The following is a 144,179-nucleotide window of genomic DNA, read 5'->3' on the forward strand; positions in this document are numbered from 1 at the left end:
TTAGCAAATAACCAAATCCCTGGCACTTACAGAGGTGCCACTCCCTGTAACCGGACTGAATATCTGTGCCCCTTCAAAATTCATGTTAAATCCTTACCCCCATGGTGATGGTATGAGGAGGGGAGGCCTTTGAGCTGTGGTGATTAGGCCACAAGGGTAGAGCCCTCATGAATGGGATTAATGACCTACAAAAAAGGAAATCATCCTCTTTCTACCACATGCGAATACAACCAGAAGAAAGCTCTCCATAGAACCTAACCCTGCAGACACTCCGACCTTGTACTTCCAGCCTCCAGATCTATAAGAAATAAATTTCTGTTGTTTACAAGCCACCGTGTCTATGGCGCTTTTTTGGAGCAGCCCACACTGACAAAGACACCCCCACAGCCAGTGCCACAGATAATGAGTTAGAGTGAATGCAGTCAGGACCCAGGATCAACTGCAGCTTGGGGCCTAGGCCCAGAAGACAGACAGTGTCTGCTGCAGGCGGCCCGGCATGCAGTCTGGCAGTTTTATAAAAATATGGCTCCTTCTTAGAGTCATAAAAGACTGGGATGCATAGGACCCTAACACTCTGAAAGCTATTCCCTCATTTGACAAGTAAGGAAATGCCTTAGAGCGGTCTGACATGTCGCTGACATTCCTTAGGAAGTAATTGTCAGAACATGACTGGATCCCATTTTATCTGACCCCCGGCTCAGTGTGTTTAATCTATCGTATCCCACCATCTCTCTAAATGCCTCTTTGGGTAAAGCTGGCACTCAGACAGCATTCTAAGGGGAAGCCAGCACTATCGGCATCCATCGCCAGCCTGCCTCCCCTCCTGTGACCCCCTGACACCTCTAGGAGCAGCAGGACCAGCTCTGGCTCCCAACTCCTCTTTGGCTCTGCCCAGGCTGCCTCTTCCACAGAGGACTTGCTTTCCTCCCTCTTCAGTGTTCATCCAAATGGTTTTCTTGAAGGAATCTGACCTAAGCGAGATGATTCTCATAATCCTAAAATGGGTGCTTTTCTGAGCTTAAGCCTCCCCAGAATTTAACTCAAATGCATCTCTCTGGGCAAAATGCAGAGCTGTTTTTTAGTGAGAATCCTTCCCATGTGGCCCTTGCATTCCCACACTATTCCCAAGTCACAGCCTTCAGGAATATGCTCTCAAATATCATCTAATTCTTTACTCAAAGTTTAGTCTGCACATCGACAGCCTTGGCATTGCCTGGGAGCTTGTTAGAAATGCAGAAAATCAAATCCCACTCCAAAACAACCCTTTGAAGAGATTTCCCTTCCTAGGTGCAGAGCCTCTCTGGGAAGATAAGAACCACCAAACAGGCAGCTCCGCAGATAAGGCAGTGGCCCTCAGAAGCCGGCTTCTGCAAGACAGGAGCCACGGTGGAAGAGTAATCAACTCTCCCTCCCAGGAGGCAGCTGTGCAGAGGTCGTGTCTAGAAAAGAAAAAATGTCATTACTGCCCATGGGAGAGTGTAATGACCCAAATTATGGCCTGACAGATGAGGCAGTGCCTGCCCCAGGGAGGCCGCTGAAGCAGGCACAGCTTACAGAGGAAGTAGGAAAGAAATGTGCCCCTGGGCAGCCTGGGGGAAGTGGGACTTTGGTTTCAGCTGCAGACTTCTGCTTGTACATTCTGAGGCTATGAAGTCCCCTCCTGGGAGACAGGGCTTCCTGGGCTAAGGGGAGAGAGGAACAGGGTAATACATTCAAGTTACCCTTTAAGCAAGGCCACTTGACCTGGCCACTAACCATCCTCTTCACCAGCATCTTTAAAGAATACTTCTTTTTTGTTTATTACAGATTTTAATCTTCCAGAATTTTTATAGAGGATAGAATTATATTTTTAAAAACACTGCTACTTGAAGTGATGAGGGGGGTGGAATATAATGGAAATTGAATTCACACTAGAGACAAAGAGGGCTGAGTCCCAGGCCTAGTTCCATCACTGGGCAACCTTGGGCAAGTGAGTTTCCTCTCAGGGCCTTGTTTTCCGCATAATGTTACTTTATGTAATGGGTCTGGGGATTAGACATCCATTCATTCAAAAGATGTTTACTGAGCACTCATTCTAGGCTGGGGCATATGCTAATAAGTAAATATTAGTGATATTTATAGTAACAGTAATAGGAGCTGTGATTGCAGTCGTTGTAGAAGAGTCGTAGGGATGGGCAGAGATTTAAGTGTCAGACACAGTTCCAAGGACATTACATCATTAACCCTATGAGATGAATGTGCCTTTGCAAAGATGTGGGGATCTAGGGACCCTCTTATACTTCCAGAGGGGGTATAAGTAGGTAGAACACCATGAATGGGCATGTGACATCATCTAGGAAATTTGGCAATGCATACACCCCATGATCCTACAATTTAGTTTCTATTTACTTGCCCCAGAGAAGCTCTTGCACAAATGAAGGAAGAAGCATATAAAAATACACTTAGCATTGCTTCAACAGAAAACACTGAAAACAAACTAATGGCCCATAAACCAAACACATTGTATTTATAGAAGAAAATACTTCTTCAATCTATCTGTCTATTTGTCTACATAGATCTTAAAACCTAACTACAGGTGCCGCAAAAGGAAAGATACATTATAATAGCATTTACGTAAATCTGTAAAACACATATAACTATTACCATATACGATGTTATGGGTATATAACAACATCTACATGTGAAGAAAAACATACATTTATGAGCATGGAATGATAGGAAGCTAATGACAGAAATTACCTAATTTTAATGGAAAAAAATAGACTGGAAAGATTAAACCAAATTAATGGACCTAATCCATTGCAAGGCACAGGTTTGGTATTCAGTAATAATGATTATTTGTCCATACAAAGATGATAAAGGAATCACTGTTGGGATTTGAAAGATGCGTAAGGAAGAGCTGGATATTCACCAAATAGCTGAGATGATTATCTTTTACACTGACTTCTTAGGCTTTTTCCACCTACACTTTGAGAGAAAAAAAAAAATCTTTTTTAGTTTAATTTCAACTCTAAGAAAATGATGATCTCAGAGAGTGTGATATATCATCCCAAAGAACTTTTCATTTTTTTAATGCCTCTCTACGACTTTAATAAAGTGGCATTGCTTAGATTTTGGTCATATTGGCCACAAAAAAAAAAATCTTATTGTTGTGTTCTGAAATGTGCCAAAAGCCTGATAGCATGTTCTCCAGGTACAAACCTGTCCTTTTGTTATAATGTGCACGATTGTCCACAAATATGAAGTCCACTGCCAGTTTATTTTACAGGCTGGTCATGAAGGGACATTTAAATTTATGAATTCTAGTGCCATGAATTCTACAAAGACTGCAAGGAGAATACTGTTCTCATCATTTGTCAAGTGGAATATGCTCTCAAAGATCATCTAGTTCTTTACTCAAAGTTTAGTCTGCACATCAACAGCATTGGCATTGCCCGGGAGCTTGTTAGAAATGCAGAAAATCAAATCCCGCTCCAAAACAACTGAATTAGAATCTGAATGTCAACAAGATTTCCATGCAAAATCTGCAAAGCAGTGACTTTGCCCAGTGGTTCCCAAACCTAGCAAAGAATGACACGAACTCTTTCGGCATACAGATCCTCGTGCCTCACTTTCATAAATTAATATTCTTCCATAGGTCTATAAGGAAGTCTAGGAATATCTTTTTAAATTTTTGAAATGATTTCAAATATACAAAATAGTTCCAAGACTATTAAAAGCATCGTTCCCCTCTCCTGCCCATCCTCATGTTACGTACTCGAGATCGTCTGAGATTAAATTACCAACATAAAGCCCCATTACTCCTGTAACACTTCATGTACATTTCCTACAGATAAGGATCTTCTCTATAACAATAGTACACCCATAATAAGGGAGCTAACATTGGTTTGTTAATAATTATTATAGCATGTGACACCATTAGAGCTTGGCCAGTTGTCACTATAATGTCCTTTACAGCAAAATCGTCTAATCCAGGAACATGAGTTGCATTTATTTGTCAGGTGTCTTTAGTCTCTCTCCTTCAATCTCGAACTGCTCTTCAGTCTTTCTTTAATTTTTATGACTTTGACCATTTTTGAGGATCACAGTCCAGTTATTTTGCAGAATATCTTTCAGTACATGTTTGTCTAAAGTTTGCTCGGTATAAATTTCTGGTCATGCTCTTTTCCCCAGAAATATCACGTAAGAAGTGAAGTGTTCTTCTTAGGTGCATATGTCTTATTGCATCTTATCAGAGAAGAGATTATTTCAATGTGTCCTATGACAGGTATTATTAAACATGATCTTTCACTATGGGGATGACTGCCAGGCTTTTCCACTATGAAGCTACTCATCTTTCCTTTATAATCAATATGTATTTTGAGGAAAGTTAACTTCAGGGGCTATCACATGCCTCAACACACTTTTACTCACTAGTTTTAGCATCCACTGATGCTTCTTGGCTGAGTTAACTAATACCATGCTATGTGGTGACTTTCAAACTCCTTAATTCCTTCAACATTTATCAGGTGCCATTTCACTGTAAGGAAACATTTTCTCTTCTCTCCATCCATATATCTATATCAGGACAGACTCAAGAATATAGTTTATTCATTGGGTCATAATCTTTTGCTATCCTTACATATTTTGTTGCTCAAATTGTCCTAGATTTGACCAAAAGGAGCTCTTTCAAGCTATATCCTCTGTCCTTTTGACATGTTTCATTATTCACGAGTACATCCTTATTTTGTGGCACAAAAATATGTTCCAGCTCATCTAGTACTTTCCCTGTTCTCAGCCCTAGAATCAGGTATTTCTTCAAGGAGCCATGGTTTCTTTTAGTGAAGAATGATGTTTAGATATCAAGATATCAATTTAGGTGTGTTCATTGTTATCGAGTTATCACTGCTACTGCTTCTTCTCAGTGGTAAGAGATGTATGTGTGTATGTGTCTATCATATATACAGATATGTATATTAATTTCTTTTTATTTTTTTGAGATGGAGTCTCCTTCTGTCCTCAGGCTGGAGTGTAGTGGTTCAATCTCAGCTCATTTAAACTTGCACCTCCCAGGTTCAAGCGATTCTCTTGCTTCAGCCTCCCAAGCAGCTGGGATCATAGGCATATGCCACCATGCCCAGCAAATGTTTTTGTATTTTTAGTAGAGATGGGATTTCATCGCACTGACCAGGATGGTCTCAATCTCTTGACCTCATGATCTGCCTGCCTTGGCCTCCCAACATGCTGAGATTACAGGCACGAGCCACTGCACCCACCATGTATATTCTATACCTGCTTATATGTATCATTATGTCTATATATTGAAAACCATAAATTCATGTGTCAAACTCAAATTATAATTCAACACTCCTGAGTCAATTCTAGTTTGTTTGTCTTTTTATATTTCTAATTTTCTTCCTTAATAGTGAGAAGCATGGCTCCAACAATCCAACATGTACTTACTTATTTGCAAAGTCCCCTATGTAATCAATACCCTGTTACTAGTCATGGGCCTTTTCTTTCCTTTTTCTTTTTTTTTTTTAGTAATACTTGGGCTTGTTTGTCGAATACTGTGCCACTTGTACTTAGACAGAGTTCAGGTGACTGTTTTTTCCTCACTGCATTTTTGACAGTCTTGTATTATAGCACCTTGTTTACCCTGACGTCCCTTTCATGTGCCATCTCCTTCTTGAGACTATCAAGTTTTCTAAGCCTGAGCCCTAACCTTATTTTTCTTTATAATCCCAGCTCCCATCACAGACTCCTGCATCTTATGCTCCTATCCCCAGCCCCGGCTGCGGAAGCTCCTCCCACCTCTCTCAGGCTTCAACACCTCACACTGGGCTGCCACAGTTGCTGCTAGGCTGTAAAGACACTCTACTCATCGTCCTCCTGCAATGCCTCTGCCCCTGCCCTTGGGGAACACACTTCTCACCTATCCAGGCTCTGATACCCACTGCCAGGCTGCACAGATGCTTCCATCACCCTGTTTGGGCTGTAACACACATGCCAGACTGCCATCACTGCCCCAGCATTGCTCTTCACCCTGTTTAGGCTCTAACACACATGCCAGACTGCCATCACTGCCCCAGCATTGCTCTTCACCCTGTTTAGGCTCTAACACACATGCCAGACTGCCATCACTGCCCCAGCATTGCTCTTCACCCTGCTTGGGCTCTAACACACATGCCAGACTGCCATCACTGCCCCAGCATTGCTCTTCACCCTGTTTAGGCTCTAACACACATGCCAGACTGCCATCACTGCCCCAGCATTGCTCTTCACCCTGCTTGGGCTCTAACACACATGCCAGACTGCCATCACTGCCCCAGCATTGCTCTTCACCCTGCTTGGGCTCTAACACACATGCCAGACTGCCATCACTGCCCCAGCATTGCTCTTCACCCTGCTTGGGCTCTAACACACATGCCAGACTGCCATCACTGCCCCAGCATTGCTCTTCACCCTGCTTGGGCTCTAACACACATGCCAGACTGCCATCACTGCCCCAGCATTGCTCTTCACCCTGCTTGGGCTTTGACACCCCACCCTGGGCTGCTGTGCCACATTTTCCTGTTCAGGTTTCCTTCGTACCCAACTCGGACTCCAACATCGGGCTGCCTCCACCTCCACCCTCATCTCCTCTTGTGCCAACACCTCTTCATTCTACCTGGTCCTTGCTATTACCATGTCAGATCATGGCACCCTCTCAACCAGCATAAAGCCACATATCACTTTGGCCTTGATTGCTTGGGCCCACCTCGAGCTCCTATTTTTAAAACAAGCTTGTTTGGATGATTCTGAAGAATAAGCCCAGCAGTGAACTTGCGCTGGCAGTCGAGGTCCAGTTGGTAGTTCAACCTCTTACCCACTGCCATGATTCTCTACATCATGCTTAAGATTGCCTGTGGCTGCCTTTCACCCAAAAAGGAAGCTCACACATTTCCATTCACGGGAAGGTCCTTCACACCTGAAGTTTCATTCCTTCTCATTTTCATCCCTATTCCTTAGTCTACTCACTTCAGACAGAGTCTAAATAATCACATTTTTCTCTAAATCTTCTCTTTTACAGTCCTAAAATCTGTAGGCTCATAAACATTTTCTTATGTGTCACAGTTTTTATATTCTTTGATACTTTAAAACTATTCATTGGGAATGTTCTAGGTTGTGAATATTCTTCTCAAAATGTGATTACTATTATAGTGACCACACCACCTTTAACTTGAAATACGTACTTCTAATGATTCATCCTAGGACGCATCCAATCTTCCATCCCATATATCAAACAAGGAGCTCACACTGAGTTGGTTGTCCTCTAAAACTCTTAGGCCTTTCTCTCACAAATCTCTTTATTTTACTAAAGAGAAAATGGATCCTCACATAATTCAATGTGATTTGGTCCCAGTATATGAATAAGATGACAGGAGAAATATATAAAGTCACTGGCTTATTTTAATCATATTCTAACATTTTGTGTTTACTTACAAAATATCAAATGTTTATATTTCTTATGTATTTATTGAGGACATTTTTAAAACAATCAAGCTTCTCAAAGTTCCCTTTATTATGGAGGTTATTGTCACTTACTTTTGACAGGGCTACATTAAAAAGAAGAATCTCCAAGTTCACTTACTTTGGACCTAGGAATTAACAATAAACCACTTCATTTAAATGAATTCTTAGGCATAATCCCAACACATAAAACGTATAAAAGGGGATCTGCCCTTTTTGTAACTTGTTGTCACACCTGCTTAGCTTTTTCCTTGTTTCCTGTAGTATTTCCCAGGGCCTCTGCATTATATAGAAGATTCACTGGAAGGATTATCAAGGAGCTGCAAAATATATTGAACAGTCATTTTGCCACAAATAGCTGACCAGAAAGTGCAGTTTCCATTACTAGCCTAATAGGTGCCCAGTCTGAGTGCTGGAAAATGTATTATTAAACTCTAAACCCAGCTTCTGTCAGAATGAATTAGCCGATCCTCAATAGGAAGGTGATGATTGGAGTCACTTAGAGATGTCATAGAGACAAGCCATCCATCTATTCAACCATCCATCCATCTATTCATCCATCCATCAAAATTATTATAAGCAGTCAAGATCCTTAAACTGGTTATAGAACAAATATCTACATTTCTCCAAAGAATGTCATTAGCCAAGTCCATTGGTTTATTAATCTCATGAGTTTTACAGATGGTGGATACCATCACATCCCAGGTGCTTTCCTGTCATAGGGCCAGATGAGGCTTTTGTTGAGCAGGGCTGAGTGGTGGTCTTTCCCTTTGGGTAAGAGTCAAGGTATTCTCTAGTTTCTTCGAACTGCAATCACATATGCTCTTTCTTAATCAGGCAGGCTCTCTAGTTCAAGGTAAGGCCTCCTCTGATTTTCATCACTTATTTTTTCAGTCTTAGAGACACAGTTTCCTTCACCATGATTTTAAAGCTTTTGGCTGATATGCATGTCAAGTTTCTATAACAAGGGGTTGACAACAGAGGGGATAGTAGCATTTATTAAATAACTGCTATGCATTAGTGTGTTATACGCTTGCCTTGCTATAAAGAAAGACTTGAATGGTAATTTATAAAAAAAAGAGGTTTCATTGGCTCACAATTTTGAAGGCTTTACAAAAAGCATGGTTCTGGCATCTGCTCAGCTTCTAGGGAGGCCTTGTGAAGTTTACAGTCATGGTGGGAGGCTAAGTGAGAGCAAGCATATTGCATGGCAAAAGACAAAGCAAGAGAAAGAGAATAAAGGGGGCTGCCACAAACTTTTTTAAATGACCACATATCATGAGAACTCATTAACATGAAGACAGTACCAAGCCATGTGAGATCCACCCTCAGGATCCAAACATGTCCCACCAGGCCCCACCCCCAGCACTGGGGATTATAATCAAAATGAGATTTGGGTGAAGACAAATGTCTAAACTGTATCAACTGGATAGTGTGCTAGGTGTTTCCCACTTTGATTCATGATTTTCTCATGGTTGCTACTTTCTCACCTCTCAGACCTAGCTTCAAAGTCACCCTTGACTAAATGATCTCATTAGGTCTCTTTCATGCTATTTTCTAAATTTTAATCTAGTGTATTCCAATATAATTTTACAATTATCAGCTTATTGCCTGTTTCCACTAGCATAAGTTTCCTGAAGGCAGCAGTTATGACTGTTAGATAAGTTACTTATCTTGTGAATTTATTCATCTATTAAAAATGTATTCCTACCATTAGGAACTCCCTCACAGAGTTATACGAGGCAGAAAATGCAGCTATAAACATCTGTTTAGTATGTCTAGTCTCACCATAATATGGGTAGACTCTAAGTCTAGACTTGGGAAAAAAATAATAGAAGGTATAATTTGTAGCTGCCTATTTAATCCACATTTTCAAATTCAGGTTAGTGATTAACAAAGTTAACATTAATGAATTCTTTATTTCTGATTCTTTCATCAATTTTCTTAATTGGTCCTAAATTCAGACAAATAAAAAGGTCTACTAAAATATCAAGCCTGATCTCTGTCCTCTAATGTGGTCAAAGTAGTAACATACATAACAAATGTCTGTTTTTTCATCCCTGAGAAACAGGACACCTTTCCTAAACAAGGCGCTAAAACTTCAAGACCTACTTTCGGTGAGATTGGAATTAAACATGGAGCTAAAAGGAACAGAAGAGAAACAAGGGTGACATTAAGAGTGCGGCTTAATTGAAGTTTAGTCCAAATTAAGTTGTTTTTGTTTGGGGCGGGGTGAGGGGCAGTTGTTGACTTCTGTGAGGAGACACTCCTGTTTCCCAGAGAGAACACAACAGCAATAGCTCTTGCCCTACTGGCTGGGGTGTAAAACAAAATTGGGAGCGTGGGTTTCAGCAGCAGGGATATCTAAGGAGCGTTGCTGGGTCATCACTAATGCTGTGGCCTTTTTATCTAGGATAGTGGAAGAAAAAGCAAGATGAACAAGTATTCTCGGGTCAGGACAGTGCCAGCCAGCTTCTGGCTGCCAGACAACTTGTCTTTGGCCTCAACTCTGCACCAGCTCTTCAAAATCCTCCTACCCCCCCAAACAGGCATTGAAAAAGGAGATGGTGTAGGCAAGTTTCATAAAGAACTAACATTTGAGACGGGCACTAGGTAGCAAGGAAACTTGTCCAGTCCAGGAAGACAGGAGTCACAAAGGATGCTCAGTAGCCATTGAGTAGACATTTACATTTGCAGCAGATATTTTGAATGAGGAAGAACTGGGTGATCAGTCCGACAATATATTTGGAAGCTCTCTATTTTTGTGTGTTCAGAACATCACATTATTATTTATTACATTCCAAATAGTCAAGTTGCATAATTTCCTAGCTCTTGCCACTCTATTTTGTCTAGGTTTGAACAAATTATGTCTATTACAGAAAGTCTTGCAAAAAGAAAAAGTTGTGTTTTCAAGGAGTGTATTCAAATATTTTCAAAATGCAGAAAACACCTTTGAGTTACCCCTCAAGAAGGTGGTGTAGGTTCACCCTTAGCTAATATTTGTGAAGAACTTATGCATGATACATGTTGTAGAACTGACAGTAGTAATAGAGCAGGGTTTTATTTGATTTAACTTGCTCATTGCAGAGAGCCATGTATAGTCTTGTTAAGGTGCTATATAGCATTTTAAGTAAAATGGTGCTGCAGAGGAGACAGGACAGACTTTCCCACGTCTCCCAAAGGCAGCCTCAGCCTGCACCAGAAGAGTCTGGGCATGAGAAGAAGACTGAACAAAAGCCATGTGCAAGATGAGCCCATTTTAAGTGAAATGGCTGTGTGGAGAGTCCCATCAGTTCGTTTGCAAATGGACAAGTCATAAACCTGCCTAATGACTTGGAAACTCAAAATTGCCCCCTTCATTTTAGAAAATTTTTAATGTTGTCCTCTCCAGTGAGCACCATTAACAGACACTCCTCACTCCTGCACATGGGTTGCCAGTTAGGCAAGGATGTTTTCAGTAAGACCAGAGGGGAAAAGAACTCTCAGCAGGGGAAAGATCTGTACAGAGAGAGGAGCACAACCCACCCAATCCATTGAGCCAGAGAGACTGCAGGGTGTGCAAACCACAGAGAAAGCAGAATTTATCTCAGCTGTGATTGCATTTTCCAACCATTTTAATCTCTCTTTCTTTTGACACTGTGTAATAATACTTTCTTCAAGGAATGTTCTTTAATCTTATAATTTGAAAACAAATTCTATTTCAGCTGTCCTTCTGGTAGGCGATCTTTAATGGTTTTGCTATAGGTAAAACTGTCATTATGTTCTGCCTCCCCACTCAGCTTCCTGGATATCAAATTGCTCAGATACTGCAGTTTTTGTCAGTGATAATATTGCCCTTTCAAAATTTCTCTGTAAGCAGGCTGAAAGGATTCATTCAGAGCAGTGGTGTCATTAATTTATTTAAATGCATTTCTCGAACAAAGCAGGTTAGTTGTTTTGAAATGTCAAGGTCTGGGAGCAGATTTGAAAATACTCTACAAAATACAATTGTCCAGGCTTTCTGGGGGAAAGACAGTGGAGACTTGTTAAAGAAGCAAACTGACATGTGGCCACAGGCTGTTCCCAAAGGCCCCAGCAGTCTTGTCCAAGGAGATCAGCAGCATTCACTCTCAGCTCTGTGGCAGGATCGGGCTCCTGCTTACAAAAAGGGCTGTGTTGTAACAAAATGGTTTTGCTGTGGATGAAAGTCAGCACTAATCTTTCTAATACAAATTGCTTCTCCCTTAAGGGAGTTGTTTGCAGGCAGATTGTTTTAGCTTTGCAAAGTTACTAGGCCCATTGAATGGGAACCCAGGTGGAGTGAATTCTACTTGCTCAACTGGATGAACTGGGGTCTAGGGAACTTCAAGTTAGAGGAAACAGAGGCACTGGACCAGGCAGAGGAAGATGAAATAGCATGTTGAAAACCTGCATGAAATGCGAACAGGCAATTCTAAAGTATTGGTTGGAATATGTCATTTAAGAAAGGAGTAAAACATATCTTCTTCAAACATAGCTCTTATCACTCTGGATTTTCAATCACCCAGATGTTTTGGCTTTTCTCATTCCCCTGCTAAAAAAGCAATGACTCCCTATTGTCTACTGAATAATATATAATCTTCTTAGCATGACATTCAAGACCCTCCACAATCTGGCATCAGCTTGTCTTTGAAATTGTAATTCCCATTACAACGCCCACACACGTCGTACATACTCAAGTGAAATTAGATACCCCTCTGTTTCCTAATGATGCCAGGCTTTTTTAACCCACCCTCATGCTTTTGTGACAGCTGGAGGCCCTCTCTCCTCTTCACCCTTTTGTCAGCCCCCATTGATTCTTCAAAGCCTGGCACAAATGCCTGAAAACTCACCACATATTGCAAGGAAGGTCTTTACCTTCTGATTTTTCATGACACTTGGTAAGTCTAAGGCCCAGACCACAATGGACTGATGAGACAATGATCGAGATATACATTAAGCATTCCCTCTAGAGAACGAATGAACTCCCCACAGGCAAGACCAGTCCTTACCCACCCACCACCCCTTTACTCAGAGCTTCGCAGCCCTGCAGCCCATCTTAGTCACCTGGGAGCTTCATACAAATAACAACAATTGGCTTCAAATGGTCTGAGGCTGGGGTCTAGGCATTTTTGCTTAGTTTGATTTTAGGGCGTTTCATTTGTTTTGTTTAGATTTTTTACCATCTGAACAATTTTTAAGTTTTCAGTTCAGTAATGTTAAGCATATTCCCACGGTTGTGCAACCAGTCTCCAGAGCATTTTCATCTTGCAAAACTAAGACTCTATACCCATTAAACAACGACCGCTTTCCCCACCTCCAGCCCCCACCCCAGCCACCACCATTCTATTGTCTGTCTCCATGAATTTGACTAATTTAGGTATCTCACATAAGTGGACTCGTATCGATAGTATTTGTCTATTTACGGCTGTCTTATTTTACTTAACATCATATCCTCGAGGTTCATCCATGTGGTAGCATGTGACAGGATTTCTTTCCTTTAGTAAGCTAAATGACATTCCATTATAGTTATATGCTACATCTTCTTTGTTCATTCATCTGTCAGTGGACATTTGGGATGGTTTCACCCCTTGTGTACTGTGAATAATGCTGCTATAAACATGGATGTGCAAATGTCTTTTCAAGATCCCACTTTGTAATTTTGGCTGTATTCCCAGAAGTGGGATTACTAGATTATACATTAATTCTATGTTTAATTTTTGAAGTAGTCATCATACTGTTTTCCACAGAAGCTGCACCATTTTATATTTCTACCGACAGTGTATAAGGGTTCTAATTTCTCCACATCCTTGCCAAAACTTACTTTACGTTTTAGTGCTAGTAGCCATCCTAATGGGTGTGAGTGGTGTTTCCTTGTAGTTTTCATTTGTAGTTCTCTAATGACTGGTGATGTTGAGCATCTTTTCATGCTTATTGATCATTTGTATCTTATCTTTGGAGAAATGTCTATTCAAGGTCTTTGCTCATATTTAGTTATGTTGGTTTTTTTTAATTGTTGAATTATAAGATTTCTTTATGTATTCTACATATTAACCCTTTATCAGATTTGCAAATGCATTCTCCCAATCTGTAGTTTGCCTTTTCACTCTGCTGGCTGTGTCCTTTGATGCACAGAAGTTTTTAAGTTTGATGTAGTCCCATTTGTCTGTTTTTACTTTTGTTGCCTGTGTTTTTGATGTCATATTCAAAAATTCATTGCCATACTCATTGTCATTAAGCTTTTCCCCTATGTTTTCTTCTAGGAGATTTATAGTTTTGGGTCTCATGTTTAAGTCTTTAATCCAGTTTGAGTTAATTTTGTATATAAGAATGTTATTCTTTTGCATGTGGATATCAAGTTTTCCCGACACCATTTGTTGAAAAACCTCTTTTGCCCTTGCATGATCTTGGCACTTTGGGCAAAGATTATTTGATCATATAAACCAGGATTTATTTATGGGCTCTCTATTCTATTCCATTGGTCTATGTCTATCTTCAATCCAGTACCATACTTAGTTTTTGATTACTGTAGCTATGTAATAAGTTTTAAAGTTAAAGAGTGCAACCCCTCTAGCTTTGTTCATTTTAAATATTTTGTTGTCTATTCAGGGTCCTTTGAATCCATATTTATTTTCTGATAAATTTTTCTATTTCTGAAAATAATGCCACTGGAATTTTTATGGGAAATTATGTTGAATCTGTAGGTTGCTTTAAGTGGGTAAGGTATTTATTAGAAGCTCCCCAGGAGACTCCAATGCATAATCTCCACTGAAAGCCATTGATATGATTTGTCTGTGTCCCCACCCAAATCTCAACTTGAATTGTATCTCCCAGAATTTGCAAGTGTTGTAAGAGAGACCCAGGGGGAGGTAATTGAATCATGGGGGCCAGTCTTTCCCATGCTATTCTCATGATAGTGAATAAGTCTCGTCAGATCTAATGGGTCTATTAGGGGTTTCCACTTTTGCTTCTTCCTCATTTTTCTCTTGCCACCACCATATAAGAAGTGCCTTTCACCTCCCACCATGATTCTGAGGCCTCCCCAGCCATGTGGAACTATAAGTCCAATCAAACCTCGGTTTGTTCCCAGTTTCAGGTATGTCTTTATCAGCTGTATGAAAATGAACTAATACAGTAAATTGGTATGAGTAGAGTAGGACATTGGTGAAAAGATACCTGAAAATGTGGAAGTGACTTTGGAACTGGGTAACAGGCAGAGGTTGGAACAGTTTGGAGGACTCCGAAGCAGACAAGAAAATGTGGGAAAGTCTGGAAACTCCTAGAGACTTGGAGGGCTCAGAAGACAGGAAAATGTGGCAGAGTTTGGAACTTCCTAGAGACTGCTGAATGGCTTTGTCAAAAATGTTGATTGTGATATGAACAATAAGATCCAGACTGAGGTGGTCTCAGATGGACATGAGGAACTTGTTGGAAACTGGAGCAAAGGTAACTCATGTTATGTTTTAGCAAAGATACTGGTGACATTTTGTCCCTGCCCTAAAGATTTGTGGAACTTTGAATTTGAGAGAGATGATTTAGGGTATCTGGTGGAAGAAATTTCTAAGCAGCAAATCATTCAAAAGGTGACTTCAGTGCTGTTAAAAACATTCCATTTTAAAAGGGAAACAGAGCATAAAAGTTCAGAATATTTTCAGCCTGATGATGCAGTAGAAAAGAAAAACCCATTTTTTGAGGAGAAATTCAAGCCAGCTGCAGAAATTTTTTAAGTAGCAAGGAGTCTAATGTTAACCCCCCAAGATCATTGGGAAAACCTCTCCAGGGTATGTCAGAGACCTTCACAGCCGTCCCTTTCATCACAGGCCTGGAGGCCCAGGAGGAAAAAGTGGTTTGCGGGCTGGTCCCAGGGTCCCTGTGCTGTATACAGCTTAGGGACTTGATGCTCTGTGTCCAAGCTGCTCCAACCATGGCTGAAAGGGGCCAACAGCTCAGGCTGTGGCTTTAAAGGATGGAAGCCCCAAGCCTTGGCAGCTTCCACAGGGTGTTGAGCCTGCCGGTGCACAGAAATGAAGAATTGAGGTTTGGGAACCTCCACCTAGATTTCAGAAGACGTATGTAAATGCCTGGATACTCAGGTAAAAGTTTGCTGCAGGGGTGGGGCCCTCGTAGAGAACCTCTGCTAGGGCAGTGCAGAAGAGAAATGTGGGATCAGAGTCCCTACTGAGGGACTGCCTAGTGGAGCTGTGAGAGGAAGGCCACCATCCTCCAGACCCCAGAATGGTAGATCCACCAACAGCTTGCTCCATGTGCCTAGAAAAGCTGCAGACACTCAATGCCAGCCCATGAAAGCTTCCAGGAGGGAGGCTGTACCCTGCAAGGCCATTGGGGCAGAGCTGCCCAAGACCATGGTAACCCGTTTCTTGCATCAGCATGACTTAGATGTGAGACCTAAGTCAAAGGAGATAATTTTGAAGCTTTAAAATTTAACTGCCCTGCTGGATTTTAAACTTGCATGAGCCCTGTAACCCCTTTGTTTTGGCCAATTTCTCCCATTTGGAACAGCTGTATTTACCCAATACTATATCCCCATTGTATCTAGGAAGTAACTAGCTTTCTTTAGGTTTTACAGGCTCATGGGCGGAACGGACTTGCCTTGTCTCAGATGAGACTTTGGACTGTGGACTTTTGAGTTAATGCTGAAATGAGTTAAGAGTTTGGCGGACTGTTGGGAAGGCACGATTGGTTTTGAAATGTGAGGACATGAGATCTGTATGGGCCAGGAATGGAATGATGTGGTTTGGCTGTGTCCCTATCCAAATCTCAACTTGAACTGCATATTCCAGAATTCTCATATGTTGTGGGAGGGACCCAGAGGGAGGTAATTGAATCCTGGGGGCCCGTCTGTCCCATGCTATTCCCGTGATAGTGAATAAATCTCAGAAGATCTAATGGGTTTATCAGGGGTTCCTGCTTTTGCTTCTTCCTCATTTTTCTCTTGCTGTCACCATATAATAAGTGCCTGTCTGAGGTCTCCCAAGCCATGTGGGACTGGAAGTCCAATTAAACCTCTTTTTGTTCCCAGTTTTGTGTATGTCTTCGTCAGCAGCGTGAAAATGAATTAATAGAGCCACCACTGTCTCTCTACCGTGGCTGACACAATGCCTTGAGAATGGTCATTAAATGAGAACTTGTTTAAATCAATCAGTTACTAGCATACATTTTGTAACTACTTTGGTTCATAAAGCAATGCAACATTGTAAAATTAGATTTAAAAGGTAAACAACAAACAAACAAACACAAAAGGCCAGCAAATGAGCCCATGATCAAAAACAGCCAGGCATTGTAAAATGATGCACCCTGAAAGTGGACCGCATCTGTAACTAAGCCTGCTTCCCAAAAGAACATCCCTCACTGCAGGAAGAAAGCATGTGGGTCCAGTGAAATGAACAAGGGGGCAGAGAGACAGGAGGTCAGAACCCAGCCTGATCATGGCCAGCTGATTCTGAACTCTCCCAGAGATTCTGGTAAACTAGATACTGGTGGAAATGGAAGTGTCTTGTTAACCAGATACAAGTGGGATATTCCACCCAATATCCTCCTGGGTGGAATTTTCCGGATCTCTCACCTTCTACTCTACTCCCCAGGAAAAAATATGCAGCCATCCACAGTTCTGGTTTAAAAATCAATATTTTCTCTTTCTCTCTTACCAGACTGCACTTCCTCCTAGCTCACCATGCTTTCCTGCAGCTTGAAGTGATGTACATGTTCTTTGCAGGCCTCCTTCCTTCTGGGAAGTCAGCATCCATAGAACCATAGGCAGGGAAGTGGGTGGTAGAGAGAGTGTTGCCTATGACTTCCCAGAGGAAAAATAGAGTGTGTTCATGTGACTATGAAAGCACTCAAAACCGCTTATAAATTGTGAAACATTCTTTTAAAGGTTTACTTCTTTTATTTTTTACTTACAAAAGATGCATTTTTCACAAAAATAAAAACTAAAAGCCTACTGCTATTGTACTTAAATGTCCTGGCTTACCACCTGTATTGACTGGGAGGGGTCCTGGAGGCTCACAGGATTCACATCCCTCTGGGAATACAGCTCCCTCCAAGCTGCCTTGATGGAGCCAAGTTTGCAGTTCTCAGCTGCAAGTGAGGGAGCTCTCCAGGCAAGACCAGAACAATGATGCTTAGCAATTTGCTTGTCTTAAAAGAAACCCTCTTGAAAAATAGATCAGGCTCTCTTCTAAAAAGGGTATTAAGCCTTGGCTCAGAGATAAGAAAGAGACAAAGAAGGTTCCTTTCTTTGGAAATGCCCCAGCTGGGTCTTCAGCCATCAGGAGTTTTTCTTCTGAAGATAGTGTTGAGGGAATTTCAGGAGACTAGAAGAGATAATGCTCCCTGGACAGGAGCCAATCAGTCACCCCAACCACAGAGCTGCAGCTTCCTCATTTTGGAATGGTAACTCTGACAGTCGGGTACGTCCTGGTTGCTGTGGTCGCCCTGGTTCTCATGACCTGGGCAGAAACAGGATGGAGTGTACATGGGCGAGTGTGACATAAATGCCCATAGAAAGAAAGTAGAAAAAGGGTAGGAGGGAGAGGAAGAAAAAAGGAAAGAGAAGGGGGAAGAGAAAGAAAGAAGAAGAGGCAAGGATGAGAGAGGTGTCACTGGGGCACTGCCTCTGGCACATGCAGGCTCATCTTTGGAGGGTTTGAGTTTGCTGTGGGGCGAGAGAATTCAACTGCAAGCAGGGCTGGAAAGAGAGAGTGTTGCACATATTTCTTCATTCTGAAATATTGATACTTTTCACAAATTGCACTCCAGGCTAAATAATCAAAATCAGTGGATGAAATCCTGAAAACATCTCTCTCCTCTCATGCACATGAGGGAATCTGCTCTCCTTACCTACCTCCTTATCTGCTCATCCTCCCAAATGCAGCTCAGACTCTATCTTCTCATGACAGCCCTCACTAACTACCCTGCGTTAGGCAGTGATTCCACCCGCCTCCTTCTCTGAACTTCTAGAGTATTACCAACTGTAAAATTCAGTCAGCAATGAATGAGTCATATATTGCATAGGGCTATCTATCTCATTGTTCTTGCAGAGTGCTATTAAATATGAGATGAACATATGTGCAGATTTAGCCCAGACAGTACTTGTTTGCACAGGTTAGTCCAGATTAATAATTATCACCCCCTTTTACTCTCACAAGGGTCTCTGCTAGGGAAGATAAATAATACGGTCAGCCTATTTACATGTTAAATTCTGTATCATTCCAGACTCCCTAATGAGACTCTAAAAGCTCTTTGGGGATCCCTGTCATCCTCCACACCAGTCTGGTTCCTTATACTCTGTGCCCAATAATGTTTTTATTGTGAGCATCAATCACCCTTTTTGTTTTAGAAGATGGAAAATGAACAAGTCCTCAAAGCTTATGAACATGCTGAATATAAAGAGGAAAGTTTTCATCTTAACTTGGGCCCTTGTTGTTTTCATTGTTTAAGATTTAAAACATCACATTCCAGAGCTGAAGACGAGGGCAATTCCCAGACTTACATCTGATGTTTAAAGATAATGGTGAAGGAGAAAGTGCCAGTTCAAAGGCAGACAGAGTGTTCTGCCCGTCCTTATGCCTGCAGACTCCTCACCTTCTAGCAAGTTCCAGCTGCCTACGCTGGTCACCTTGGGTTACTTGAAAATTTATTTATTTAATTTCGTTCTTAGAGTAATATAAGTGTACTTGCAAATAAAATGAGAATTTAAATGACAAACATTCTGACAACAACAATCTAGAAAATGAAATCTCTTCTCCCTGACTGAAATATTATGCTCTCGAGGTGAAAGTGAAAAATGACCTCTTTTGTACATCTCTGCCTTCATTTTCTTCTATTGGGAGAAATAGGGAGATGGTCCTATTAACCCCCATCTATTCATCTACTCATGGATCCATATTTATTATGCACCTATCACGGGCAAAACATGGAGCTCTGTGTCTGAAGAGTGATAAACAGACGCAGTCCCTGCCTTCATGTAGCTCATAGTCTAATATGCAAAAGAGACACCAAATGCTAGTGCAAACTGTTATGTAATTAATGTCTGGGTATTAAGGATTGTTTCAGCAAGAGCCTAACAGAAATTCTTAACCTACACTGAAGAGTCAGAAAGGACCTCACTAAACAAGAGACATTTAGGCTGAGACCCAAAAGGTACATAGAAATCTGGATAGAAGAAGAAAAGAGGAAGAAATTTCCAGGCGGAAGTAGCAACTGGCACAAAAGCCCTGAGGTGGGAGTGACTTGGTAACTTTGAAAAGGAAATCTGTGTCAGGCTTGCTGAACAATGTGGGTGAGATACAGAAAAGGGGAAGACTCCACCAGGATTGATTGGCTCCTTGTTCCAAAGTTCGGTTTCTTTCTTTTCTCTTTGATCGATTGCCCCCTATCAGTTACCAAGGTCGGCAACAAAGCAGGAGCTGAGTAGACATCAAAATCACTGCCGGGTCTTAGGGAATTTCAGTATGGCTTACATCATTTTGGGAAACAATGACAAGAATTATGCTTAGTAGAACCCTGTGCCCTGTGTCCTGGCAATAACATTTTGAAAGACAGGCACACCTAATCACCATCACTTCTAAACAAACTGCTCCACTTCTAAGCACTCCTCATGTTCTACTATTCTCCAGGAACAACCAACACATGGGTTATGAACTTTTGTGAATGCCAGCCTGGCTGTGGCTGTGGCTTGCTATGCTAAAGGCTACCAAAATTAAAATGGAAAAGGCACAGTTTCCATCCTTAAAAAGCTTCAAATGAGCAAGGGAAATATTGAGAATAGAGTTCTGGCAGGTAGACAGAAAACAGACTTTGGAGTCAGAGGCTTGGGTTGAAAAGCTGACTCTATCACTTGTGAATTTTGTGAACTTACACAATTTTATTAACTTCCCTGAGCCTCATTTATTAATTTGAAAAATAAAGATAATAACCACCTGCCTCCTAGAATTGTTGGGAAGATTGAATGAAGTAATATTTTCAGATACTGTATGTGTGTGAATGTGTGTACAGAGAATAATATTTTCAGATACTTTGGGAAGCTGAGGATGGTGGATCACCTGAGGTCAGGAGATGGAGACCATCCTGGACAACATGATGAAACCCTGCCTCTACTAAAAATACAAAAAATTAGCCAGGCATGGTAGCAGGTGCCTGTAATCCCAGCTACTTGGGAAGCTGAGGCAAAAGAATCGCTTGAACCCATGAGGCGGAGGTTGCAGTGACCCAAGATCATGGCACTGCCCTCCAACCTGGGCAACAAGAGCAAAACTCTGTCTAAAAAAATAAAAAATAGTCTTTTCTGTGGTGCCTCAGAGGCTTTCACCTGCTTCAAGATGAGGCTGAACATCTCCTTCCCAGTCACTGGCTGCCAGAAACTCATTGAAGTAGATGATGAACGCACACTTCATACTTTTTATGAGAAGCCTTCGGCTATGGAAGTTGCTGCTGACGCTGTGGGTGAAGAATGGAAGGGTTGTGTGGTCCGAATCAGTGGTGGGAACGACAAACAAGGTTTCCCCATGAAGCAGGTGTCCTGACCCATGGCCATGTCCGCCTGCTACTGAGTAAGGGGCATTCCTGTTACAGACCAAGGAGAACTGGAGGAAGAAAGAGAAAATCAGTTCGTGGTTGCACTGTGGATGCCAATCTGAGCGTTCTCAACTTGGTTATTGTAAAAACAGGAGAGAAGGATATTCCTGGACTGGCTGATACCATGTTGCCTCATTGCCTGGGGACCAAAAGAGCTAGCAGGATCCGCAAACATTTCAATCTCTCTAAAGAAGATGATGTCCGCCAGCATATTGTAAGAAAGCCCTTAAACAAAGAAGGTAAGAAACCTAGGACCAAAGCACCCAAGATTCCAAGATTCAGGGTCTTGTTACTCCACATGTCCTGCAGCAAGAAAGGTGGCATATTGCTCTGAAGAAGCAGTGTACTAAGAAAAATAAGGAAGAGGCTGCAGAATATGCTAAACTTCTGGTCAAGAGAATGAATGAAGCTAACGAGAAGTGCCAGGAACAAACTGCAAAGAGACACAGACTTTCCTTTCTGCGAGCTTCTACTTCTAAGTCTGAATCTAGTCAGATATAAGATTTTTTAACAAATAAATAAGATCAGACTCTCAAAATAAAACATAAATATAAATATTTTCAGATACTGTGTGTGTGTGTGTGAATGTGTGTACTCACTTTCAAGCAAGAAGAGAGATGGAGAAAAAAATATCAACAGAAATTGTTCCCTTCCTTAAATTTAGAGACTGAGGGGAACAGAGACAAATAAACAGACATTGTAATCACCATGTAAAATGTACGTTCAACAATGCACAAAGAGATGATGAGTAAAGGAAAAGAGAGACAGAGGTGACTGGAGGAAGGGACAGATTCAGGAGCCATCTCAGGTACATTCAATTATATGGATTTGAAAGAAGTGAGATAAAATATTCACAAGGTTTTGTTTCATACGGACAATCTGAAATCACGCGAAGCCCTGAACGCAAAATGCATTGACATGGTTCTTTTCTAAACTATTAGGTCAAATGTGAAGCTTTGTTCATACTCTAACCACATGGCAATGGCATGTTGGCTGGCAAACAGACATGCCTGCCTTCTAGACGTTTAGTCTTAACTTATGCAAGTTTCCAGCTATGCATGGTCTTTATGTATTGTGTCCTTGCAGGAAGTACAAGTTATCTTGCATTTGGGTGTAGGTGGGGAGAACTAATAAGACTTAGCAAACGAATAACGGAGAAAGAAAATGCTTTAAGGAAGAAGGAACAATAAAGGCTGACTTTTATTGTTCCTTCTGTGACTTGTCACCTGACAAAACCATTTAATAAGATACCTTTAACCTGAAGAAAACAAGTTCCTCATTGAAAAGTGTGCAAAGATGTGTTGGACAATTGTGTGTCAGGAATATTATAAATGAGATTCATGAGTCTCATCAGCTATTGGACAAGAGGAAACAAAGGCTCCCTCCAAACCAGAGATTTCAAGATGAAGAGGTCTTCCCTATACTTCTGCTCAATTTCCATAATCGTTGTTGTGAATACCTTTCCTTTGGAACTGTCTGTATTGGTGAGGGTTTAGGACTCTCAGTGCTGCCTCCTTGTGAATGATGAGCTTTTAAGGCTGCTGGTGTTAGCAATACTAATAAGACTATTACCTTAGGAGGTAATAGTCTTACCCCTATCTTACAGATAAAGAAACTGAAAGGCAAAAAGATCAACTAACTTGTCCAAAATCACACATGTGAGCCATGAATGAAACTCAGGAAGGCTGAGTCCATGCTCCTATTCACCTTATTATCCCACCAGCCCCAGAGGAGAGACAACTCTTGACTTCCTAGCTCTATAGGCATAGAATATGGTGAAAGTGGGGGTTCTTTGAAACACAGGACCCTGGAATGTCTTTTTCCAGGATCATCTTCTTTCCTGTGACAAGTGACCCTGCTACCATCTCAGGACTGTGGCTCCAGCAAAACTTGGAAGGGGCAGGCAAGCCCCTTAGAACCTCTGCTCCACTGAACTTTTCTTTTGTGCTACTGGACTGTTAATCTCCTGTGACCCAGGGTTAGAAACTGCCAATTTCTGCAGCTACACCATTCCAGATTTTCTCTTACTCATACGACTAGGCTAGTTCTGACAACCTCTGGACTAAGAACATGTTACCTTGGTTTTTTGCATTCAGAGGGAATTAACTTAGAGAAAGAACAATAAAACAAAAAGTAATTTTTAAACTTATGTATCCACTCTCTAATGTCATTATAATGATGATGACCAACTCTTTAGAAAGACCAGGTGGGTGTAATGTCTATTACATCTGTTAATAGCAGCTAGACCTCTGTGCTAGGCACTCTCCCTGGTTTAATAATACGTGTGGAAGAAGGCATTACTTAGAAAATCCAACTCTCCTTGCCTTAAGTAAAAGTAGAGATGAACTATCAAAATGCTGCTGGGTAATCTTAAAAAGCACAGAAACTGGAATAGGGCTAGATCTCAGGAATACATGGGACAAGATATAACTTGGGATTCATTTCCCAGCTCATATTCCCACTCCTCTCTGTACATCCACTACACATCTCTTCCCACTTTCTTTCTCTCTCTCTTTTTCTTTCTTCTTCTTTTTTCCTCCCTCCGTCTCCCATCATCCACCCCTCCCTTTCTTCCTTTTTCCCTCCTTTCCTTCCTTCCTTTGTTTCTTCCTTTCTCTTCCTTCCTTCCTCTTTCCCTTTCTCTCTCTCCAGACCAAATTCTTCTGCTTCTCAGGTCCACATGGCAAGAAGGACAGCTACTCTAACATCTCCTTCATTTGTGTTTACTGATATAGGACAAAGAAAGAAACTGACCCAACTCCCTGGCTCCCAAGTCTGAACCTTGAGCCAATGAGCTATGACCAGGAATAGAATCAGCACTGTGACTTTCATATGGCCACATTAAGGATGAGCAGGAGAGACAATTATTAGAGAAGAGGGGCTGAAGAAACAGCCCTTTGAGTGTCTTTACCAAGCAGCCACCACACCAATTAATGTACCTGGAAGTTGTCCTCTGTGAGGTAAAGTGTGCCAGGCAGCTTTGTCTAACGTACATGAAAACCATGGGCATGTGCTTTGGTTCACATGTGCATAGCACGCATGCAGTTGGTATTCTGTAATAATAAATAATTACTGCACATTTAAGGCCTGTCAAGAGCACTTAGAAATCACAATGTTCCTTTAAGGTGGTAATGCAATTGTCTCTACTTCAGAGAGAGCAAACAGAGACTGCGTTTTAGGGAAATGAAGTGACTTGCTTACGTTTATACAGCTGGCATATGTTAATATCAGCACCTGAATCAGACTCTATCTGACCTTAGACTCAGCACTCTTTGCCACCAAGACATTCTCTTTTTAATTGAGAAATGTAGATTAAGCACTAAGCCCAATGCCAAAATTATATATATATGTAGAACAATAAAATACAAAGTAATTTTTAAACTCATGTATCCACTCTCTATTTTTATTATGACAACATTTCCCATATATAATATATATTATCTATTATATAACAGAACTACCAACTGTGTAGATACAAAATTTTGACCTTGATTCCTCTCACCTACTCAAAATGAAAAGCTGACACTGCCCACCTTATTAACCTCAAATGACCTCAGAAGGCATTCCAGAAAAGAAATCCAGCTACTCAGCAGCCTTAAGAAGAATCCAACACCATGAAACTTTTTTGCCTTGGTTTTTCAAGGAGGTCTTCTAAGTCCCTAAGAATCAGAGGTCATTCTATGGCATGAACTGTCACTTACAGAGAAAGGTCAAATAGCAGCCTAACCCCTATTCGATACTATTCATGGCTGAGGAGGCATTTGCTGTGTTTGGAATTCTAAGTGCATGGCATGAATGAACTCAGTTTTTGCTGTTTCTATTTTATAGGTGAGGAAAACAAACGTGAATATTTAATTTGGCCTAAGACTAGAATCACAGACAACTTTCAGATAAATAACAGTGCAAGAGATACCGGAAAATCCAGTGTGTGGTATTGACAGTCGACAGTCGGTGCTGAGAGATTTCAGAGGTAAGACCCATCCTACTGGCCTGGCTTCTCTTTGAGCCACAGAACCCTGTCCTCTCCTCTATGGAGGTGGGTATCAGACTGCCCTAAGCATGCCTGTTTTCTCCATCTCCCGCACCATCCTGCATGTTTATCATCATAGTATTTCCAGCATCTAGCATATAGACAGTAGACATGAAAGGCAAGGAGGGAAAGGGAGGCAAGGAGGGGGAGAGAGGAATGGAGGAAGAGAGGGATGAAAGAAGATAGGGTGGGAGAGACGGAGGGAAGGAGAAGGAGGAAGGAAAGAAGGAAATGGAGGGAGGGAGAAGAGATAGGGAAGGAGGGAGGGAAGGAGGGGGAGGAAGGGGAGAAGGAAATGAAGGAAGGGAGGAAGAGAGGGAGGGAGGGATAGAAGGAAGAAAATAGGAAGAGAGAGAAAGAAGAGGAGGAGAAAATGAAGGAAAGCAGGGAAGAGGGGAGGAAATAGTGGGAGGGAGGAAGAGAGGGAGTAAAAGAAGAGGTATTGGGACATCCATACAGGTTTCTTACAGGAGAAAATACTTAGTCCATCTGTCTTAACATCAAGGCAAGTTTTTGCACAAGGCATCTATAAACCTCGGTGAAGATCTAATTGACACGTGCAGACCACTAGCTCTGGCAAAGAGACAGTACCCACCGAGTGGCCACCGGACTCCTTGATCCTGGCAGAGAAAAGCAGAACCTGTCCCTAAAGGCACACGAGGCAGGGGCTGGTGCTTCCCCTATGAGGAGGAAAGGGGCATGAAAGTGGAATCACTCCCTGGCCAACACTGTTTGTGGGAAAACGACCGTCTGAAGAGCATCTTCTCAGCCTTCAAAGAGATCCTCCTAGTTATGCCAATTAAATTTCCATTTCTCTTGTACCTTCAACTCCTGTCTTCAGAGAAACCTAAGCCCACAAAGCAGGCACTCTGACCCTATCCGGAGAAAGAGTGTTAATTGTATAACTTCTAGCTGTGGTGCTTCAGTCGTGTAAATCGAAAAAGTAAACCTAATTTGAGAGATATGTAAATGACAAACTGAAAGAATTAATATTTAGCTCTGTGGAAAACACAGCTTTCCTCCTCATTATGGAGGCTGATTTCTCTGTAAACAGAGGAAAAATGAATTGTTGGAAGCTCCTCAGAATGTGCAGCTGAGGATGCCTTTATATTAATGAGGAAAGTGATGCTGATTAATAGGCAGCCCCAAATCCAGAAAGAAGGTTTCCTCCCTTCTGTCGTCCTGCCAGCCTGGGAACAAGTAACCTAGCAAGGTCCCCAGGCAGAATGAGAGCACAGTCCCCTGGGTCTGTTACTAGCTGGAGCACTTGGAATCTGATCGTTCTCCTTTCAATTACACTGACAAACATGGCTAGGCTTGAACAAATTGGCCCGCATGAATTAGGCTCCATTATTACAGAACTCCGCATCTTCCGAGCCTCCCTGACCATAATTAATCAGGACCCCTCTACTGTAGCTCACAGCTAGTTCAGGAAAATATTTTCCGACAGTTTAGCCAAATAACAGTATTGATTTTTATCCTAATACTTTCTTCTACTCATCCTATCTCTTATGCTGACAGTGAATTCCACGTTTCCATGGCTCTGTCGCCAGCATTGTGTAATGTGTCCTTTAACACAATCAAGCAAGGGACTAAACTTCCCATTTTACAGAAAAGGAATGTAAATCACAGGAAGGCAGGAGTACCTTGATGAATAAGAACTTGAGTCTTCTGCCTCCTAGACTGTCAGTAATTATCTAGATCACCCCTGTCTGGGGGAAGAGCTTTTATCCGATTTTGCCACCCTCTGGGTCACACAAGCCAGGGGCCACCGAGGAATGAAAGCAAAGTATTCATTATTCATTTGCCTTTTTTCTCCCAAATAAGAAGGAAAGCAGCCTCCTCTTTCCGATTCATGGTCTGCATACTGGCCATTGTTTGTTCCTCCCTATACAAAGACAGAGTTCACTGTGAAAGATCAGAGGCCAGACTTCATATGTCACCCAGCTCTGGGCACTGCAACCTGTCCTCAATTTCAGGTAGCCTTTAAAAGACTGGTGACCTTTGAAGCTCATGAGACTTATGTCCCTGCAGTGGATGAAGACCTAAGCAAGCAAGAAAAGCCTTGGTAGGGTGTGGAAACATATTCTTTGGCCAGGAGTCCAGCCTGCAGAGATGCACGTATGAGACCTGAAGCTTATGTACAATTTTGACAGCCCATTTTAGAAATGTATGCAAAGTTACTAAAACAAAATTTTGTATAAAAGAGAATATTTACTTATAAAGAAAAGATAAAGTATATCATAGCATGCAAATTTTAGAAAACGGACAAATACACAAACATCATAAAATGAAGATAAAGAACATGATATTTGTATTAATTAACTGCCTAATATACTTTTGTTAGTACCGTTCCTACATTTTTGTCTGTACGTGCCAACAATTTTATGACATCATTCTCAAGGCAGAGAAGGGAACTCAGCCTTTTCCTCTTCAGGTTTCTCCACCACTGGCCATTGGCATCCAGTGCTGGGCCATGTAGGACATATTCACAGGGCAGCATGGCCTCTGGCCTCATATCCTCCTGCCAGCACCAAGCAGGTCATCTCAGCAGGTGGCAAGAGCATTCTGGAAGCCATTCATACAGCAGGACAGTCAGTTACAACTTACCTCTGCAAGGAAGTGACTTTGTGTGAGTCACAAAACCCCAACTCACTGTAATTGCAATGCGACTCTCCCTTTAGCTGGATCCAAGAACTGTCTAAAACTACTCCACCAACAACAAATTAATAGGATTTGTCTGGAGAAGGTGGGGAGAAAGAAAGAGTTGCCTTAGCTGATTGTGTTAGAAACATCTTAATGTCACAAATCTTTTAAAAATGATCATTTGATCATATTTCTAAGACTCCTCCCCAGACATTGAAAGGGACTCATGGCAAGCGCAGAACTCTAAACTGAAGCTTCTTTATCTTCATAAAATTACCACTGGGTCCCTTGTTATTCTCCCTGTGGAGGAACTAAGAGGAACGCTGCAAGAATATAGCTTTAACAGATCTGGCATTACCTAAAGCACCTAGACTCTAATCACAGGCCCAGCTGAAAATCTGACCCAAGCATGCCTGAGATGAACAGACCTTAGTTAACAGCAGGCTGCCATCCTCACAGCAGATCTGGTGTACATCCACAGGCTGAGGTTCTCACTCTTTCCCAGGACCTAATTGGTCCACTAATCCCTCTGACAACCACACTTTTTCTAGGAAGGAGGAAATCTGGATGTGAGAGTTCAGCAGATAAACACTTTTGCCCAAAACTTGAGTCTCTATTTGGTACCCAGTGATCTCTTTGGCTTATGTAACAGAAATGCATGGCTGGGCGTGGTGGTGGCTTATGCCTGTATCCCAGCACTTTGGGAGGCTGAGGTGGGTAGATCACTTGAGGTCGGCATGTGAGACCAGTCTGGCCAACATGGCAAAACCCCATCTCTACTAAAAATACAAAAACCTGTTGGGCATGGTGGCATGCCCTTGTAGTTCGTTCCAGCTACTCAGGAGGCTGAAGCAACAGGAGAATCTCTTGAACCCAGGAGGCAGAGGTTGCAGTGAGCTGAGACCATGCCACTGCACTCCAGCATGGGCGACAGAGGGAGACTCCATCTCAGAAAAAGAAGAAAAGGAAAAGAAAGGCAGGTACATGATCCTCAGCCCTAGGGTTAGACCCTGACTCTCACATAAAATGCAACGTGTCATCCTCAATATGAATAAGTACATGCACGTGTAAGACAAGTAGAGGCATACCATTAAAACAAAAAGTACTTTAGGAGTCTCCACCTACCACGTGATCCTCCCCATGAATTTGACAGCCTTGTTAAAGACAGAGGATTTGAATAGCTGTACATCTACTGATATGCTTTTCTCTTATTTATGTCTTTAGTTAATTTCGTGGTTCTCATCTTCTACACAGGAATATTACATAAGATTGTACATTTAGAACTGTGCATATTTTAATTTATGGGTAGTAGAAAGGTTTTCAAGTGAAGTTTTAATGATATATAATTTTCACCTTACTTGTTGACTTCTGGACTTAACCACAACACAAAATATGACTTCAGAGTATTTTTGTTCATTAAATCAAGAAAGTAAATAATTTCCAATGAATAATTGTAAGAGAAACACTTTGGTCCTATAACCTGGGGATGGGGAGAAGCAGAGTGGAAGCAATAGTGTGCAGCATTCTGATAAACCTCCCTAGACACAAAAAGGAAATTGCACCTCTAATCTCAGTATCTGATTAAATATGAAAGAGAGACAGGGTGGTGAGGAAACGTCACATCATCTTGGATAACTCTTGAAAGGAGGGCTTCAAAGCTCCACATCATAGGGCTTTTAATTGAGATTCCATATTTCTCTTATGAATATGAACTTGTACATTATTCAAGGAAATTACATTTGGTTATAAACATTGAAAAGACTTGAGTTTTTTTTATTTTTTAATATCTGTGTTATTCAGATGGTAATGAAAATCAGAAATTTCAAACTGGCAAATAACAGCTAAGAAGAGTACAGCAGGGAGCCTAGAAGTCAATGTGTTCAGCCAGTTATCTGGTCAAATCTCAGTAAAGGCAATTCCGAGAGATGACCCCCTGCTTCCTATTTTTTCCTTCTGTTTCTAGCAGGTATTAAACTTAGATTTTTCTTTCATTTTTAAATTCTTCTCTTGTTATGGGTTGTTTAAATGTGATTTTAACACACATATGTGTTTTTTGATGATTGGTTTCCAATCAGATTTTATTCTTTCATCCCATCAACGAATATTTATTCAGTACCTACTATGTACCTGACGCTATTCTAGGCACTGGAAATACAGCAAGGAGCAAAAATCCCAATGACATTCTATTACATTAAATCACATGAACCTGCCACACGTATACGTCAGTAATAGTCCAGATTCAGCATTCTGACATGGTGCAAACTAATGTTTGGGAAACAAAAATATAAACATAATTGGTAAGGATTTCTGTAGTGTTTTAGAACCTCTTCTTAGATTATAGTCTTTTACACAATGCGCTCTTATTAGACCCACCACATCAGGTGAACTCTTTGTACTGACTTCTTATCCCAGCCTTAAAACCTGAAGCTCAGTCCAGGAAGCAGTAGGTGGCCTCAGTGAAAAAGCTACATTCTGTAATTTTCCTACCACCTCACTTTTGCTTTCATACATTTTGGCCCATGATGAATGTAACTTTCTTATTGGCTCAATGATGGATTTTTAAAGCATTTATCATTCTTCTTTCAAGAGTTTTGTGGAGTTTTGTTAAAAACCAGGAGGTTTGAGAGAAGACTGGTTTAATAATATCTAAAATAAAGTAAGCTGCTGGTGAATCTTGAGAGCATTTTCATTATACTATTACTCTCAGTATAAGATCTGCTGCGAGCAGACCACATGCCTGATAAACTAGACGTCTGTTCAGTTTTGATGGTTCTGGCTTTTGGTGGGGTGTTCCTTTTAACAGAATTTTGGAATTAAGTTCTCCTGAGAAATTTCAGGACCTTCTGCAACCCACTGATGAATGAACGTCTATGAACCTCCTGAGAGTTACAACACACCCATATATTTCTATAGTTTGGTACAAAGGGCAAAAGAGAAAACTGTCTTCCCAGAGACAACAGATATTTGGGGGCTCTTGCAGCACTAAGAGGGTGCAAAAAAAAAGCCCTGAAGCTGGAGGGAAAAGGCTCTTCCACTCATCAGCTTCGTAAGCTTTGATACATTCTTAACCTTCCCAAGCCTCCGTTTCTCACATATAAAATAAGACAAGTTCCTCCATTCCACAGATTGTTAAATGAGAGAACATACGTTAAAGTGCTTTGAACACTAAATATAGTTTCTGCTAAATATATAGAAAGACAATTTTCAAAAGGGGAAAATAAAATTTCAAGGAAAAGCAAGAATGTGTGGAGCAGGCAAGGGAAGGCAAGGGAAAAGGGACAGTGGTTGCAGATCACGCTGCGTTGCTGCTGCCACTGTGCCAGCCCCTTGGGTCTCAGTGAGGCCAATGATGCTCCAGAATATGAGACAAGCCAGTTGGGAGCAGATTGGACCCAGCTTCATTCAACATTACTGCCAGTTATTTGATTACAATAGAACCCAACATGGTGCAATGTATATTGACATGTCGTGCCTTACATGGGAAGAACAGCTGTTCCAGGGGAAAGTTAGCTTTCCCTTCTGTTCCAGAAAATCCAGCACAGCATCATGGTGCAAGTCCATCAGCCTGTTAGAGTAGGCAGATAGCTAGACATGAGCAGGAAGGGAGAGCCCCTGAAAAAAGGAAGGTCTGGAAAATCTCACACCCCAGGGACTATCCAAAACATGTAAGCTAGATATGAGCAGAGAGGAGAGGAAATACTCATGCAGAAAGGAACATCCCTTGAGATGCCCAGTAATCACTCACTCTGCAGTTAACTGGTCAGAATGTAGTTAACTGCATGCTGATAAGGAGGAAAGAAGAAAACAGAGAAATTCCTAAGTGATAGGCAGGCACAATCTTATAGATTTGACTGCCATACAACCTTCCTGGGGTGGCAGTAATGAGTAATGCAGCCATTAGGTAGAATTCAGATCCAACACTGGGACGATGTATGTGCACTAACTAATAGTAATGATAAAAGAGATAGAAATTATTTAGGTAGATAGTGAGGGCAAAATATTTCTTGGCAGAACTTCCCTTCCAACAAAAAGCAGCCCTAGACATTACTTCTTTTCTAACAAAGAGCAGCCTGAAAGATTGAGCTGCAAACATAGATAAGGAAGCTGGAAGCTCAAACAAGGGGAGGCCTGCATCTACACCAACAGAAAAGCGCTACCTGGGGGCCAGGCATGTCCACCATGGGGTTCCACCTTCCCTTTTTTGTTAGCATGTGTACAGTAAAAAAGAACTGGGCAACAAGGAGAATCTCAGACAGAGAACCCACCTGCATATTAAAAGATGGGGGTGGGGGCTGCCAGAGACTCACACCCTATGCAGATAGCACACCTGGTCCTAATCTGTTTTTTGCACCCTATGTAGATATGACACCACCTCCCCACTAGCTCATGTATAAAAACTCCTGTATTTTCACTGTGGATTTAAGATACAGTAAATTCCTTTTCGAAGTTTAGCCTGTTGACTTCCTTTAAAATTCAAGAGGGAGAAAAACTGTTAAGTTTGATGAGTTCTGAGCTTCTCTTCAAAGAACCAACAGTTAGTATGTTCAGCTTTCCTGTTCTTGGTTCTCCATTTTAAAGTTTAAATTCCTCATTCTTTATGCCTCCTTGCCTCTAGTTTCAGTAAACAAACCCCTCCGACCCTCTATCACCTGTTCTGTCCTTAGGCTCCTTAGTCACCTGTTCTGTCCTTAGGCATCCTCAGTCACCTGCTCTGTAACTGTCCTTCCCACCGAAACTACTCACCTCGCCACTCTGGCTCATAGCCTCCCTCTCTTTAAAATAGCCAATTGGAATTAGCTTAGACTGTGCAGTTCAACCCTAGCCAATAGGGGAAAGACACAGCAGTAGGGACTAGCTGCATTAGGAATATGACACTCTTCCCTGCCTTATCTGGTGTGCTCTTGCCATTGCTCCATCTGTGAGACACACTGCTTCTATAAAAGTAAATTTCCTTTGCCTGAGTGCTATTTTCACTTTGCAGCACTGAGCATTTACTTCCAACAGTGGATGAGCAACTCATTTTCCAGGGTAACCTCTCTGTAGCACAGAGCTATTCTCTTTCTTTTGCCTATTAAATTTCTGCTCTTAACCTCATTCTTTGTGTGTCTGCATCCTTGATCTCCATGGCCATGAGACAAAGAACCTCAGGTGCTACCCTAGACAATGAGGCTACCTCAGTAAGGAAAGGTCCCACAAGCATGGGGTGGGAATTAGGTGGGAAAACTGGGGGGACTTAAGGAATAAGCAGGAAAACTAGACAAAGAAAAAGGTGGAGGATTATGACAGAGGTTGAAACTTCAAGAATAAATCTGGTATCATAAAAACAGAACTCTCATGGACTACTGGCTCATTCTCTTTCAGCAGCCCATTCTGCCTCATCTTTCATAGTATCCTAGTTCTCTGAATAAACTCTCTGCTATTTCCCTCAATAAATTATCTTTCTTTTGGAGGTGGGAGTGCTAAATTTTCTCTTGGCAGAATTCTTTCTTCTAAGTATTACTAAGAAGCAATTCCTGTGCTTCCCAGCAACAAGCCCATATGAAATAGCTGCATCCTCAGCATGGTTGTAGGACAGCTTAAGGCATGTGAAGACTCCATCATATGGTCCCACTAGATGTTCCTATTAAAGAACATTAAGAATGTGTGGGTTTGCACCAATGACATGTCAGGCTTGCCCTGTACAACATGGGTGGACCTCCTCCCAGCCAGGCACTCATGCTGTTTCCTCCTGCCTCCTCTTCTCAGTACTATTCATGCTCCTCCAGTTGCTCCAAACATCATACACAAATGAGCAGGGCTGTGGTGGGAGTGGGTGCAGTGCACTGATGCCACTGACATGCTGTCCATTATGTTTGGATGCTACTAGTTGCGTGTGGTAGGAGAAGTTTGTGTTGTACCAGCACATGCCTTGGGAAGACTTAAATAAAGCAAAGGTTTGTCCTTTTTTTTAATCTACAGACAAGTTGCTCTAATAACTCAAAGAAGTGAATGAGAAAGCAGCTGCTTCACTACCCATTGATTTTTTTTCAGATATTTCAATATCTCATGATACAATGAAACCATATAATTTGTTTCTCTAAAAAAAAAAAAAGAAGAATTAAAAATAAAAGAAGAAAAAACTGTGAACTCTTCCAGGAATTAAAGTCAGAGTCCCCAAACAACTAGATAGAGAATTTCTAGGCAATTAGAGAAGGAAGCATCAGTGACCTTGAGCATGAATTCACAAAGAACAGCACAGAACCTGTATTTATACACTGCTGGTGTTTTAGGGTTTGTATTTTTCCATGGCAAAGTGGGAACAGGCCAAATGAAGAGAATACACTGCTTTGCAAACAAAACAGCTTGAGTTCACATCCTTGCTCCACCACTTCCTCAGAGTGTGAGCCTGGGCAAGTGAAACCATGTGGTAGAACCTCTGTTCTTTGTCTGCTAACAGGTAACAAAAATGCACATAGATTCAACGCACACAATCCATAAAGTGTCTAAATACAAAAGAGCTCTATAGATGTAAATTCATTCTCCATTGTACATAGTATCACACATGGTCCTCATACCAACCCTCTAAATCACATGATCTGCCTGAGAACTAGATTATAACAAATGTCTGGAGAGCTGATATTGCCTGAGGTAGTACAGTACGAAAAGAAAGTCAACTACTAAAGGTATGTATTAAGATACATAAAGAAAAGGGCATTTTCCAGGTCAATAGCCGCATACCGAGTGCCAGGGAATGTGCTGATTTGCTTTAGCAATGAAATCACATCTGGAACCACAGCTGCAATTGGAGTCACTATCAGATTGAGTTTGTGGTAATTTACTGTCATTCTCCAACATCCATCTGTCTTCTACACCAGCCAAATAGACAAGTTGAATTAAGACGTGGTAGAAGTCACATCTTACATCTTTCAGGTCTTTGGTAGTGGCACCGGTAGTGGCATCGATATCCAAAATTTCTCTAGGAATGCATTGTGCTTTAAATCTGCCAGCAATATGCGGTGCTGTTTCTTTAGCCATGTTATTCCTTATCCTGACATAAGGGTTTTGAAAGTGGAAGTAATTTCTCCTATTGTCACTCCTAGTATTCTACAAAAGAAAGTTTTGAATTACCCACAACTTTGGCCCATTTTGTTCCCAGGGGAGGACTGCTTCCACCAATAGGTACAACCATGTTTACTTAAACTGTAAACTGACAGATAACTGGCACTTTGGATTCCTCCTGGCACCAATTCAACAGTGAAGCAGGGGGCCACTGTACTAATTAGAATAACTGATGCTTTTAAGAGGATATAGAGTTTCTACTACTACATATTAGAGGCAAGGAGGTATTTACATGCAATTCAAGAGAATCCCTGGAGCATCTCCTAGTACTCCAGGACCTACAATTAAAGTCAATGGAAACTTCCAATGATCCAATATAGGCAGTATTATTAATATCCCAGACCTTTTTGGAATGAAGTTTTGAATCACCCTATCTGATAAGGAACCATAACCAGCTGAGGTACTTTGTAGAGGCAAAGGAAATATGGAATGAGTAGTGGAAAAAGGTAGTAATAAATAGCGGCTCAAGCCTGTAATCTCAGCACTTTGGGAGGCTGAGGCAGGTGGATCACGAGGTCAAGAGATCAAGACCATCCTGGTCAACATGGTGAAACCTCCACTAAAAACACAAAAAATTAGCTGAGCATGGTGGCGCATGCCTGTAATCCCAGCTACTCAGGAGGCTGAGGCAGGAGAATTGCCTGAACCCAGGAGGCGGAGGTGTGGTGAGCTGAGATCGTCCCATTGTACTCCAGCCTGGGTAACAAGAGCGAAACTCCGTCTCAAAAAAAAAAAAAAAAAGAAAAATAGCAGCTACAATCATGTAGTCAATTCCAGAAACAAGGATGATGATGGTTATTAATACTTTTTTCTTAAGATGAATGTGATTTGGTACATATCAACCAATGTTTTCTCTTTCCCTCTTCTATTCATTCCCTTACCAAGTAACATAAGCTATGGTTAACTTTATATCTCAGAATCTAAGTTATAAAATATCAAAGAAGAAATGTGACTCAACAAGAAGAGTAATATACACCACCTGAAGACGAATAGAAGGAATTTGTATCCACCTTCTGGGAAGAGGATTACTTGCTTTTAATTGTATAAGAGATAGTTGCATTATATTAGGCTGAAGCACAGTTTTTCACCTATCTTCCCTTGGAGGATAAGCATGTTTAAAAGAGGTATATAACAATTTAGCTAAACTGAAACTATGTTTCCCAGATCCCCTTCCCTTCATAGTCTCCATTACTATAACAAAAGGAGACTGCACAAGATTTAGAAGGCAGAATGAAACAGTAGCCATAGTCATGTGCTCGGAAGGTCAGTGCAGGGCAGCTGGAGGTCATGCACATCATTGCTGACCTGCTGGCTCACCTGGCTGGGTACGGGGCAGGAGCCAGGCTCATAGCATCTCCAGCTTCCACTGCATCTCTTCCTTCAGGACCAAGTGCATATTTCTCTATGTGATAAAGGAGCTAGCTTTTCCTATAGGTCATCTGCATCATCAAAATGAGCCATGGAAGTAATGAAAGACTGATGTTTATTCTAGACCATTCTGTGGGTTCCAGGACATCTTCACTAGTCCTAGTTTGCCCCTGTATTCCTCTAGTTAGTTTATATCCATCTTTTCTTCTTGACTGATGGCCCTACTGCTTTAGACTCTAACAATATACACTGAACTAAGAGTGTTCCATATGCTTTGTAACCAGCTCCCACAATTGCATACATCCAAATCCCTACAGTAAATCCCCTATGATATAGAACTCTTAGCATTTCTTCTCTGATCTACGCTAACTACAGAGTACACAATTTAAGTGGTGAAGCTGGAGCTCACACCCACCTTGTCTCTAATACTGATTCCAGGTGCCTTCCACTAAACAACTGCTGCCTCCACCACAATCATTTGGGGCCAGGTCACTGGAGGGTGTTGGCGGTTTAAAATGAGGTGCTGGCCATCATTCTCCCTCTTTAGGAAATGGAGACATAGAGCTATATGAAGACCTACAAAATAGTAGGATGATTAAATGTCTGGTTCAAGAGAACAGATTAACAGTCTGACGTTGGCCTTGAGGGGAGGTCTCAGGGAGCAGGCCCTCTCCTAGGGACTTCCTTCAATTTGGCCCATTCAGCACTTTCAGTCGCAAATTGCTTAATAAAGACAGAAGGTGTGTTGATCGAATTTTCAGATGACACAAGGGTGGGTCAGCTAGCAAAAATGCTGATTGATAGAATCAAGAATTCAAAAGACTTGACAGTATGAATAAAGAGTCACAGCTAACAAGATGAAACTTAATAGGAACAGATAGCAATTTTTACCCTTCTCAGCCCTACCCTGGATAGCAGTGGTGCCAACAGCCCTCACTACACTGGAAGATGGTGCTGGGATATCACTTGAGCTCAGTGTAGGCCGAAGCACAAGATGCTTAATGAGAAGTTTGCTTTAAGCAAACCCTCTTGAGTTCAAAAACTATCTCCAGAAATACAGGCTTAGAGAGACTTAGCTTAATAGCAGTCTTTGTGAAAAAGACACTGAGCGCAATATCAATCAATGCTGTGACGATGGAAGTATTCATTAGTACTTGGGCCTCATTATTCAAAGTATGCTGTTTCAATACAAGTTGAACATCATTTTACAGCTTGGCATTACTCAAAATCACAGAGCTGAGGTTTGGGATACAATGCTAAAGGCCACATTTTAAGACAAAGGGTTTGACTAATATGGTGATGATATATAATTAAATCATATAAAGAACATATTAAAGAGAGTGATCCTAAGAGTTGGTTTTAAATAATTTAAAGTTTTCATACATATAAAAAGAAATAGAATTTTGTTCATATTTATAGATGACAAGTGAACGGAAACAAGAGAAAGGAGCACTTTTGCTCACTATGCACAGGCATATAACACAGCAGTTATGTCTGGGGTCTGGAGCCAAACCACGTAGGTGAGAGTTCACAACCCACTCCCCAGCCATGTTGCAAGTCACCCGGTTTCTCTGGTCTCAGCCTTCTCATTCACAAAATGAGAAAGAAGAGAGTAGCCCCTCATATATTTGTTGTGGGGATTGAGTGAAAACAAACAGTATTTACCTCAAGTGGCTTTTGTGAGGATTAAATGAGGCAACACATACTTGTTGAGCTTTTAGAAGAGGTCACATGGTCCAAGGTCAATAAATACTCACTAGATTTATTATTATAAAAAAGTGCATTGTGATGTTTATAGCTATCCCCAAATAGAACACCTGCAATGTAAGCAAACTATATCCTTAGTCTGCATGTGTTTAAGACAGGCTGTTCACTGATCAGGGATATCGTAGAGTGGTGTTTCTCACACTTTAATGTATGTGTGAATCACCTTTGCATCTTATTAAAATGTGAGATCTGAATCAGCAGGTCTGGGGTGGGGCCTGGTATTCTGCATTTCTAGAATCCTCCTAGGTAACGCTGAGGCTGTCAAGGTACCACACTCTGAGTCGCCAGGTTGCAGAGGAATTTTTGCACTGGATGTGAAGAACAGCCTTAAGTCCATTCTAGAACATTCAGATTTTGTGATGTTATAAACCTGTGAATGGTAATTGCATTAAAGCTACATTGAAACTGAGTTATCTAGAGCAAGTGACTTAACCTCTTACCTTGCTTTGATAGTTTCTGCAAAGCATTTTTAAAGAATTGAGTACTTTTAACAGCAAAATCCAAAGTCCTCAGATGGAAGCGGAACTACTTCAACAGAGGGTTTCATTTCCTAATTGGCTAAACATCTGTTCCAGTTCTGAGCACAGATTTATCTTTATCAAATACTGATTGGTCTCTGGCTCCTGCCGGCTGCTGTGTCCTGTTGTGTCGGGGAACAAAGCAGGGCAGCTGTGGGAAGTCAGGAAGCCTCAGAAGGAAGGCCACGAAGGGCTGAGAGGCAGAAAAGAGAGAGGCATATGTTTCTGGCAGGAACAGGAAATAGAAAACATGACTTGCTTAATAGCTGGATAGAACCAGATCAGGGGCTAGGAAAAATCATAAAGATCACCTGATCCATTGTCCTTCATTTTCAGATAGTGAAACAAAGATTTTGTGGGAGGTGATGGTCTTCTGGAGGCAATACGTGCAGATGATGTCAGAACTGGAAACCAGGACAACTGGGTTCTGATCCAGTGCCTACCCCTGGCCCACACCTGCCTCACACCTCCTCCTGAGGACCCCTGCCCCAGGAATGCGGCTCAGCCTTTCCACGGCAGGTTTTTCTTCATGCTTCAGTTGCCCCCACAGTAAGGAGGGTTGAGGAAGATTCTGAGGAGACAGAGAGCAATAAATAAACTATTGTTCGCTCAGGTTAATTTCTCAGGACAAAGCTACTCCAAAAGATCTAAAAAAGCATTTCTACATCATTCAGCTTGCTCTCTGTCCCTGATTTATGAATACGTCAAACAGCAAATGGGACCCAAACACCCATGGCCTTGACACCCTCTCAGGAGCCAAGGGCCAGAGTTAAGCCCTGGTTCTCAACACTTCTCCCCTGCAGGCTCCTGGGTTCTCTCCTACACCCTTTCCCTTTTCAATTGTGCATGGTCCTTGTCTCGATAAGAATCAGAATTAAAAGGTGTTCTGACATTAAAAGGCATGCCTACTTTTCTGTGAGGATTGGGTCACAGAAGAGCAATGGGGTGACTTAGAAGTGTTGGAGGAGAGAGGGGAAGCTGAGATGCCACCCAGAATTATTTCAGACCCATAAGGCCCTATTTCCCCCCAAATTCCATGTCTTCCTGTTGGTTGAGAGCTTGGACACTTTTGGAAGAGCATCAAACGTCACGAAATCACACATGTAATGCTCACATGAAATGACTAGCATCAAGATCTGTCCTGAGAGGCTGACTCTAGGTGAGGTGGCCTCCACTTAACTGCAAGCCTTTTCTACATGGACAGGTTGTCTCTTTCTACAATGCACTGAGAACCTATGAATGGAATTTTCCACTCCTGGCTTCCTACATTCCGTGAAGCAGTTTAGGAATGAAACCTTATCTCTGTATATGACCTAATGTTCTCCCAGAACATGTGGCTCTATTTCTTACTTTATAAATTTGCTGAAGAAAGAATCAACAGTAGTAGCCATCCATTATTTAAACAAAAGAAGATACATTACTTTTTTGCCATAAAGTTGTAGCAACAGATCTATTATACATACCCACAAAAGAAGAGTTCCTAAGTAGTGGTATTGAGAGACAGCTAGAATCATGCATTTGTTAGCCACTCTGAGACAGCATTGACGGTCCAGCCTCCAGAGTACAGCCAACATTAAGAATTCAGAGGCTGCTACTCAAAGGGGAGATGGCGAATGATTCTCTGTATTTATTGGGTAATTTTTCAGTTTCCATAGAACTGAAGGGCTGCCACCCATTTATAAACGTACCCAAGTCTGTGATACACATGGGTGGGCAGCGACGCCAACTCCAGGCAGCAGGAACAGTTTGAGCAAGGTAGTGGCATTGTCACATTGATTATCACCTAGAAGGCGTTGGAAAAATGGAAAGGACTAGAGGAACAACACATTGCTCTTCTCTATCTTTTGCTGAGACATCTCTCCAACATCAGTTTATATTGAAAACGGCTTCCATGATTAGACCAATGCACTAGAAGATGTGGCAGAGTAAACATTTTACCATGCAACTTGACATGGCAAATGAGTAATGCATTGGAAACAGATCACATGAACAATCAATTCAAACACAACCTAGTAAATCCTGCTGCCAGCCCCACAGTCCTATGCTTGTCATCCCTTCTTCAGCTTCAACATCACAATGGCAGGCAATAACAGAGCCAGTGTCAGAACACAGCTCCCCACAGAGAGGAGAGCTCCCCAGAGGATGAGTAAAAGAAGGATGTGCGTCAATGTCCTGGGTATAACCAGCTGGAGCCGGTGTTGTGAGGAGCAAAGGAATTTATCAAGATAGTTGTGGGTAAAGAAAGGGAGATTTATTAGAGAAAGTATGAAAATATGTTACAAGACTACAATGGGCAGCAGAGCAGAGAAGAGTGTGCAAAGAGGCAGGGGCCGGAGGGATGTTTTAGAGGGTCATGCTGAAGGGATGACTGGAACATACAGAACGAGGTTGTGGACTTAGGTCTTGTGCCTGGTTCTCAGAACAACTGTTTATTGTTCTCCCTGACCTGGGACCCTCCCCTACCTGGGTCCCTTCCTCATTGTTGCTTACTTATCAGGACTCTACAGTCAAGACTACAGCCATCCTCAGTAGTTAGAAATTCTCTTCTGAATATTTTTTCATGGAGGCTTTGGTAGTTTTCTACTGCCTTAGAACAGGCCAAGTCCTAAGGGATAACCACAGAGAGGGAAGATTGTGTAGAAAGATCAATGAGAAATGACCACTCTGGTTTTGCTTGTGGCTGCGAAGTCAGAACTAAGAGGCCTCTTATCCATATTTGCATCCAATTTTCTGAGTTTGCTTTAATGGATATGACATTTCATTAATTCTGATTCATTGTGTACTCAAGCCAAAGAACATGCAGTTTAGCTACATTTACTGACAGAAAATAGAAGCTGAAAAATCCTAAGTCAGAGAAATAACTGAAGGTGTGTAATTACTCATTACCCAATCAGCTACAAGATTCAGAGGGCAAGAATGGCTTGGAGATAAATTGCAACTTTTGTGAGTGAATCTGACAGTCTGGGTTACTAGGTATGTTTCTTGTGATTAATGACACAAGGAAGAAAGGTTTAGAAAAGGTGTTTGCACTGATTCCACTACCTCTAGGCTGACCCTTAAAATGTTTCTACCAGTTACCAAGGAAAACGTAAATTACAGTAGCAAAGTGTGCATTTTATATAAAAAAAAATACAAACATATTACATCCATAACTTCTTACTCTAATTAAAAAGAAACTCAAAATGGTAAGTTTTAGGATGATACCAGAATGGGTTATTCAGCTACAGATCTCAACTTTCTCAGAAAATGCCCTTACTAAAGAAAAAACCAACACAGTTGGAGCTATTTATCATGGTCAATTAATGTAAGAGTTTAAATATAGCACAGTTCCTGCATGGGTTCTGACATTGTTCGATGTTTGTGCATTAATAAAATAATAAATTATTATAATTTAGATTTCTCATTTTCCTAACTTTCAGATTTCTGGGTGTCAAGTGGTTACTTGGCAGGTAACTCATGAAATGTGTCCCAGAGAACCTTTCTGGGAATGGGAATGCTGTATTAAGATAAACACACACACACACACACACACACACACACACACACACACAAACACCACCAAAACATTGAGAAGCAGAACCGGACGGTATCCTGTGAACCAACAAATGGAAGGGGCTGATGGGGCTGAGACGTAGAGAGAAGTCTAATTCACTAGAGATTGTTCAGGAAGGTTTCACACGGAAAGGAAGACTTGCATGGGTCCTTGAGGATGAGCTGGGATGGGTTCCAGAGAGACAAGAACTTGAATAATACAGTGGTAGAAATAAGCCTGATTTGGGGGAGAGGAAGTATTTCAGTAAGGTGACGGTAAGAGGATTCTTATTCATAAAGATCAGATGAATATCTGTTCTATGTTCATGATATTGAGCAATGATTAGAACCTCAGCACGACGGGTGGTAAAGGCAAAAGAGAGGTGGGAACAAGAAGCCATGAAAAGGAGACTTGTTGGGATCCAGGGACTTGTTGGGACCCAGGGACTTGTTGGGACCCAGGGACTTGTTGGGACCCAGGGACTTGTTGGGACCAAGGGACTGGATAAACAGGTACATGAGATTTTATGGCTGGCTCTGAGACCTTTAACCTGACCAGGAGGTCGAGAAGAGCAATCAGCTTTAAAGTAAGATAATTCATTTTTTTGCAAGAAGATGTGCTATAGAGATTGGCAACTGAGGGCAGATGTGCAAGCAGGCATCTGGATCAGGAAGCTGTGAATGTGGGACTAAAGCAGAAGTGCGCACCCAGAGGTAGGTCCGGGCACAGACAGCAACCAGCTCTGTATGGTTACGTTGAGTCCAGCACCACATACATTTCCCTCAGTACCGCTGCTGAAGCCTCACATGTGCACTCTTCATGGGCAACTCCTTTCCCAATCCGTCCTTACTATGCAGCCCTCGTTCTGAACAAACACAGGACTAGCATCCAGAAAATATGTCAGCATCTATTTATGGAGGACAAGTAGAGCCATGTGCGGAGAAAAAAGGTCCTGTTAATATTCTGTTGAGAAGGTCCAGCAGATGGTTTGATGGGGCGGATATGGCTTTAGGAGTCACTATAGTTGATTTGTGATTAATGTAAGCATCGAATTTGAGAGTCATAGGACCCTTTGAGAGCATTCAATAGGGTGTTTTCAAACGTTTTCAGTCATGGAAATATTTTTTAAAATAAAAACTAATATGGAAATGTAAAGAGCTAAGCTGCTCCTGTTGGGGAGCTGGGTATGGGAGTTTTCAGAACCCAGGAGACCCCTCCATGAAGCACTGTTTGTTCCAGTGCAGCTGTCCTATGTGACAGACGGGGATACTGAAGCCAGATTGGGGATCCCAGAAAACACAGGCATACAGGGACTGTGACACAGGACTACAGGCTCCCAGGCTAGGACCACACTGCTCCAGAAAAAGAGGAAGAGGCCCCAACCCTACTCTGTATTACATCACCCCAGGATATATACAATAGAATAGTGTTTAAAGTCCCCTTAAAAAATCAGTAAAAACCCACTGCATATCTTTATCAACCACAAAAAAAAAACATAAAAAAAAAATTAAAGGGCAGAGTTTATCCTCAGAGATGGGACAGAGGCCAGGAGAAGGCACTCTAGGGTTCAACCTCTCCCCCAGTGCCAAATCATAAGGTGAAGCCATCCACAGAATCTGCCAGGTGCCCCAGGGCAGAAGCAACACTTCCTCTGGTTCCCTTAGCTACACCAGGTTGTTTTCAGCATTCAGCTTCCAAGTCATCTTTATGCATTTTGTAGTATCCCTGCTCGAAATTTCACCCCAACAAAGTGTCCTGCAGAGACTCGCGCTGCACAGCTCTGGCTTCAGGGAGAGGTTGCCTGGGGCCTTCATCCATTTTGAGAAGAAAGCAAGAGTCTAATTTGCTGTGAACTGTCATGAGCAATAAAAGGTTCATTAACTTTAATTGTAAACACTTTAAGTCCCAATCATTGTAATGAAAGGATAAATTGAAAAATCAAGAGTTAAGTACCCTTTTAAAAATTCATATCTTCTATCTTCACCTGGCCTTTTAAACCAGACAAAGTCAAATTAAACAATGCATAGAGTGCCTGGCCCCAGCTCCATCTGAATAAAACCTCACCCACCCAACTTTCAAGGTCCAGCTCTGATAAATCCTCTCTCAACTGGAAGGAATCTACCTACTCATAGTACCCAAAAGCACTTTTGTGGTACTGCTAATAATGGAACTTGTTTTTGTCTTGTCTTACGTTTTATTTGTCCTGATTAGACTGAGTTACCTGCCAACAGATACCCCACATCTTGCTCATCCCCATCATTTTAGATCCAGCAATAGTGTCTCCTGTGCAGATAGTGCTCCAGAATAATTGCAGATGGAGCAAATGAATGGTTTTTTTTTTGGTTTGAAAATGTATTATGAAATACTGAAAAGTGCATTAATTTGTTTAGCCTATATCTGAAACTGGATTACACATGATTCTGAAGAATTCTAGTGTCACATACATCATTTTGCTTTGCAGTCTCACACCTAACACTATCCAGTTAATATATTTGCTACCTTGATATTTACATACTGCAGTGGAGTACCTAAGTTAAGATGACCAATTTTACACTTTAAATTAAATTCTTCCTTGTTTCTGCCTATGATAATTCTTTAGTTCTTTTAACTAGGCTTTAGGAAAAGGTGTGGTCAATGGACTTCTGAGAAAAGAGATTATTTGAGACAAACACTTAAAATCTTTGTTTTTAATTCAAAAGCAGGTATCCAAGTTATCAAAAATGTTCATTCACTTTTCTATGGGAAAAATTAAGTGGGTATGTGCCCTGATCTTGGGAACTTAGCCTCTCAGCAAAATCAAATGGCACAAGTCACATAATTTCTGTATAATTCTTCCTGTGATTAGAATAGCAATTGAAATGACCACTCCATAGATTACAAGGTCTTCATTTGTGCAAATGATGACTGACTTTTTCTGCCCTCAAACTACTAAGATTAATTAGGTACAAAGCCTATACTGAATGATCTCCAACAAACCAGCTTACTTTTGTCCTAGTATATCTAGTCCTACAGTAGAGTCGACGAATGATATCAGAATAAGAATTCTGCTGCTTAGAAAAAAAGAAGGCAGAAGGGCTTTGTGATGTATCTACTTGGGTAGGCTGAACTACATTTCCCAGAGTTCCCTTTTCTGTATATGTCTGGATAAAAGGCACAAGGGAGATTCTCAGAAATTTTGGACAGAAGGTAGAAGGAAAACAACAAACATTTTGTGGCATACACACATTGTTACTGATGTGCTGATGTGCCTCAGTGATGTGAAGCAGCATCAAGCCCAGACATATGTATTTAAGTCTATTACAAAGGTCCCCAGCTTCTACAAGATACCTTTCTCACAAAAGACAGAGGCAACAAGAGCAGACACAAATTTCAGTGCATTATTGTGGGGATGTAATTTATGTTTGTAAAGTTTCACCTGTGCTCCTGATATTCCAGCCTGCTCGTGATCTTCCTTTCCTAACTGTCTGCCTTGGACTTCAAGATCCGGCATAAGAGGTGGAGACAGCCTAACAAGGACTATTTCGCCAGCCACCACAGTTAAAAAAGGCAATTCTTTATAATAAATCCATACATTGATAATTGATGGATGATAGATAAATAGATAGAAGACAGATGATACATTGATTGATCTCCTGGTTCTACTGGCTCTGCTTTTCTGTTTGAACCTTGAATGACACAAAAGCTTTCTTCAGATTGCCATGTCATGATGACCACATGGAGCCATATTTGCATATACATCGTGCTGGCTGGCTATCTATTTATATAACTTATAAATAAAAACGTGTAATTGGAAAAAGAAAAAGCTATTTAAATTCTATCTCTCTGCTGGATATTTAAATTCTATTTTCTTAATGCACTCGGGAGACAGTTCTGGATTCAAACCCTGGCTCTGCCGTTGTTTTAATCTGTGTAAACTTGGAATCAATGCCACTTAATTTCTAACACTCACTGTTCTTATTAAAATGGGGGATAACAATTTTTCTGGCTTATAGAGCTAATATGAAGATTAAGTGCCACAATATATGCAGAGTTCTGAGTGTACTGCCAAGCACAGAAGGCACTCCCATGACCTTCCTTTATCATCTTTAGAAGGTACTCACGTGACCTTCCTTTCACACCTTTCAAATCCTATCTATCGTTCATTTCTTACCTAAAACCTTTCCCAACAAACCCAGCCTACCATGGCCTCCACTTCCTATTCTACAATGCCACCGATGTTAACATCTTTATGTTCTATATTCTGTGTACCTCATCAGCCTGATGTTATGTTTTCAGATCAGGGAGCAAGTGTTATACTTCCATATCAATAAAAAGAATTGCAGTTGGTTAGCCCTTTACCTCTCATCATGTACTGTGACATATATTGCCAACTTAGACCCCCACGGTGGGAACAGTTAACACTTGTGGATATGATAAAGTGGCCACAGTCTGTAATCAAGGTATATTTTCAAAAGCATTAATCTTATTTTATTGCTTATAGTCAGGAGCAGTTTGAATGGCTATGAACAAGGGAAAGCTACTAACGGATGGGCTGGTTATTAAATAAATGCTGATAACTCAGACAATGCCTAACTTGACCCCCTGAAGTTACTCATCTGGATTTTGGAAAGAAGCAAATAAGAAAAGGGTGGTGTAAATAATCAATATTCTTGGTTTAAGGGTACTGCTGAATCAACCATCAGTGTCCTTGTGACCTGCGCCTATTGTAGGAAAATTCTGGGGAACTGCAGAGTGGAATGTTGTCTTCCTCCTATCATCAATATGGAGTCCTCCAGCTGACCTAGTATCTGTTACCTTTTCCAAGGCAGAGACACCAACTTTTGTGGGGAGTAAGTCTCCTTTAAAATGTCAAAAAATGATTTTCTTCTAAATTTTAATATTTATTGATTTATATATTCTATTTAAAAAGATTCTATGAATTGTGTAATTATTTTAAGATAATTTGTATTTTATAAATTACTAAGTTATCAAATATATGCATTTCAAAGATTAGTACATAAATGTGCAAGAGATTTTTTTTCTATCTACCATAAATGCCAGACAAGTATATGGATTTACACACTTTGCTAAAGCCTCCATGTCCTCTGGGGTCCCCAGCACCCCTACTGGAAACCAGTACTCCAAGGCAAATTACCCTGACCTGAGGTGACTAAGACTGAATGAGTAGAAATACACTTTTTAAGCCACTTAGCAGTGTTCACATCAAAGGCCACTGAAAAAGGATTAACCTCGGATTTGAAAGAATTGTTTGCCAGGGATCAAGGACTGGTTTTAAGACTGAAACACAGAATAAGGATAGATGGGCAATTCTCTCTGTGTGTAGGTGTAAAGAGTAACATAGCCAAAAGATCTGTACTAAGTACGAATCCCATTTAACATCCTATGAATGGTAATGAAAAGAAATTCAGTGAGAGGCTCATGTCTCAACTGACTATCAGTCCTTTGCTTTTAAACCCAAATTGACAGAAAATAGAAAACATTTAGAGTCTTCAGGATTAGACAGAGAGTGGAAAGATAAATTCAGTGTGAAAAGTATTACATCATGTAACTGGAGAAATTATTTAATTTTTAAAGAGTGATAAACCCTGAAACATCAGCTATGTCTTAAAACAAGAATTGTGGAATTTCCACAGAACACTTCCTAAATCCTTTACCTGTACAGACTGCTCTCAGGAAATCAGATGATAAAATATTGGGCTTTGTCATTAAAAAGGACCTGGAATCAAAACAGGAAGTAGACTCCTGCCCAACCTGAAGTGTCTGAGGCATTCCCACCTAGATTCTGCTGATGTTCGCATTACCACATCCAAAAACTAAAAATTCTAGACTATCATATCAGAGAAAGGAACGTAAAAGTTTCAGTCAGTCTGAAAAATCCATATATGAATACGTCAGCTCTGCTATCGCCTTCCCCCACCGGCATAACACATTCCCATGGCTTCAGTATCATATCAGCATTAATACATGTAAAATAAAGATCTATTTATTACATAGCGGCTAAAGCCTTTGATGAAATAATTTGCATTTGGATATTCCTACTTAGCATACAAGATTAGTTTTTATCCCCCTGAGAAGACTAGACCTCTCACCAAATCTCAAATAAGGAAGGCAGGTCTCAATTCTCACTCACAGAAAAAAAAAAAACTGCATTGGAAAGATTTTTTATTTTCCTGAGTCTTAACTTCCTTTTTGTCAAACGCTTTTCATCACAGGCCATTATCTGCATAGGAAGTACATTGTCTGTCATGGCAGACAGAGAACTAGGCCTATTCAGATATGGAAAACAATATGCATTCAAATTCCCATTGAATATAATCAAGAGGGCTTGTTTTATATTACAGGGTGATGATTCTGAACCAACTCTAAGATCTCTGGAGCATCTTCTCAGGCCTTCTTAAGACATGTGTGGTCTGGAGAGAGCTCATTAGATTACCTTACTTGACCTCTCAACCTTTTCAGTGGGTACTCCACCATAACTCAGTATTACACCTTTATGATAGCCTCTGTTCTCCAAGTGGCCCAAGATACTCCCTGGGAATATGGTATTGTGAGCTAGTGACAATTTTGGCTGCTCAAATCTCACTATATGGCAAAAAAAAAAAAATGCATTAGCTAACAAAGAAGGTTAAAGATCATGGAATCCAAGCCTATTCTATGTATCTAGAACTATGTCAGGTATTAGAAAGTCTAGAGAAAAAGTGGGGTGAAGCGAGGTAAACACATGAAAATTACACGCAAACTTACTCTCTCTGTGCTGTGGATACAAGCAGAGATCTTCTAACTATAAAGTCCTCTTCTCAATGTTCTGGAGACCCCCAGAGTTACCTAGGACTCTAAAACTCTTCTCATCTATTTCTCTAAATGTTTTCCAGCATCAACTATTAGTAACTTGAACTCCAAGTTCAGGGCCAGATCCCATCAGTGTAAGGCTTGCTGTGTAAGGCGTGCTCAGAGAAAGGTGACTGTCAGACAGAAGCAGAGCTCAGGGAGGCCTGGTGGTGACAGCTCAAGAGGGTGGCTGCAAACTACTTGATGAATCTTGCTGAGACCTGTCTTTGCTTTATGACCATACTCACATTTAAAAATGGGTGGGTAACACATTCGACTCAGAGATGAACACAATAATTGCCCCATCAAATGGTTTCAGGATATTGAAGTCTTGAAGGAAAAAAGAGGCCAATGAAGTATAGCCAGAAACAGCAGAAGAGGCAAGAGCACCTCTTCCTGCTTTGCCTTGGTAGTGTGAAAAGCAATAGGAATGTGGATTATTCAGTCTTATCCAGCAAGAGATGGAACACTGAAATCGAGTAATTAAAAGAGTGATTAACAAAAGGACTCTCTGCAAGAGAGCAGGCAGAATGTAGGGAAGATGCAAGGGACACTGCAATACCCTGGGGCTGAGAGTGAGTCTTCCCACCTCTAGGCCTGAAGTGTCCAGAGAAGAGGACAGGTATAGGAACCTGGAGAAGGAGAGGCAGTGTGGAAAAGTTATCCAACAAGAACTGTGACCTTCCTGCCCAAGACCAACCAACCTCACATGACTCTATAAGGCAGAAAAGAAATAATGCCCAGACAATACACTCTCCTTCCTCTTCCTGCAGAATTCCTTCCAGGGTCCTCACTGGCTGAACCCATCTCAAAGCAACAGACAGAAGGAATGGGAATGAGGGGGGTGAAGTAGAGTGGGAGGGAGGGAGTCCATACAAGCCAGCCTCCAGGAACATGAGCACGGATGGAGAGGAGGGCTGCCAAAAATGCAACTTGAGGGTCAAATGGAAGACATCCAGCCTGGAGATCAGGAAGTACCATGCGTAAAAAATCTTCAGATAATCCTGATAATGATAACTTGAGGCTTATGCTAAAGTATTATATATTTATTCACTCATTTAATCAATTTTTTTAAGCTCAGCTCGTGGAGGTGCCACCTTCTCCCTAGCTGACAAATTCCTTCCCTGAGGTGCGGGGAGCCCTCAAAGCATAGGACCACATATTTATCAGGAAGAAGAACTGCAGCTACAAATCAGAAGTGAGCATCACATAGCGAGGAATGCCTGCAGGAAATGAGACTGCAGCAACCATAGTTCAAAGCATCAATTCCAATGCAGAAGGGCAGCTCTGTAAAGAAGCAGGGGTTTAAAATCTCCACACATCTGCTGCCACTGTGGAGCATGTATTTGGTTTCTTTAACACAAAATAGTCTGTTCTAGACCATTTCTTTCACACTCATTACTTTAAACAGTATGTTCTGGGCCACAAAGCCCCAGAGAGCTGTGACATATTGTGAACAATGTCATGTGAGCTTGGGTCCTGTGCGGGACACAGCAGTAGGGAGTAGACATCAAGGGCACCACAATGTTGAGAAGTTGACCCTAGAAATGAAATCTTGATTGTTTATAGCAAGGGATAGATAGAAGCCCCAGGCTCCTTCAGAGCCATGCACAGGAGAAGACCTCAATCAAGCAAGACAAAATTGACAGCTGAGAATGGCTTCTGAAGCATGATGAGAAGCTCTTCCAGGAAAGGCAGCAGATTCCATTTCTTATGTATCTGAAAAGGAAAATCTGGGCACTCAAAAATTAAAGTAATGTGGAGCAATGAGTCAAAGAAGAACCATGAACTCAAGATGGCTGGTCTTTTCATTTTCCTGTTTCCTAAATACTCTTTGGGTGTCTGCAATAGGCCAGGAATGGTATCAATTATTATGACTAGAGATATGGATAATGCAGCTAACCAGATATAAGCTATGAAACCAACTCCGAGAGATGCAATTTACATTCTCCCCCAAATCCCTGGACCATATTTCGTCCCATGTTTGTGACTTTAATAGCCTGCATACTCAGTGAGCAAAGGAACATCATAAACTTCTTTTCAAATGAGGAAGATCATAATTGTTCTCAAAAGAAAATATTCAATACTGAAATTAGACTTGCTTGACAATTCAGATGGATTTTCACTGCCTTATGCTTTCAGTTTCCATGAAAAACTTTCTCACTCAACCTCCAGAGATTCCAAGTTTTTGCCATATTGCCCCCAAAATTATTAACATTTTAATCTTGTTTTAATTAACTCTTGCTCCAATGGGATAAAACTGACAGGATTGGAGTTTGCAAACCAGAAACTGAAAATCTGGCACACTTGATTAGCAACTCAAAACAACTGTGGAGACAAGGGCAAACCTCCAAGCAAACACAACCACAAGGAGAGGAGCTGTATGAAAGCTTTGTCAGTTCTTCCCCTCCACCCACCCCTCCACCTGCCAGAGCCTGTCCATCATCATTCCATATTTGTGGGAAGCCAAGTCCCAGAACCCGAGGTCAGGAGACTCTCATATGACAGTAAAGGGCATCAGGATGTTATCTATCTCTCAGAAGCTGAAGAAGTAAGCTTCAAAAGATGTAAAGTATTAACAGAACTGACACTCCCTCCTCCACTTCTCTTGCAGCACATCATGTACTCTAGTCTCCTACTTCCCTGGTTTTTCACTTCTAGTCTCCCTTGCTGGTTCCTTTATCTCTCTCTTGGTTTCTTAACCCCCTGTGTCCCAGGGCTCATTCTTTGGTTTTTCTCTTTCTCTCCACATTTATTCCCTTGGTAAACTCATTGATCCTCTGATTTTAAATGGAACTTTTATATAATTAATTCCTACATCTACATACTTCTCTGGGAAGATTTCTGCCCCCACCCAGATAGCTGCATATGTGCCTCTCAATTTCGTTCAATAGTCTTCAGACTCTACTTTTTATTGAAGTCTACACCGAATACTTAATTTGAAATTGCATTCCTTTGCTATCCTCCAGAGAGCAGAAGTAAGAATGTCCAATATCGCCATTGCTATTCAACATCATATAGGAGGTTCTAGCCAAGGAAATAAGACAAGAAAAGCAAATAAAAGGCATCCAGATTGAAAAAGAAAAGGAGAAACTATTTCTATTTGCAGATGACATGATTTTGTATATAGAAAATTCAAAGTAATCCACAAAAAAATCTTTCAGTGCTAAAAAAAGTTCAATTTTCCTTATATACACTAGCAATGCATGATCAAAAAATGAAATTAAGAAAATAATTTTAATTACAACAGCACATGAAAATGTTTAATATTACTAGTCATTAGAGAAATGCAAATCATAACCACAATGAGATACCATCTCATATCATTAGGTATAACAAAAAAGATAAACAATAATAGGTATTGATGTGAATATGGAGAACTTCAATCTTTGTACATTGCTGCTGACAATGTAAAACCATGCAGTTGTTTTGGAAAACAGTTTTAAAGTTCCACAAAAAATGTTAAAACAGAGTCATCATTTGACCCAAAAATTTTACTCCTTGGAATATACTCAAGAAAATTAAAAACATGTGGCCATAGAAAAACTTGCACATGCAATCTTTAGAAACCTTATTCCTCATAGCATAAAGGTAGTAACAATCCAAATGTTCATCAATTAATGAAAGGATAAATGAAATGTGACACATCAATAGAGTTGACTACTATGCAACCATTAAAAGTTACAACAGGAATTAGCCATGAAAACATACTTGTATGTCAAGCTTGTCCTACCTGTGGGCTGCAGACTACATTCACTCCAAGATGACTTTGCATGTGATCCAACACATGATCTGGCTCTGTTAGGGGAAGGGTGTCTGCCATTAGCGAGGAAGTCCACCACTACCAAGGCAGTCCACCATTACCAAGGCAGTCCACAATTACCAAGGCAGTACACCATTACCGAGGCAGACCACCATTACCGGGACAGTCTGCCTTTAGCAAGGCAGTCCACTATTACCAAGGCAGTCCGCCATTACAGAGACAGTCCACCATTACTGAGTCAGACAACCATTACCATTACATAGTTCTAACTATACCTCTATAAATAAAACCACAAGGAAGTTCACACAGCAGCTGGGCAGAGCCCACAGCCGCTCAACAATGCCTCTACTGGTAGACTGTGACAAGGCTTCCTCCTCACTGGGCAGGGCATCTCTGAAAAAAGGCAACAGCACATCAGGAACTTATAAATAAAGCCCCACGTTCCAAGGACAGAGCACCTGGGGAAAAAAAGGCAGTTATGAGTTCTGCTGCTGTAGACTTAAAGGTACCTGCTCAGCAGCTCTGAACGAAACAACAGAGCTCATAGCTCAGCACTTGAGCTCCTATAAGAGACAGACTGTCTCCTCAAGCAGCTCCCTGACCCCTGTATATCCAAAGAGACACCTCATAAAGGAGAGCTCAGGCTGACATCTGGTGGATATCCTTCTGGGACAGAGATAACAGAAGAAGAAACTGGCAGCAACCCTTACTGTTCTGCAGCCACCACAGGTGATCCCCAGGCAAGCAGGGGATCCTAGAGCAGTCCTAGAACAGAGGGGCCTGACTGTTAGAAGGAAAACTAAAAAACAGAGGTTTTTTGTTGAGGTTTCATCCTCAACAAAAAGGACGCCCACTCAGAGACTCCATCCAAAAGTTACCAACTACAAAGGCCATAGGTAAATAAATCCACAAAGATGGAATAAACTAGTACAAAAAGGATGAAAACACTAAAAACCAGAATGCCTCTCCTCCTCCAAGGAATCACAACTCTTTACCAGCAAGGGAACAAAGCTGGATGGAAAATGAGTCTGATGAATTGACAGAAACAGGCTTCAGAAAGTGGGTAATAACAAACTTCTCTGAGCTAAAAGAACATCTTCTAACCCAATGCAAAGAAACTAGGAACCTTGAAAAAAGGTTTGACAAAATGCTAATGAAAATAAACAGCTTAAAGAGGAATATAAGTGAACTGATGGAGCTGAAAAACATAACATGAGAACTTCATGAAGCATACACAAGTTTTAATAGCCAAATAGACCAAGCAGAAGAAAGGATATCAGAGATTGAAGATCAACTCAATGAAATAAAACCAGAAGGCAAGATTAGAGAAAAAAAGAGAAAAAGAAATGAACAAAGCCTCCAAGAAATATGGGATTATGTGAAAAGACCTAATCTATGTTTGATAGGTGTAACTGAATGTGATGAAGAGAATGAATACAAGCTGGAAAACACTCTTCAGGATATCATCCAGGAGAATTTCCCCAGCCTAGCAAGACAAGGCCAATATTCAAGTCCAGGAAATACAGAGAACACCACAAAGATATTCCTCAAGAAGAGCAACCCAAGGCACATAATCCTCAGTTTCACCAGGGTTGAAATGAAGGAAAAAATGCTAAGGGCAGCCACAGAGACAGGTCAGGTTACCCACAAAGGGAAGCCCATCAGACTCACAGCAGATCTCTCTGCAGAAACCCTACAAGCCAGAAAAGAGTGGGGGCCAATATTCAACATCCTTAAAGAAAAGAACTTTCAACCTAGAATTTCATATCCAGCCAAAGCTTCATAAGTGAAGGAGAAATAAAATCCTTTACGAACAAGCAAGTACTCAGAGATTGCATCACCAGCAGGCCTGCCTTACAAGAACTCCTGAAAGAAGCACTAAACATAGAAAGGAACAACCAGTACCAGCCACTCCAAAAACATACCAAATAGTTAAGAGCATCAACACGATGAAGAAACTGCGTCAACTAATGGGCAAAACAACCAGCTAGCATCAAAATGGCAGGATCAAATTCACACATAACAATATAAACCCTAAATGTAAATGGGCTAAATGCCCCAATCAAAAGACACAGACTGGCAAATTGGATACAAAGTCAAAACCCAACAGTGTGCTGTATCCAGGAAACCCATCTCACATGCAAGGACACACATAGACTCAAAATAAAGGGATGGAGGAATATCTACCAAGCAAATGGAGAGGAAAAAAAAAGCAGGAGTTGCAATCCTAGTCTCTGATAAAATAGACATTAAACCAACAAAGATCAAAAGAGACAAAGAACATTACATAATGGTAAAAGGATCAATGCAACAAGAAGAGCTAATGATCTTAAATACATACACACCCAATACAGGAGCACCCACATACATAAAGCAAGTTCTTAATGACCAAGCTTTCTTAAAACATTATAAGATTTTCAGCAAATTTTTTAGCTCATTGGCTATCATTAGTGTTAGTGTATTTTATGAGTGGCCCAAGACAATTCTTCTCCCAATGTGGCCCAGGAAAGACAAAAAGATTAAACAGTCCTGAGATATGTGAAAGAAGCCAGATACAACAGGCTACATACTATATGATTCAATTATTTTTAAATGCCTAGAATGGGCAAATCCATAGAAACACAGAAAGTGGACTAGTGGTTTCCAAGAACTGGGGGGAGCAGGAAATGAATAGTGACTGCTCACAGGTACAGGGTTTCTTTGACAAATGATGAAATGTTCCAGATAATAGTGATGAATTACATACTTTAAAAAATGAATTTTATGGCACATGAATATCTCAATACAAACCATATGATGAAAATATAAAATGCATCAGGAAAAAAACAGTTGCATTCCCACACCTTAGTACACCTGATTTCTTAACCCATATATGGTTTAACTTTTTCGTATCACTTAATCACCTTCTAAATTATTACATAAATTACTTATTAATTTTATTAAAAGACCGTCTCTCCCCACTGTAGACACTACAAAATAAAACATATAAGGACAGGGATTTTTGTTTCTTTCTCTGGTATGCTCAGTTCCTAGAACAGTGCCTGGCATAGAAGAGGCTCTCAGAAATTGTGCTGACCAGGTGAGCAGGCTGAAAGAACTTTGTTAATGTCTTTAGAACAATCCCATGTTCACTCAGAAGAGAAGTATGATTGCATCTAAGCCTACATGATAAAACTCATCAGGTGTTTGCTTTATTTATTTTCCTTTCTCTGTCCTTTTCTTCCTCCAGGCACGACTGTTTGCACACAGTCCTACTGGGAGAGGGTAGTCACTACTAATTGACTAACTTCATATCCTTACCCATGGGGGCCGCCTGCAAGAAGAATGAACTTGTTTTTCTTTTAAAGAACAATGATCCTTAGGTCATGCAGGCCTCCGTGGTGGCATCCAGAAATTTGATCACTGAAGGACACAAGCAGCTTTGATCATTGGAGGGATCTCACCTCCCACATACCTACCTTACTCATAAAAACTCCCAGTTATATTCAAAGGCAGGTCAGATTTGAGCGTTTGCCTCTCCTGCCCTCACATATTGGCCAAATCGAACAAACCCTTCTCTATTCCTAAGCCCCAGTGTGTCAGTATTTGGCCTACTGCACATTAGGTTCTCGAACCTAACTTTTGGGGTCCTACAACACGATGATCATGTCCTTTCATGAAAGGAAGTTGAGGGAAATGCAGTTACAGAAACATGTTAGTGGGGCTCTTAAAGAGATTGCCTGGGGGCTTGGAGGATCATTTTATTTTGGAGGATTTCTGAAAAATCCAGAGCATGCTGTCTACTATCCTTTGAATATATAAGGCTCAATAAATAGGTAAGCTAATATTTAATCAGCATTGTGGTCTGCCATATGTTAATTACTACTGATGCAAACATGACCTCCAAGTAGAACTCCAGTGGTTTAAAGCCCCAATCCTGTTTTCTCAGCTTTAGAGTCCCTTTCCACCTCTTCTCTGCCTATCCCACTCATCCTTCCATGTCAAGGCCTCTTATTCCTCTTCCAGGAAGCCTTCCCAGCTGTTCAAGTCCACAATGATTTCCTTCTTATTTGACTGCCAGGTAGGATTAATGTGATTTATAGCACCTGGCATCAATGTGCATCCATGTGTGTGCGTGTGTATGTGTGTGTGTGTGACCATGACCCTCTCTCATTAAAAAAACAACAAAAAAACTAGCAGTAAGTTGGCACGCAGTAGGTCCCTTACTGAAATGGATGAGTAGAAGGCAATTGAAGACAGTGATTTGTATGTGTTGTGTTCAGACAACATAGGAAATCAGTCCTTTGACAGCAAAAGAAAAGAAAAGAAGATGAATCTTCATGGTTTGCATAAAAGTATAACTATTACAGGTGGCCCAATTCCCAGTTACTTTGTTCCTGACACCAGAGACCTGTTTTTCAATCAAAATTGCAGCAGCTGTGGAGCTGTAAGGCTGGGCTGGCACCTGGGTCAGAGGTTCCCCATTAGTGCTGGCAGATTTTTCATAATCAAGACACTTCTGAAATGCTGAACCCTACGCAGTGCCAAAGGTTAACGATTCAGTGTGCAGGGACTGAAGCGCAAAGCAGGGCATCAGACAGCTCGGAGAGCGACGCCACCGGTGGACCTGTTCTTGAATGCTCCAGTTACATTCTTGAATCTATAGGACATTTGCCTCCTTGCTGAAGAGTCATTCTGCAGAGAACACTCATTAAGCAGGCTGCATTAATCCTGTTTTCCTAACCCTGGTTCATGTTTACGCATTTGACAGGCAACGTTTTTGAGCAGTCCCTCTGTATGCCATTGAGTCTGGTTATGCACACACAAAGAGAACTGGAGAGTGAAGGGGTCACCTGCTGAGTTCAGTGTAAACTGGCAATCTAGATAGTTTTGCATAACAATTACAACTTGCTTGTCGTTGCAAAATATTAGTGGTATATTGAGAGACTACTTAATTCCACTTCATCCCCACTGGTGTTTGCTGTTTCAGATCATGATTATTGAGCAAAATAAACTAAAATTAATTTTGATTAAAATTTGGTGACATGCCTTGAGAAAACTGGTGATAATCTGTGGTGTCAGAGCTGGGGATAATTGTTTCAAGAAACCAGTCTCTCTATAATTCATTAGACTTTAACGTCTTACTGCTTTTTTCTTTCCTTTCAAAGAACATTACTGAGGAAGTTTTGTAGGCTGGCTCCTTGGCTGTTCTTGGATATTCTGCTGTTATTTAAAACTCAATCTATTCCAAAGAGAACTAGCCAATCCCCTCCTTCCCCTGCCCCATATCATTTCTGGCCTTCTTTGTTTTTCTGTTTCTATTAATGATTTCATTCTTTAGCTTAAATGCTTCAATTTCCTTCATTTGCAATACCAGCTTAGCCTTTTAAGTCTAATCAAAGTTGAAAAATCATTCCTATAGAACAGGAAACATTTCCTATGCTATAGTATAGTATAGGGTTCTCCAGAAAAACAGAATTTATATATATTCTAGGTATAACCTATGTATATATATACACACACACTGTGTGTGTGTGTGTGTGTGTGTAAAGAAATTTATTATGAGGAATTCATTTATGTTATTACAAAGGCCAAGTCCAAAATCTACAGGGCGAATGTCATAGTTTAAGTCCAACAGCCAGTAGCTGTGATAGAATTGATGAGAGCTGATGTTTCACTCTAAAGGCATTCAAATGGGCTAATTCTTTCTTATTTGAGAAAGGGTCAGCCTTTTTTTCTATTAAAGACTTCAGCTGATTGGATGCGGCCTACCACATTGTGGAGGAAAGTCTGCTTTACTCAGAGTGTTGATGTTGCCTTAGTCTAACCCATTAATACCCTCACATAAACTCAGAATATTTGACCAAATATCTGGACATCCAGTGGCCCAGTCATATTGACCCATAAAATTAGCTACCACAATATGGCTTGAAGGACTAATATTTTATCCCTTCTTCTTGGGTGATCTCAGAATTTCTTCTACATTGTTGAAGAGCCCTTGGCTAGCATCCCTGCCTTCAGTCTCTCTCCCTCTCTACTCCCAAGAGTACTTCCAAACTAGAACTTTACATAATCATATTGCACTACAGACAAATAACACTGACCTCTGACTTCCCGTCTCTACCTGGCTTCTGCTCCAGTTTCGCACTCCCAGAAACTTCCCTGATTCCAGTCAATAGTTTTTCTTCTTTCCTGGAGTTTTATAATTTCCTGAAAGTGTCCTGGAAGCCAGGCCTTCCTTGAGTTCCAATGTGATCACCCTGTGCATTTAGTTTTCCAATATGAAAGCAATATAGCAATATGTATTTATTGTGATTATTATGTCTATTTCTACAGATACTAGACATTTCTCCCTTTATGATATATATTTTTCTATGTATAGTTGTATACCTATAGAAAAATACACAGATAAGGTATGGAAACAAAGACCACTCAAATGAGAACAAGCAAGGATCATTCAGAGCTTGCTAGAGCAAGGAAGTCAGCCACCATTACTTGCAGTTCAGAGACACTCAAAGGGAAGCAGGGGAGTATAGAAGCTTTAGAGTGAACAAAAAGAGAAGGTTCAGACAGGCCTCTATTGGAGGTTGTTTGCCTAAGGGAAGCTGCAGGTAGGCAAACTAGAATGAGGGCATCCTATGTAATTGGTAAGGAGAGCATATTTAGCTTTCCCAAGTTAGTTCTAAATTGGAAATGGGCAAAAAATACTGCAGCTGGCAGTTATTGCTTAAGTCCTGACTGTTTGGGGCTGATTGCTAAGGAGGTTGTGGTTTGTCCTTCTGGACTGATTGCTACAGATTGTGAGTCAGAGTTCTATTTTTATACATGGTCTGGCCATGCCCTGTTGGTAAAATCAGTTTCTCAAGAGAGAGATGAGACAGAGGGAAATTCTGGTGAGATTAAGATAGTATTAGATCAAGGCCTAAACCACCTGATGCTGTCCTAGAACACTACAATGTGAAAGGTCTTCAAGTGAAATAGATACATCCTGGGGATAAGGTACAGTTAGAAAATAATGATTTTACCTGATGTTTGGTCCCAAGCCCTAACACATGGCTCTGATGAGCAAGAGGAAGAATTGCTTTTCCTTGTGCTGGGAAAACCAAAGGCCCTACCCTCTCGGCTTCTCCTAAGCCAGAATTGGGATCTTGCCTCTTTCCACTTTAAGGAAGGAGAGTCCATGACAGGGTCCTGGCACCAGAGAGAAGAATGGAGAGAAAAAGATCGCAGGAGAGAACACTTGACCCAATGGCAATAGCTCTGCCCTCTTCTCCATGCCTGCTTTCTTATACACCCACTTCTAGGAGGAGAAGAAGAATATCAGTCAAAGATACAGCATCACTTTAATTCTGGCAAGATAAAAGCAAGAGAAGAGTCACACGTATCTGAGCAATACCTCACAATTACACAAAGATGTTTTACTTCCTAATATATTACTCAATAAAATATGTCCAGATTGGATTCTGCCAGAGAGTGTGGGGTGGTTTAAACTACTTCTTTACAAAAGCCATATAAAATTAATTTTTGTGGGTTTTTTTTCTGTTTTTTAACATCACACACTTTTCCCTTGTCATTTTTCTCTGAAAAGATTGTTTGTTAAGGTTTTACAGAACTACACTACAGAACTAAACCAAAACTTAAGTAATCCCCTACTATGAACATTTATGTTTTTTCCTAATTTTCACTGTAAAAAGAATGTAGTGCTGGGAATCCTTATGCAATAGTCATTATACAAATCTCTGATTATATCCTAAAGAAAACTTCCTAGAAGTGGAATTACTTATTAAAAGTTTTGGACATTTTAAGAATACATATTCGTAAGACTTAATACATGCTTCCAAATTACCCTGCAAAAATGATTATGCCAATTTACATCCTCAATAGAAGAGTAGAAGAGAAGCCAATTTACCACAACCTCTTCATAGCTTTTCTCTTTGACAATAAAAAAAAAAAGATGAGTTTGTGTCCTTTGTAGAGACATGGATGAATCTAGAAACCATCATTCTCAGCAAATGACACAAGAACAGAAAACCAAACACTGAATGTTTTCACTCATAGGTGGGTGATGAACAATGAGAACACTTGGGCACAGGAAACAGAACAACACTCACAGGGCTAGGTGGGCAGGGGAGGGGAAGGGATGGGAGGGGAGGGACAGCCAAGGGGGGGCGGAGAGGATGGGAGGGATAACACTGGGAGAAATGCCTGATGTAGGCAATGGGCTGGGGATGGTGGGGTGGCATAGGATGGAAACAGCAAACCACCATGGCATATATGTACCTAAGCAATAATCCTGCAGGATACAGGATGTGCACTTATACCCCAGGGCCCAAATACAATAAAAATAAATAAATACATACATACATACATAAGTACATAAATAAATAAATTTGGATTCTCCTAAAAATAAAAAGAAAAATATATTATTTTAAATTAATATTCTCATTGGTTATTGACATTTCTTCATTTAAAAATGGCTTATAAACTTTATATATTTTCTACTAAGGTATTCATTTTTATGTTGATTTACAAGGGGGCATTTAACTGAATTGGAATTAATTTTGTTACATGAGGTAGAAATCTAACCTGAGTATTTTTCTCAAAGGTAAATCAATTGTTCTGATTCTAACGGTTGGATAATTAATTTTTCCAAGGATCTGAAATACGATCAAATCACATGACTGTATATGTATTTTAGGAATGTTTTAAGACTTTTTGTTTATTTTATTTATGTTTCTAGACTGTCTTTGACAACACTTTTTCCTCTTGAAAGGTATGACTGAATTTTTCAGTTTTGTACATTGTCATAAACAATAGGGCAGGTAACATATGTATGTCTTTTACACAATATTATTAAATAATCTTCACTTGTTCTTCTAGGTCAACTTTAGAATAATCATATCATTTTAGAAAAGAAACGCTGTGACTTTATTTGAAATTCTGTTAAAACTATAAATTAGTTTGCAGAAAGTTGACATGGTTACAGGTCAGTCTTTCTATGTTTGCATCAGGTGACTCCATTTATGTACGACATCTTTTATGTTGCTCATTAATGTTAAGTGGTTTCTTACACATCTTAAAGATTTCTTTTAGGGCTGGGCATGGTGACTTATGCCTCTAATCTCAGCACTTTGAGAGGCTGAGGCTGGTGGATAGCTTGAGCCCAGGAGTTCAAGACCAGCCTGGACAACATGGTAAAACCCCATCTCTACTTTTAAAAAATACAAATATTAGCTAAGTGTGGTGACACACACCTGTAATCCCAAGTACTTGAGAGGGTGAGGTGACAGGATCACCTGAGCCCAGGGAGGTAGAGGCTACAGTGAGCCATGATCACACCACTGCTCTCCAGCGTGCGTGACAGAGTGAAACCCTGTCTTAAAAAAAACAAAGAAGACATAAGATTTTTTTCCTTGCTCATATGAATGACATCTTGTCTATTTTTTTCTAATTGGTTAATGCTAAATTATGGGAAAGGGAGTGCTTTTTAAATGTTTGCTTTCTATCTTATCAACTCGCTAAGCATCCTGATTAGTTACACATCAGTTTTGCTAGGCAAGAGATTCGAACATCAAAAATAAACTTAATTTTGCTAACCTGTTTCACTAGTTCTGCTGGCATTTTTCTGTCTTGTCTTATTTCATTAGTGAAAACTTCTAGAACAAATTTTAATGATCATGAACATGCTTATCATGTTCCTGTTTTAAAATGAGTGCATCTAGTGTTTAATCCTTGACTCTGATAGTAAAGCCAGCTTGGCCATAGATTTGCAGCACTTTCCATTGCCCCATATTTGTCTCATTAGCTTAATAACCTTGGAATTGGAAATCTGTGTAGCCAATAAGCAAAAGGAATAGATTCTCTGTCCATATTGTTGCTGTAGCAATTTTTCTCTCACATTTTAAGCTTACTCATTTATTAACATATATAGGCTCTAGTTCAGTGGTTCTTAATCCTTGCAATACATTGAATTCACTGGGGAGCTTTTAAACTAGTTGATCCCTGGGGCCTCTGCATTAGGATTTTTTTTAAAGCTCTCCAAACAATTCTAATATGTAGCTAAGTTTACAATCCACTGTCATCAGTTTTCAGACTTAAGTAAGCATAAAAATCAGCTGAAGAGCTTGTTTAAAAAGGCAGAATACCAAGACCCAGCCCTTCCTTCCCAAATTCTGATTTGGTATGTCTTGGGGAGGGTCCCTTAGCTGTATTTTTAACACATATTTTGAGAAACACCTCTTTGATTATTATCTATCGAGACGCTTGCAACCCTAGCCACATATTAGAATCACCTGGAGGGCTTTGACAGCCTCCTGATCCTTCAGTACCCACTTTCAGACATTTTCGTTTAACTGTAGATGAAAATTCCAGCTCCTGGAGTGCTTTCTTTTTGACACAACCCCTTCCTCAAATTTTACTAATAACAAAAGCCCCTCACTTGATCTGCTTCTGCCCCAAACCCATATATTAAAATTGGGGTTTATATTCTCTGAGCAGATAAAGAAAAGTTGTAATTGGGTGGACTAAAACAGTCTCCATTTCTTTTGGAAGTAGATTTTTCTATGTGTTCTCCATTTACTGCAGTCTTCTAACTTTGGTTCAGGGCTATGGGTGTGCTGCTCATCCTTCCAAAAATAAATGCATCAGCCCCAGCCCAGGGTCAGGATTTCCAATTAACTACAGATCTTATCATAATTAACGCAAATGCATCTCAAACATCTTCACAAGTTAATTCACACTTTTAGGCTATTAGGTTTTTCCATGTTTTTCCCCGAATGCATTAATATTTTAGTGGGAAGCCCCGAGACTGAGTCACCAACTTTTATAAAACACTACCTTGTGGGGAAATCACAATTTATTTTTGTAACAAAAGTTGATTGAGGGCCACTCTGTGCCAGACATCGTGTTGTTTCATTAAATGTTATTTCTCATTGATAAGGCCTATATTTTTACTAATGGGTAAATTAGAAAGCCAGGACTCAGGCCAAGGTCTTTCTGTTTCAGTACAACTGTCACAGGCTTCCTTGGCTGAGGGCATGGTGTATGGATGGGCAAGGGTCCCATCATCCCGTGGTTCTACTGCGTATGGAAACTCTCACCTGCCTGCTGCGCTAAATGGAGCAGGGAGGAAACCTATCTGAGCAATTCAGACAACGTGGAATTTGTTTTGCTGCAAATAATTCAAATCATTAAATTCAACAAATACCCATTAAGCCTCTATTATGTGTAAGGCTCCACAACCCTTCGCAAGCGCCAACTATAAATTAGATTTGGTTTATGTGAAATCTTCCCCCATTATTGCTAGGCTACAGCACCATATTTTCATTTTTGTTCCACTTATTCTCTTTTAAAACAGAGATATACATTCTCTCAACTGTGTTAAGATCAGACATCCCTGATGAACCAACTTCTATTTCAGACAGAAAGAATAAGGGCAATGTGCTGGTTTCATGAAGCAGCAGAAAGCTCTGCAGTGATGATTCTTTACTGCCTCCCTAATCCTTCTCTAAACTCTCCTAAGCTGCTGGATCGTGTCCTTCCAGAGCCCTTTGCTATCTGGGAATACTGATTTCTCATTAGCCCAAAGTGAAGTTGCCACAGCCCCATCTGTTCAACTTTAGTGCTCTCCATTCCCAGCTTGGCTTAAAAATGCAAACTCAAAGACGACTTCCCCACCTATGACGTCAGTACAAGGCCTCTGGGTCACTGTGTCCTGCCTACTAGAACAAGCCATATAAGCAAGTCTGTACAATATGCTCCACCACTGGGGCTGGGCAGTGCTTTTCTTCCAAGGTGGTAATAATAAGGGGATTGTGGTTTAATCAGATCTGATCCAAATTCCTCTCTGGATCTCCCTTTTGAATATGCTCCTTGAGACCTTGATTTTGCCACACAATATGCGAAAGACAATAAGGAGCTTAAGACAGACACATATCTAAGCCCCCTCTGAACTAGGGAAATCAAAATTGCAACAAATGCCTCCCAGTCCTCAGAAGTGTGAGGCATCAGTGGAGCCAGGCTGGGGAAGATGATTTGTTCTGTATCCACCTGCACATCCTGTGGATGCTGTAAATAATAAGAGCTTGCTCTTTGACCCCCTTTCATGCCACTGAGATTAAGAAGCCAGGACCAGGGAAGGTGCCCAGAGTGATGTATTAGCACCTTGATCTCAACTCACTTTATCCAGGCATAAGGAATCAGATACATGAAATTTAGCTGAGCGAAGTCAATCATCATGGAAGAAAACAGAAGTCAAGGTCACTGATCATTTGTTCAATAGTTCAAAATTCTTGTATACCTACCCTCTCTACCATATGTTTGAGTGCCTTTCAAAAGATACCTAAGTTGACTACCTTTGTAAAGATGGAGAGAAACAACAGGGACCATGCATGTCTACCTACCCAGGGCTTCTCACCATAGTCAGTGGTAACTGAATAAAAGGTCATCTCCATCAAGAGGGACATACTTAGGGCTTAAAAAATAGTGCCAAAGGAATATGAGGAGAGGGAGGCCTCAATATGCTGGCTTCCCAGTGATGACAGTTTGACCTGTGGAGAAGGCAGGAGAGTCAAATGACAGAAAAGAAGGCCTTTGGATGGTTACTTTGGCCCTCAATGTAGCATCCTGAATCAACTACCTGCTACAAAGAACTAAAAAACCTAAATTTAATGTCTTGACTTAGCATGATGAGTCAACAAAGTAAATCATTTCAAATCAAGGAATGAGTGAAGAATGGGGCTTCAGGTTTAAAATAATCACTGAAGCCAACTTGAGTTTTAAAAGCATTCAGAAAACCTGATAAACACAAATATCAATACAATGGAATATTATTTGACCATAAAAAATGAAGTAATGATATATACCACAACCTAGATGAATCTTGAAAATGTCATGGTAAGTGAAAAAAGCCAGTCACAAAAGACAACATAGTATATATAGATTTAAGTGAACTTTCCAGAATAGAGAAATCCACAGTCACAGAAATTAAATTAGTGGTTGACAGGAGCTAGAAGTAGAGGAAAATGAGGAGTAACTGCTACTAGGTGTGGGTGTCTTTGGGGGTAATGAAAATGTTCTAAAATGAAACAGTGGCAATGGTTGCAAAACTCTGAATATATTATAAATCACTGAATTGTTCACATGAGCAAATTGCATGCAAGGTATCAAAGCTGTAAAAAATAGGAGAGGGATAAAGAGAGTTGCCTATAGAGTCATTGCTGAGGCTAAAGGTCAAAATATTGATTAACTCTAGAATGCAAGTTACATATGCTTGTTAAAATTTCTAGGGTACTCATTAAAAAAAGAAAAATAGGGTATGGTTTCTCAGATGAGCAATGTAATAATGAAACATAAAATCAAGAGTAAGACAAGAAGGGAGACAATAGAGAACAGACAAAATAAATAGAAAACGTAAATGCTACATGGCCAAGTGCAGTGGCTCATGCCTGTAATCCCAGCATTTTCAGAGGCTAAGGCAGGAAGATCCCTTGAGCCCAGGGCTTCCAGACTAGCCTGGGCAATATAGTGAGACCTCTTCTCTACACAAATATAAAAAGAAAAAATTAGACAGGTGTGGTGACAAGCTACCTAGAAGGCTGAAGGGAGAGGATTGCTTGAACCTGGGAGTTCAAGGTTGCAGTGAGTAGTGATCACACCATTGCATTCCAACCTGGGTAAATATTTGCTTAGGACACCGTTAAGCCTCCCCTCACCTTGGATTTAATATGTAATCAGTAATGAAGTCTTTCAATGCTTCTCCATGTTACCGTTCCTCTCTGTGTCTATCACTACCACCCTAATTTAGGACCATGTGACAGCTTATCTTGACAGCAAGACCCTGTCTCAAAAAAAAAGATGCTATAAAAAGGAAACACAAATAAATATATTGAGTATGAATATATATGTAGAAATAAATATATTGTGTATGAATATCAGTAATTATGAAAGATATTGATGGATTAAAAGATGAAGATTGAAGATGATAAAAATAAATTCAGTTTTGTGTTAGATATGTCCTACATCTCTAAGACATAGGATACCACAAGATTGAAAGTAAAATAATGAAAAGATATAAATACCAGATAAATACTGAATAAAGAATATTGTATCAATATTAGACAAAACTGACTCAGGGAAAAATACGACTAGAGAAAGAAGAAAGGTCACTATATAATGTTAAAAGTTTCAGTTTCTCAGAAAGTCGTAATTCTTAATACATATGTACTTAATATATATCCTGAAAATATTTAAAGCAAATGTTTCTATATCTATGCAGAAAAATATACAAACTATCATGTTAAAGATTTTGTTTAACAACTATTTTGGTAGCTATTAGCCTAAGCAGGGGATAAAACCATTAAGAATACCAACTGAAAACTATTAGCTCCACCACATAATGGACATTTCTAGAACATTCCACTCAACAATTAAGACATAAAATATTTTCAACTAAACTCAACAATATATTGGACCATAAAGAAAGTCTCAACAAATTTGAAAGTATTTGGTTTCATGCTAAATTCACAAAACAATTAGGTAAGAAATAGTAGCTAAAAGATAAGTAGGAAAATTTCACGTTTAGAAATATAAGCATCCACTCCTAAATCATTCACAGATCAAAGACAAAATCATATTATAAATTCAAAAATAGCTAAACAATAATGCTATGGAGCAAATTCCTGCATTATGAAATGCAATTAAAATAATTATGACAGCAAGACCAGACCTCAAATGCTTATGTTAGAAAAAGAAAAAGGTTGAGAAGTATTGAACTAAGCAGCTGTCTTAGAAAGTTAAAAAAGAACAGCAAATTAAACCCAAAGAAAGTAGAAACATAAAATAAAGATAAGAACAGATTAATAAAATAGAAGCAGTAAACAATAGAGGATAAAACAAAAGCTAGAAGTTGGCTCCTTGTGAAAAGTAATAAAATTAACAAACATCTAGCAAGATTGATCAAGATAAAAGCTACAGAACACATGAATAAACAGTATTAGGAATAAAAAGGGGAATTTAATTACTGATGCCACCAAAATTAATATGATAAGAACAGATTATGAACAGCTTTATGCCAAGAAAAAGGGAATTTAGATAAAAGTTAACAAAATTAGCAAAATTGTAAGGTGAGCAGAATAGCGCATTCTAAGCAGAGGGCATTGTTCGAGAAAGAGCTGAAGGTAGAAATGGCATTGGCTTTGAGGGATACAATCACTGATTTCTTCTATAAGCACTAAATCGCAGTCTGTGTGATATTCCTGTCTAGTTATTATAGGAGACAGACGGAGTCCACTTAAATATTACCCCTAAGTGTTTAAAGAACAGTGGAGGGCTTAAGGCATGTACATGATGTGTAATGGAAGAAAATGGAAGTTAGCTGAAGGTTCGCTAAAAAATTAGTGATGACGGGGCCTAGGTTTTTGTGTTGGACCATGTCAGGATGAGGATAAAGAGAGGATGGACAGGGAGGTTGGAGGGCTCTGAAAATGAAGCTGAGAAATTTGGACTTCCTTCAGGACCGATGGAAAACACTGAGGTTTCTGTCTAAAAGAGAACGATGACCAAGGTTTAAGATGTATCAAGCTGATGTAGATATACACATATGACAAACGGGATTTTGAAATGTTGAAAGATGAGGCATGGTGGCCATTTTGGAAAATATTGTGGCAATCAAGACCTAAATTAGGGTGATAGAGACAGACACAGAAAGAAACAGCAGCACAGAGAAGCATCAAAGGCTTTGTTACTGATTCCATATTAGACCCAAGGTAAGGAGAGGCTTAAGGATGTCCTAAGATGTCTAGCCTGAGCAAATAGAAATTAAATAAACTTATGACTATTTGTTCGGTCATTTTTTTGTTGTTTGCTTTGAAGGAATGACTGGGAATTAATACAATATTTAATGAGTCCTAATTTCTCAAATCAGGTAGCATGTGACCTACGGGAGAAGACAAAGGCTAGTTCAGATATGAAGACTTGACCATTCTGGCAACTGGACCTTGGCTAAGAAGTCTTTCAAAATACTGCCAATCAACAAAGCAGCAATGTGAAGGTTACATTCAACATCAAGGATGTGTGAGGATGGACATGGTTCTTCAATGCCACTCTTTGATCCTTACCAAAGTCTACTGCACATAATGTGGGAACCACTGAGTCATGCAGAATTCTGGGACCACTGTGCCTGGGTGCACAGGGCCTTCAGCCACCCAGGGTCCACCCTATTATCACATAAATAACTTTGCGCTGTGTATTTACTGCCTCACTGGGCTTAATCCAAATGCCAGTGAAACAGATCCAGGTGTGAAGTACCATGACACAGCAAGAGGAAATGGCCTAATCAGAAAGTCAACTCAGGAAGAAACTTACGGAGGGTGTGAGGTCAGCCCTCTTGGTTTTCAGAAGATGAAACTGAGGTTCCAAAAGAGAAATGTTTCCCCCAAGACCTGTAGTTTCAAAAGGATGACTGAGAGCTAGGTCATCCCCTACCAGGTAGGCTCCTTCCACTCCAACTATATACTGCCTGTGGGCAGGTAGATTCTACTTGGAACTCCATAAACCACTGTGGGGCCTGGTTACTCATGCTTTGTGATTCAACCTGCTTCCCTGGGTTGTGGATTATTCTCACACCCTTTCCAAACCCTCCCCAAACCCCTTTTCTGGATCCTAGGGTGGAATTCATTCTGCAGCTCTGAGGATCAGGATCATGGGGCTCTATTTTCCGAAAGAATGGCCCCGGGTGGCAAAGCAGTATATGGTATATTCTTTGCGTGAAGAGCAAGGTAAGAGTCACTAAAAGGCTTGGAAGAGCAACCATCGATACTCACCCTATGTGAGATATAAATGATTCTCATTGGTGTAGCACCAGCAAACTGGAGGCACCTTGAGGAGACCAGTCTTCATGTAGCTATAGGCCTGACAAAGACAGGCAGAAGGTGTTCAGTCAACTAATTCTGAGCTGATAGGCTCTAGGAATGCAGCATTCTAGATAAGTTTACTGTCATGAAATAAAATTGTGCCTCTGTTTTGTGTCCCGTTGAAATGGACAATTTTTCACAATGCATGACACCTGCACTTCCATCTCTTCTACTTCTTAACAACTTGTGATCACCAAGTTGCGTATCTTTTTAAAATGAACTCTGATGTAATAGAGGAGGAAGACTGAAAGGTTTCGTACTTTGTTTATGCAATAAATAGCCCCAGACTGCTGCTGTCTTTGAGTTTTTATGTCTGCATTCGATGGTCTTCCTGTCTCTTTTGTGCAATCTGGCTTCAGCAGCCACTTCTCAGTGCTCCTTTCTTCCCTCACTCAGATACCCCAGGCACCTCAATCTCCGGAGCCTGGAAGAAACATCTCATTTGCATATTGTGAGGAGTAATGGAGCTGCGCAAAAGATACAGTCACTAAGACCATCTGTGTGGGTCAAGAGTGGGATTAATCCTCATCACCGGTAAAGTTGTGCCTCTAGAACAGAGCAGCCCCGTACCGGAGGGCGGAGTAGCCCCGTACCGGAGGGCGGAGTAGCCCCGTACCGGAGGGCGGAGTAGCCCCGTACCGGAGGGCGGAGTAGCCCCGTACCGGAGGACAGTCATACACAATGGGGAAGTTAAATTTAGCTCAGCATAGAGATGTCTCCGCTGGAAAACAAAGAACCATAGGTTTTCTGATCCTTTTCAAATTTTGTTTTTCAACTTGTTTGACTCAACTGTTACCTCACACTTGAGAGATACAGACCAGACAATCACCTTTTTTCTGTTGTAGCCAATATTCTCATTATACATACTGCTAGATTAGCATTGCCATATCGTAGTTTGGTACTATGGCCGTACCTCAGCGTTCTGTATATCCTAATTATCCAGCACAGAAATTTTAAACAGAAAGTTGTCTGTTGACTGGATTAAGGAAGACGTAGGATTATCTTCATTGCTCTCGCCCAGAAAACTATACATAATCAGTAAAGACATTAATTTGTCATAATATTTAATAAGCTTCCACTGTGCACCAGGCACAGCATTATCTAAGAAGATGCTGCCATCTAAGAACCAAAGTGCTGCTGCAGAGTTGGCCACTGAGTGCTTTGCTGCCAGGTGTGGCTGATGGAACCAGACGTCGTTTTGTTTATCTGTTTTTAAAATCTGTTTGTTCTGAATTATGCCAGCTCTTCCTTCTTTTCTGTTTCACATTCTAGTAGCACAAGGTGGGGATTCTTTTCCCTGTGGTTAAAGAGAGTACCGGGGCAGCAAGAGGGAACATCGAGGCATCGGGACCCAGAGCAGTGGGTAGATTCTTAGAAAGGGGTATTTGAAGATGGGAGAAGTAAGGGCTTGAGGAGTTCAGTGACAGGGCACAATAAGGTAAGCTACCTTGCTGTTTGGTTTGAATCACTTCTATGGAAAATCAGGTTGCATGACATATTTTCAAGATTGAAAATTCAATCACCTTTGCTGTCTGACCTCATTTGACCTGGCAGAAAAGAGGGTAAGGAAATGGTTGGGTTTGCAACTGTCCCTCTTTAGAGACAATAAGCTCCCCATGGGCAGGAGCTTTCTTCTATCTCACTGCTGTCCCTTTACACCTACTCTGTATAGTCAGTCTTCCTTGTCAGATAAAATCCTGCACAGTTCCTACAGCATTTTCACTCACTTCATGATTTGGAAAGCCCCAGTCAAGTCTAATACTAAACTTTCAAACCCTCAAGCTTTGGTTTGTCCCAGGCTCAGAAACCTACCTCCGACATTGGCAGAGTTGGAGGGGCATGGACAATCGCAGATTTGGTTTGCTTCACCTCTTCCCCTACTGACCATTTCTGGCTTCTCCACAGTCAGGTGAAGGGAAGGGAGAAGAGATAAGGAGGGAAAGAAAAGGCCTCTCTTGCCAGGCAGAGCTGTAATCCAGTGCTGGTAAACTGAGTGTAGTAATTGTCCATATGTTGAACTTGATTCTTTCTCTTCCAGGTTGCTTTTGTGGGTATTTATTCTCCTCCCATCCCCCATTCTCTGACTGCAGTTCCCCAGGACAGTCTCTAGCTAACCCCCAGGTTGCTCCACAGCAATCTTTCTGCAGAGCCCACCTCACTCCCAAGCAGGATGCCTCGTGGCCAAGGTTCTTTTGCGTGATGGTGCATGGCCTCCTCTGTCCACCAGACTCTACATCTGGCCCACAAAAAACAAGCACCTTTACCCCACTGTGGTGGAAGGGCCGCTCACTCTGTGGTAGCCCTGTCTCTGCTCTGCCACCACAAGGAACTCCAGCCAGCTGCTCACCTGCGACTTTCTCAGGTTGAGCCGCATCCCAGCGCCTCTCCCTCCTAAACATTACTAGCCATAAATCAAGCTTTCTGGATCTTTCTCTGAAGCCCCTTCCCACTTGGCTTTGAGAAGGAGGGGGCAGAAGATAGGATAGGAGGGAATGTACAGCACACTAACACTCTCTCCATAGAACCCCCCACCTCTCCATTCTCTCCTAATTCCTTCCTTTGCCTCCTACAATGGAACTTAAAGGAAGGTGATAGCCAAGATTGACCAGCTTGTTGTGGCATCACCCTTTAGCATGGTTTCACAATTTTGGGTCAGAGAACACAATACCAAAGTAGAGTTAACAGGAAATGTCCTATTTTAACCATTTGTTTCAAAAGGTAACATTTAAGAGATGAAAGGGAGTTGCCATTAATTTTTTCACTTCCGTTTAACAGGTAAGGGAAATAAACTCCAGCTTTTGTTTATACTGCTACTAGGGGGAAGTATTGCCACTAGGGGGGAGTATTGAGACTTAAACTACAATCGGCCTCAACCACCACACCTACTGCTCGGAGCTCTCTCGGCCCCCAGCTTCACAATGCTTCACTCTGCTCATCTCCTTCCAATTGAACTTAATACAAGAGACGGTGCCACTTGACACCCGGCTGAGCCCTGAAACTGGGGGCACCTGAAGGTCCACAGGGAAAGCCATACAGGCTGATTCTCCTGCTATTATCAATCCTGGAACTAATGGTGATAATTGAAAATAGTTCCATAGCACCTCTAAGCACCAGTGTAAGCATTTAACATCTTTTAACGACACGTATTAACTACATAATCCTTAAAACTACTCCCATGAGGTAGACACTGTTTTTATCTACCATTTTACAGATGAGGAAACTGAGGCATTGAGAAGTTAAATAGATTGTCCAAGATCATTCTATTAACTTATGAAGGCAGATTCCCGGTCCTTCCATTTAGATACTGACTGTATATCTGGCTTGCAGCCATTTTAACACAGTCTCCCTGTGATTCAGGTGAAGGTCCGTATGCACTAGGGCCCAGTGCATCATTTATCAAGAAACAGACTTAGAACCGTCCTCATAACTGTGGGACACCATGGTAAGTAGGCCAAGGATGGACCCATCAGCAGCAATGGGCCAAGGAGAGTCAGTGTGAAGGACAACTGGAAGTGTCCTCAATTCATTCTTTTCCTCTACTTCCATAGTCCAGTTGTTGAATAAATGAAATGTTTATTGAACAAATGAACCTGTTCCCAGTCCCCTGAAGAGTGTAAAAAGAAGTTTACTTTTAATATAGTTTAAAAACACTCCATAATCTAAAACATAGCTCACACTATTGAACGACTTCAGCAAATCTTCTGCACCACCTGCCAAGGTCATAGTTTCAATCTCACCTTCAATTATTGATAGATAGCCTGATAATTTGAGAAAAGAGAAACAGACTTTTTTCAAGATTTGGAAAAGGAAAATCCTTTTAATAAGAGATTCCATCCTGATTACATAGCTCTTATCAGGAAATCCCTTGAAAGCTGAATTCCAGAAGGTAACTATTAAAAATGCCATTGAAAAACTGGAAATTATCTGCTTACACAGCTTAGAACAGACCCAGGAGGGATTGTATATTTGGTGCAAAACAAGAATTAAAGATTGTTCTTGTGGCGAGAACTGGACTGGAATTTTTGAACTACTTTTGACCCCACAACTCAACCTTTTTTCACGGTTTGGCAATAAAATGCTCAGGGAAGTAAACAAGAAGGCAGGAAGCTGGCCATTTTTGACTGAGGTAATAATGAATATACCATTAATGATGCCACCAGTCAAGATTTGCAACAAGAGTGGATCAAATTGTGTTATAGAAATAAAAAAGGCTCAAGCCCGGGCAGAGCTTGGCCAAAGGACAAGGAAGAAATGTAACAAGTCAGGAGCCCACAGACTGGACACAGATTCGCCTCTTCTAATGAATACCTAGACATGGGGGTCGTAAGGCTCTGGAAAGACTAAGCCCCAGGGTCAGTGCTTCAAAGTCAAACTCAAGAGTTAGATCAGGAGAAGCCACATGGCCTAAAATCTATATTTACCTATTCTTAATACAGGGGTCCAAAGATACCAGTGGACTTATGCCAGCAAAATTTCAACTTGCTCAGCCCTGGCCACATTACCTTTGAAAATGGTCTAACCTATCATTGGATTTAGGACTGCTTATTTTTTAAACTTCTTCAGCTCACTCTGAATTAAAATGTTTTAAGAAGCACTTTCAGAGGCAAGACCAATTATGCACATCATGGGAAACTGACATGCCTGTGTTCCTCCATCTCCCCACCCTCTGCCTACCCTTTTACTGAGTGTCGGGTTTCATATCCCTTCATACCCCAGCATTTCTGGCTACAGGATCGGGGAGAAGACTTCAGGGCTTTCGAGCTGAGCTTGGAGAAGTTACTATCTCCCTGGGACACCTAACAGACACACAAGTGAAGGCCAAGTGGAGAATGACCTTGTTACTTTCACATGTCCAGCTGACCTAACCTTCAACCACTGGCATCGGAAAAGGCAGCCCCAGAAGGATCTGCTGGTCACAAAATCATGCTGGTTCTTCCTGGTGGTACCTTAGGACACTTTGGTGATAGAAAATTCATAAATGGTTTGTCTAATGTCTCTACCAAGTATCGAGACTAAGCTACAAATTAGGCATTATTGTGATCTCTTGTTTCTCATTATTAAATACAGAAACTACAATTTTAATATATCTTGTTGAAAAGAACCATTTAAGCTAAATATGAATATGGCTTTTATCTAGGATTAATGAACTGAATATTTTAAACTGTCCAATTAGGAAAATGTTTGCCTTTGAGGCACTGAAAAAAAAAGAGTCGGGTTCCCCCCACTGCTACTCTTAGATCAACACCCCAGTGAAAGAAAACACTATATAAGAATATACACATTAATTTTTCTTTCTACTGAAATATGTGTTTATCATACATGTATTCATCAGCTTTCATGCATGCTGTCAGATGTGGAAAATTAGCTTTTGCATTTACTAACTCCTCCGCGGGAAAGAGGTCCCTCATATGTTTAACAAAAAGGAGCTTTATTGTTTATGAGATTGAAAAATAAATGTTGCCATGGCTTTAAGATCTGGTGATTGGTAATCAGTTTTCATAAATGACCATGAATCACATCTGTGCTGGCCGGGCTTTGTTTGGAATATGAGATGGCTGTTCTGTCTTACAAGCAAGGAATTATTAATGTACCCTCCCTGGAGGGTTTCAATTTCACTCGTACAAATAGCTGTATATCTACCAAGTGTATGTTCAGTGTGCCTATCTATGAAATTTAAAATTATATGCTTTGTGTAAAACAGAATATATAATAGACTCTGAAATTGAATAAAACTTATTGGACTCATTTTTTATCCTTTGTGACATTTTTTTCTAGTAAGAGAGTTCAGACAAAAGGCACTACCACCAAGGAGCCAGGAAGGCAAAGTCCCGTCCAATTTAAATAATCACTCCTTTCTGTCATGTTTTACAAAGAGATGTATTCAAACATGCTCTTTGGGCATTTCTATATTCCGTTCTTAGTCTTCACAAATATGAGCAAGCAAAGATCCCCTTTACTCCTTTTGTATGTTTTTGCTACTTTAAAAAAGTATAATCTTGGCGATTGTCTCATTATAAAAATGAGAGAGCATTCTTCTGAGATAAATAGGACAGAAGTCTGGCTTACATGAGATTATAATTTAGTTCTGAATTTCACATCCCTCTTCTTCTCAACAAATAAGGTGAGAAATAAAGTCAAAGATAATAAGGAATTCATGGTGATCCCAATCACACCATCCACCTTTCTAAAATCCTTCAGTGGGATCTGGCACAGTGGTTCACGCCTATAATCCCAGCACTTTGGGAGGCCAAAGTAGGAGGATCTCTTGAGGCCAGAAGTTCAAGGCCAGCTTGACCAACATGGTGAAACCCATCTCTACTAAAAATACAAAAATTAGCCAGGCATGGTGGCACATACCTGTAATCCCAGCTACGTGGGTGGCTAAGGCACAAGAATCGATTGAATCCAGGTGGCAGGGGTTGCAGTGAGCTGAGATTACATCACTGTACTCCAGCCTGGGCCAGAGAGTGAGATTCTGTCTCAAAAAGGATAAAAACAAAAATCCTTCATTGGTTACCTATATCTATATGGCTTGAACTTCTTAGCATGGCTTACAAAGCCTTTGCATGATCCACCCCTTGAAATTCTCTCCCACATTCTGTCTCCCACTCCACTTTCCTAATACCTCTCTAGGCATCCGAACCTCTTTTCATTCTGGGAATGCAGCTCTCTTGCTCTCTCTCTCTCTCTCTCTCTCTCTCTTTCTCTCTCTCTCTCTCTCTCTCCCCCCCACCCCCAACCCCATCCAACCCTGCCTCTTTCTCCTTCTGATTGGATCTAACACTACATAAACTAAGAGTGGTGCTGGCTGGGCCCTGTAGGCAGGAAAATCTTCTACCTACACAAGTTCTATGTGTCTATTCCTGTGAAAGTGAACTGCTCACCTCTCAGTATGAGAGGGGTCCAGTGTTACTCTCTTGACACCAATGGCCACTTAATATTTTCAAGGAATGGTGCCATTTGGGTGTTCGGCATCCACCTCTGTTGCTGGCAGGCTGGGCTGTGGTGGTGGAAGTAAGTAGATTAGCCTTGGTAACTCAGAATCCATGTTGCTGAACCCATGTGTAGCATTCATCTCTGCCATAATGGCCACTCTGTTCATGCATCCCTCAAGCCAGCATTGAAGTGACTGATGACAGGCTGGCTGCCATCATCCAGCTGAGTCATTTTGCCTATTTGGTTGTTTAGTGTCTCTTCTTTTGGTGATCTCTGGTGGGTACCAACATGTGCTATAAAAATCTTTACACTTCATGATAATTCACATTTGTCCACGCACACGTTATCAACCCAGACTTCTTTGTCTGAGTTGTTCTTTGTTACTGATCTTCCATTCTGTTTCTATTTGATACTGCCTATGAGGTCATATGTATTAAACTTTATCTCTTTTCATACAGAATGGATGGTCAAGGGCATTATCCAAAGCTCTTTCTATTAGGAGAATTTTCTCCCACTGCTGTTTTTCAAGAACACCCCCAGGCTGTAGTGAGGTGGCTGTCCATTTTTGGTTTTTACCCATGTAGTAAGTTTACCCATTGGTAAGAAAGATCAGTATTTTCCTTTTTCCTCAACTGCTTGCACGAGATCCCCCACACAGTCATAGGCATGAGCCAAGGGAGAATCACTAATGCAATAGTAGTGGGTGTCACAGGGATCTGGGCTACCTGCTCAGGTACCTGCTTGTGTCCTCTGGTCCTGTTCATGCCCAACCCAGGATGCACCACTTACAATGGATTGTTGTGGGTCTACCCAACCTATGACTTGGAAGGTCTGACAGGACTCAACTTTTGATGGAGAGTTCCAGACACATGGTCACCTGTTGATCCACTGTCAGGCATTCTGTCACTATCAGGGCTCAGTAGTATACTAGGAGCTGATTTTTGTTCTTTTTAAAAACTAAAACAAAAAACACACAAACAACAAAACATTCTCCACTGCAGATAGCTCGGCTTTACTCCAGAACCTCATGGTCCCGCTTTGATTCCATCACTGGAGCTTGTCCCAACCCCTAGGTGGCATCTCTTGTCACCACAGATGCCTACAATACCATAGAGTCTACTGGCATATGGCTGAAGAGGTAGGACTGCAGAAACCCTTCCTGTTCTGGGCCTTCTCAAAGCTGGCAGCCTTTTGTGTTACTTACGTATGGGCCAGACCTATATCTCCACGTGTGGAATATACTACTGACAGAACTGAACGGTCCTACCAGCACTGTTGTGCTCCCTTCTTCAAAACAGAGGGTGCAGGTTGCAATAATTTCTCTTTTCCTTTCAGAGGAATGTTGTATCATGCTTCTAACCAATGGGTTCCTAAAAATTTTATGAATATAATAGGTTTCTGAATGTCTGCAGAATTCCTCTTCTGCTCCCCATGAGTCTCACCATAGCTTTTAGTATGCCAGCTACCCCTTCTTCTTCTAACCCAGTCAGCATAATGTCATTGATGTAATGGAGAAACGTGATGTTCTGCAAGACATCAAGAGGTCCTAGATCTGTGTCATCCATTATGGTAGCCACTAACCTCATGTGGCTGTTGAGCATATAAAATGTGACTAGCGCAACTGAGAATCTGAATATTTAATTTATATTCATTTTAATGAATTTAAATTTAAAGACTGAAACAGTGTAAGATTTTTTTTTTATGAAACATAACTTCACCTTTTTTGTAAGATTACATGGTGTGTTAACCATTTCATGGAATAATATTACTATATGTAAAGCACATATTAAGGGCATGCATTACTTCTAGAGTTACATATAAACACATCACTAAGTGGATGCCAATAAATTTATAACAATTTTTTTCAGGTATGAGTGTAATACTGCATTTTTAAAAATATTTTTTGTAATCAGCAAACATCCTAATAATACAAATATAAAATATAATTGGTAATGAAATTAAAATGTTTACTATTATTTTGATTATAATGTAATTAAAGCATTTCTCTAGTTTAAAGAAATAAATAAGGATAAATTTTTAAACATCAAAATGAAGGCATATTATTGATACAGAATTGAGTGAAACTGTAATAACTAGTACCACAATTGGAAAGGTAAAGACAAAAAAGACTGGAAGAAAGTATGTCATACATTTCGTGATGCATGGTGACTGCAATTTGTTGTAGCAAAGCAAACCGAAAAACAAATGTGGTTTGTTGTGTAACAATTTTTTTTTTTTTTTTTTTGAGACGAGTCTTGCTCTGTCACCAGGCTGGAGTACAGGGGCATAATCTCTGCTCACTGCAACTTCTAACTCCCTGGTTCAAGCGATTCTCCTGCCTCAAGCTCCCAAGTAGCTGAAATTACAGGCACGTGCCACGATGCCCAGCTAATTTTTGTATTTTTAATAGAGGCAGGGTTTCACCATGTTGGCCAGTATGGTATCAATCTCCTGACCTAACGATCCACCTGCCTCGGCCTCCCAGAGTGCTGGGATTACAGGCAATAACAAAGTAGAAAATATTGAGACACTTTCAGCCAATATATGATGAATTTGATAAGGTCTCTCCTAAAGTAAAAAGGGCAATCAATAAATTTAATTACCTGAATTAGAATTCAATATCCAACAACAATGGGATCTGAGCTTGTAACTTTGGCCAGCTATGAAATATCTTGGATTCCTACACAAAACAGAAAATGATTTCTGAAGTTAGAGATCATAAAATAATTACTATTTCAGTTATAGAAAGTCTATTTAAAAATTATGAGAAGCCAGGCATGGTGGTGCCCACTTGCAGTCCCAGCTGCTCAAGGGTCACTTGAGCCTAGGAGTTTGAGTCCACCCTAGGAACAGAGCAACAGCACATCTCTTAAATAAAAATTTTTAATTAAATAAAGAACTTAAAAATTATGAGAAAAATATTTAAAAATATGTTTTACAAATAATAAAAGATCATCAATTAAGCAATAAAGCAAGTATCATTAGAATACGAGGCCTTTTTAACACCATCAAAAACAAATTGATTCAAATTTGAAAAATTGCAAGTAACTTTCCTTGGCTTTAGATAAGTCACGCAATATTAAGAGACACAGCCCAATTAACAAGTTGGTATATTTAGTCTCATTTTGACTTCCAAATGTATAAACAAATGTCAATTTTCAACCTAAAAACTCAGCCTCATCGCACAGACTTCTAAAGTGTTTTATAACTCTCACAGAACATTTTCACCTAAATATGAAAACTTTGTTTCTATCACTAATACAAGTTTGACTTAACACTACTGTTAAGTTACTGGAATTTTGAAACAAGACACTGATGTTTCCCTTATTGATTTGTCCCATTATCTGATACATATTTGAAATATTTGTCTTCAGTTTTCTGAAGTAAACTCTAGGAAAATAATCATTGATGTCGTTGTTAAAACTATGCAGTGTATATGTACAAAAGCTATGAATTGTCACCAGGTTACAGAACGTTGGAAAGAACTAAAAAAAACAATAAAATTAATAATCTCATACTGCTTGAGTAGTGGAAGAGCTGTACAGAAATCCTGGACTACAATCTCTAAATACAATAAACTGTAAACTTCTCAAAACCAAAAGAATGCTTGCCAAATATCCAATAATTAAAAGCAACAAATGGCAATGCATCTACATGTTCTCACTGATGTTACGCTGCGTAGGAATAAACAAACTTTGAAGCTCTATAGAAAATAAAAGTTTATTTGTGACCTAGGTACACATATATGCAAATTTATGCTGAAATTAAGTTTTTATAATTTGAATAAATAACATTTTTTACGTATTTTTCCAACATGAATCAATATGGAGAAGTTTTTAATTATAATCAACAGTATTACATAAACTGATTACAAAAACTATGAGAAAAACTTGGTGAACACTTTTTGATATGGATAAATTTAGGGCTGCTTTTCAATTTGCGCACTAACCCTCTGCATTCCATTTTAATAATACTGAGTTGACAAAAGAGCTAATGGAGTCCATTAATTTTAGCAGTCTTAATTTTGAAATGGAAACACATCTGCTTCAAAGTCAAATCAACTCTTTAAAAAAGATATATTCATTGTATCAATGTGGATGATGTATTAAATTAAAAATTATTCTTTTGGTAATTGATTCAGTTATCAGGTATCTTTAAAATATGTTTGAAACAATTGGGCATATGAATCTACTTTTCAAATATAAATTTTATGAGATCACATATAGTCCACGAAAATTCAGCATCAAAACTGAGATATGCTGTAAGTGTAAAACACATCAGAAATATGGAAGGCAGTGTACCCAAAAAAATCTCACTAATATTTTTATGTTGGTTTCATGGTGAAATAATGTTATTTTAGAAACACTGGGTTAAATAAAGTATATTATTAAAATGAATATTTTTTATTTCCTTTCTTTTTTAATGTGATTACTAGAAAATTTAAATTATATATGTGGTTCGTATTTTATTTCTATTGGACAGCACTGATCTAGAACTCCCCAGACTATATTATGATAAAGGGCAAGAGTGTTAGCATAGACCTGGAACAAAAATTCATGAGTTTATCCATTACATATGATGTGAACGTGAACTGTTTCTAAACCATTTTTGTGAATGCAATAGAAAAGATCCAATGGCCAAATCAGTGGCTGCTTACCATATACCTGAGGCTGTATCAATCTGCTCTAGAAAATGACACATTTGGCAAGGCAGCCATGATTGGGACTACTACGTGGTTGAGTTTGTAGTAATCTACCATCCTCCTCCAAGTTCCATCCAGCTTTTGCCAGGACCAGATTTATGAAATAAATGGAAACATCACGGTAATCTACCATCGTTCTCCAAGTTCCATCCAGCTTTTGAAAGGAACAGATTTATAAAATAAATGGAAATATGATGGGGACCACTATTTCTGCATCCTTTAGATCCTTTAAGTATGACACTAATCACAACCATCCCCTCCTTGATGTGATATTGGTTTTGATTCACTATCTTGACTACAGGGATATGATGGGGCAAGCGGAAGATCCTAGTCTTCCTTCTATCTTCAGTAGTAAGTCTGACTACACAGACCAATGCCCCAGTATGGTTCTCACACCAACTGCAAAGTATATCAAACCTTAATGTATATTAAAGAAGGGAAAAATGACCACCAGACCTCATACAGGACGTTATATGCCTGCCCTTCAACAGTAGCATCATATAATTTGGGTCTTCAGGTATCAATATCAACTGAAGTCCATGCTCAATAGTCCTTGGAACACCTTGGTGATCTCCTTTCCTCAGTGCAGTCACTCATGTAAATGACCTTAGGTGTCTTTGGAGAAAAACTTGGGAGACATCACAGTACATGTATGCCATGATGTTGCCATGGTCTTTCTTCCTAGAGACTTAACTAACCCCCTGGGCAATATTCTTAGTTCTGATTGAACTCTAGCAAAACAAACCTACCCTGGGTTAGAATTTAACCACTATCACCTTAAACGTCAGGTACTATCACTATTAAGTTGTAGCTTGGTTCTTGATTTTGAGATGGGAGCTTCTTTGTATGAAACCAAAGATGCCCAGATGCTCTCTGGCTTTCCATTGCATTTACTTACCTTCAACTCTTCATTATCTCTCTGTAAAGCATTGGTGGAATTTAGCAACAGCCATCCAATCCTAAAGAGCCCTTATAGACACTATTCATTCATTTCATACATTTACCTCAAAAACCTGATATATCATGCATGCTAGTACATTTCCTTTTCCCAGTTCATCATCTCATTTCATCACTCATGAAAGTTTTGACAAGAGGAATGTTATCTTTGGCCAAGGGCTGTCTGCGTACCAGTGATTAGTACACAGGCCAATCACTTATTGTCAATCTGATAGCTAGAGATCTAAAGCCCCATTTAATCATCTGCTTTTCTTAGACCATGTCCAGTACCAGTTTTCACAGGTTGAGCTCTTTGGAAGCAGATGCCAACAAGGAGAGATCAAGTTTTTGATGAAAAACATTGTTCTCTGGAGAAGGTGCACTGGACTGGGTCTTGGAATATAGGATTGAGATAACAGAGAGGCATGGAGACAATGATCTGTACATTTTTTTTTTAACAGAGTAAAAAAAATCAGTACTTTGGGAAGATGGACTTAGTGAACAGGGTAGATCTGGGGAGAAAGGAAAAGGAATTAGGGACTTATCACATATCGGTAGACTCCAAAGAATAGACAAATGGAGAACAGAAGCTTGAGAGTTGAGGTTTAAGGAATACCCACTTATGAACCACAGGAGAAAAATGGAAGGAACTCATGGTGAGTGGGGGGAAGAACCTAGGCAATGCCTTAAGAATGCCACAGAAAAAGAACTTTGTAGGCAGCTCATCAGCGGGGCGAGCCTACCACAACTCCCATGAGCCAATTTGCGCAAGTACTACACTGATACTTAATTTCTCCCAATTAATTTTTTAATGTTCTCTCATTCATTATTTATAACAAATGTGGTTGCCAGATCTTGGATTCTGTCTAACCTCAAGGTTAGAGCGTATTTCTTTAAATACACAAAAAGAGAAAGCATGTCTTTCCTGAGGAAGTGTCTAAAAAAGAGCTGGAGATAAAAAATCTTTTAGTGGATCATTTTTTTCCTGGCTACTGCAACAGCATATCTAGATATCTCATCATTACCAATCTGAGGGGTCAGTGATGCAGCCAATGGACAGAGATCTTGTGTCCAGGACAGAGATCTCCAGAGATGCCCTATTGGTTTGCATCCTTCTGCTGTGATCAGAAATAGGCCAATTGGCAGCACCACAAAGCTATGGCTCTAGTTGTAAAGACACAAGGTCCACTTAGGGGAAGTGGCAGCTTATTATTTTCACCTTGAATAAAAGTGTGCATCGCTAATCCTCTGTAAAAGCTTGAGCAACCATCTCCCTCCAGCATTTTGGAAACATACAACCATCAAAACCCATGTGCCTCACATCCAGGTTTATTTTATTATCCAGCCTGCCTCTCTCTCCTTTCTTCCTAAATCTGTGTCCTCCAGAACCCCAAATCAGGTCCCACATGGTCTAGGTCTTTTCAACAAAAGCTCCTCTCACCTTCTTGCCTTACCTCAAACATGGCTTTCTCCTGGGAATCCCCTCTGCTTCCCTCACATCTTGAGACAGATCATTCTTGCACATCCTCCAATAGCTGCTCAGTGCTATTTCTAGGCGATTTCCCACTGCTTTCTCGTAAGAAGCCCCCTGCTTCTTCGAAGTTTATGTCATTCTGCTTATGGACCATTTTCCTGCCCCTCATCATCATCATCTTTCCAGTCCCATATCACATCTCTGTCGAAAAAGCCTGCAGCAGCTGCCCCTCTCTTCTCTACCCAGAGCCCTGGAGCCCAGGATTCCAACATTGCACTCACTCATCCCAGTCCTCACTGGGCAACTTCTTTTCTGTTTCTCTTTCCTCTGTTTGCATCATGAACAGTTTATCATTGCCAACAGCCACTCTATTTCTGAAACAACAACAACAACAAATCAGATGTTGCCTTCTGAGCACAACACTCTCTTAGGATGATCCCTCTCACACCTCCCACAGCCAATCTTCTGCACACAGAACCCTCTGTGGAACCATCTCTTGGTCTCTGAGAATGCACTCCCGTCTTCATTTTCTTCTCCAGTAACCTTACACTCTGCGGTCCTCACTCAGTCACTTTCTTAAAATGTCCTCAACTCTCTTGCCAATACACATTCTAGTTTGGGCTACCATCACCTCTTTTCTAGACTAATGAAGCAGCTTATCAACTGATTTACTGGTTTCCCATGGATTCTCCAATTCAAGACTCCAGGGTGATCTTTTTTATTACCAAAGCTGATCACATCACCTCCCCACTTTATACACTTCGGGGGTTCTCCCATCCTGCTTGCTTACAAGGACCTGCCTGATCTAACCAATTGCTTTCATTTCAAGTCTCATCTATTCAACACATTTATTAACTTCTGTTCCCATCCTCCTGTCATACTCAAATACTTTCAGGTCTCGGAATGTGTCTTCCCCGCCATTTGCCTCCCCTCCTTTCCTTTGCCCACTTCCCTTCTCAATCTTTCCTTTCCCTCTGCTCCCCTCTCTCACTCATCTCTTTCTACAGCATGGTCCTTATCCCCAGAATGATATTTTTCCTCTCCACTTTCCCTGATATCTCCTATTTATCCTTCAGATGTCAATCCCTGCAGAAAGCATTTTTGACCTCTAAGTTGGGATAGCTTTCCCATGCCATTAGCATAAATTATCTCAACATTATAAAATTATTATTATCTAAATTGGAATTGCTGCAATTAGCCCCCATCGCTCTGTTCACCATCACACTTGTCACTCAGGCTCCTCCCACAGCAGAGCAAACCACCTTTCTCTCTCCTCCCACCATCTCTCCTGTAAACTGCATTGTTCATATTTTCCTGAGCTCACCTCTCCTCTCTAGCCACAACACTCTCCTGAACATTTCTCCATACACCAAGCTCTTTGATGACTTTATATCTGCATGATTTTTCCTCCTGCTTAAAAAAACCTGTCCTCTCTAGCAGGAGACTTCCCCATTGGCTTGAAGATTTAGCTCTGACGTCAACGATTATCTAAGTCCAGTTCTCTTCTTCGTGCTTCCTCAGCACTCTGCTCAAAACTCTCAGAGCACAGAGTGCTGTAATTCCAGACATAAATGTATATGTCCCACTGAGACAATGTCCCGAAAGGCATGGCTATCTAATCAACGTTACATCCATGAAGCCTTGTATACAGAGGAAGGGTTTCAGTAATCATTAGACAAGTGTGGAACGGTTCACAAACCTCTCCTCAAGTTCCACAATCTTCATGATTTTCCCAAATTCAGGTCTGCTCTTCAAACAATCACAATTGTCAGAGAATCACCCATTAAAATGTATGTGCCATTTTCTTTGCTTCTAACTAGTCAGTATTTATGAACAAAACTGTCTAAACCACACTGTATGTTTTCATGAGACCACAAGAATGTGCTAAAGGCAAGGTTGGTTGTTTTGACCATACATTTCCATTTTTCACAGGAAGACGATGATACAATTTTATTCCAGAACAAACCACAAGCCTAAGTAAGAATTTATTAAAACAAATTTGCTGTTTTGTATGTTTATTATTTCTTCTCAGCCTTCCAAATCTACTATCATCTGAATAAAAGGTGTGAAAATGAAAAAGAAACAGCAAAAAAGAATTTGACCTTTACTCTAGAATTTGATTAATGACTAACTTTCTTGAAAATGGTGTTATTTCACTAAAATATTAAAGCCTTTGGATTGTTATTTATTGAGCCCAAAAACAACACATTTCTACAGTGTATTTGTTTTATGTCTCACTGTCATTTGAAGTGAAGTTAGTTCACTGAAATTACATCTCATACTGAGTAGCAGTCAAATATACATTGCCAGTGGATCTGACTTGATACCCTGCCCTCTCACTTTAACAATGAGTCCATAAAATATTGGGATATCAAGGAAGATGGGATGAGTGTCATGGGAGAATTCTGCTTTCCCTTTGCTTGAATTTATCAGAAGGTCTAAGGCAATAAGGTATTTATTTTTCAACCAATAAACATTTGTTGGGTACTTTCTAGGTACCTTGGTATGTCCATGAACTTTGGGGACAGAGGAGCAAAGAAGAGAGACACCACCACTGCCCTCTGAGAGTTTCCAGTCGAAAGGGGGTGGGAGGCAATTGAATAAGGAGCTACAGTAATGTATGGTAAGCGTTATTACAGAGAAAGGGTAAGAGTATCATGATGCCCACCTGAAGCTTGTAGTCTACTGGGAAACACTAGTCTAGTGGCTGTACAAAATTCCAGAGTTTACTTAAGGATTCTGGTGCAGCTAAACTTGGGATGCAGTAGACTACAGTCAGGATGAGCAAAAGGGTCTGGCCTCAGGCCACCATTTTGTGTTGCCATAAATAACTGGAACACTGAGACAGCTGGTCTGCCCCAGTTCTTAGACTAGAAGGAGACTCATTGTTCAAGACTGTCAGGTGGGAAAACAGAAACAAGAAGTGAACATTCCCTAGCTCTCCAACCAATAGATGCCAATAGGTTTGATCAAATTTTCTTTTAGAAATAAATGGAAATAATTAAGTTATCAGACCCTATCATGTCTAACATAGAGTAAGTGTTCAAAAATATTTATTGGGTAAGTAGGTGAATAATTTTACAGGCTTTCCATCAAGGCAAAAGCAGTCTCTTCATGTGACTGATGATAATCCTTGTTATTGGACCCAGTGCTATCTGATGACTTGTCCCAGAATATAGAAAAGCGGTGTATGTTGAGTCCTTCAGGAAGGCTGGAACCTTAAAGTCACCACCTTAGAGTAAAAGACTCCAATAGAACAGCTACAGAGGGAAAGTCAGTATCCCACCTTTATTTGTCTCTGAAGACAAGAGCCTACAAACTTGATCCCTTTGGGTCTCCTACACTTCTACCATTCAGGGAGAAACTACCAGCTGCATTTACAACTAGACATCCCAATCAATGCAAATGTGTCTTCATTACATTTTACTAAATTTTCACTCAAATTTGATTTCCTCAAAACAAAAGTGCCTTGGGATTCTAAAAAGGACCCGTTTTCTGTACAAATTTGGAAGAATCTGTCAGTGGAATGATCCTTCTTAGAATATCCAAATCAGCTATGACCTCAGCATAAAGCTGTTCTATAATGGATTGGAGATGTGGTAACTTCCAGACCTTACTTGGCAAAAAGATCTCTGTCTTTGCCAAACCATTTAGCAAGTGTTCACATCACGTCATCTGTCACGGTTGTGTTTAATAAGGTGTGTGCTTCCACAGCTACCCCCATCAGGCTGATAGGAGCTTGTCACCTACTAGATGGCTGCAATCACTCTTCCCAATGATAAGGGGATAGAGGAGCATTCTGTATCAACAATGAAATCCTGTGTCTTTTAGGGGATTCCAGAGATGATCCCTAGAGGCTATGACCTAGAGATACAGAGCAATTAAAATACTCGGTGGGGCCAGGGGCCAGGCGCAGTGGCTCAAGTCTGTAATCCCAGTACTTTGGCGGGCAAAGGCAGGTGCATCACAAGGTCCAGAGTTCAAGACCAGATTGGCCAACATGGTAAAACCTCGTCTCTACTAAAAACTACAAAAATTAGCTGGGCATGGTAGCTCATGCCTGTAATCCCAGCTACTGGGGAGACTGAGGTAGGAGAATTGCTTAAACCGGGACCTGGGAGCCAGAGGTTACAATGAGCCGAGATGGTGCCACTGCACTCCAGCCTGGGCTACGGAGCGAGACTCCATCTCAAAGAAAAAAAATACTCAGTGGAATGGGGTAGAAAATGGACACAACACAAATGTCATAAGAGCTACCTACTTTTCTCAAGCCCAGTGAGAATTAAAGAGCCAGCAGTTCAGAACTGTTCAAGGGATAATTTTGTTTCAGCCTGGAGATTTTAAACAAATACAACTTTATTTCAGCTTTATAGATGCAAAGGCACAGGTAAAGAGAGAACAGGCATATTGCCCACAGACATCAAATCAACAAAATATTTGAGTGTAGAAACCAAACCTTTTACCTGAAAATGATCTTCACTAGAGCTCTCAAACTTTTCCAACTAAATATCTTTAATTACAGAAGAGGGTATGCACTCAACCCCAAGGGAAGGAAATATAACTCATAGCAGCTGGGCATAGGCATAAAATTTCTCTGAAATAACATGTTGCAATTTTTAAAATTTTTGCAAATTTTATATTCTACTCAGTGAAGCATCTGTTGGCTTAATAAAAAATCATTTTTCCTCAAAACTACTAGACAAAATTGATGCTTCGAGAAGATTCCATGTTTGTTCTACATCTTTGTATATCCTCAGGGATAAGGTCACTGGAGTTGAAGCATCAGAATATAACCACTGTTTCTTTGTCATTCTTCGCTCATTCCATCCTAAAACAGTCTTATCATACAAATCCCACTTCGCTGCCTGAGCCACCTAGACTTATTTCCTGAGATGTAGTCATGGTGGAACACGACAAGGAAAGAACCACTGTCATCATGCAGTTCTTGCTTTTTAACCTCAACCCTCCAGCCTTGAAAGATTTTCCCCAGCCCTATGTCCTGACACCATTGGATTGGTAGATGTGGGTGAAGAAAGAAAGAGTCATGAATCCTGGCAGAAACAATCTAAATAAGTTGGATCCTCACCTTCCGAATCTGTACATGAGTGCAAAAACATGGAAGGTTCACAGTACCAATGACTACGAGTTGGTCGGGAATACAGAATCAGGAGGTTACTAAGGATCCTTGGTCCATTTGCTAACTCTGAGCCTCTTCTCTTGGGAAAGGCAATATTCTATAGTAGGAGTCAAATTCCTTCTTTCAGTATCAACTCATTTGTCTTTTCTACTGCATTTTTATTATAATCATTGCCAAATGTTACTTTAGATGTACACACTTCACTTTAGATGCAAAATATTAGAAAGAAATGTACACAAATAAGTTAAGCCATTGACGCCATGCTGCATACCTTATGTTCAGTCCAAGACTGGCTACTCTCATATTTTTATATTGTGGTATTGTGCAGACATCACACACCTGACACTATAAAGTCGGGTGGTGCTCCTTCCTCTGCTGGAGTACTCTAGGACATAGCACCTTTGATGGCTAATTTTATGTGTCAATTTGACTGGGCCATGAGATGCCCAGATATTTGGTCAAACATTATTCTGGGTGTTTCTATGAGGGTGTTATTCTGGGTTATTCTGAGTGTAATTCTATCAGAGTGTTATTTTCTGAGGGTGTTTCTGGATGAGATTCGCATTTGAATCGGTAGGCTGAGTAAAGCAGATTGCCTTCTGTAATGTGAGTAGGCCTCATCCAGTTAATTGAAGGTCTAAATTTTTTTCAAAAGGTAGAGTAAGAAGGAGCTCTCTCTCTCTGCCTGTCTTTGAGTGGGGACATCAGTCTTTTCCTGCCTTTGGACTCAGACTCACACTAGATCTTATACCATCAGTTCTCATGGTGCCTAGGCCTTTGGACTCAGACAGGCTCTATACCATTGGCTCTCCTAGGCCTCCACTTTGTCAACTGCAGATGGTAGGATGTCTCAGCCTCCATAATTGTAGGAGTCTATTCTTTATAATAAATCTCTTGTAATAAATATGCATACACATTTGACCCTTGAACAACACAGGTTTGAACTGCATGAGTCCACTTACATGTGGATTGTTTTCAACAAAATGCAGATTAGAAATGCAGAGGTCAAGGGAGGGAAAACCCTTCTATATAAAAGGCCAACTTTTCTGATGAGTGGGTTCCATGGGCTGACTGCCAGACTTGAGTGTGCACAGATTTTGGTATACGCAAGGGGTCATGGAATCAATCCTCCATGTATATCAAGGGATGACTTTGTACATATACATACATATGTCAATAGCTCTCTTTTTCTGAAGAACACTGCCTAGTATAGCACCCCTCTCCCACTCTCTCCACTACACCTGGAGCTACTCGGAGATAACTTGTGGCCATTGAATACACCAATGTCATTGTCTCCATTGCAATTAGATAGTAAATGTATTTTTCTCTCATTTTGAAATGCTCCCTTTAAAACAGAAGCATTTACTTGATCTGTGCTATCTTTCATGACTATTGAATAACTGAATTTTATGGTATATCTATTACTAACATACTTGGATTCCACAGAGGAATTTATATGTGTTTCTTAAGTTTAATAAAATATTATGCATATGTTTTTTTATGTTTTGGCAAGATTTCCATTACATTGGCTTGGTTCAGTTTATGCATTTTTTATTTTCTATTTTAATATAGGCTTTGCTCCCTGGGAGTTCTATTAGTAATGCTGGAAGACTTGGAGCAGGCTTTTAGAAGTAAAAGTTGTTATTTAAACGCTTCCACAATGCATAATTAAATACATGGCAGTGAAGGATGATATAGTACATTTAACAGATGAGGCCAATTACAGTAGCAACTTTAAGGAAAAAAGTTAGAATTCTAACCCTTGCGTTTGGACCTCAGAAGGTCAGCTAATTACCCATCTCCCCAAACTTACAGCATTGCCCAGGCGACCACATGATCTAATAAAGGAAGCAATGACTAGGGGGCAATGTCTCCAATATTCCAATATTAAGAATAAACTGATGTCCCTAAAGAACTTGCGGTGGCAGGAAAGTTCCCATAGGTTAGAAAGGGGCTACCAATGTCCCCAAACATATCCTATGGACAATAGCTCCCTGATTGCTGAGGACTTTGTCTGAGCTCCCTTTCACCAGTCTGCGTTTCCCTCACCTCATCCAGATCTTTCTGTTGCCATATGACCTTTGCACAACTTTTCTAGCACTATGGCTGTGCCTCCCCTAAGCCTACTGCCATCCCACAGTCGCACCTCCCTCTTCTCTTTTGCATTCTATACCAAAGACCCAGAGGGAATCCCCTCACACTCTGACCCACATAGCCCGTGACTATGAATATCTCACTGGAGTTCTGCTGAGAAGGCACCCATGGATATCAAGCCTTGAGCCCAGGTCAGATTCTATAATCATGTCCCTAGAACCTGTGCTGGGTACCAGTGATGCACAGGACAATAAGACAGAGTCCCTGACTTGGAAAGGAAATCAGACATAAATGGCTCATTTCAGTGAAATGTCATGGGGGCTAGGAGGCATATGGTGCTGAGGCTTAGAACAGAGTCACTAACTTAGACCTGGAGTTCGGGAAGGGCTTTCTGGAGACAAAACCTGAACTGAATCTGAAGGAAGTTGGAAATGTGAATGATACATGTAAAAGGCTTCCTTAACCCTCACATACTGTACCATCTCTAACTGCTAATGTGCTTTTCTAAAAATAGCCCCATTATATAAAACCCAGGTCCCAAAGCCACAGGGCAACCTGTCCTAGTTCCTGGAGTCCTCAGTGGTCAAGACCCCCACAGGACATCATCCAGGAAATCATCTGTTTGATGAGTCTAACACCCACCCCACCCCCCCCAGCCACTCCCCCCCACACACACACACTCTCCTGCTCTCCATCCATGGGGCACCATCTCAGCCTGCAGCATCTCACAAGGACACTGTGTTTCCTCAATTCTGCAAGTAATGAAGCTTAAAAATGGCTTCTTCTTTTGTGGGGGAAGCAGGGATGTGGGACAAACATCTCAATGCCTGAGAAGAGAAGTTCTGGAAACACAAAGTAAATGGTGCTCATGTGCCCTGATTGTGAAGGGTATATCTTCCAATCTTTAGTGAATGGTTACTACACCCAATTTAGATTTTCAATCCCACAGCCTACCCTGCGTGGGAAGACAAAGAGCCTCAATTTCCAGGTTTATAAATGTCGAAAATGGGATATTCTCACTAAAATTGTGGTGAGCATTTATGTGTTCATTAAATGTGATTGCTGCAATCATGACATGTACCTTAAACTCCCTTAACCATTTAAAAGAAAACTTAAACTTCAACAAACCCTATAGCACGGCATTAAGACCCAGTTTGTATTTTTTTTCTTTTTTCCTTTTAGCAAACCAATTACAGTGCTAGAGTGGGTGAAATACCCCAAGGAATAGTTTATAAGATCATATAGCAATTGGGCCAATTTATAGTAGGTAACTGAGAAATGCCTAACATTGTCATTTCTCCTGGTTAGGGCTGAATAGGAAAGAATGTGATTAATAAATAGCTTAAGCAGCAAACAGAAGGTAGTTACGATGCACGAATGCTCTGGGGAGATGAGGTATTGAGAGAAACATTACAATAAAATACAGGCAGGCGCTTTGCTTAAAGGGTCCGAAACAACTTTTCAAAACATCACATTAAGGAGATATTTGGGCTGCAATTGCTTTTTAAAATTCTGTTTAAATGGCCATTCAATTAAAAGGTCAAATCTAGATATGTTAAGGTGAATTGAAATCAAGGAGATCTTTTCAGGGTGCAACACATCTGGGGGCTCAGGGCCAGATCCTTGACCTCTCCTCTCAGCTTCTGTCTGGAAGACAGGGCAGGGCACTGTCTCAGAAGCCTGTTGTGACAGTCCCGGCTCTACAATTCCATAACCCAGGAAGGTGAGGAGGCATCATTTGGGGGATGATGGGCAGAGTCAGCAGGTCTCATTATCTCTCCAGGACAGAACCTCAGGCTCCCAGGGGCCTTTTGTTTTACACAAGCTGTTAAGGAAACACACCTCATGCTGTATGAATGCCATTCTTCAAACAGAAGAGTGAAAGTTCCAAAGAGGCAGACCTCTGGCCTTGAGAAATCAAGCCTTTCCCGTGGCTTTGGCTAAACTGTGAAGCTTGAGGATAAGCTTATCTTAGGCTTCCTTCAATCATTCCTTCTGCCTCTTTTTCTTCCTCAAACAGTCTCTATAAGGGACATCTGTTTATTTTGAGTACCTGGCATCCTTTCTCCTTTTCTGGAAACAATACTTCCTGTTCTTTAGAATGGTCTCTCCCCACTCCAGACTGCTCTGAGGGGGCTGTCAACGACATTTTCCCATTCACTCTGTACCCCAGCCACAGGAGAGTCTCACAACACAGGCTTCACCCAAAATGGTAACCCCATCCCTCGAGCCACAGTGTGAGGCTCCGGGATGATGTTATAACCCAATCCACCCCCATCAGGAGCGCTCCTTCTGGTTTTATATTTGAGTGTCTCTTATTAAATGAGTTAAAAGCTTAGATGATGGAGCCTGGAGCTGACACTAGTCCTGCCTCCTGCCCCTGTTGCCACAAGGTAGAAGCCTGTCTACAGTTGAGGAGAGTCCTGACTACTAACTCCTTTTCTGTCTCTTCTTTCCCTATTCTGATGTGGTATGTCTTTCCTTTAGAGTTGTCCTCTCAAATCATGGTCAGCTAATCCCCAACAGGTTTACCTAATTATTTGTAAATGTTAGTTGCTCTAGCTACAGTCAGCTACAAGTCTACAATAAAAAAAAGTACATACGGCCGGGCGCGGTGGCTCACGCCTGTAATCCTAGCACTTTGGGAGGCCGAGGCGGGTGGATCACGAGGTCAAGAGATCGGGACCATCATAGTCAACATGGTGAAACCCCGTCTCTACTAAAAATACCAAAAAAAAAAATTAGCTGGTCATGGTGGCGCTTGCCTGTAATCCCAGCTACTCAGGAGGCTGAGGCAGGAGAATTGCCTGAGCCCAGGAGGCGGAGATTGTGGTGAGCCGAGATTGCGCCATTGCACTCCAGCCTGGGTAACAAGAGCGAAACTCCGTATCAAAAAAAAAAAAAAAGCACATACATCGAAAGAGTGTGAAATGGTAGGGTGATTAGAAAGCACGTAATTCAGGTGCTAATCCCAAGTATACAGTGGGTGCTCATCCTCAAGAGCAGAAGATTCTGCAAGATGGGAAAAGTAACTGGGAATCTCTTCAGCTCCTTCATGTTCTACTAGGTTTAGGAAATAGAAGAGACCAGTGTGTGGAAAGCACAAAAAATACAGCATTTTAACAATATAGGTGGAGATTTTTAGGAGTCTGATAATCCTAAATTAGAAAGTTCTTCCATGAAGGATGAGATCCCTGTTGACAGGAGTATTCAACTTCTAGGCAAGGATATTTCTTAAGAGATTTACACAATGGAGTATAAGAAGAAATCACTAGTCGTGGATTCTAAAATTCGAAAAAGAATCAAAGCAATAGCTCAAAGAGTGGTATGAAGCTACACGACACAGTTTATAAACACCCCACCCATCCTAGTGAAAGAGTGGTATGAAGCTACACGACACAGTTTATAAACACCCCACCCATCCTAGTGAAAGAGTGGTATGAAGCTACACGACACAGTTTATAAACACCCCACCCATCCTAGTGAAAGAGTGGTATGAAGCTACACGACACAGTTTATAAACACCCCACCCATCCTAGTGAAAGAGTGGTATGAAGCTACACGACACAGTTTATAAACACCCCACCCATCCTAGTGAAAGAGTGGTATGAAGCTACACGACACAGTTTATAAACACCCCACCCATCCTAGTGAAAGAGTGGTATGAAGCTACATGACACAGTTTATAAACACCCCACCCATCCTAGTGAAAGCAGAGAGCAACAATGGGCCCCATTCCTTATCAGGAGGCTGCTTAGATTCTAGATTCTTGAGGCTCCCTAGTGCCTATCTGAGTTCAGGAAGGAAGTCTAGCTGGAGATGCTGAACATGCTGGGCTAGGCATGCTTGGGGTGCAAGTAGCTTAAAGTGCAGCAGAGACAGAGCATGACAAGGTCAGCCCTGAAAGCCACCTTGGTTCAAACCTATGAACAAATAACCAGAGTAATGGTATGATGTTAGGTAACTTTAAAAAATTCCTCTCCTGAAACTGCTGCTCTACTCGTTACTGATGCCTGGAGTTCTAGCATAGAGCCTTCACAAGGCTTTGATCACCGTTGAGAGACAAAGAGAGAGAGTGAGAGATCCTGAAATGGAATCATAAACACCTTAGTTGAAGAATTATATAAGAGTTTGGCAGGATAGGAATAGCATCTCTTCCTCTCCATGCCACTGATCCAGCTCAGGCTTCAGTGTACCTTAGTGAAATTCTGAATCAGCCTCCTAATTCCCCACATTTCCTCCTCCACACTGCAGCCAGAGTGAGCAGTATTTCAAACATGCAGACCTGACTGTATTGCCCAGCACCACTGAAAACCCTCCTATTCCCTCATTGACTTCAGATCAAAGTCTTTGAACATCAGCATCATCTACAAGTTCCTCAATGATTTGGCCCTAACTCTCCACCCTCAACTCCAACCCTTCTTGCCTCACATTGAGTTTCCCATGCACTCCTTGTTATTTCTCATCTCTGTATCTTAGTTTGAGTTGCTGCTTCTACCCAAAACATCTTCCTAAGCTTGGAGTCCATACACCCATGCACTCCTTGTTATCTCTTGTTAACTCCTTGTTAACTAAGGAGTCCATACACCCATGCACTCCTTGTTATCTCTTGTTAACTCCTTGTTAACTAAGGAGTCCATACACCCATGCACTCCTTGTTATCTCTTGTAAACTCCTTGTTAACTAAGGAGTCCATACACCCATGCACTCCTTGTTATTTCTCATCTCCGTATCTTAGTTTGAGTTGTTGCTTCTACCTAAAATGTCTTTCTAAGCCCGTTTATATTAATAATTCATATTTACTGTTCAAGAGTAAGCTCATACTCTTGGTTTTCATACTCTTTCTCCTCCCACAAAAGCCCAGTAGCTTCACCAAGGGGACAAAGTGTGATGGAGCCAGAGGCAGGGTGAAAGAGTTATAGGAAAAGGACATTGACAATATTAAGTGCTTTTTAGGCATTGGGCACACCATGGGCTCTCTCTGTTTAACTCTTACCAATCATGTAGCCATCATCTAAACCACTTAAGTGTCAGGCCCTTTCAGAGTCCATGTCCCAACTTGGGGCTATTAGAAATACGTCATTTTAGGAGAAAGATTTAGTTGAGATTTTTAGAAGCTATCTTGTTCTCCAGAGTTCCCAGCAATTGCAGAAGGCCAAAAACCACTCCAGCATGGTATATGGAAGCCAACACCAAGAGGCTGACTGGCAGCCACCAAGGAAGCCAGCTGCTCTGAGAATGGAAGCCAGGGAACACAGTATACTGAAGTGCTGCTCTCACTCCCATTTAATGAGCTTTGGCAGAGCTGCATCCAGCTGTATGGACTATACCTAAGTATAGCAATGCCCTGAGAGTAAAAACCCCAAATGAGGAAACACCATCAGGTTCATGTTTATCTGAGTCAGTCTTGAATTGATAATACAAACTAGTTGATAAAATTAACTAGTTAATTATAAAAGTCAACAAATCAAAACAAATGAATAAATAAAAATATTTCTTTGCTCATGCCACATGTGTTTTTGAGCATCTCTTTTGTGCTTAGAGCTGGGGGCCGGGTAGGAAGCCATGTTAGGTTATTGCAGCTACAGTATCCTAGCTCCTTAGGAGCCAACCATGGAGTTAGAAGTAATGTGGGCCGGGCGCGGTGGCTCAAGCCTGTAATCCCAGCACTTTGGGAGGCCAAGGCGGGTGGATCACGAGGTCAGCAGATCGGGACCATCCTGGTCAACATGGTGAAACCCCGTCTCTACTAAAAATACAAAAAATTAGCTGGGCACGGTGGCGCGTGCCTGTAATCCCAGCTACTCAGGAGGCTGAGGCAGGAGAATTGCCTGAACCCAGGAGGCGGAGGTTGCGGTGAGCCGAGATTGCGCCATTGCACTCCAGCCTGGGTAACAAGAGCGAAACTCCATCTCAAAAAAAAAAAAAAAAAAAAAAAAAAAAAGAAGTAATGTCATACTTACAGTTTTCCCTTGAGTCCACAAAGCCAGGGATCAATGAGACCCAAAGCAATGATAAAAGCAAGACCTTTTCCTTGACCAGGGCTCCTCTTGGGTTCATGGGTGCTGGCTTCCCTGCAAAGCAGAAGGATTAGGGAGGCATCCACTACGGGCCAAACTGACTTCTTTAGAGTTTTTATAAGAGAAAAATTAGAATCTGGTGAGAGATGCTAGGGCCATGGGAGAATTTTTTTTTAAAAAAAGCAGGATTACATTGATGAAATCTGGAGATTAATTGTTTTGTTCTGCAGAGAAAAAGAAATGCATCAATACTAGGTTTGTATAAACCAGGATCTACTGCATGCCTTCCTTAGATGCTGATGGGGATCCAAATATAGAACACAGATTGATTATTGAGGCATTCTATTATGCTTTAACTGTATACCTTTTAAACCAAGTCTTCTTTAAAATCCAATAAATGTAATTTTTTAAAATGAAAGGCCTTTCATAAGATGAACTCAGGTTAAACCAGGTTCTTAGAGTCATTACAATCACTGTCATAAGGATGAATTAAGAAGGTTGTTCTGGTCTCCAATTTAATAACACTTTTGACTGCCTCGTAAATTGTGTGATATATGGTAATTTGGCATCCAGTATTTGATTGGCTTGCTCCTCCAACCCTTACTCATAAATTAATGTCATCATGAACATAGACAAGTTCTTTCCTACTTTCTCCGGGTTCTTTTAAAATAGCTATTAACCCTTGCTCACCACCAAGACATTATTAATTTAACAACAAAAAAATGGCCATTTCAAGACTCAAGAATATATCTAACAATCCATGTGACTAGTTGCAAACAGAAAATACCTGTTTTCTTCTCAAATAATCAAAATGTAAATTTTCAGTATGCTTTCCATATATTAGGTTCTATGGAGGTTTATAATTATATGGAGCCTAGTCCAAGCTCTACTGAGATTTAACATCTAGTTGGGGAGAAAAATACTCATGGAAAGAATTCCATAGATATCAAAGTTTTAATGGATATTCTCTAATTAGTCTAGTTGGGAAGACAGACAGTTAAATGCATCTTTAACACTCTGCTATGACTGGGGAGTAAAGGTGATTTAGGAAGACATCAGAGAGCACCAAGTCCAGACTATGAGGTCAGAGAAAGCATCTCAGAAGTTATATCTAACAAAAATGTGTGTATCAGGTTGAAGGCAAAAGCTGTGTATTCTTGGAGGTGAAGAAAAATGAAAGTGGGAATGAACACTGTTTATGTGAAGAAATGAATGAGGTTTAGAATGAACAAGGCATAAAGGGGCAAGGAAAAACTGTGAGAGATATGGCTAGAGAGGTGCAAAATAGACAAGCAAAGAAAAGTCACACAAACCATTTGTTTAGATTTTATTCAAAGGTCAATTTCTGAGCAGGGGAGTTTTCTGAGCAGAACTTCATGATGTGAATTGCATTTTTCTAATGCTTGCTTTCACTATAGTAGTGAGAACTGGTTTGGGTTGGGCAAACTTGAAAGTCTGGAGATAAATTTTAAGGAATCTGCTGTGGTAATCGGATGAGATATGATGGTCACTTAGACTTGGGAGATTACCAGGGAAATGGAGAGAAATTCTTAGATTTAAGGTGTATTTTGGAGGTAGATGCAGTAGGATTAGATGATTGAGTGTATGTGACAACTGATGGAGAAAAAAGGGTCAGTGATGATACCCCTATTTCTAGCTTGGACAAATGGGTGTGGGAGGGTCACTGACTGGGATGGGAGCCCTGGAGGGGGCTCTTGTTCATGAGGGAGATTAGATCAGTTCTGACTATATCAAAATTGGGAATTTCTGTGTAGAATTCCCCAGGGAAGATATTTGGTAGGCAGTGAGATTTATAGATTTAAAGCACAAGAAAGATCTGCAATCCCAGGACAACCTACTTTTCAAAAGCACAGTCTAGAAAGAGGGTGGCACACTACAGCCATGTGTGTTCAGAGCCTGGAGACATGGAAACAGGGTGTGACGTCAAAAAGAGGAAATGTTCACATCCTGTTATGGGAATCTGAAATGGCCTCATGGAGGTGATATTTGATTTAAGACCTTTAAAGATGGTAGGACTTCAGTGAGTTATTAATGAAAAAGTAGGCTGTTTCAGTCTGGGATACCGAAGCAAAAGCACAGAGTGAAAAAAATGGATGACACTACAGGAATTACTAATATTTCATTTGGCTGTGATTTAAGTTCTGTTTGTGGGTGCATAGTGGGAAATGTGGCTAAAAAGATGATTGAGGTAATACGACAGAGAGAATTGACTGAAAGGCAAGAAGACAGGGCTCTATTCTGTAAGTGATATGGATTATTTTGGGGGCATTGGAACTGAGAAATGAAGGTCTTCATGATTCACAGACCACTCATCTTTCTGAAGCTTGACAAAGGAAGTGGGACTAGAGAGGCACCAGTATAAATTGGAAAGATTTTGAACTCCGAGAACTCTGGATTCCTAGCTTTGGCACTCAGAAGCTATAGGAGCTCTATGACCCGGTTAGTTCCTGTCTCCCTGGGTATAAAGTAGACAGTGTGATGCCCAATTCTCATGGCTGCTGCGAAATGTAAAGATCATAGGTTTAAGGAGCTTGGTGCATAGGAGACAATTAATATATGAAGAATGATTGTTGTTGGAATGAGGTGGCTGTAGTAGGTGTAGTTCTGTTGTCACCTACTCCTTGGCCAGGCTGGCCCCTCAGAAGCATGACACAGTAATAAAAGCAGACATTCCAGCTGTGGGAGGGGCAGAGAGAATCACATTTCTTCTCAAACAAAAGCAACACAATCACTTCCTGGTAGACAGGAGAGAAGTCCTGAAGTAGGAGACAGAGTTTCCATTGCGCACCGGCCCAGCCTCACACGTTTTCACATATCTGTCCCATAAACAACAGAAAAGAACTTGCAAATGAGTGCCTGGGGTCCCGCCATCTAAGTCACTGTCCAAGGCATGGTTTCTGGGGAACCCTGAATCTGAATGTGGGAATGTGGCCCAAAAGTAGATTTTTTTTTTTTTTTTTTTTGAGATGGAGTTTCGCTCTTGTTACCCAGGCTGAAGTGCAATGGCGTGATCTCGGCTCACCGCAACCTCCGCCTCCTGGGTTCAGGTGATTCTCCTGCCTCAGCCTCCCGAGTAGCTGGGATTACAGGCACGCGCCACCATGCCCAGCTAATTTTTTGTATTTTTAGTAGAGACAGGGTTTCACCATGTTGACCAGGATGGTCTCGTTCTCTTGACCTCGTGATCCACCCGCCTCGGCCTCCCAAAGTGCTGGGATTACAGGCTTGAGCCACTGCGCCCAGCCAGAAGTGGATATTTAAATAAAGCACCTGGGCTTTTTCTCCCAGACCCATAATGATGTCATAAAACTGAACACATAAGACCAAGGCAGCAACTGTTTTCCACACATCAAAGATTCTAGCTAGCCTGCTCACAGGGGTTAATGAGTCAAGTCTCATTGAGTACACCCTGTTAGAGAAGGCCTGGACAGTAGGAATTTATGCGTGGCATTTTATTTCTTAGTGGTCAATGATAAACTCTTCTTTTTGAGAGCTTGAGAATAAAGAAGGATCCTACTCAGACCTGGAGTTGAAGAGCATTTGTGGACTGAGTGTAATAGAATAGTCCAACAAGAAGAATCTTATCTTCAGAATAGACAAGGAAAAGAGAGAGCCACCAGAAGCATTACACATTAATTGTCAAGGTCTGTGTAGCTTCTAGAGGTTACACTGCTTGCAAGCTAACAAGTTAACTTTCCACCCTTTCATGGCTGCTTTCTTGAGTCAGAGAAAAAAGCCTTTTTTAACTCAAAACAAAATCAGTAGCCAGAGCATCATCACGGTCACCGAGCCCCATTGCCTCAGGGCCAGCACAGGTGAACCTGGATGGATGAACACAAAGTGGGATTCATTAGAAGAGAGAAATACTAACCCTGGGATGCATCGCTTTACAGCGGTGTGTAAGAAAGCCTGCTCGCTCTCTTTCTTGAAGGAGACATTACCTCATCCTTCAAGGACGCTTGCTGCAAATAAATTTTGAGAAACGGCCTAGATAAAGAGTGGTCAGGGCCTTGTAATCTCGGCATACTCTGCAAGATGTATAGGAGCGCAAGAAGCCCATGAAAGAGTGTCTCCTAACACTAAACCCTGCCCCACTGGGGCTGACCTCCAGCTGTGTAACTCAGCATCCCAATTCATTCTCTTTTCAGTTTTTCTTGGAAAACTAAGGGAGACCCTTAAGACTTACTCGTGTGATGCCATTCTGTAGGTGCCTATATGTCATAAGTCTCTTTAATGAATCCCTAATGACTGGTTTATTATTACCAAGGGTCAACACACACCCGTGCCCCCACCCCCACCCAAACACACACACACACACGCACACACACACAGAGGGAGAGAGAGAAAAAAATAATTTAGCTCCTTTTCAGAGCTGTCTCCAGCTTTATAATGCTGAAATCAAAATATTCCAGCCCTAGGGAGAAAACTTCCGTTAATTCTCGAGGAGTTCACAATCTGCCACATAAATCAGAGTAATACGGTAAATTGTGATAAGCACAGTGACACATGTGGAGTTCGATTAAGTCTTTTGTTCTCCCTGGGGAAAGGAAGAAAGGCTTCTTTACATGATATAGCAATATCAAATTATCTGGTTTTTTTTTTAATATTGCACATCTTAACGTCGTATCTGGGGTTGTTTTGTGAAAAGTGAACTGATGAATAATTTAGAATGGTATCTTAACACCTCTCCCCGAATATAAAAAATGTAATCTGACTTAATTGTATGTTGCCATGATAACATTAAGAAAGTCCCCAAGGGGTAACTGGGACATGCCCAGCTTAATGAAAAGTCAAAGGACATTACTTGAATTTCTATGAACTCCATTTTCATGCTTGCACTGCATGTTTTTGAGATTGTGGCAGTGGCCTCCCTCTCCTGAGAGCGTGGAGTGCTCAGCAGTGTCTGTGGTGACTCGCCTTTGCTTAAAGAGCTAATTAACTGCTTATCATGATTTTCTCATTTGGAAATCAAGAGGCTTATGGAAATCTTCCGGAACCACAAGTTAGGATTCATGCAACTTCATGACTCATTGAAGTTGGAACTCTTGGTAGAGTTTTGCTGTTGTTGTTTTGTCATTTTTTTTTTCCTGATGCATCTGTAACACTGCAAGCCATCCCAGAATTGAAACTGTGTGCCTACAAAACAACAAAGTGAGTGCCTGGAGGGAGAAAACATTCAGCAGAAGCCAGAACTACCAAGGCAAAATATGTCTGTATTCACAAGAGGACAAACTCCACTCAGGGCTGGCCAGAGCATCGAAGGATTAGGTCACCTTATATGTATAGGCAGAGAACTAGATGCTGTAAAAGTCAGTCAGAGTCAACAAAAACTAGGCAAGAATTGGGGATTAGGAAGGGTCAGATGGTTCACATTATCAGTGTTCAACAGACAAGAGAGTGAGCAAGAGAGATGGTCAGAGAGAACTTAAGCCCTGGAAAACTCATGGCCACCGATGGTCCCTAAACAGCCTCAAAGTTGCACGGCTTTACTTCCCAGATATGCATGCGTTTTGTAAGCCTCCCTCCTTTCTTCGGGGGTAAGCCTGTGCTTTGCACAATAATTGTCATTTATTGAATACATGTAAAACTTAACAGCTATTCAACACACCTTTGGTGCCTCCCCCTACTCTCCCCTCCCACTCCGCACACATTCCAGCCTTGCCTCCCAGGCCGGCCCACAGCCCTTTGTTCACTCCGTCCCCTCCTCCTGGAATCCTTCCCCTTTCCCTGCTCTCCTCATCTCCACCCATCTAGTTATCTTTTCTTCAAGGCACAGCTCAATTGCTAGCTCCCCTAAGAAGCCTTTCTCGATTTCGGCCTTTTCTTCATTTGAATTCCTTATTTCTTCATCTCTGCTCTCATGATGCTTAATTTTTATTTGTATTGTAACATTTATTGCGCTTTCCACCCTGTTCTGGGTATGTGTGTACCGTTTCTCTGTAGCTCACTAGGGTCAGATTATTCCTTGAAGACAAGAACCATGTCTCTTTTTTCTGTTTATACATACTGAGCACAGTGCTTTAAACTCAGTACATGACTCATACATTTATGCTAAATATGAGGCTGAATTTAAGGTTAACACTGACCATCTTGGAATGGAGGAATCCTTCTGAATTTCCCAGCAACCTACAGTGTTGGAATCCAAAAAGAAAGTTACACTCTGCAGCCTGAAAGCTCACTGGGGTTCCCGAAAGAGCTAAGGACACCTCAGCAGCAGAACCCCTTCCTGTTGGCCACACTGTGAAGAATGTGTTACAGGCAAGAAAGGAGGAAGGTATGAGAAACTCAGGTGCCAGCCTCCAAGGCCAGTTCTGTCTCTGGGTGCAGCTCATCACCTGGCCTTTGGCAGTGGGTATGGAGCAGCCCATTACTGTGATTTGCAATGACACATTTGGCCCAAAGTAAATGCTCATTTTGCTTCTTACAGGTCATAATGTTTGTTTTCACTTGAGCTGCCTCTTTGTGAAGCGGGGCACTTAAATCTCCCAACCTTTCCAAGTGGCAGTCACAATAAGTCCCTGCTTAGAGTCTCCGCAAGTGACAGATGTGTTCACAAGTGCATAGATTTAAGACAAAATACTCAAACAAATGCTATCATGCTATCCAATTGCTCAAAAGACCAGTAGCTTCCCCCAAATCCAGGTGGCCCTTGAGATATAGGTCTGCCTGGTTCATGGACCTTCTTTGCTTTATAAAAATGGTACTCTTTAAAAGAAAGTGACATAGCAGACTCAGAGATAAAGATGGACAGGAATCTTGGATATTGACTTGAGAATCTTTGGCTTGAATAGTGATAGAATCCAGGCCAGTTAGGGATACAGATACATCTAAAATTGATTCAATTCGATTCAAAGTATGGTAACTATTGATAAACCCAATAGAGGGAGAAAGAAGTTCAGCTGAAGATCGAAGTGGGGAAAAAGAGAAAGGTATGTAGATTATGGCTGAAGAATTCTAACTCACTTCTAGATCTTAGGGTTGTCTAGTGATGGTGAAGCCCTGGAAAGCATAGTAGATTTTAGGAACTGAGGACAAAAGAAACAGTTTCAATGCTGTGATATTAAGTAGTTGTTGAAGCCAAAAAGAGAATGAAAAGCAGGGACAAAAAAAATTGATTTTGGTGATTAATTAATAATTAAAGAAGGTGGCAATCAATTTGGGGGACAGCAGAAAATGGAGCTGTGGGTGTAGAAATAAAGAGGTAAACAGAAAGCATGAATTAGAAAGTTCAGAGATATTGGCCCTGGACATGGTTACTCTGTTCAAATGCAAATAACTTTGAGAAAGGTCATCCTTTTAAATGATATCAGACATTTACCTTCATAAGGAAATTTTCATGTTGATTTTTGAGGCTAGGATTTGATAAGGAGCTGAGAAGAGGGGACTGGGAGTGGACTGTGGAGTCTGAGGTAGGAAGGGAGCACTGGGTGGGACGTAGAGTAGATAGAAGCTGGGGCCAGACCTTTCACCAGCAAATGTTAGGAAGGAAGATTGGGCTCAGGAGACAGAATGTATATGAAGGTCATGACCCTGGATGGAGCAGACGAGCAGGCAAGCATCTTCCTTGGGTCTGCATGTATTCTGTTAACACAGAGGAATGGAGAGTTTGTTCTCTGAAGCTAACTTGTCACATTAGGAGCCAACTGCTGTCCACAGATACCCAGCGATAGAGACAGAGCCTTCAGTGAAAGGCACAGCAGGCAAATGCAAGGTGATTCATCTTGTTGTTAGCTCTCCACCAGAGTTAGGATGTCCCCCAGAAGCCAGGAACCAGCATGGTATCCTAACCAGTGACAAGGTGCTTCTTCATTACAGCGTTAGTGACCTAAGGAAAGATCCAAATGATGGCCCAGTCCTTGAACACCGTTGTTTCTGCAATAACTGAGAAGCATTTGTACCATGTTAAGCCTTTTGAGAAGCCCATGCCCTTGATGGGTCCATCTTCCTTGGACAAGTCCAGCCAGCAGGAAGCCTCACAGTGTACTATCATGGTGGCCATCTACAGCAACGCCCTGGCTACTTTAGGGCTATCCAGCTCCACATAAAGGAAAACTCTAATATTGCTCGGATTCATGATCTTCCATCGCTCTCAGAGCTAATAGGCTAATGCTTTTCAATAATTCCCAACCTAAGATGCCCACTTCCAAATGGTCTTCCTCAAATACCAGTGGACCTCTCCCAATTGTGATCTGCTTGCACAAGTAACCAGTCCAGGACAACACATCCCTCCACCCATCTTCTCTGTCATCTATAGAACCAGCATTGAAAAAAAAAAAAAAAAAAAAATTGGGGAGAGGCCTGACCCTGCAGGAACTCCAGAAGCCAGACCATGTGGGAATTCCAGGTTGAGGACCTGATTTTATCTGTTCTCGCTGATGAGTTAAATTCTTTGGTTTTGTCTTTAATCCATTTCTATTCAACTCTAACTAATTTTGTCACAAGATTTTCTCTGAGGCTTTACAAAGCAAAATGTTTTCTTAAACCTACATGTTGAAATGTATTCTCAATGGTGCCAATTCAAAGGTGTTTGGCAGAACATTTTTAAAAAATATATCCATCTACCTTTTTTCATCATTCCATGGATTTTCTCTTGGCTTCTGAACTTTCTTTACTATTAATATAGGTCCCATTATTAAGTCAAAAACTACAACGTGCCTCCTTTCCTGGATAGGAACAGCAGAAGAGAGAGAGGAGCAAATATCAAAACTGTCAAATTGAAATTCCAAAAGGATTTGAGTTTGTATTAAGATCAAAGTAGGCCCCTTTTTAGTCACGTAAAAAACTGAGGTATTAGGTACCTGTGGATAAGCAAATAGTATCTTTGAGTTTGTGACAGGCAATGACAAAGAATAAATAGCCTTCTCTGGTGGTAGATACAAAATCTTCATTTCTACCTAGTGTCGAAATTTGGACATGAATGTGAGTACTAAGTACTGGAGACATCAAAGCTAAATGCTTTGAGTGACAAGCCATCATCATCATCATAATAAAATCAAATAACACCCCTCCCTCCCTCCCTTCCTTCCTTCCATCTCTTTCTCTCCCTGTTTCCTTTTTCTTGCTGATTTTATGCAAAGGGCTAGCATTCTCATCGCTCTTTTTTCAGGTTTAATCCTTATTTTAATAAAGTTTTCAAGCAAAAAAAAGAAAAATCAAATAACATTACTATGTGTTCATGTACATAATCATTACAACAATTCTATAAAATGGATCTCATTTAACTCATTTTCCAGATGAGGAAACAAGACATAAGGATTAAGTACATTTTGCAAATTTACACAGCAGTACATTGGCCCATCCTACATCACAAACCAAAGTTCTGATGTCCGGAGCCTTCCTTCCATTCTGGACACCATCTTGTCTCTTCTTCAGTGCCTCCTTAACCAACAATCAAATCTTCCAGCTGAACAGCCCTTAACAACAGCTCAGCCTTTCAAAAGGCCAAGTGTAGCCTGCTGTCTGGAAGAGGAAAGTACTTTTGGTCCCAAGCATACATGTCCATTCATGGGTCTTTATGTTTGAAAAGTTCTGACAACATCACTAGTCTGACTACGAATTTGATTTGTTTTCTAAGTAATAGCTAGAATCAAGGTCGGCAGCCCAGGAACTGTTTATCCATGGAGTCAAAAATCCCTTGTTTCAGTTACTTTTAGGATAGCTCTGTATGCAGAAGCCACACATCACCTCTGAGAGAGACATTAGAAGTGTTCAGTGTTCCACAGTCACTAAGCTATTGAAGGTGGAATTTGGTTTGAAGCTTGTATGAGAAGTGATGGAGCACTAAGTTAAGGGTACTGCTTTGCAGTGAACAGAGCGCCCTGTAAATCTGGGTGCCCTCCCTGATGAGTTGCATGGAGTCAGTCATGGCTCTTCCCCTCCTCTGTACCTCAGTTTCCTTATCTGTAAAGTAATGAAAATAATATATTTCTTTTAGGATGAACCTGAGGATTAAATAACATGTGTAACATACTGGGCACATACATATTGATACGTGTTACTTCTATCCGTCTTCCAAAATAAATTTAAAGGCAATGACTGACTTAAAACTGAATTAATATAATAATTATAGTATTAAAGTTCACTTAAAAATAACTTGTATTTGAGTTGTATTACACTGAAGCAAAATGAAAATCCGTAAAAGTTTTTAAATGCCCAGTTTTGTTTCGTTGTTTAAATATTTATCAGATGTCATTCAAATATGGTAGGGGCTGCTACAAGAGGCTCCATGAGTCACTTTCAGGTCTACAGGTAGAGGACAACCTTGAAGACTTGTCCAAAGGAGTTCCTTGTCAACTCCAACCCTGGTTCTAGATTTGTATCAGAGTAGTGAAATTAATTACAGAGTCACAATTAATTATCTGTAATGGAATGAAACGGAATAGAATCAAAAATATCCAAGTACATCCTACATAGTGAGGTGATTGTTTTATGAAATGTTTGTTTCATTTTTATAGCTATGGATATACATCTACGTACGTATATGTGCACCAGATGCCACTATCAAATATATTTCTTATTTTGGGTCTCAGTCTAACATGTGTGAATGCCATCACTTTGAAAGGTACTCCCAAGGCCCCAGAGTCAGGTCTTTCTCCATGGCTAGAAGGTTCTAAGAAATTTGAGGAAGGCCTGGGTGAAGTGTCATGGTAGCACTTTGTGAAGCTGAGTGTGGGGTGTGAGAATTGGGCTCAGCTGGCTACTCTTGATGTTCTACTCTGTCATTTTAAATTTTGCCGCAGAACTGGTTCATCTAGAGACAAAGATCAATGGCTACTGGATAGATACATGAAGTTGTCAGAGCAGAGGTGGCATAATTCTATTCGCAAACAGCTGCAGGGTAGGCACAGCCTTTGTCATGTGTTCAGCGCTTGTGCTCATTCAGTTTTCAGGGGACTCTCTCACGAACTCAATAAAACACATTGTTCCTCCAAGATCTCCAGCTAAGACAGGCTGAGGGTTGTGGAAAAGAGGAGACCAGGAGAAGGTTTTCTTTGGAGTAAATACTAACTTATTCAGTCTCTTGGGATTATTTACTTCCCTTAAATAATGGTCTAATTATCTTCGTTTTATATTTTCTTCTCGTACCATAAAGGAGAACAGCTGAACTGTGATTTTATACTCAGACTTGTTGATATCTCATTATCTTCTAACAGTTCCTGTTTCCTTTTAATTCCTGCTTGTCCCTTTCCACCACTTCTCATTTCAGAAATCTAAGGCTAAACCATGATATATGTGATTTACCTTTCAATTTAGTTCCAGAAGTAAGATATATGCATACTCTTTTTAATATAATCTGATTGATTTTGGTTACAGTTGTAAGGAGAAAATTTCAAAGAGACACTATCAGATCAGATAGAGAATGTGTTAATATAATCAGAGCTTCTAAGAAAAAGCAATTTTGACAGATTAGGAATTGTATCTTTGTGTGGCTACTGCCCAAGTTGTCAAACCCTCTTCCCATGGTGACAGCAGCCTCCTTCAAACTCCAGGGATGCTGTCTTCTCATCTCACTGTGAAAAGCCAGCCTGGAGCTATATTTGGACCTTTCTGTCAAAGAAGACTGAGAGAGAGGAAGTAAGACACCTACTTGAAGTTCGCAGCAACTGTTCATGGTGATATTACTGCAGAGGCTCCATTTTACAGATATACAAGGTGAGGTATAAAGAGAAAATATTACTTAACTTATCCTTCTGAGAAAGGGGTCTCTGTTCATCATGCGAATACTGGCAATGCTGCTGTACCTCAAATTTGTCTCTAATAAAAAATCCACCAGCAACCAAAGAGGTCTTTATATTAGCCCGAAATGTGAAGTAACTAGTGAGTAAAATCCATCAGAGACGTCTGGAAGCCCATCTCCATGGCTGTGGAAGATGTGGGAAGGCAGATACAGCCTTTCAGTCTCTCTGCACAGCCATCAGGGATGCTGGCAAGAAACTAGCCACCAACCCAGGGAAAAAGAGCAGAGCAGCAGTGCTGAGTGAACAAAGCAGATATTTAGTGCTTATAGATAATATCCAACTGCAGCATCAGCGAGAGCTTGGCCGGGGAGGGCATCTCCTAGGAAACCATCAGATAACACTGGGAGAGACAGGCTTTAACATAAAAAGAGCTGCAAGGGAAACAATACGCGTTAGCTAGAAATGAACCATGTTTCATAATGCGGCAGTCATTTCCTGTACAACAAACAGGTCTCCACTGCTCACGTGGATGCACCCATGCTCAGAGCAGGGAATCCTACGCTCCTGGCCTTCTGGAAGTCAGCACCTTCATCTACCAGGTGAGGCCAGAAAAGCAAGCATGGCTAGGCAAAACAGAGAGCAGACAATTCACCTTTCCAGTAGGCCCTGGGCACTGGAGGCAACGACAGTGATCATAAGATGCAGAAAAAGCATAATACTGGGATGGAGGGGTCAGACACTAGGCCTGCAGGGTGATATGCATGGCCTCATAGGTAGTCAACAGAGCCCCAAAGCCCTCCAACCTTCCCTTTCCCCACTGCCCATGACCTCATCTTTCCCCTTTCTCTCCTCCAAACACACATGAGCACACACACACACACACAAACACACATACACACATATGCATCTACATATGTGCATATACGTAACAAAGACATATGCACACACACAGTCATGCCTCACTTAACTACAGGATATGTTCCAAGGGATGCATCATTAAGTAATTTCTTGTTATGCAAGCATCACAGAGTGTACTTACACAAACTCACATGGTGTAGCCTACTACACACCTAGGCTGTATGGTGTAGTCTGTTGCTACCATGTAACAAGCCTATACAGCATGTGGCGACGGCATACCATAGGCAACTGTAACACAATGGTGAGTATCTGTGTATCTAAACATGCTTAAACATAGAAGTTGTACAGTACAAATGTGGCACTATAATCTTATGGGACAACCATCATATATATGGCTTCTGATTGACCAAGACATTATGCCTTGCACGACAGTACACACATGTACATATACATATGCATACACACACACACTCACGTTCACATGCCTTTTAGAGGCCTGCTCCACTTAAAAAACTACTTCCAGAATTCACTGGGAGGTTGTCACATACAAAAAAAAAAGTAAGCTCCTTTAAAGATATTCCTTCCTTCATTTATTCATCTGCCTATTTGGTCAATGGAAGCAAGTGTGGACATGCCTACCATCTCCTTGGCACACTTCTGGAATGAAGCCTGGGGCAGCTGAACATCTCTTGCCAAGACCAAGTCACAAGTCAATGCCAGCAGAGCCAGAGGTGGACCTGGGAACATTCATCCTCTCACTGATGACTGCTTACACTCTTGGTTGCCTAGCAACAGGTGGTGATAGCACAATCACAAATATACTGCAGAATAATCTCAATATTGTCACTTAGCTGGGTTTTTAAGGAAAAAGAAAAAAAAAAGTTTCCTTGGAGAATTGGAGAATTCAAAGGCTGTTTCCATGTGGCTGTTGTTTCCTTGCTGGGCGTGGTGCTCCTGTCTGGTTAAAAACATGTTTCTGGCCGGGCACAGTGGCTTAAGCCTGTAATCCTAGCACTTTGGGAGGCCGAGGTGGGTGGATTACGAGATCAAGAGATTGAGACCATCCTGGTCAACATGGTGAAACCCCGTCTCTACCAAAAACAAAAAATTTAGCTGGGCATGGTGGCGCATGCCCGTAATCCCAGCTACTCAGGAGGCTGAGGCAGGAGAATTGCCTGAACCCAGGAGGTGGAGGTTACAGTGAGCCGAGATGGGGCCATTGCACTCCAGCCTGGGTAACGAGAGTGAAACTCTGTCTCAAAAACAAAAAAAACATGTTTCCATCCAAATGCTTCTCCCACCCAAAAGTGTCCATTTGAGAAAGTGCATGTAGGTCTGCACTAGTAATTGAAGACATCAGCTATCATACTCTGAACAGCTCACAGGGGCTTTGATCCAAAATTTCGGCTCTGTCCTGATGACCAAAATTTTCTGAAACTCATCTGAGCTCCCTTCAAGATGAACATGGTTTGCAAAGTCAAGCAAGAATAGAAACAAAATTGCCAGAAAACTAAAAAGACAAGTCATTGTCACCTCCACTAAGAGGAATGTAAGAAGTGTGCCTTTTTTTGAAGGAAGACATCAGAACCACAGACTCATGTTCTGGTGGGAGAATTTCAGGGTATTCATATTCATTTATTGCAGGAGTGGAAAGTGCATGGGTTTAAGATCAGACAGATCTAGGTGAATCCTAGATTCGTCACTTAAAGTCTACAAATCGAGCCTTAGCTTAATCCATAATTCAAAACAAGAAAATCATCCTAAAAGCAATCCCACCAAACTGCTGTAAGACTTAAGAGAGCTACATAAGAGAACATGCCAGTTCCAGTCAGGACGCATGATAGGTGTTTAATAAGCACTCCCGTCTACTGCCTTGCTTTCTACCGGACAGAAATGGCAATGCCCTTGGTCTGGTTCCAGTTACAGTAGCTTTAGTTGCTGAAACAGGCTCCTGCTGCATTAAAAGAGAGCTCTAATTCAGCCTCCTCACAAATGCAAACTGACTGTTCCATTAGGACACATTAGTGATGCTCCCTGGTACTAACAGTGAAAGAGTCACACTCCACATTTTACAGACTCTTTAAAAGACTCTCCTCTCTCAATCTGTCACAGCTACTTCTAAGTAGAAATCCCTCCCCTCCCTCCTCTCTCTCATTGCCCCCACTTGTCCACTGTCTCTTTTATTCCACTTCCACCTTCAGCCCTCACCCTGGACATGATGACCTCCCCCTTCCCCTCCTCCTGCTAAATTTAGAGGCAAGCTGTCTCCCTGGTGTGAGAGGTCCGGGGCTGTGGCAGCAGGGTACAGAGCTGATCTGGAGTTGGCTGTCGGCAGTGAGGGAAGGACAAATGTCAGGGAGACCTGCTCCCTGGCCGCCCTCCCTCCAGCCCCAGCACCGCTCCTCAGCAGCCTCTCTTGACAGGCAGGGTAAAAGGAAGAGGGCACAGGGGCCTTTGAAATCTGGCTGCCTGTCACTGGAGCTCAAAGAGACCAAGGGCTTGTCAGAGCACAAGTCACTGGGGCTCTTTCCCTTTCCTAATTAATTCAGTTTGCCCTGGAAGGAAAGGAATTGTGATATACCCAGAACTGAGTCAAAAGCACAGCTTACCAGTGCAATGCTGTAGCATCTTAAATCTTTTGCAAGCACCAGTCCCCTGTCCTTGGCAGGAGAAGTTTATTCACCCCTCCCAGAGCAGCATCTCCTGGGCAGCTGACCCTGGGGTGGCCATCTAAAGATCGGTTCTCAGCTGGGCACAGTGACTCACATCTGTAATCCTAGCACTTTGGGAGGCTGAGGCAGGTGGATCACCTAAGGTCAGGAGTTTAAGACCAGCCTGGCCAACATAGTGAAACCCTGTCTCTACTAAAACTACAAAAATTAGTTGGGCATGGTGGGACATGCTTGTAATACCAGCTACTTGGGGGTCTGAGGCAGGAGAATTGCTTGAACCCGGGTGGCTGAAGTTGTAGTGAGCCAAGGTTGCACCACTGCACTCCAGCCTGGGTGACAGAGCAAGACTCCTTCTCAAAAAAATAAAAAATAAAAAAAATTGAAAAAAAAAAGATCCATTCTCCTGACTTGATCCTTGGCCCATGTGCTGGCCAGTGTCAGGAATCCTGCCCCCAGAGCTTTCTCCCTTCCTCTGGGCTGTCCCCATCTCTCAAGTCTGCCTGAAAGCCAGTACCACTGTTTAAAACAGAATGGGTGAATTTCCTGCCTTTTCTGAGAACATGTTTGGAAATGCACAACTCCTCTGTTGATGAAAAGAGGTGCTAGAGGAATTGCCAGAAGAAAGAGACAGGAGACCCCAAAGGCAAATGCCCTTAATTCACCATATAGCCGATCCTCCACCTTAGACCACTGTTTTGATTCGGAAGTTGATTCTGAAGTTGTAATGTGACTAACCTTATTAAGTCCCTGCTGTGCACCTTGCAGAGCTGCACTCACCTGTGTTCTGTCCTACAGTCCCCTCTCCAAGGAGGGGTCAGCAAGGACAACCCACACTCACTTGCCACCCAGGCCTACATACTTGGAGTCTTCTTAAAGAATACATAGAAAGCCAGAGAGCAAAAGGAGGCATCAGCAAGAGCTTTATTGCAAAGCTGGAATGGCATCAGGTCAGTACCCAGAAATGGAGGGGAGAGGCTAGAAATGAGAGTGCTCAGGGAGAAAACCAGTGTTGGCTAAAGACGCTCTGAAGCTGAACACCAAAAGTACTTGTTAAATTCAAGCATTTATAGGGAGAACTTGACCTTCCTTCTCTGAAAGACACTTCTTGGGTTAGGGTGGCAGCATGTACCCTACCTAGGGTGGCAGTGTAGACAGCATAAGATTCGAATTCAGAAGTCCTGAGTTCTGGTGTCAGCCCACTCTCCAATCAATGAGATGGTTCTAAGTCACTTCATCTCGCTGAGACTTACTTCTTAGATCTGTAAAAATGGAGGGCAATAGGCACCTGGTCTACCTGAAAAGGTGGTCTGAAGATTGAGGATGCTGGTGCATGGGGAAGAGCTTTGTAACCTGTGATTTAGGAGTTGTGGTCATACAATTGGTGTCAGTGGCAACCCTGACAATAGAAAGCTGTACAGAAGTGTGTGAAAGGGGAAGTGATCCCTTTAAGTCATAGGTTGCAAGATAAAGGAAGGTTGAGGAGCCAACTTTGGGTTTGGTGGCTGTAGCTTCATGCTTCATGGGAAATACCAGTATATGGGGCCTGTTGGCCACATTTCTGCCTCTACTTCTGTGTCATTAACATTCTTTTTTGCAACCTCTGCCTCCCGGGTTCAAGTAATTGTCTGCCTCAGCCTCCTAAGTATCTGGGATTACAGGTGCCTGCCACCACGCCCGGCTACTTTTTGTATTTTTAGTAGAGATGGGGTTTCACCATGTTGACCAGTCTGGTCTTGAACTCCTGACCTCATGATCCACCCACCTTGGTGTCCCAAAGTTCTAGAATTACAGGCATGAGCCACTGGTGCCCAGCCAACATTCTTATAATCAATCCAGCAGCACAAGCATGGGGACAATTTTTTCATTCAGTGTGCTGTGTCCAGGTCTTTTAAAGAAATATAATATATGCAGGAGATTGTAAATGCCTATGAAATGCTGGGGTGGACAGGTGTTCTATCACTACGTAGCATAACAACACATGTCAATATTTTATGGCTCGAAATCTGAGCCTCCTTTCTCATTCAATGGCTACCTAGTGTGACCTCAGATGAACTGTGCAAGAGTGTCATTCTAAGAAAATCAAACACACAGTCATAAAATGGATGAGTTCAATGTTAGCCCAGGGTCCTCTCTGCCAAGACCAGACTTTCTGGTAACTCTGTAACTATTCAGAAACAATGACTGTGTACATACCTAAAACAACGCAGCCTGACCAGATATTCTATAATATGTCCAAATATCAAGAAATTGGAGAACTTAGGGGTACTCCCTAAAGAAAAAAAAATGCATTATGCTTGTGCCCGTCTGTTATAAATTACAAGCAGTTACTGTAGCGAAGACATTTATTTTAGCCAAAGAGTTTCTGCTAGCAGAGGACCACACGCTTGAACAGAATCCTTAACTGCAGCTGAAGCTCAGAAGCCTGTGACTGATCTGGCCTCTGTTCACCTCCAAGTTGCAGGCCTCCTGTCTGGGAAGAAAGCCAGGCTCTGGGGACTGGAAGTGAGTGGACGTGAATGAATAACTTGGTAACTTCCTTGCTACAGTTATGAAGAGTGTAGTGTTATAACTGTATCTTCCTATTGCATATTTTATTTACAACCTGGTGTTTATTCGTGAAAGCTCTAGTCACTGAAGAACATGTAAGTCATCACAAGGGAGAATCATTCATTAGTTCAATAACTAGTAATTGAACACCCAACATATTTCAGAAGCTGTGGTGGGAACTGGGTTTCTAAACATAGAGGGGTTTCTAATTCTTCCCTTATAAGAATGAGTTACCCATGGACGCATACATAGAATGCATTAACCAGGTCTGATAGCAGAAGAATAAGGAGAAGAGTGTCTAGAGGTGACCCTCAGGAGAGGACACTGGCAGGCTGACTCTACTGTGTCACCTTCTGAGGGGCTGAAGGTGGCAGGCCAGCTCTTTTGGCTTGGAGTTTTCCCTCTTTCTCCAGAGTTGGGGTAAGATGAGACTCTGCCTGGCCCTCCTAAAGAAGCCACTATAAGGACTGCAGAGATCGGCACCCGCCAGGACTTGTGAGAGCACAATCTGATTTTATGTCCTCATGTAGAGCAATGGAAATGAATATTTAAAGGTATGGAGCCATAAAACTGTGGGATATGAGAAAAACATCAGCCTTTGAGGCCCGGCTGCTCCGTAATATGCACGTTTATAGTTCCCCAACTGCCTCCTGCTCATTCACAGAAATGCCACACCTGAAAATTGGCATCATGCCCTTCACCCTCAAAGTTTAAAAGTTGCAGAGAGCAGTTCTCCTAATTGTAGAGCTAAGTGGAGTGGAGCAAAGGCACAGCTGCTGCCCCGTGGGCCTGAACAGGCCCCCAGGAGCCGGCCATGCCCCTCTACCTTTGGCTCAGCATGTGTGAACATGGGATCCCGGGGCAGTGAGACAGGATAGGAAGCAGACTTTGCAGCATGGTGATGGACCAGTCAAAGGGAAACTGGACTTTATGTTTTAGTCTCTTGTTCAAGTGTTTCCTCATTACGGTAGTAAAGAAAATATTTCAACTAAAGCTATAGCTCAGTGTTTTCTTCCAGATTTATGTATTAAAATACTAATCATTGGGGCTGTTTTCATACAGACCCACACATGCATAGATCTACACACAGACACAGGCACACACGCTCACACATGCATGCACACTTCCTCTAAACACACTGACACAGGCCACATTTCCTTTCGTAGACACATTCGGTGAAGCTCCAGTTGGTCCTAACTCTTCCCATGCTGCTTGGATCACAGCACTAGCATTTCAATGGGCAAAGCTCTGAGATAGAGAGCCTCTGTCTCCTGCAGCCTCTCCAGGGCCATGGTTGGATCAGAAAAATCAGTGATGCCCACTACTCTGGGCTCACATTCTGTGCAGCACAGGCCCCAGGACTCCCTCTGGGCACCAGCCCCAGGGAGCTGAGTCAGGAGGACACCCAGCAGAGTGAAGGTTTGGAGCAGCCTAACCAAAGAATAAATCTTTCAGAGGCACAAGCTACAGCTAAGAACTTGACTGCCAGGAAATATCACTTTTCCCTCTGGAGCAGTCAAGCTGAGAACACAGCTACAGGCTGCTGGAGCAGGTGGGCCGTTCTCCAGCACCAGCATCCTTCCGGAACACAGCATTCAGAGATAGAGGTGTGGGCCCTGTTGTCTCCAGGTGGGGAAATCAAGGAGGCCCAAAGGCAGGGATTAAAGGACACAGAGGAGAAGGCCAAGGCTGCTAACCAGAAACGCCTGCTCAGAAAGACCAGGCCCACCCATGGCTGCTAATTTCAAGCTGCCTGGTAGAAAACAGGAAACCCCTCTGAAGCAGGTGTAGTGTCCTTGTTCAATTTAGCCAAGATGGGGCATGCTGGGTGCTCAGACCCATGCTCAGCTTCCTAGAGACAGTTTCTGTCCTCCAGAAAACCACAGTCCAGCGGATCAGATGCCCTGATGACAGGATAAAGAACATGAAGAGAGAGACATGACATTGAAAAATGCATGACCTGGGAAAAAACTTGACTTCAAAATGCCAACTTTAACCTAGATGCATGTTGCTCTGGACTCGGGAGTTTTCAGAATTGAATTATTTCAGCAGAATAAGGGTGAGTGCTTCTCCTCGCTCCCGAGATTCCTATTCTTTCTCATCAGGATGCCACAGCCCACAGCTGACTCCAGGGACAGGAGTCCAAGACCTAAGTTCATCCAGGAGCTATGGCCAGTTCTGAGCAGAGCCAGCATCCCCCTTAAAGGCTGCAAACTTCCTACCATGTAAGACTCTGCTGTAATAGTCATTGTTACCATCATCATCACCATCATCATCATCATCATCATCATCATCATCATCATCCAGCAATAACCAGACACAGATTATCAAGGACAGATACTGGGTCCTTTTTTTCTCCATACCCTTTACAGATCCTGACGCAAAGCAGTGTTCAACAGGTGTCCTTGAGTGAATACATAAAGTGCTTCATGAGAGAGATGTAGGGAAATGCAAATCTTCCTAACTTTCCTGTCTTCCAGGATCACCATAGTCTTCTCTATGCAGATAAAAATAATTGAGGACCTCTTCTGTGACTGGAGAAAGACCATGACTCACAGCAAGTTCCTCCCTCTTGGGACTGCTGTGAGCCCAGGAAAGGTGTGTTGTCAGGTTCACCAGGGACAGCTCTTCCCTGCTGGTTTCAGAGCAGTGCTTGAAGCCCTTCTCGGCTGACCTCCTGTTTGTGAGGTTCCTCCTGTGCCCTGTGCTTCTGCTTGACTTCTCCCCATACATGGGCACCCTCTCCCTTTTCAGTCCCCACACAAGCCTGGCACTCAGCTGTGAAACATCAGAGCTTCATGCCTCCTGAGGATAAACTAAGAGGAGACGATGCTGGGAAGGAAGGCCTCCAAGGGGAACATCAGAACCCACTGCTTCCAGTGCCCATCAGCAATGCAATCCCACGGTGGGGAGCAGGTCCCTTCAGGCAGCAGCGCCCCTCACCTCTGCACTCAGGAATATACTCTCATGCCCCACCAAGCTGCTGGGCACTCCCAGAGGGCAGTTCTCTGGAGTTCTCTCCTCCCCTGCTCCCCTCAGGTCCAGAGTCACATGTCTTGTCATCCACAACTCTAGGGAGCCCGGGCAAAACGGTTACACTCCTAGTAACCCTCCCAGAGCTTCTGCTCTGGCTACAGGGAGGGCAGGCAGCCCCTCCATCATCAGGAAGGGCGGTTTGAGGCCCTCCTTCCTCTCTCCTGCTTTTGTATGATCACCCTCTTCCTCTCTCCTGCTTTTGTATGATCAAAGGGCTTACTAATGTCCCTTCAAAGACAGGTTCTACAGCCACCTCAAGATTATTGAACACCTGCGTGTGTTTGTGACATTTTTTGGCTGCATACTTGTCTGGGATCTGCCACATGTGGAAGGAGAGAAAAACCTTGCAGGGTCTTTGCACACCAAGCATCACAGAGCCCAGGCCCAGAGATCTTTCTCTGCCACCCAGCACCCTTTAGTGTCTGCCCTGCTCTGCGCAGAGGCCCAGAGAGAACTGTCAGAGCAGATGGAGCCAGGAGCAGGGAGGCAGCGGCAAATATCTTCCTGCCACTGACATCTTAATAATCACCAAGTTTTCAAAGAAACTTCCAACCACAAGGAAACTTCCAGACAAAACTGACTTCCAGTGAAATGCATTTACCTCACAGTTCTTCTCCACATGTACTTTATGACAGCACCGTGAGTCTCCTACCTTGAGTTGAAATCTTGTCAGCTTGTACGAGTAAAGCAGGATGGAAGTGAGTTTGTGTTGAGTAAAAAAAAAATGTCAGTCAGGCTCCTAATTGCCTCTGAGCCTGCTAAGGAGGCACAGGGCCCCTGCCTGCACCCATGCTACCCGTATCAGCCGCTGAACTCTCACAGTGGCCAAGGCAGGGGCTGCTTCGTGGCCAGAGGGCACAGTCTGCACACTGGACGCATGACAGTGGGGTGCTACCAGCTACCTTGACCTCATGACCTCAGTCCTCCCTACTGTGCAGCCCCCTCAGAGAGCAGGAAGACCTGCAGAGGATCCCTGTCTGCCCCCCTTTAGGAAAAAAATCTGAAGTCATTTACATGTTAGTGAGAAGACTGACAGTTCCTGTGTCCTCGCTCTTTGGGATCCATTTCCTCAGCCTGGGCTCTCTTGGCAGCAGCAAGAAGGTGGGGAAGATGGGAGATGGATCTGAGAGGGGAGACCTGCTCCTTTCCTCCTCTGAACCTCTTTTTTTTTTTTTTTTTGTGATGGAGCCTCATTCTGTTGTCCAGGATGGAGTACAATGGCACGATTTTGGCTCACTGCAGCCTCTACCTCCCAGGCTCAAACTATTCAAGCGATTCTTCTCTCTCAGTCTCCTCAGTAGCTGGGATTACAGGCATGTGACACCACACCCAGCTAATTCTTGTATTTTCAGTAGAGACAGGTTTTCACCATGTTGATCAGGCTGGTCTCAAACTCTTGACCTCAAGTGATCCACCCACCTCAGCCTCGCAAGGTGCTGGGATTATAGGTGTGAGCCACCACACCCAGCCTGAACCTCTTGTTAACCAGTCTTCCTCTTCCAGGTGTCCCGGTCAACTCTTTGTCCTTTCCATATCAAATGCTGCCCATCTTTCAAAGCTCTGCTCCCATCTGCCTTCATCCACAAACTCATCCCTGACTCTCCCAGACAACAGAAACTTCTCCCTTGCCTGGCCTGACTCCTGTTACTCAGAGAGAGCTGGCCCAGCTGAGGGGCCTTGTAAGGCCTCTGGCTAGGGAGAACCCATCACATCCCTCCTCACCCACCCGGCCCTATGGCACTGGCACTGCATTCTCTCCCTCCATCTCATAGTGCAACCACACAGAGGGCTTCTCACACATGAGGCAGAGCATGTAATGCAAACCTGTGTGGTACAGAAAGATGGGGGAATGGTGTCCCCTTGTTTGTCTTAGAGAAATGTCCCCCTATGGAGAAAACTCCCCCCGACCAAGGCACACTCCCAGAGTCTTGCTCAGTGCTGCTGGTGGAGGCTAGCGGCCTGTTGGTGCTGAATATGACAGCCCCATCTCCCGACTTGCTTTTGTTCTTAAAGTTCATGGCTTTTCTGGCAGCCACAGGGGACAGGACCGTGGTATTTGTCAAGAAAATTACACCTGTACCAAGGGACTGAAAAACAGGTGAGTGAAATGTGCCATGATGCGGTACCAGAGGCCCCACAAGGACAGATGTCAATAGCTCCTATCTCTCACCCTCAGTGAAGTGATCCACGGGGACTTGGAGGATGGCGAGGGCATCACGGTGGGGAGAGAACTTGGATCGGGGGAGGAGGAGCTGAGGATATGGAAGCTCTAGCTAGGTCTTGGACCTGGGGAGTAGTGGAAGATAGGATGCTATCTGGGAATAAGCCCAGGGCACTGACAATTGAGAAACCTGGGTTCTAGTCACAACGTGGGTTTGACACATCATAAGGCCTCAGGCAAGTCAGTTCATCCCTCAGAGCCTCTGCTTCCTTTTCTCACTGTTGAATGAGATGACAGCCAAACACACAGGTGCTTTAATGCTTTACAAGAAAAGAAAACATTGTCAAGGGATAGGTATAGGGATAGGTATAGGGAGTACTTATCACAGAGGTGGAGACCATGAGCCAGACCCAGAAAATGTCGCAGAGGAAGAAGGGTCAAGCCTGACCACGCCTTAGGAGATGAGAGTTGAAGTGGGGTCAGGCAGGGAAATTGCAAAATTGAAAATGAAGGAAGTTGTCCTCTGAACTAGGTACATGGGGCTGGATTTACAGAGAGACATTGGGCTTAGAAATGCACACTTAGGCTTCTTTGCATGAAAATGGTAAGTTCAGCTGGAGGACTAGAGCGGTCAATGAGCTAGGAAGAGGCTGCAGAAAAGCAAAGAGGACCCCCAAAATTTCTGTGCAATCCTGAAGCTGGGGCCATTTGTGTGTATCTCTTCCCAACTCAGTGTTCAATGACTTCATATTAAAAAGTCACTGAAAATCAGCTGTGGGGGTATGGCAGTATTTACATAACAGAAAACTGCAAACTAATTGGGATGGTTCTTTACAAGCTGGTTATTAGACATGTTTACAGCTACCAAAGGACATCTCATATTAAAGAGGAGAGAAAAAGCCAGTCAAAGAATACTGAAAGCAGACTCAAAGATGTAGATGCAGAACCAGGAGGGAAGAATGCCTTGAACGCAAGGCAGGAGAGATGGCCCAGAGTAGAAGGTCTTGTGGGTGTGGACTGGGTCCAGAGGAGCCATCTGCACTCTCTCACTAGTGTACTCTGTGACTTCAGACACACGTGTTAGGACAGCTGGCTAGCCCCAAGCCAGAGGAGAAGATGACGTCAGTGGGGCATGTCTATTTTACACCACTTGGTCAGGCTCCACTCATGACCTTGGCCTCACTGTGATAGTGACAACATGGACTTTCGCCTGACTTTTTGTCTAAATTCTTGGCTCTTCTGGAAAACGGAAGCATGTCCAAAAAGCTATTTTCACAAAGTCTAAATCCTACTCTGACAAAATTTAACGATACGTGGTAGAGAAACTTCCTACTTCCCGACACATAGACATGCTAGCAATGAGAAGGAATTAACATACCGGCCAGATTGTACTCAGACCCTCCTCAGACACTGACCACCCCAGACTCATGACTGACACAGTGCTGGGAGCCTTCTTGACTCCTCCCAGAGCTCAGGGCTCATTCTCTGCAGAACTCTGTCAGGCAGCAGCTACATTATGTATCTGCTCAACGCTCAGGCAAGAAACCATTATGTTCACGGATCATTATTGACATCCTGACATTTGTCACCTCCTTTCATAGCAGTTAAATCTTGCTTTATCTGTAAATGTCACCATGTCATTTATTCATGAAAGGGGTCACATTCCTGAAATAGCATGCTTCGGTTTAAAAGGGGAGCTTGGCTTTATTCGCAGTGGGTAATCCTCAAACAAACTTTACTGCTGATAAATGCTTTTTTATTGGAGTTTCTTGGCCTTAAATGACATCCTTAAATGTAGAATGCGGTTCTAGGTTTGTGGAAATAAAATCTGAATGTTGAACAAGAGAAAAAATTATTGAGATTAGAATAAGTGAAGCTTTTCTGTGGCCACAAGTAGTAAGTTGGATGTAAACAGATTTGAATTTACTGAGAGTAAGCCATAATTTTAATATGATTGTTATGCTTCTGGAAACATGCCGGTGGCCTTTTTGAATCATTTATGCCACAGAAACCTCAATGAGATCAAGGGCCTTTAACCTTCCTGAGTTCATCTCTTAGCTCGGAACATTAGAAAGGAAAAATCAGCAAACTCAATGTACTTAGTCCTCCAACCCTCGGATTCCAAGGACGCTGTTTGGGGAGATGATTAACTCATCTCAGAACTTATGTTTGCAGGACAAAGTATTTCCTTTTTTTTTTTTTTTTGAGACGGAGTTTCACTCTCGTTACCCAGGCTGGAGTGCAATGGTGCGATCTCAGCTCACTGCAACCTCCGCCTCCTGGGTTCAGGCAATTCTCCTGCCTCAGCCTCCTGAGTAGCTGGGATTACAGGCACGCGCTACCATGTCCAGCTAATTTTTTGTATTTTTAGTAGAGACGGGATTTCACCATGTTGACCAGGATGGTCTTGATCTCTTGACCTCATGATCCACCCACCTCAGCCTCCCAAAGTGCTGGGATTACAGGCTTGACCCACCGCGCCCAGCCCAAAGTGTTTCTTTTCTTTACAAAGTTTGCTCATAGTTTATTTTAAGTAGGGTAACTACATAATTTATTATCCAAATGTACACCTTTCTGAAAAGAGGTTAAAAAAAATAATAAGCAGGTATTAATTGATCTATTGATACATCAGCCATTTACCCAGACAAAACATGACATACAGCCACCCTAACCTGAAGGCTTTATCAACTGTATTGGATCACCATTTTGTTTTAGAGGTTTGCATTCACCAGCTGATCATTAAATATTACCCCAAAAAGGCTTTTTAGTCTCTGTGTACAGGGTCCTGCAGCTATTTAACTTTTAACTCATTCTTCTAATCCAGTGGTTCTCAAAGTGTGGCTGGCCCATGGACTGACACGGCCTGAAGAGGGTGTTAAAAATATAAGTTCCCAGTCTCTAGTCAGAGCTACCAAATCAGAATCTCCAATTTCTTTGAAGATTCTGCTCAGGCACCTGCATTTTTAACCCGCCTCCCAAGTTCTTCTTCCACACCCTAAAATTTAAAAGCCAGCTGCTCTGATCCAAAACTCTGGCTTGCTCTAGCTACCTGTGTGTTCTGGTCACACTGCAATAATAAGTGGGTGGGTAAATGCTGCTCTTTTTGCCTAGAAAAGTAACTCGCAGATGGGGCATGAGCTGGAAATACATTCTCTGTTGTGCACAAATACGGAGGCCGTGACACTTCCCGCATGATGCCATCAAACATCATCCTCTTCCCCCACACAGAGTCGTGCATGTAACCATTTCACACCCACAAGGTGCAGGCTACATGCATAAATACAGTCTCGGGGTAGCAGGGAGATAAGAAAACAGTAAGATGACATTGGCGTCATTGCAAAATGTGATTGAATGCAATTAAAACTGCTCACTTTAAGGAGAGAAAAGGGCTGGGGAAGATTTCCCCGGGCACTAATGAGATCCTTTGTGAGTGTGCCATAGGCTGCAGTGACAAGTATCACAGACCACAGCCGAACCCAAGCTCCTGCTCCCATTTGTAATCACAGGCCAGGGTCATGGTCTTACGGCCAGCACTGACTCATATAACACCCTCATTAGTTCACTGGCATTACCATGGCCCTGGTGACTTCGGACCACTGATGGCCACTGAAAGGGACCAGGAGGGTGGCTGGCTAAAGCAAGGCAGCAGGGGCGGCACATAATCAGAGCACATTTTATTTGTGGGTGCTTTCGTGTGTACATTTTTCATTATTACCTCCCTCAATTTAGTTCGTATTTCCTGGTTACCCCATGTGCTAGGCACTATTACGGGCCCTGATGTCACATGTTGCATCAGGCACAGGCTACACGGGCCAAATGGGTAACAGCCAGGAGAGTGTCCCTCACACACTGTGGGCAGAGCCTGAGGGGCACAGAGGTGTGCCTCCTGGGGGACCAGGGACTGACTCCCTGATGGAGGGGCCTCAGGATCAGTGCTCATTGAGCGCCACTGTATGCAGAACCAGAGGGAGAGACTCTCAGAGGAAAGGTGAAGGTGCAGGGCAAGAACTCTGCACAGGATGCGTGGCCTCTGTCCTCCAGAAAATTCCAGTCCAGCAGAAAAGACACACCAGGCACATGGAGACAAGCTACCAGCAGCCATTGTTCAGAAAGGCCTTGCGTGGGGACTAGTTTTTGAGAGACGAGGGCAGTGAGGCTCAGAGACATGAAGTGACTGGTCCAAAGTCACAGAGCAAGTTAGCGTCACAGCTGGGATTAGAGCGCGGGTCTCGCAGTTCCTTATTCAGCGATCTTCCCTCTACACCACAAAGTTGGACGTGTTCACAGAGTAGTTTAAACTCATCCCAGGGAGTATTCTGCTCTGACTCAGCACATGCACATCATCGCAGCCTTGGCAACTTCAGATTGCTGATGGCCACTGAGAGGGACCAGAAGGGTGGCCAGATAAATCAAGGCAGCAGGGGCGGCAGATAATCAGAGCCCTCCCGTGCACCCTTACACACGCCATTCTTCCCCCATGAGACCCTCTCCTCTCTTCTTTACACTTTGTTTATTGATCCTATCTTTTAAGAACATTTCGGCCCACAAATCCCATGGGTACCCTAGAGATGGTGGCTGTTCTGAGCTGTCTTACACTGAAACAACGGAGGAGGTAGCCTTTATCCCTCTCACCCCCACTGAGTCCTCGAATGTGGGCTGTTCTCAGGGAGGGGGCCTGACCTTGGACAAGACTAAGGAAAGTCATCTTGGAGAGAACTGAGGATAGTAGGCCACCAATGTGTCCAGCAGATGGGCAAAGTTCTCTGTCCTAAAAGGGAGATTTGGGCAATACATCACAGCATCCTCTACTCCAGCTTTGCTACTCCACAAGAAGCTGCCCCAACAACCTCAGCCCTGCCCTGCTCAGCCATGATCCTTCCCTCCTCTGACCTCTAGGGTCCAGTCTGTGTCATTCACTCTGCTTTTACGGTCTTTCTTCATTGTCATTTGCTCTGCTCTTATGGTCTTTCTTCATTTCTCTATTCTCCCTTCAACAAGCATTAACATACAGAACCTGCATGTTAGGCCTACAAAATGAATAAATAAATATGGTATAGTTGCCACTCTTTAGAGCATAGTAGCCCTGCTTTGCCAGGCCACTTGTGTAAACCAGAATCTCTCCTCCTCCACAGAAGCAGGAGTCTTGCCCTTCTTCTGCTCTGTTGCTCTAAGTCTGGGTGGGGCTGAGCCAAAGACCACAGAGGAGCCCAGCCCCAGGGCTAATCTTCACCTCTGATCCTCTCTGCCACTGCAAGGAGCACCTGGCACCTGGCCCTGCACAAAACACCTACCTGGGAAGCAGCTGCTGAAACACCTCGAACCCTCACACCAGCTGAGAATCCTCCACCACCACTGAGCATGGGGCTCAACCTTCCTGCTGGGCTCCAGCCTAAGCTCATAGCCACTATAGACCAACAGTGAGAGTCCTGGAAGGAAGTCATCATCTGCCCAGGAGATGCTAATTGAGAGCCCACTATGAGTCCACCTTAGGAATGGTGAAATCTCAGGGTCTCTCCATTTGACCTTCTGTACCTCAACAACCCAGCAAGATCCCTGATCTCACCTTCAAATATCCTCCTTCATAAGCTTCCATTACCATTTAAGCAAACAAATTCGTCCTCATTCTTCTCATCTGCTCAGAGACTGACATTCACTGAGCTTTAAGGTAAGGAAATAAAGTTCTGGCCAGGCATGGTGGCTCATGCCTATAGTGTCAGCACTTTGGGAGGCTGAGATGAGTGGATCACCTGAGGTTGGGAGTTCGAGACCAGGGTGAAAGACTGTTTCTACTAAAAATACAAAAATCAGCCAGGAGTGGTGGTGCATACTTGCAATCCCACCTGCTTGGGAGGCTAAGGCAGGAGAATTGCTTGAATCCGGGAGGCAGAGGCTGCAGTGAGCCAAGATCGCACCATTACACTCCACCCTGGGAAACAAGAGTGAAAAAAAAAGCTCCAGTTAAAATGTCAAGCCAATATTTTAAAAGCATAGGTCCGATTCTTCCCACTCTCCAGATTCTGCCAACTCACCTGCTTTCAGCAGCCTTGATAGCCCTCCCTGAGCTGGGTGCTAGGAAGACTCAGGACACAGTTCCTGGTCTGGGGAATCCAGTCTAGCTGGGAGGCAGAGCAGATGTCACAGGGCCATGAGGGGGCAAAACTAGACCAGTTAGAACACCTGGCACCCATTCTTCTCAGACCCAGGACTCTTCAGAGCTATGAGATTTATTTGAACAAATGTCCTTGCCTCACTGAGCCTCAGTTTCCTAATAAATGGAGAAAATATCAACCTATCAGGTTCACTGTAAAACTGAATGGGAGTGTGAATGTCAAGCACTTCACACAGGGCCTAGCACACAGTAGGTCTGCACTTTCATAACCCTCCTTCTTCTATAAAAGTGGAATGTAACTGTAAACATCAGCTCCCACTCCTCCCACTCGGGAGGAGGATTTTCCTAACTGCAAACTGGCACATTGTCTGACTTGCTCTGTGCCTGTGAGAGAGTAGATTAACCTCCAAATGCCTCAGGTTCCTCATCTGTGGACAGTAATTGCTGTCCCTCTAGCTACCCAGCTCCAGTTATCATTGAAAGCAAAGTACAAGCTATGTTTCAGTGTGTCTGGGAGCTGGCTGGGAGACAGTTTCCAGGGAGGTGCAGGGTGGGGTTCTATTATGACCACTGGGATTGAAAAGACAGCTCTATTTTCTACTCTGTCTTTCTATTAAATTGATCTCCAGCCCTGGAAATTAATATCCCCACTGTATTTGAGTGAGGTGAGGTAGCTCTATTTTTACAAGCGCCGCAGCATCAAGCCCTGATCTGGGATGCTGTGACCTTTTGCTGGGCTCTGCATCAGGGAATCATAATTCAGGGCCAGCCTCGGCTATGGAAACCTCCACAGGCCTTTTATGACATGAGTGCTATTGAATATTCTATAAAATCTCCTTGAAAAACTGGCCCACATTTCTTTATAATCTCCCCAGACTGTTTCTGGAGTCTCACTATAGATTTTTTACTCTAAAAATCCATAGTGTTTCTTAATGAGAATCCAGGCCTCTCGTCAGGGATTGTGGAAAGGATAAGGTTGGATCAGGTCTGCAGGTAAGGTTGAGGTGGAGCCACAGATGTCATTCTGTTTCCGTTAAGCCCTTGGGTGGGGCTTTGGAGCTGAGGAGCCTGTCAGCAGGATTCAATCAGTTCCAGTGGATGGAAATGAAGGAAGGAATTTAGAAGTGGAGACCTACACCCCCACGCTCCACCGGATTCCAAGTTCTCCTAACCTGGAGGAGGAGAAGGTCAGAGAATAGGACCCAACACTTGTGTGCCTTCTGAGATGCTCCTGACTGTCTCTTTCTCTCTTTCTCTTGGCTGGAGCCCACTTGCGCCAAGCTGTCCCTCATTTTTCTACTCACATGAAGCACAGCATCGTGAGTATGGGATCTGGCTTACCGGACATTCAGCAGGGGCTATAAGTTCCACTGGATATGACCTTGACGAGTGAAAAATGGAACTGGAAGGTAATTGGACAAATACCCTCTTTTCTTCCCAATGTGTTTTACTTCAAAAGTATGTTTTTTCCTCACCAACTTTCCCATGTAGCCCAGGGCACCAAGTTGTTGTGCCTGTTGAGGAACTAATATCTCTCTGCAAAGTTCACATAAACCTCTTGGCAAAGGGGCAGGTGGCATCGAATTATTTCCATCTTTCCTTGATTCACTTCCCTCTTCCAGCCATCACCCTCACCACTTTGAGTTGTTACTTTCCAAATAGAGTGTTATTGCTTTAGTGCTATGAAGTACTACCTTTATTATTTTAAAGTGCCAAAAGCACTGCCTTTATTATTTTATTATTATTATTTGAGATGGAGTTTTGCTCTTGTTGCCCAGGCTGGAGTGCAATGGCGCACTCTCAACTCACTGCAACCTCTACTTCCTGGGTTCAAGCAATTCTCCTGCCTCAACCTCCCAAGAAGCTGGGATTACAGGCACCCACCACCATGCCTGGACAATTTTTTGTATTTTTACTAGAGACGGTTTCACCACGTTGACCAGGTTGGTCTCAAACTCCTGACTTCAGGCAATCCACCCGCCTCGGCCACCCAAAGCCCTGGGATTACAGGCATGAGCGCTACACCAGGCCAAGCACTACATTTCAAAAGAACGTGGGCTATCATACATGTGGCTTTGCCAAAAGTGACGATCAACTAAGTCAGCAAAGGGCTCTATCAGAAGCAGATGGGTCTCTTGGTGATCCTGGGAGACAGAACTTCTCTGTGACTAATCTCTATGCCACACCACCCCCTTTTGCCTAGCACAGGCTTAGCATATGGTAGAGATTCCATAAGAAGCTGAAATACGTTGCATTAAACTGAGCATGCTAAAACCAGAAATAAACCTGAACCCTTTCCCCAAAAAGGTTTTCTAATCAGGAGAATGAGCTATGAGCTTCCACTAGCACTGCCCCTTGAAGTAACCACATTTTCAAGAAACCCTGTAAAGGATCATGCACCATATACTTATCCTTCAAACTTTTACAACTTTTGAAACTCTTTTACAGGCTACAGTTCATCAAATTCTCATAGAAAGTCTCCAAAACAAAGAGAGTAGGTAGCATTTCATTTTAATTGACACTTAACGCCCAGGGAAACTAATCCTTACAGATGTGACCTGACTTTCCCAAGCTCATACAAAGTCCAGGCCCTTTACTGTGGTGCTATTTTACTAAAACAGGAAGAGGTCTCAGGCACAAATTCACTGACATGTGCTCTTAAATACTAACTGCACAGAGGAGGGAGACCATTCATATTGCCTGGCATATGCCTTTTGTCCAAAGACCATAGCTGTATTCATGTCCTCAAATGGTCAAAGGGAACACGGCGATCCCTCTGTAACATGGTGAGCAATAGTCTCTCTTTGTTCTTCTCTGCATTGCTAAGTTCATCTCAGTCCCCAAAGATCAGCCAGGCTTCCCAGCATGGTCTCTGGTCCTGGTCTTCCAAGGAGGTCTCCCAGCATTGGCAAGGGAGATAGATCACAGGAAAAGAAACACATTAGGATTTCCATTCCCCAAACCGGGTACTTTGGACTCCAGCAAGCACTGGGTGGTGCCACTGTTTCCATCACACTCATGTTCTGTTGCGAGTGTGGGACACGTGCAGAAGGAGTTACTGGTCTCTCTCAAACCCCATGCTAACACCTCCCCTTCCTCTCCATGGTTCGATAGCACTCAGAGTTTCAGCACACAGCTTAGTGTTATCATATACCTCCTAAAACTGTTTTTCCAAGTTCTCAATCCACAAGCATTGACATCTTACTAGTTGCAAGATATTAAGGATATAATAAATAAGGCATCATGTTTGCCTTCAAAGAGATCACAGTCTAGGAGGAAGACAAACACCTAAGTAGACAATTGTAAGACTGTGGGGGGACAACAGAGGTAACAACAGTTACTCAGAAGAGAGTAACTAACTCTCCCTGGAGTTGGGAGACACTTCACCGAGGAGGTGGCATCTGAATTGGAAGCAGTGGATGAACAGGAGTTTGCTGCAGTTGACAGAGAGTGTCAGAGGACACAACTTGCACCAATGCACAGTAGGAAGAACCAGAACCATGGAGGCAGCCAGAAATTCAGATACTAGAACAAGGTGTGTATGGAAGGGGAAGAGAGAGACTGAGGCCAAGTCATAAAGGGTGTTAAATGCCAAACTGAGGAGAAAGTCTCCCCATTTCCTCAGAATCAGGGCTGGTATCCTTCATAATTCTATCCCTCCCAGACCTTGTCCAAAGCTGATGACCTGAGAGTGGTCCTGTCCCCACCACACACACTTGGAGCTAGACCACTTGAATCCCACAAAGAAGAACTAAGTGCCTCAGGAGACTTTGGATGGAAAATCCAGCTTCATTGCCAAGGCTCCTTCCCGGTAGGAACTATCCCTGTGAAAACGAGACCTGGAGGCAGGATGGAAAAGCTCCCTCTTGTCTGGCTGCTGAGGCTTCGTGGGATCACATAAGCCCAAGTTGCCTGTTAGCCACCGAAGCCATTTTTTATTCCAAGTAAAGAAAAGGACCAGCTGTCCGTCTGCCTTAACTTCCTGCCTGACCCAGGAGAAAGGAAAGAAAAAGACAGACAGACAATAAGACAGAGCTTTATGAGCAAATACAAACAGATACAAAATGGAATTGGGCAATGAGACATGGAAACAAAGAGCAAGAAATAGAGTGAGACAGAGACACAGAGTCAGCCCAGAAAAATCAAAAAGCAAAATTATGTTTTAAAAAGAAAGCTGAAGAGATCAAATAAAACTGGGGGAGTTATAACCATGTTAAATGATGAATAAATTCGGGGCTGAAAGAAACATGATAAAAAGATTTTTCTCTTCCAACGGTTTGACCACCAAACAGAAAAAGAAAAGCAACATAAGGAAATTCCCTGAGTAATGCCTTGCTGGCCAGTGCTGGGGACTCTCTCCATCCAGCATTTTCCTGAGGCCAGAAGCAATGTTGGGCTCTGGAGCCAACTGAGTGCCAAATGCTGAGTCCTGAAATATCACCTCCACCTCCTGCATTCATAAGTTCCTCCCGCAGGAAGCCAACTAGGGCTGGATTCTCCCTTTACTGAGGAAACAGAGAGAGGAAAAGCACTAGGATTTTGTGGAAGGCTCTAATTACCTTGGAATTACTCAGAAGAAGGTGCACACTTGTATTTTTTTTTTAATCTATCTATTTATTTATTTATTTTTTACAGTCAGAAATCTCAGTACGGCTCACTAGCATGACTAGTTCCAGCTTCCTCAGCAAAAGCTCTTCTCTCCGATGTTCCTTCTTCAAAAGCCTGCGCTCTTTACTGACTTCCTGTCTGAGGGCACCTGCCTGCATACTCTGCCCGAGCCTGCCTGCTGCACAGCCCAGGGCCAAGCTCTCTGTCACCTCACTGTCTGTGTCATGGGCCCTCTCACTTCAGTGGCTCCTGGCATGCTCCAGCGACAAAACCTCAGGAGATACTCAACTCCCGTTGTTCTTCCCTGAAGGAACTTGAACGGATACAATGATTAGAAAAATGCAAAACAGACACAGGAAGGCAGAAAAGGCAGACGAAACTTCTGCAACTTATACCAACAAACATGTTGCCTCCTCTATGTGGCAGACACATTTAGATGCATTGTCTTTTGTTAATTCAGTGCAATTCTAAAATAATCTGCTCCACTTGGAGCATAGAGGCAAACCCAGAGACATTAAAAGGGCCTCTGAATCTAAAAACAGCTGTCAAAGAGCCCATACATTGTACTCTAAAGAAGAGGTAGTACCACCTTCATGTCCTTCCCTGTGGACTTAAAATCATGTTTAAAAATGAAGATGCCTAGGATGCTTTTCCTGATCCCAGGGCTAGTTAGTAATTTTTAAATCCACGGACAATGGAACAGCACTGAGAAGGCAGAGCCAACAGGAGTAGTTCAGGATAAGAACTAACTGGCACAGTTTTATGTTGGAAGGTGTCGCTATATTATAGCCCTACAAGAAAATGGGTTCTCCTAAAGATCAAGAGAATTTAGAGCTATGGGGGCACCACGTGGAATAGCAGCTTCATTTTACAGATGGGAAAACTGAGGCCCAGGGATGAGACACCCTAAGTAAAGTGGTGTCCTGGCTGCTGTTTTCGGAAGCAGGGAGGAAGCAATCCATCTTTCCAAAACAGTTCCATGAAGTATGTGCACATCTAGCCAAGGAGACTTCTGTAATCTGAAATATACACTTTTGCAGACCAGTTCCTTCCCCAAGGACACAAGATAGGCAGTGTGTCCAGGCACCAGGGAGAGGGGGACAGAAATCCAGTTGCACAGAAGTTGTACAGAAGGCAGGCAGCTGTGCTTAGCGCAGGAAGCTAGCACAGCCGGCAACAGCAGGTCTGTCTGCCTGAGATCTGGACTCCCATCTCTGGAGACCTAAAGAACTAAAAATCACGTATGGCCAGAGGCAGGGAAATCACCCAGCAAGCCTTGGGCGCGCTACTGGATTTGGGCAGCTCCTCTGCTGAATTTTAATGAAGTAATTAAGAGCTAGATAATAGAGATGGGCTCTGCAGAGCAACACTCATGGACCTAACCTCTTTGATATGTTCCTTCATCAGGAAGCAACTCTATCACTAGATGACTTCATTAATATTCAGGCCAGCTCTCTAGCTCTTAAAGTGATCTATGCCAGAGTTTGTTAGTCTTTTAAATTAACTGCCGAGGCCCCCTGAAAAAGAAGAATGAATGCATTCTAAAGAAAGGACAATGTCACAGAGGGTGCTAGAAGAGATAAACCTGGCTTGTATTTCGTTTTCAGAAAGTAGTCTGGATAATCAAGAAGAAATAATTATGGGACCACTCAGTGCAGACTGACAAGGGAAGATGGACTGGGGCAGAAAGGGTCCAGAGAATGGCAGCCCACAAGAGCGAGCAGCCTGTTTTCACCAGGGATACCTGTCTTTTAGAGTTGTCCTCCTGGCAGATACCTTGACTACTGGACAACCCAGGGGTTAACTCCTTAATCCAGAATAAAGATAAAGAAGCCTAATGCCTGGGCTCCAAATGGCCCAGAGAACTTTGTTCAGAGAACCCTAAACTTCTGCCCAAGAGATATACCTTTGTCCCTCGTGGTCAGGGCACAGAGAAGGGCTGACTCTCCTTTTTGCTCACCTGGTATATTCTCCCTGTTCCCTTTGCCTCCTTGTTCTTTTTTTTTTTTTTTTTTTTTTTCATTTTTCAAGAGGCAGTTAATAGAGTTATAAATATGTGAGCCAGCCTCCTTGTTCTTCAAGGCCCATATAAAACCTCCCCTCCTGCAGGGAAGCTTCCTGTATTATGGAGGCTTAGAGCTGGGACCTCAGACTTCAGCCTATTCCATCTTCTCTCCCCATCCTGTTTTATCACTTTAAATAATTCCCAATTAAGAAGATCCAGCTTCTCCATGACTATTACAAAGGACAGGAAGACTACTCTTGTACAAGTTCAGCATCAGGCATTTCTTGCTATAAACATGTACTTCTACTGAAAAGGATTCCATTTCCCAACTACTTAAATGTATTAAAAATAGCTTTCTGGTGTGGCTATAAGGGAACAGCATGGGGAAGCCTTATTGCGACAGTCTTATTCTGTATCTTGACTGTGATGGTTACATGAAGCCATGATGACCACTCCTCTGCCCCACACACACATGTAAGTTCATGCAAAGCTGGTGAAACCTGCAAAGGCACTGTGGATTATACCAGTGTTGATTCTCTGGTATGGATACAGAATCACAGTTATGCCAAGTGTCAACAATGGAGGAGGCTGGGTGAAGAATGCAGGGACAGTCCCATATATGTCTTTGCAATTTCCTGCCAATCCATGGTTATTTTAAAATAAGAAGTTAAAAAAGTAGCAGACATCTTTTGAAAGAATGTGTGTGCTGTGCACTGTTCAAATGTTTTTTAGGTATTCACTCACTTAAACCTGAAAACCACCATAGAAAGTAGGTACTATTATTTTCCCCATTCTACAGATGGAGACACTTACGCACAGAGAGATGAAGTCACATTCCCACAATCACACAGCTAGTGGGTGGTGGAGCCAAGATTAGAACCCAAGCTGTCCGATGCCAGAACATCCCTGCCTGACTGGCACTTTGCCTCATGACACTACAGATCTGGCAGAAGGAAGATGAATCACTTATTTAATACACCATATTCGTCGCCATCATCAATCTGTTAACAACTCATGTCTCTACAGAATTCTGTCACTCAGAGGAGTTTCACACACTCCATCTCATTTGAGCCTCACAACAATCCTGTGAGACAAGTTTTTATTTCCTGTAGTTCCCAGTTGAGAACACTAAGCTTCCAGGCCTCAGACACCAAGTCCTAGGCCCCTGCCACCCGGCATTCTCAGTCTTCTGCTGCTTTCTTGAAGCTATCAGAAAGTAACCCAGTTATTCCAAAACAATGAGCCTTCATTAATTTTAGTCAGCCTTGGGCCGGACGCAGTGGCTCAAGCCTGTAATCCCAGCACTTTGGGAGGCCAAGGTCGGGAGATCGAGACCATCCTGTCAACATGGTGAAACCCCATCTCTATTAAAAATACAAAAAAATAGCTGGGCATGGTGGCACATGCCTGTAATCCCAGCTACTCAGGAGGCTGAGGCAGGAGAATTACCTGAACCCAGGAGGCGGAGGTGGCAGTGAGCCGAGATTGCGCCATTGCACTCCAGCCTGGGTAACAAGGCGAAACTCTGTCTCAAAAAAAAAAAAATTTAGTCAGTCTTTCCTTGGAAACACTAACCTGAAATGTCCATTCCCTTGAGGAGCTGGCTAAAGGAAGAGGATGGAGTGATGCACATTTAGGCATCAGAACTGGTTGGCTTAATGAGGCAGCAGGATGCAGTCTCTGGAGTCCCACCCTCTGGAGAAGTCCCAGGGTATCCTCTCTACCTTCCAACAGCACAGTGTCAGGGCAACCAGGCACTCTTACAAGCATATGCCCCGAGGCCCCCAGTAATTCTAAATAGAACCAGCTTGTACAATTCATTGCCTACCTCTCTGCCTCATCCAAAACACAGAGGAAAGAAGTGACAGGAGCAAATGAGCAGGCTCCGCCCTAATACAGGAGGATTTAGGGAACCTCTACAGGGGGATTGGGGTGGCGGGGAAAGGGAGCACACAGAACTTTCTACCAGAAAATAGTGACAGTCTAACATGGCGTTTGATATTCTATCATCAGCAGGTCATTTGCTTGCCGAGAGAAGACTTTTTCAACTCCAGAATCTCCTTTAAAAACACAGCTATCTCTGAGAAGGTTTATTTCTCATATTCTTATGGAATAAGGTGAATCAAGATCAGCTGGCAGCCAGCCTTTGCTGGGATGAAACATCGCAGTGGGTTCTGCTGTCTTCTGAGGGGTGAGGGAAGTCGGGAAGGGAGTACGGAAAAAGGAAGGAGGAGCATGATTAAGAGTTGTTTCTAGAAGGGAAATTGCTATGATCTGAATGTTTGTATTCTCTACCCCCAAAATTCCTATGAGGAAACCTAACCCCCAATGTGATGGAACTAGGAGGTGGGGCCTTTGAGAGGAGATTAGGTCCTGAGGCTGGTGTCCTCGTGTATGAGATAAGCGCCCTTATGAGAGATAAAGAGAGTTTATTTTCTCACTGTTTCTCTCTGCTCTCCACCATGTAAGAGAAGAGCAAGAAGAAAGCCCTCTGCAAACTGGGAAGAGAGCCCTCACCAAACCTGACCATACTGGCGCCCTGATCGCAAACTTTCCAGTCTCTGAAACTGTGAGAAATACATTTCTGTTGTTTAAGCCACCTGTTACTCTGTTAGAGCAGCTTGGACAAATTGAGTCAGAAAATGATATATTTCTAGGCATATTCTATAGCAACGCTCAGAGAGCAAAAGCTCCAACAATGTTCATGGGTACGGGACATTTCTAAAAGTTCTCCTGGCATTGACCTTGCCCTAGAAGGACTATGCCTGTCCTTTTCACAGACTCTCCTCTGATTTGCATCCTAGAGGCTCTTACAGAAAGCCCTAATTTTGGAAATCAAGCCTATTCAGCCTGGCTATGTTTCAATTCATTTCAATAAGACTTAGCATACAATTATCATCTAGATACTCAGAGTAGGGTACCAGGTGGGCTGTTGGGAGCACAAAAGGGGATAAGCTATGCTCTCTATAGTCCCCTCTTTGGGAAAAGGTAATCTGAGCATCCCGGTCCAGAAAAGTCAGAGTCCCTCTCCAAGGGGCTTACATCAGCCAGCCTGGAGCCATCAGATTCTTCTGCTGATCCCTTCTCTAGTAGAGAGTCCATGTGTCAGTGAATTCATCAGCAATTGCTTGAAAATAATGATGCATAGCAAACAATCCCCAGATCTCACTGGACTTACAGCAATAAACATTTGTTTTTCTCCCTCATTCTGCAGGTAGGCTAGGATTCAGCTAATCTCAACTGGGCTCAGCAAGGCTTGGATCTGAACTAAGAATTGAGTTCACACCAGTTAGAATGGCAATCATTAAAAAATCTGGAGACAACAGATGCTGGAGAGGATGTGGAGAAATAGGAACACTTGTACACTGTTGGTGGGAGTGTAAATTAGTTCAACCATTGTGGAAGATAGTATGGCGATTCCTTAAGGACCTAGAAATAGAAATTCCATTTGACCCAGCAATCTCATAACTGGGTATATATCCAAAGGATTATAAATCGTTCTATTACAAGGACATGAATGTTCATTGCAGCACTGTTTACAACAGCAAAGACTTGGAATCAACCCAAATGCCCATCGATGATAGACTCCACAGGGAAAATGTGGCACATATACACCACGGAATACTATGTAGCCATAAAAAACAATGAGTTCGTGTCCTTTGTAGGGACATGGATGAACCTGGAAACCATCATTCTCAGCAAACTGACACAAGAACAGAAAATCAAACACCGCATGTTCTCACTCATAGGTGGGTGTTGAACAATGAGAACACATGGACACAGGGAGGGGAGCATCACACACTGGGGTCTGTGGGGGTGAACTAGGGGAGGGACAGCAGGGGGTGGGGAGTTGGGGAGGGATAACATGGGGAGAAATGCCAGATATAGGTGATGGGGAGAAAGGTAGCAAATGACATTGCCATGTATGTACCTATGCAACAATCTTGCATGTTCTTCACATGTACCCCAAAACCTAAAATGCAATAAAATGTATACTTAAAAAAAAAGAATTGAGTTCAGGTATACTCCATATGTCTCCTGATTCCATGGACCAGAAATCACTCAAGGTTATGTTTTCCTCATGGCAGATAGCAGAAATGCAAGAGGCCAAGCCAAAAAAAACAGATTCAAAGCCTCTGCTCATATCATATATCCTAACATCCATGGTTAAAGCCACAACTGCCATCCACAGGATATATATTCCTGTTCTAGTGGGAGGTATTCCCAAGTCACATGAAAAGCCCATGAATACATCATTCTACTATAGGAAAGGAGGAATGAGTTAAGATCAATAATCCATCTACCATTCAATAATAACTAATTTACTGTTTGAGGCAAGTTCCTAAACCTCAGACGCCCCTGACAGAGCAGAGCCTCTGAGGCCCAGGACATCAGACAGAATCAATTAGCCAGTCAGTTCCACTTCCCTTCCATTGTGGCCTAGCACAACAATGGCCCATTGTAACCAATAAGCAGCTGTGCACACAAAGGGAAACATCTTTCATTGTGTCTTTCTGGCTTTGTTCCAGTCCCCAGTAAAATACAAACCAGAAGCTCAGGCAGTTTTTGCGCAGGACTAAGGTGAATCATGTTTGTAGCAAGCCTGACAACCAGAGACGGTAGGATAATAAGGTCAGATATCATGGAGCCATACCTTACTATCGACTCTCCTCCACTATCCTTAGAGGCTGTGGTTTCCCAGCCTCTAAGGAGTACCCAGAGTCATCTAGTCCTCATGGCCAAAGCCTTATATTAATATCTGCCATTTTCTGAAGGGCTTGCCATGTACCAGGCACCCTGCAAAGTATTTTATTTTGATGTACTTCTCTGAAGGCCCTGTGAAGGGTCACCCCACTTTACAGATGAAGTTCAAAGAAGGAAAATCATTTTCTTAAGGGTACACAGCATGGGGTTTTCCAGGGGCAGAGATATAAAGATGAATGGGACAGAGGTCATGTGGCTGAACACCAGCTCTTCTTTTAAACAACATTCAAGTCGTGAATCCCAATTCTGGGGTCTCAGTTTCACCATGTGTAAGTTGTTACCATATAAGCTGACAGAGGATTCAGTGAAAATTGAGTAAGAGAGTTTGTGTGGAGCTAAGATTTTGGTGCCCCTGGTGGAGCAGACACAGAGCTCTTGAACTATGACTTCAGATGTTACCTTTATCTCGGACGGCCTATCTTTAGAACATCTCTGAGCTACAGCGAAGCTCAGTGGCAAAAAGTCAAAGGAGGAAAGTCTGGGTCATAAAAGGATATTCTCTCTTGAGTCTGACTGTGAGCTCCTTTCTCCTTAGTGGTGTAGTATGGCTTCCCTGGACCCCTTGCCAACAGGCTGCTCCATGGCAGTCCAGGAGGGAGGCGACTGTCACCCTCTGCTGACAGCGCAGTCACAGTGCCTCTGGCTCACACAAATACGCAGTAGGAGTTGCTCAGTTGTACGGCCATCACGCAGGCGAGGGGCATACACTGCCGTTTTCCTCAGCTACATCAGCGTTTCCGGGCCAGCTCCTCAAAGCTTGGGGAGCCAACCCCTCTAGGAATAGGGGGGCTTCAAAGACAGGGAATTTTGAGTGGTTAGGTCAGATAGAGCCCGCACTGTCTCTGAGGAGGTAGGCTAGGATAGAACTCCTCTCTAGTCCTATCAGATTACTCAGAAGGGACTCCACGTCCATCACACACGGAGACCCAGTGTTCCTCAGAAAGACAACCCCCAGGGCTAGCTGGGGCAGTAAAGCAGTCCTGAGGCCACTTTCTCTGCCCTCCGGTGCTGATATTGCTGGCACCACTTTTGAAGCCAATGTTGAGGAACGGGGCTGGTTGTTGATGAAAGGAGAGATAACAGGTCTCTTGAAAAGAACCCAAGAGCTCCTCAGTGGTCAAAGGGGAACAAAAGGCGAGCCAGGCCCAGGTCAGGTCAAGCCTCTCTCTGGAGGAGGGCTCCCTCCACCCAGCTCTTTCCATACCCTGTGTGCCGTTTAGAATGACAGGCATGGAAAAGGGGAAAGAAGGGAGCCAAGGTCCCCGCAGGAAGGCCTCCTTGGCAAAAGGCTTCAATCACATTGTCCAGTACCCATGGAACTGGGGAACCAACTGAAGGCAGCTGAGGCTCCTATCTAACTCCTCCTTCCTTGTATTTTTTGCAATAAGATGTGATTAAGGCCAGAGAGAGCCCCAGAAGTTTCCCTCTTTAGAAAATCATCATCAGAGGCCTATTTGGCTTTGGAAAACAAAATAAAACAAAAGAGACAAAAACACTTGACCCAAACTTTCTCAAACAGTGAGCCATTCTTTCTGTCAGCACACTGGCTGGTATTCTTAATAAGTTTGAATAGGAAAAGTACCTTGTCATTTTTTTCCATGTTTTCTGCCTCTGCAGCCCCAGGAAGCCCCTCCGGCTGGTGAAGAGCCTGCCTGGAGCTCGCACAGCCTCTCACTCTCCTCAGCGTAGTTCGTGCCACACCGGATTGGTATCATCCTTGCTTCCACCTTCTCAAAGGAAGAACATTTTCAGCTTTTGTACATTCTGGCTAATTGGAAGGACATTTTCCAGGTCCATTAAATAATAAAGCTATATTTTACTCAGAAGCCTTCTCTGATGCTCCTATGTCCTCATTCTACCTGCTGGAATGCCACAGGGATTTCCTCTTCTTTGAGTGTTGGGGCTCAGTGCTCATGTGTCCCAGGAGATATGAAGCCAGCACCGGGCTTAAGTTCAGTCCTCCTAGGTAAAGGGTTCAGCAACTCAAATGCAGGGGCCATAGTGGACAAGTCTCTGTACCCCAAGCTCTAGCACCTCCAACAGAGCAGGCTGAAGGCATATATTGAGTCAGCCTTTACTCAGTGATGCACAGCTGGTGGCAAGCCAGCTCCCTAAGTCACTGTAAGTTCAAGTACCAAGGCCAGGATCACCAGCATTGCCTCCTGTCCTGTCTCCTTCTCCAAACCAGAGCAACTCACATTCTCTAGAAGATGCTCCAGTCCTGTCTTTCCCATCTCTCTGCAGATAGTTCCAGAGGAAAGCTGCAGCCATGCAGGGAGGGCAGGGAGGAGGAAGGGTGTTCAAGGAAGAGTCAAACCCTGGTCTACAGGGAAGGAAGCTGCAGGCCTGGGAAACCAATGAGCTCAGTACAGACTATGAGACTCAGCTGCTCCCACTCTACCATTGCCCACCTCCACACCTTCTCACCCATCTGCACCTCCCAGTACCTCATATCTGGAGCAGCTGAGCCCATTGCAATCTCTCTGGAAGGCATTAAGGCCTAGAGGGAACTGGAGGGACTGAGGAGCAAGAAGTTCCTCCTAGGAGTCTCTAACCAACATGTGCAAGATCCTAACGTCAGGAACTCAAAGTCCAGACTGTATCCATCAGCAGGTGTTCTCCATCATCTAGGTGAAATAGAGCGGCTTGAGTCATAGTCTCGGCCTCCACAAAGTGCCCACTTAAGATGGGAGGCAAGACTCACACAGAAGCAAGCTAAGGACATCATGCTGTGGATGGATAGATTGCACAGGTGACACAGACATTCAGAGCAGCAGGAATTCACATGAAGAAAGAGATCACCTGTGATGGCAGGCCCCTAAAGGTGGAAGGTTTTAACAGGCTCCCAAATGAGAAACACGTCAATTTAAATAGGGAAAAAGCTCAAATTTTCAACGTTAAAGACTATGTAAATATGGGCTAGGTGATAAGATATGCAAACTGTACATTTGAAGCAATGGCAGAATAGGCCATTCGATGCCACTGTATGAAATGATGCTTTCTTCTTAGGCTCGATATTAGTTTAAAATAAAATAAAACCATTTCCCGCTTGATTACAGTCAGAATCAGGAAGAATTTTCAGTCTGACCCTCGGTAGTGTTTAAAACAGTGGAAAAGAACAGATAAGGCATTGAATAAAATAAATGTTTCTGATCTCAATCCAGTTACTGCTGAATGCAGCAGCGGATTGGAAAGGTAGGTCGCCTCTGGCATTCTCAGCCATAAGAAATTTAACGATGGATGAAAATGGATAAAATCAAGATGCTCTGATAGAATGGGAGGCTTCAATATCTCAGAAAATTAGGAGCCTTGTAACCAATTTTACAATGGCTGGATTATAGCTAAATAGGATTTTAAGTCTATTGTAAATGAAAGGAAATCTAACTTAACTGGGCCACATCATTTTTACTGAAATGCGATAAATGCTAATTTCCTTACCAGGCACCAGTGACTTGGCTTGTGATAGCTGTTTGCGAGGTGCTCAAGTCTGACCAATCTCAAATTGGCCTTTTCCAGTACTAAGGCTGAGCCTTGAAATCCAACGTTTTCAGGATGGGGAGGGCATTAAGGGAATCAAAGTTTCCCCTTTTTTGCTCCAGGGCCTCATCACTGGGTACCGAAGGACATTCAACTACTTCTTAGAACCACCTCTCTCTGCCCACTTCAGCATGACCAATATAGTCTCCCAAGCACCCGATTTTAAGATCTCTCCCTCTATACTATTTTATTGTAACTGTTTATGTTCCGAGCAAAGTATAAACAACCAAAGGCAAAGCTTTCATAAACACAAAAGGTAAGAGACAGAAGAGGATAGGCCAGCATGACAGTGAGCAGTAAGCATGGCTGGTGCACAAGACACCAGATGGAAAACAACGTATTCGTATCTATTACCGAAAAGCCTCCAGGCTTTCCAATTCTGGGGTAATTATTTTCTTTAATATCCAAATAAAATAACTGGCATCCTCTTTCATTTCCCTATCATACCACTTCCCTGGGAAAGCAAACATGATGTGATTGCTGCTAGTCTCCAAGGCAACTGCAAACAACCAGTTGACACTAGATTGTAGTAATTAACCAACCTTCCTGAACACTTGATGTACATCCCCAAGTGTCTGCTGTGAGGACCTGCCTTTTGCTTCTCTCTTTTGTACGCCATACTCTCCACATGCTTGGTGGCAGTCACCATATCTAGCCCAGTGGAAAACCCCTCTGGATGTGGCAGAGATTGCCTTGTACGTGGACCAGAGTGTTGCCCCGTATTCTCTCTCTGCATGAAAGGAGTATGAGTCATCTTTCCCTTGGTGAATTTTCCACTGGGAAAGAAGGTGGAAGGATAGGGTTGCATATCCCCTTCACCCCTTTTATCTCTGCCTCTATCCTATCTGGGAAGGATATTTTTCAGCATAATGAAACATGAAAATTATGCTGAGTATGGCATTTCATATAATAAGCAAAATTTTACAGACTTGAAAGAGCTAATCCTAGATGCCATGGTTCTATCCCCACCCTTCCAAGAAGCAAGTAGGGTGTTGTTTCCTCATCCCAGAGCCTGCTAAAGCCAGGATGCTTGGGCCATCGACAATGGGTATAAAAAGAATGAAAGAAAGAACTCCTGGAAGCCCATTCAGGGATAGCTCCCTATGAACCAAAAGGCAATTTGATGAGAAAAATAAATGCATTTTTATACAATCCTGTGAAATCTCTGTGTGTTGGCGATTGGCTGATAGTAATAACATTTTCTTTCTGGTGATGTCCTAACTAGCATGCCTATCTAGATGTTTCAGGGCCTAATGGAGCAGTGTTTCGGAGTTAGATTTGGAGCGTATCATAGTTTGGAATCAGAAGGGTGAGATATAAATCTATACATGTAAACTATACATGTAAATATGCACTGCATTTATGTATGTGTGTGTGTATGGAATGTATATGTGTATGTATATGTATATATGTATATGTGTCCAAGGCATGCATGGTAATTACCAACTGTCAATTGGAATCCTGAAGGAAGGTTAGATGTGTCACTCCCATACTCTCACATTTAGAGAAAACTTATGTCTCCACTCCTGGATTTTGTTAGTCCCTCACCTTCCTCCAGCCCACTCTCCAACCAGCCCTTACCCACCACTCCCCTGGTGCACTCCCACTTACTCATTCATTTGGCTTCACCCCACTGACCTCTGTGCTGTTTCTCAAAGAGCCAGGCAAGCTCCTCCCTGTCAAAGGGCTTATGCAGTCACTTGTTTTTTCCACCCAGAATGACCTTTTCCCAGGTTGCTTCACATCCTGCTTCGTGTTAAAATTTCTGCCCAATTGTCACCTTCTCAGATAGGCCTTCCTTATTTAAAAGAACATCTCACCCTATTCTTTTATCTTGATTTTGTTTTCTTTATAGCACTTTGACCTGGGAAAACCCAAGTACTATGTGTATACATAAATATATATGTGTATGTGTACATTCACTGTCCACAGAACCCAGTCAGCCCAAAAGCTGCAGGAGAGCAGGGTCTTTGTTTACTTTGCTCACTCCTATTTCCTCCAAATCTAGAAACGTGCTTGGCATGTTATAGGGTATTCAATAAATAAATGACACAAACATTTTATATAATTTTAATGTAGGAGCTCATGTTTTTTCCTCCAAATAAGTAAGCCAGTATCCCCATTATTGGCACAAAATACTTCATCACTTACCTATTAATTGTGCAGTGCTGTCTTTATCATAGACCAAGTTCCCGTATTTACACGTTACTTTATGAGTTTTCTATTCTGTTTCTCTTTCTCTTTCTCCACTTTTTTGAGGCTGACTTATTTATAAACCTAACATAAGTTTCTGGAAGTTTGTCAAAATCTTCAAAGAATCTAGTTTAAATACTGATTGAGGATTCATGGATTAATCTGGGGAGATTTGATTTATACCTAATGTCAAGTCATTCCCATCCAGGAACACGATGACTCCCTCCATTTACCTAGATTTTCTAATGTCCTTTGATATTGCTTTAAATATATTCACTAAAGGACTTCTGCAATTCTTCATTAGGTTAATTTATGGGTGTTTTATATATTTATGCCCATTATCTGCATCTTGTTTTCTAATGTTATTTTCCAGTTTATTATTGTGGAAGTAGAGGGAGGTTACTGATTTCTGTAAATTGTTCTTGTATCTAGGAACACCGCTGAGCTGTCTTATTAGTTCTAATTGTTCGTCTGATAATTTCAGAGTTTTCTATATAAAATACTGTACCATATGCATATGTTGGCAGTTAACTTTTTTCACTTTTGATTTTTAGTCATATTTATATTTCCAGTGATAATTTTAAGCTGTCTTTTCAAAATCCAGTATCTTAAGAATTATCGTGGGCCTTTCTGTGAGTTATAACTGGTGTGTACAGTTTTCAAAAGCTCCCAATGTTATTCCGATGCATTGTCTCACCCCTACCCCACATGAAGAGCTATGGTGTGGGCTCTAGCAGTAGTGTGGGCTCCACAATGGAAGATAAAGAAATGGTCTAAGGCATAGACTTTGCCCTTGAATCACTTACTGTCTCAGTGGGGAGACAAAACATGTGCTGGACACCATTGCAATATTAAGTACTACATTTTCTGGGAAATTTTACACATGAAAGAGCATTAAGTAAACACTGTAGGAGACAGTAAGAAATAATAGCTTGGTCATGTGTAAAGGATTCACTGTGACTATTAGACTTGATTTTTCTAAAGGACAATAAATAACATGGAATTCTGTCTTGCTCCTTTAGAAAGAAGGTTTAAGCTGGCGATCTCCTCCACTGCCCATCAGTTTGTTTTGCAGCTAAGTATCCACTAGGGAAAAATGAACCACATTAACACAGGAAGTTAACATGGTGGAGGGCTGCTAATTAAAGTCATTTACTTAAAATTAAAT

At 42.0% G+C, this 144,179-nt stretch overlaps 1 long non-coding RNA gene and 1 pseudogene across 2 annotated transcripts; one reads left to right on the plus strand and one right to left on the minus strand.

Moving 5' to 3' along the window:
* Positions 1-5,493: 5,493 nt before the first annotated feature.
* On the minus strand, positions 5,494-110,124 carry LOC144576527 (uncharacterized). 2 transcript variants are annotated; one of them, XR_013526146.1, is made up of 6 exons: positions 110,019-110,124; positions 96,766-96,876; positions 79,063-79,139; positions 69,434-69,521; positions 38,823-39,082; positions 5,494-38,704 (listed from the first exon to the last, which is right to left on the minus strand). It is a non-coding gene; the product is annotated as an uncharacterized LOC144576527 (long non-coding RNA). The 2 variants fall into 2 exon arrangements; XR_013526145.1 differs by lacking the exon at positions 69,434-69,521 and having other exon boundaries at positions 37,968-38,704.
* Positions 20,829-21,585, plus strand: LOC108588145 (small ribosomal subunit protein eS6 pseudogene; annotated as a pseudogene).
* Positions 110,125-144,179: the final 34,055 nt, after the last annotated feature.

This window comes from Callithrix jacchus, chromosome 14 (genome assembly GCF_049354715.1).
Source record: "Callithrix jacchus isolate 240 chromosome 14, calJac240_pri, whole genome shotgun sequence".
NCBI lineage: Eukaryota > Metazoa > Chordata > Mammalia > Primates > Cebidae > Callithrix > Callithrix jacchus.